Source organism: Notolepis coatsorum (genome assembly GCF_963971535.1).
Source record: "Notolepis coatsorum genome assembly, chromosome: 1".
NCBI lineage: Eukaryota > Metazoa > Chordata > Actinopteri > Aulopiformes > Paralepididae > Notolepis > Notolepis coatsorum.
This window is the reverse complement of record NC_140165.1, coordinates 185,911,201-186,034,498: the sequence shown is the minus strand read 5'-3', so window position 1 is coordinate 186,034,498 and position 123,298 is coordinate 185,911,201. Positions and strand designations below refer to the sequence as shown.

General features: G+C 44.1%; 1 protein-coding gene across 3 annotated transcripts; it reads left to right on the top strand.

The window, feature by feature from the left end:
• The first annotated feature begins 13,683 nt into the window (after positions 1-13,683).
• LOC311233175 (uncharacterized protein) lies at positions 13,684-78,273 on the top strand. Of its 3 annotated transcripts, none has more exons than XM_084320071.1 (24): positions 13,684-13,841; positions 22,604-22,661; positions 22,755-22,840; positions 27,289-27,365; positions 27,545-27,627; positions 28,062-28,133; positions 28,767-28,857; positions 29,054-29,189; positions 30,476-30,612; positions 37,035-37,146; positions 40,892-41,009; positions 42,663-42,803; positions 45,563-45,676; positions 47,972-53,800; positions 55,491-55,700; positions 58,876-59,081; positions 59,534-59,683; positions 61,835-61,967; positions 62,145-62,355; positions 70,672-70,808; positions 70,904-71,170; positions 71,395-71,481; positions 72,527-72,853; positions 78,105-78,273. In XM_084320071.1, exons 2-24 carry the CDS (start codon positions 22,623-22,625, stop codon positions 78,129-78,131), a joined length of 8,790 nt encoding a protein of 2,929 aa, XP_084176197.1. In that variant the 5' UTR covers positions 13,684-13,841; positions 22,604-22,622; the 3' UTR covers positions 78,132-78,273. The 3 variants fall into 3 exon arrangements, with proteins under 3 accessions (XP_084176197.1, XP_084176198.1, XP_084176196.1); XM_084320072.1 differs by having other exon boundaries at positions 28,764-28,857; positions 61,835-61,943; XM_084320070.1 differs by having other exon boundaries at positions 28,764-28,857.
• Positions 78,274-123,298: the final 45,025 nt, after the last annotated feature.

Here is a 123,298-nt window from a genome sequence, read left to right as displayed (position 1 = left end):
CGCACCAACCGACCTGTAGGAGTCGCTTGTTCACAACGTTCGATCCCCACCCTTCAGTTTTCCCTCCCCGTAATACGGCCAATGTGTATTACTGCGGACGACCAGCTAAACTGAAAACAATGTGGAGAGCTGGATTCGAACACGCGAATCCTAGCGTCTCCACACTGGTGGCGAGTGCCTTGCCCACTACACCACCTAGCCGCCCAATTCCACCCTAGTTATTTATGAATCAATTAGTAGATTTAGATATACAGCAAGAACTGCAAAATAAATCCAAACGGGCACATTCTGGGAATGTTGTACAAAATTATATTGGTCAGCACTATAGAGATAGGTTTTTAGTTTTTACAGATGGTTCAAAAGACCCATAGACGGGACGTACAGGAGCTGCAGTGTTCCCAGTTTAAGACTGGAATTTAAAAAAAAATAACTGATCATTTATCGGTGTGCACAGTGGAGCTTCTTGCAATTGACAGCATTAGAATGGTTGGTAGAGTTTTTTTTATCCACTTTCTCCCTATTTTCTATTTTTCTCTAATCCCAATTTCGTATCGCCAATTCTCCCCTCCCCTGTCTTGAACGTTGCTAGACTATGCCTCCCACTGGTCGGCTGTAGTGAGGATGGAAGCCTTGCATCTAAATGTTGAGCGATTTGCAGTGTAAAATTTCCCACGGGATAATAAAAGTATTTCTATTCTATCACGTGTCCCCCTCCGGTACACGAGGAGGCAGCCTGTCGCATCTTTTCACCAGACAGCGCGGACTCTCAGTGGTGAGGAGTAACGTGTGGGAGGGTCACGCTGGCCCCGATACTTACTGTCTCTGTACAGGCGCCACCCAACCGACCTGTATGAGTTGCTGTCCACAACGTCCAATCCCCACCCCCACCCATCGACTTTCCACCCGCAGTATGACGACTGGACCAAGCCGCAGGCAACGCTGACTCGGGGAGTCGAGACCGAGTCTCTTCAGGGTTCCCACGGTACCTGTAAAACATGGAATTAATTTTTTCATCCAGGTATGGAAAAGTCATGGAAACTGAGCAAAAGTGAACACTTACATGGAAATAAACAGTTGTCCTGGAAAATTTTATTGGATGATGTGTAAAATGGTAATAAAATGAAACTTGAGCACAAAATTAAGATTAGTTTATAAAAACCCTTTACATGTGAACAGCTTTTATAGAAATGGATGATCTCATGTTGTAGAGCATGCTCTTGGCATCCTTTTGGATGTTGGAATTTGATGCAGGTAACTTGGTGATATGGACTTTAAAAGTATAGTTTCGGATTGGTGGACTTCAGGAATAATGAAGTTACTCGCAATCTCAATAGAAGGGTCAAATGCATGCATTTCCCAGCCAGCACAGGAGCCTTGACATCTAGTGAAACTTCTTATGCAAGTTTATCCTCAAAGTACTGTAGCTGTGTTTTAACTGGTAAACCTGGGTTTATCAACGTTAGTTAGTAAGCAGTGCAATCTTGCGAACTAGCTAGCAACTTGAGTTTGTTTTGGATTTTGTTAATTATGCAAGCACATGGAGTGCAATCTTGCTAGCTAACATTCAGTTTGCTAACTAACTAGCTACTAGCTAGTGTTGGCTAGCTAGCTTACATTGCTAGCTAACTACCAATACATTTTCACATTAGGCTGTGACATTACTTCTATACTAGTTGACATGCATAGTCTAGTCTTGATACATTTTGTAACATTCATTCAAATCATCTACTTTTAGCTATTTTGTGATTTTTCGTTTTTTTTCTTAAAAAGAATTATGCTACTAAATAGGAACATTTTTGAAAAATCAGATCATGCCTAGACTGATTCTATACATCTATACTGTTAAGCTAAGCTTACTAGTGGGGTTGCTGTACTGAGGAACCACAGGGGAACCAGCCTTATGTTCCATCCTGACTGGCAACATCACCTCCTGGTTTGGGAATAGCACTGCACAAGACCGTAGCAGACTACAAAGAGTGACACGTTCAGCCGAAAGCACAATTGGAGGGGGGCTTCCCACCCTCCAGAACATTTACAACAAGCGGTGCACGGGGAAGGCGAAGAGAATCATCAAGGACTCCAGCCACCCGAACAACTGCCTCTTTGAACTGCTGCGGTCAGGCAAGCGATACCGGAGTCTTAAGGCGAGTACAGAAAGACTCGGAAGAAGCTTCTATCCCCAGGCCATCAGGCTGCTCAACGAACAATAAACACTATGCAACAACCATCAATTGCACATAGCACACACACCCACACGCACACACTCACTTAAACAAACCACACACTGCAGCACCCACTCTCCACACTTTAGATCACACAAACACACTTTATATTTATTGATAAAGGATTTGCACTACAACTCGTACACCTACTGTAAATTGTACCTCATCCCATTTCTGCTTTGCACTATATAGTATTGTATATTAGTACACTGCATAGTATATTGTTATATGATAACTCAGTTAAGTATTATGCATCGAACATTGTACATATGTCTATACTGAACACTGACCTCGTTTTTTTTACTTCTAATTTACATGCTATACTATGTTATTTTATTTCATACTTATCTTGTCTTGCACAGTCTCTGGAGCGTAACAGTAAGAAGCATTTTGTATAAAAGTATTCTGTACTTCTGTATGACAACTATTAAAGAAACTTGAACTTTTCCCTTTTAGGTTAATTAGTTTGATTTACACAAGATTTTACAGAGTAAGAGTAGGCATACTACCCCTTCTACGTAAGTCTCATAATCTAATAAGACTAATAATAAAGGAAAGGGGGAGGAGGAAGAGAAGAGGGGCGAAGATGAAAGGAGAAGAAGAGGATAGTAGAGGATGACAGGAAAAGCGAGTGGAGAGGAGTTGAGAAGAGTAGGAAGAGAAGACGGGAGCGGACACGAGGGGAGGTGTGGAGAGAAGAGGACAGGATGAGATGGGAGAGGAGTGGAAGAGAGAACATTATATCAATCCCAGTGCTCATGTGTTTCAAAGTTCCAGTTCAATAAATTGTTGTTCATCTACATTTACATTTAGTCATTTAGCTGCTTTTATCCAAAGCGACTTACAAGTTCTGTACGACAAGCCATCAGGAAGGGCACAACTCTATCAGCTGAGTAACAATGTTCATCAAAGTGTTTAGTGCTACAGTGTAGGTTAGTTTATTAGGACAAGTGCATTACAGTATGGTTAGTTAGGGTTAGATTTTCTTTTTCTTTTAATTCAGATAATGCTTGAAGAAGTGCGTCTTTAGTCGACGGCAAAAGATTGGACGTGTTTCGGCTGTCCTAACTGGGGTGGGTAGTTCATTCCACCATTGTGGGGCAAGGACTGAGAATAGGCGACTTCTCTTTGATGACCCTCCCGGAGCTTGGATAGGAGTAGGTCTGAGGCGGCCAGAAGATGCAGAGCATAGGGGTCTTGAGGGTGTGTAGTTGGAGACCATTGACCGGAGGTAGGCGGGAGCAGTTCCCTACAGCTTGTTCCCCACAGCTTGTTGCATTATTTCATGCATTGATATTATCAATAAGACATCATCTCTAAAAATTTACAATGTAGACTTGACTGGCACATCTTTTAAATCAAGTAAGTAGTCAGTTTTCCAAGGGGTTGGGGGGGGGGGGGGGGGGGGAAGCTTCAGGGCCCTATAGATCATCACTTAATATGGTACCTGGAAAATCAGGAGGTAGCATGGAAAAAAATCACGGCAAGCGTGGGAACCCTGCTCTTGCATTGGTGACGAGCGCAATCTCCGCTACGCCACCCAGCCGCCCAGTAATTGCTTCTGACAGCTGGGCAGCACTGTCCAGTATTAGATCACTGAAATCATGCAGACGGGATATTGTTTTTAAGATTAATTTAATTTATGAAATGTATATGTATGTCTGTTGGCTTTGTTTGGGTTCCTGCCCATGTAGGGGTAGAAGGAAACGAAAAGGTGGATTTATTAGCTAAACAACCACTCACAAGTCACAAACAATAGAAATGGATATTCCACTTAGTAAAGCTGAGGTCAAATCAATCATCAAAACACACATGCAGGAATTATGGTAAGAAAACTAACAGAATTGAAACGGGAAGACATTTGTACAACATTCAGAAGAAATTGGAATAGGAAGTGGTATGGGCAGGAACCGGAAAGAAGAGACAGTCATTACCCGTCTCAGGATAGGTCACACTGGATTAAATGACACTATTCCAATAGCCTCCAGCTGCAGCACCATGACCGGAGCGATCCCCTCACTAGACGCGGTGGCAGCCACAGAGAGCGTGCGCTGATTGGCGGAAAGTACGGAAGTTTCTCTTAAGGGTTAGGTTTAGACCCTCATCTAAGAGAGGTTAAGGTCAAGTCAAGAGTTTTATTTGTCACGGCATACAAGTAGTCAAGTCAAGAGTTTTATTTGTCACGGCATACGAGTATACAATGAAATGCGGGTGGTCTTGCCCGCAACGATGTGCATAATACAATAGTAATAATATAAAATAGAATCCAATAGAATGACATTGTGCACTCTCTGTAGGGCCTTCTTGTCCTGTGCCGTGCTGTTTCCATACCAGGCAGTGATGTTTCCAGTCAAGATGCTCTCTACAGCTCCGGAGTAGAAGGACTGGAGTATCTTCCCAGATACTCTGAACTTCCTTAACTGTCTCAGGTGGTAGAGTATACAATGAAATGAAATGCGGGGGGTCTTGCCCGCAACGATTTGCATAATACAATAGTAATATATAATGGAATCCAATAGAACGACATTGTGCAATAAAACAAGTAAACTGAGTAGGGCGTATTAGAGGTTAGAGTGACAGGGCTGGTAATCCTTCCTGTAACAAAGCAACATAGACCCTCAACCATAGAGGTTAGGGTTGGGGAAGTATTTTACTGTATTCTACTACCCATTCTGCAATCTGTTAATAAAGTTTTCAATCAATTCCTGGCCGCGACGCCTGTTACTGTTCCGCAACAGTAAGTTACTTCCGGGGTAGGCCTGATTGGCCCCGACAGGCACGTGACAGGCGCGGCCACGCCCCGCGGCAGCCTCAGGACGCGCAACGAGGCTGCTGACAGCTGTCGCTCGGAAATGCGGAAATAGGCTGTCTATTGCCGTTTAGACGGAAACGCTAGCAGGTGAATCCGCAAAAATATTTTTTCGGATGTGCCTTTAGTTTATACGGAAACGGCGTTTTTACGGGGTGAAATCGCAAAAAAGTGAGACTACCTTCCAGGGTGGAATTCCTAGAAACGCAAAAGCTTTGCGCTCTCGTCTAAACTGTCAAACGTATAAATCTGTTAAAACGATGACGAAAGGGTTGTCACGGCTCTGGTCGCGCGTACTGCTTACGTCACAGGTAGCAGGTATGCGCCAGTAGCCGAGACGTAAACAAAGCAAGTATGTCTGACTATATCAACGGAGATCACCTGAAGGCTACATTGGCAGTACTTTTAACCCTTTCACTGCCACACGACAGAAGGTTAACCCTTTACTATCACACAACCGGCTGTTGTGTGGCAGTGAAAGGGTTAAATACACAAGAATCTGTCCCGCGGCGTGAGTGGACCCACTGTCTGTGAGTGACGCTGCTTTGGTCCAATCACATTCCCCATCCACAGTCTGCGAATCAGAGGCAGAGTAGGGCGGGTCTTCACAGCACGTCATGTGACATATGCGCCAATCGTGTGACAGCAGGGCTCCGTCGTTACAGCGTCGTCTGCACGGAGAATTCCACCCCAAAACGCTCGTCTAAACGTAAAATTAAAAGTGAAACCGCAAGACGACTTTTGCGGTTTCTGTTCACAAAACGCTCGTCTAAACGTAGCCTAAGACAAACTCTAACCTTAACCAGCTCCTTAACAGCGCCTAAACTTAACCCTTTAACCTTAAGCAACTCCGAAACTATGCCTAACCTTAACCTTAACCATGCCTAACCTTAACCATAAGGCATAACCAACTCCGAAAGAATATTGCCATTCTCTAAGACAAACTCTAACCTTAACCAGCTCCTTAACAGCGCCTAAACTTAACCCTTTAACCTTAAGCAACTCCGAAACTATGCCTAACCTTAACCTTAACCATGCCTAACCTTAACCATAAGGCATAACCAACTCCGAAAGAATATTGCCATTCTCTAAGACAAACTCTAACCTTAACCAGCTCCTTAACAGCGCCTAAACTTAACCCTTTAACCTTAAGCAACTCCGAAACTATGCCTAACCTTAACCTTAACCATGCCTAACCTTAACCATAAGGCATAACCAACTCCGAAAGAATATTGCCATTCTCTAAGACAAACTCTAACCTTAACCAGCTCCTTAACAGCGCCTAAACTTAACCTTTCTAACCATAACCAACTCCGAAACAATGCCTAACCTTAACCAACTCCGAAACAATGCTTAAAGTTAACATGCCTAAACTTAACGGCGACCGAATGCACGTTTAAAAAAAAAAAAAAAAAAAAAAAATTGAAGGGAATCGAACTCGCCAGCAACGGACAGTAGGATCCACACCAATGCAGCATTGCCAATTGAGCTATTTCTGGATAGTGAACTAGGGCGTATTACTACTACATAATGCGCGGCAGAGAAAGTTGCGCGTCCTGAGGCGGCCGCGTGGTGCGGGGCGTGGCCGCGCCTGTCACGTGCCTGTCGGGGCCAATCAGGCCTACCCCGGAAGTAGCTACAGTTGCGGAACAGTAAAAAGCGGCCGGCCTCCTCTCTCCAACCGCACGTCTCAACTGAGCTTGGTCGAGGGTGAGGGGCTAGGCCCAATGTCGAGTGACGTCCCCTCTCCGCCAATCAGCGCGTGCTCTGTGGTAGAGAAACTTCCGTACTCTCCGCCAATCAGCGCTAACTTCCGTACTCTCCGCCAATCAGCGCGCTCTCTCTGGCTGCCACAGCGTCTAGTGATAACCTCGTTCCCAGCTGCAGCTGGACGCTACTGCATAGGATAGGGAAACGCCCAACTGGCATTTGTGCACACTGCAATAACCTTGAAACTGTTCAGCATGTGTTACTGGAATGCAATATAAGTATGAGGAACAGAAAGTCACTGAAATCAGCCATTCAGAAAGTCAAGCTATGTTTTACTATAGGGAGTTTACTGGGAAATACAGCTACAATATACAGTCTAATACAGTATTTGAAATAAACCGGATTAATAGATGGGATTGAATACCCCCCCCCCCCCATTCTGTTCATTTCTTTCTTTTAAAATGTTTTCCCCAATTTGTTTATTTCTTTCATTTAAAAATGTTCCCTGTACTTGCAATGGGCCTGGTCTACAAGATACACTATACGACCGGGGTACCCATGTACATGTCAAAATACTTCCCAAAGGTCAGTGAATACCACAACCACTACACCAGAGGAAGCTCAACAAATCATGTTAAACCCAGATTCGGCTCAAACAAGGGACTAAACACGTTTCGCAATTATGCCACAACAATGTGGAACGCCCTACCCAAAGCTGTAAAGGAATGTGAATCCCTACCCACATTCAAAACCGCTCTTAAAGAGCACCTACGGGAGGCTGCAATTCGAAAAATGGCCACCGTAAATGCCCAAAACCCCCACCACCTCCTAATAGACAGTCTCCTCCCCACCGCATGTATATATTCCCTCCCCGCCGTATGTATATTTCTCTCCCACCCACCCACCCCCTCCTAATGTACAGTCCCCTCCCCATCATATGTATATACTCTGTCAGGATCTAGGGGTAACAGTACTGTATATTTGAATACAGTTTATGTCACAAATGTATCAGTACTAAATACCTATATGTCCCTATGCCATAAATGTCATGTATGTTGTGTATGTCATAAATGTCTATATGAATTGAAAATGGGGGACCCTGATGGAAACAAGACAAACGTCTTTCTCAGGTCTGCATCCCTTAACAATTGTATGTATTGAGCCGTACTGTATAGACCATAGATATCTATAGAACAGGTATAGACCACCGTAACACTTCCGGGATTCTGAAATCAGGGAGGAGATTGCGGGGGTCAAATGAATGAATGTGGACGAGAGCCGTGATGTAAGTGGTTGCCGATACGGCTGTGGGGGTGCTAGAGACATGATCGAATAGACGTTTATGCGCCTCGCTCTCCTGAACACGGCGTGACCCATAACTAATCGATCAGAACTAAATCGGCAGAGAAAAAGCCCATTTTACAGCACCTATTCCGCATGGACATGCGCAGAGTGCCCATGGAGTCTGGACGACGCGAGATGACGCTCGAATGAATGTGGACTGTTGTATCAGAGGGGGGAGCTTCGATGGTCATGTAAGTGGCTACAGACCGCTGCACTTAAATATAAACATTGGTCTACCTGTAGACTCAATGAGGTAATTGTAGATGTCGCCATAAGACGCGTCTGGCCATTTAGTGGGATCATTTTTTCATTATCCTGTTCGGCTGGCCACCGAAGCTCCCCCTCTGATAGAACAGTCCACATTCATTCGAGCGTCGTCCAGACTCCATGGGCACTCTGCGCATGTCCATGCGGAATAGGTGCTTTAAAATGGGCTTTTTCTCTGCCGATTTAGTTCTGATTGATTGATTGATTGAATTGATTGATTGATTGATTGAAAACTTTATTAACAGATTGCAGAATGGGTACAATACAGTACAGCTCAATACACACAATTGTTAAGGGGATGCAGACCAGAGAAAGACTTTCGTCTTGTTTCCACCAGGGTCCCCCATTTTCAATTCATCAGCAAATCTGATCGATTAGTTATGGGTCACGCCGTGTTCAGGAGAGCGAGGCGCATAAACGTCTATTCGATCATGTCTCTAGCACCCCCACAGCCGTATCGGCAACCACTTCCATCACGGCTCTCGTCCACATCCATTCATTTGACCCCCCCGCAATCTCCTCCCTGATTTCAATGTAACGCGGAAGTGTAGTGGTACCACATTTTGCAATCTGTTAAATAAAGTTTTCATTCATTCATCCCTGTCAAGGTAATGCACCTTAATGGTTGGTTGCCAACCGCCAATCAAATAAGAAGAAGAAGCGGAAGAGCTTAATCCTGACAGCGGATTGGTTGGTTCAATTTGGTGCTGGGATTTTGAACGCGCTGCTGTACAAAACACAACGTTTACCTCGCGGCAACGGACGGCTGATGTTGTGTTACAATAGCTAGTGTAATTATTTAATTGCATTTAAAACCTTTATTTCAACACGTAAGACACGGAGGTTATCTTAGCGACGACGAGCTTACAAGCTGTTTTTCGCTGATTTACTGCCTTATCGAACTTGCCCGCAACGATTTGCATAATACAATAGTAATATATAATGGAATCCAATAGAACGACATTGTGCAATAAAACAAGTAAACTGAGTAGGGCGTATTAGAGGTTAGAGTGACAGGGCTGGTAATCCTTCCTGTAACAAAGCAACATAGACCCTCAACCATAGAGGTTAGGGTTGGGGAAGTATTTTACTGTATTCTACTACCCATTCTGCAATCTGTTAATAAAGTTTTCAATCAATTCCTGGCCGCGACGCCTGTTACTGTTCCGCAACAGTAAGTTACTTCCGGGGTAGGCCTGATTGGCCCCGACAGGCACGTGACAGGCGCGGCCACGCCCCGCGGCAGCCTCAGGACGCGCAACGAGGCTGCTGACAGCTGTCGCTCGGAAATGCGGAAATAGGCTGTCTATTGCCGTTTAGACGGAAACGCTAGCAGGTGAATCCGCAAAAATATTTTTTCGGATGTGCCTTTAGTTTATACGGAAACGGCGTTTTTACGGGGTGAAATCGCAAAAAAGTGAGACTACCTTCCAGGGTGGAATTCCTAGAAACGCAAAAGCTTTGCGCTCTCGTCTAAACTGTCAAACGTATAAATCTGTTAAAACGATGACGAAAGGGTTGTCACGGCTCTGGTCGCGCGTACTGCTTACGTCACAGGTAGCAGGTATGCGCCAGTAGCCGAGACGTAAACAAAGCAAGTATGTCTGACTATATCAACGGAGATCACCTGAAGGCTACATTGGCAGTACTTTTAACCCTTTCACTGCCACACGACAGAAGGTTAACCCTTTACTATCACACAACCGGCTGTTGTGTGGCAGTGAAAGGGTTAAATACACAAGAATCTGTCCCGCGGCGTGAGTGGACCCACTGTCTGTGAGTGACGCTGCTTTGGTCCAATCACATTCCCCATCCACAGTCTGCGAATCAGAGGCAGAGTAGGGCGGGTCTTCACAGCACGTCATGTGACATATGCGCCAATCGTGTGACAGCAGGGCTCCGTCGTTACAGCGTCGTCTGCACGGAGAATTCCACCCCAAAACGCTCGTCTAAACGTAAAATTAAAAGTGAAACCGCAAGACGACTTTTGCGGTTTCTGTTCACAAAACGCTCGTCTAAACGTAGCCTAAGACAAACTCTAACCTTAACCAGCTCCTTAACAGCGCCTAAACTTAACCCTTTAACCTTAAGCAACTCCGAAACTATGCCTAACCTTAACCTTAACCATGCCTAACCTTAACCATAAGGCATAACCAACTCCGAAAGAATATTGCCATTCTCTAAGACAAACTCTAACCTTAACCAGCTCCTTAACAGCGCCTAAACTTAACCCTTTAACCTTAAGCAACTCCGAAACTATGCCTAACCTTAACCTTAACCATGCCTAACCTTAACCATAAGGCATAACCAACTCCGAAAGAATATTGCCATTCTCTAAGACAAACTCTAACCTTAACCAGCTCCTTAACAGCGCCTAAACTTAACCCTTTAACCTTAAGCAACTCCGAAACTATGCCTAACCTTAACCTTAACCATGCCTAACCTTAACCATAAGGCATAACCAACTCCGAAAGAATATTGCCATTCTCTAAGACAAACTCTAACCTTAACCAGCTCCTTAACAGCGCCTAAACTTAACCTTTCTAACCATAACCAACTCCGAAACAATGCCTAACCTTAACCAACTCCGAAACAATGCTTAAAGTTAACATGCCTAAACTTAACGGCGACCGAATGCACGTTTAAAAAAAAAAAAAAAAAAAAAAAATTGAAGGGAATCGAACTCGCCAGCAACGGACAGTAGGATCCACACCAATGCAGCATTGCCAATTGAGCTATTTCTGGATAGTGAACTAGGGCGTATTACTACTACATAATGCGCGGCAGAGAAAGTTGCGCGTCCTGAGGCGGCCGCGTGGTGCGGGGCGTGGCCGCGCCTGTCACGTGCCTGTCGGGGCCAATCAGGCCTACCCCGGAAGTAGCTACAGTTGCGGAACAGTAAAAAGCGGCCGGCCTCCTCTCTCCAACCGCACGTCTCAACTGAGCTTGGTCGAGGGTGAGGGGCTAGGCCCAATGTCGAGTGACGTCCCCTCTCCGCCAATCAGCGCGTGCTCTGTGGTAGAGAAACTTCCGTACTCTCCGCCAATCAGCGCTAACTTCCGTACTCTCCGCCAATCAGCGCGCTCTCTCTGGCTGCCACAGCGTCTAGTGATAACCTCGTTCCCAGCTGCAGCTGGACGCTACTGCATAGGATAGGGAAACGCCCAACTGGCATTTGTGCACACTGCAATAACCTTGAAACTGTTCAGCATGTGTTACTGGAATGCAATATAAGTATGAGGAACAGAAAGTCACTGAAATCAGCCATTCAGAAAGTCAAGCTATGTTTTACTATAGGGAGTTTACTGGGAAATACAGCTACAATATACAGTCTAATACAGTATTTGAAATAAACCGGATTAATAGATGGGATTGAATACCCCCCCCCCCCCATTCTGTTCATTTCTTTCTTTTAAAATGTTTTCCCCAATTTGTTTATTTCTTTCATTTAAAAATGTTCCCTGTACTTGCAATGGGCCTGGTCTACAAGATACACTATACGACCGGGGTACCCATGTACATGTCAAAATACTTCCCAAAGGTCAGTGAATACCACAACCACTACACCAGAGGAAGCTCAACAAATCATGTTAAACCCAGATTCGGCTCAAACAAGGGACTAAACACGTTTCGCAATTATGCCACAACAATGTGGAACGCCCTACCCAAAGCTGTAAAGGAATGTGAATCCCTACCCACATTCAAAACCGCTCTTAAAGAGCACCTACGGGAGGCTGCAATTCGAAAAATGGCCACCGTAAATGCCCAAAACCCCCACCACCTCCTAATAGACAGTCTCCTCCCCACCGCATGTATATATTCCCTCCCCGCCGTATGTATATTTCTCTCCCACCCACCCACCCCCTCCTAATGTACAGTCCCCTCCCCATCATATGTATATACTCTGTCAGGATCTAGGGGTAACAGTACTGTATATTTGAATACAGTTTATGTCACAAATGTATCAGTACTAAATACCTATATGTCCCTATGCCATAAATGTCATGTATGTTGTGTATGTCATAAATGTCTATATGAATTGAAAATGGGGGACCCTGATGGAAACAAGACAAACGTCTTTCTCAGGTCTGCATCCCTTAACAATTGTATGTATTGAGCCGTACTGTATAGACCATAGATATCTATAGAACAGGTATAGACCACCGTAACACTTCCGGGATTCTGAAATCAGGGAGGAGATTGCGGGGGTCAAATGAATGAATGTGGACGAGAGCCGTGATGTAAGTGGTTGCCGATACGGCTGTGGGGGTGCTAGAGACATGATCGAATAGACGTTTATGCGCCTCGCTCTCCTGAACACGGCGTGACCCATAACTAATCGATCAGAACTAAATCGGCAGAGAAAAAGCCCATTTTACAGCACCTATTCCGCATGGACATGCGCAGAGTGCCCATGGAGTCTGGACGACGCGAGATGACGCTCGAATGAATGTGGACTGTTGTATCAGAGGGGGGAGCTTCGATGGTCATGTAAGTGGCTACAGACCGCTGCACTTAAATATAAACATTGGTCTACCTGTAGACTCAATGAGGTAATTGTAGATGTCGCCATAAGACGCGTCTGGCCATTTAGTGGGATCATTTTTTCATTATCCTGTTCGGCTGGCCACCGAAGCTCCCCCTCTGATAGAACAGTCCACATTCATTCGAGCGTCGTCCAGACTCCATGGGCACTCTGCGCATGTCCATGCGGAATAGGTGCTTTAAAATGGGCTTTTTCTCTGCCGATTTAGTTCTGATTGATTGATTGATTGAATTGATTGATTGATTGATTGAAAACTTTATTAACAGATTGCAGAATGGGTACAATACAGTACAGCTCAATACACACAATTGTTAAGGGGATGCAGACCAGAGAAAGACTTTCGTCTTGTTTCCACCAGGGTCCCCCATTTTCAATTCATCAGCAAATCTGATCGATTAGTTATGGGTCACGCCGTGTTCAGGAGAGCGAGGCGCATAAACGTCTATTCGATCATGTCTCTAGCACCCCCACAGCCGTATCGGCAACCACTTCCATCACGGCTCTCGTCCACATCCATTCATTTGACCCCCCCGCAATCTCCTCCCTGATTTCAATGTAACGCGGAAGTGTAGTGGTACCACATTTTGCAATCTGTTAAATAAAGTTTTCATTCATTCATCCCTGTCAAGGTAATGCACCTTAATGGTTGGTTGCCAACCGCCAATCAAATAAGAAGAAGAAGCGGAAGAGCTTAATCCTGACAGCGGATTGGTTGGTTCAATTTGGTGCTGGGATTTTGAACGCGCTGCTGTACAAAACACAACGTTTACCTCGCGGCAACGGACGGCTGATGTTGTGTTACAATAGCTAGTGTAATTATTTAATTGCATTTAAAACCTTTATTTCAACACGTAAGACACGGAGGTTATCTTAGCGACGACGAGCTTACAAGCTGTTTTTCGCTGATTTACTGCCTTATCGAACTTGCTGGTTCCACAGCGAGGTAAGTAAACGTTTTACATCACGGCAACGGCTAACGTTAAGTTACATTATTAGCTAGTATAATTATTGTATTTAATTTTAAACCTTTATTTCAAATCGTAAGACACGGAGGGTATCCTATCGACGACGAGCTTACAAAGCAATACCGTTTATCAAGACAATTCACAACGTTATATATAGGCACAATAAATAATAACAAATTAAAATCTGCTAAGACTGTTACAAGTAGACGCACTGTAGTCGGAGATCATACTTTATTATGAAGTATAATGGTTAACGTGTAACTTACTACATTAATTAGCTAACGTTACGTGAATGTTTAGAATAGTTAGTTAGTATCCTTCATAGTAGCCCCTAAGTCAACCGTGCCGCTGTTGTCAGTTTGGACGAACTTTTGTTTGTTTTGTGGTCAAAAAACCCTAAACTGATCTCAGCAGCGGCCCTCGACTTTGATGATTAACAGATCGCAGAATGGGTACAGTACAGTACAGCTCAATGCACACAATTGTTAAGGGGATGCAGACCAGAGAAAGACTTTAGTCTTGTTTACATCAGGTCCCCCATTTTCAATTCATCAGGACATGCAGATAGACAGTACTGCTACATCTATACATTTATAACATACCAGATTTGCAAATACAGTACTGTTTGTGATACAAGACGAGTCTAAAAAAGAGGGTATACACTTGACGTAGAAACCACATTGGAGGTGGTTGGGTAGGTGGGGGACTACAACTGTACAAGCAAAACTGTACATTGGATTATCGACGAAACCATACTTGGTCTCGTGTATTCTTGGGTTAGGTCATTTACTGTACATTGGAGGGGGTTGGGTTAGGTCGGACATTTACAGGGGCCAGTTTCGAATTGCAGCCTCCCGTAGAGCTCCTTGAGTGGTTTTGAAAGTGGGCGATTCACATTCCTTTACAGCTGTGGGTAGGGCGGCCTGTTGCTTAATAACAGCGGAACAGTGCAAAAATGCTTCCGCATTCGTCACCGCACGCCACTACGGTAATGCGCCTTTCATTTTCCTTCGCCCAGGTGCGTGCACCGGCGTGCTCGCGAGGTGCCCGCGCATGCGCATGAGATCCCGCCTTGATTCGACACATATAACACATTATTGGTTCAATTTGGTTACATATTAACACGCTTTGGCGCTTTGGTTCAATTTGGTTAATCACCATACACGTGATGGACGCAGCAGGCGATCACTCCTATTGTTATTCAGCTGCGCCGAGGTACATGATTGATTGATTGATTGAGCAACATGAGCTAACTGCTGAGCTAACATGGAGCTAACACGCAGCTAACTACTGAGCTAACTGCTGAGCTAACTGCTGAGCTAACATGGAGCTAACATGCAGCTAACTGTACTTGATTGATTGATTGAACATGGAGCTAACATGAAGCTAACTACTGAGCTAACATGAGCTAACTGCTCATAGTCTCCCAGTCCCTCCACTCTGCAGTAAACAGACATCACTGATATAGAGTGTCTGGTCAGTAACATGGGTCTAGAACCCACCTCACCCCTGCCCACTTTGACAACCTAGGATGGCTTAGAGTAGACGACAGAGGCGTAGTACATTTTCCTTTTTGAAAATCATCTGACATGAAGATGGAACACATTTTTGTTGTTAATATTATTTATATTACTGGTAGTTCATACAAGACTTTCTTTGTAAAATGTGTCATAATGACTGTAGCATTTGTGTGTGTAACGTACACTGTAAAAAATGTTTTTTCACAGGAAATTCACTATTATTTTACAGATTACTTTTGTTTTTCTACTTTAAGTGTAAATGCCATACAAATATAGTAAATTACCTTTTATCAAAATATTAACCATTAAATAAAGGTTGTAATTCCTTCATAGTTAAATACAGTAGAGGTTGCATACTTCATTATCTAAAGATGGTAAGTTAGAGTGTTGTGTTCACTCATAGTTAAAGACTGTAGAGGTTGAGTACTTCATTATCTAAACATGGTAAGTTAGTTAGTGTTGTGTTCAGTCAGACAGTAGACAAGTAGAGGTTGAGTACTTTATTATCTAAACATGGTGAGTTAGAGTGTTGTGTTCATTCATAGTTAAAGACAGCCGAGGTTGAGTAGTTTCTTCTGATATTCCATAGTAAAGTACACGTTAACGTTACAATGTGTTGTGTTCACAACACTGTTTAGTCTGACGACGCGTCGCGAAGTACACGTTAACGTTACAATGTGTTGTAAACACTGTTTAGTTAAAGACAGCCGAGGTTGAGTAGTTTCTTCTGATATTCCATAGTTAAGTACACGTTAACGTCACAATGTGTTGTGTTCACAACACTGTTTAGTCTGACGACGCGTCGCGATTAAGTACACGTTAACGTTACAATGTGTTGTGTTCACAACACTGTTTAGTTAAAGACAGCCGAGGTTGAGTAGTTTCTTCTGATATTCCATAGTAAAGTACACGTTAACGTTACAATGTGTTGTGTTCACAACACTGTTTAGTCTGACGAGTCGCGTCGCGAAGTACACGTTAACGTTACAATGTGTTGTGTTCACAACAGCGTTTAGTCTGACGACGCGTCGCGATAATATACTATATTCGCGAAGTACACGTTAACGTTACAATCGTCGCGATAATATACTATATTCCATAGTAAATTACACGTTAACGTTACAATGTTGCGTTGTGTTCACTCATAGTTAAAGACAGTTGTGTTCACTCATAGTTAAAGACAGCCGAGGTTCCAAGTGATTCGTTGCAATGTACGCGGAAATGCCATAGCATTTGTCTAAGCGGCGTGAAAAGAAAGGCGCTTTACCGTAGTGGCGTGCGGTGACGAAAGCGGAAGCATTTTTGCACTGTTCCGCTGTTATTAAGCAACACGCGTGTTGTACCTCCCCCACTACGTTAGCTGACGAGAGACTGTAAAGTACTAAACGTGGATTTTTTATTTTTATTTTTTTTACGAGGAGTACTGGTTTCTGAATCTGGACATTAAACAAATCTTAAGAAGCACCCTTTTAGCATTGCGTTTACATACACTTTTGCATAGCTTTTATTATTATTATTATTATTATTATTATTGTTATTATTATTATTGTTATTATTATTATTATTATTATTATTATTATTATTATTATTTATTATTATTATGGGTTTCTTTGTTCCCCCTTTATTATTATTCTGTAATTAAATAATTTATTTCTGTGAAGCACATTGAGTTGTACTGACTATGAAATGTACTATATAAATACATTTTGATTGATTAAACCAAGGTGATTTTCGAGTGTGCATAGGTTTTCCGTTTCCAGTTGCGTAGATTCCATAAAGGTATTAGTCTAGATCAGGGGTTCCCAAACTTTTTCAGCTCGAGACCCAAAAGAGAAATTTGGTGTTTCCCTGGGACCCAAACTTACAAAAATACACCATGAATTGCCATAACATACATTTATAAACTACTGATAAAGAACACCACAAATTATGAATTTCAAATGTATATGAAATGTATTTATTTAATTATAAAAGTACATCACAGCAATAATCAGTGTAATGTTAAGTTGCTCACCACCTCATAACATATACAATTTTGTAACACTTTTAAATGAACAAACCCCTTTTTCTCACCCCTTTTTCAACTCTCCATTTCTTACCCCCTCCCTCAGTCCCTCAACCTTAAACCCCAACATTGAGCAACATTCTGATTTTGTACTGACTTATTTAAAAATTCTACTGACCTGACATCATGCTAGAAGGGGTATAACATTTCATCTATGGCACAATGAAATCTAATGAGTAGGGATGGGTACCGAATTCGGTACTTTTGAGGTACCGAACCGAAACACGTCGGTACTACCGAGTATCGAATCAAGTGAGAAACCGATTTTTTTTTTTTTTTTTTTTTCTTTTTTACTTTTTTCTTTTCATGTCAACGTTCACACGCACAATATATGCTTACCTAGGATTTGACTTGATTCAACAACAAAGCAGTCGGAGCAATGGCAAGCCGAAAACTGTCGAAATTGTAGTTATTTGAAGTTTGGATTTTTTTTTACGACTGAGGTAGGCCAATTAAATTTCTTGAGACTAAAGTACCGGAAAAAGGTACCGTTGGGTACCGGTATCGATTCACAGGTACCGGTACCGGTATCGGTTCAAATGTGAAAGGTACCCATAACCCATCCCTACTAATGAGAGGTATGTGGCTGGTTGAAGTTTTCTATTCTGGGCTTGGTTTTTGAAAGTGCTATTCTGAGGTCATGCTGAGCATTTAGTCTGTTTCTGTATTTGTTTTTCAGGTATGCTAGAGTAGAAAACCCAGATTCACATAAGTATGTGGTGCCAAACTGAATCAACACATATACAGCTTTTTTATTAAAAAAAAAAAAAATGTATTATAATTTTCTTTTTATTATAATTTTTTTTTATTGGCGCCCCAATAAAAACAGGTCCGCGACCCAGAGTTTGGGAAACGCTGGTCTAGATGGAAACGTGTCCACCTGCATGGTCTAAATTTTTTTTCACCACTTAATCCTTGAAGTGTCTATTTTAAGATTTTAACAGGTAACTGGTGAAATAATGTCCCATTGGGTTTATTTCTAACCCTTTATTACACCTATTCTGAACGAAAACCTGAAAAAGAAAACAGCATAACTTTTGAAGTTAACAACATATAGAGACAAATTAAAACATTTCCCCAAACAATATTGACCCAAGGAATTCAGTAAAATTGTTATTTTTAAGATTCAAACACATCTTGATTCTATTTCAGGACAAGAAAATGCAAAAAAAGCTGAAAATGTTTAGATCACATCTCTATTTTCCCCACTTTAGTCAAATGTAGTCCATCAGATGAGATCAATTTGAGGTTAATATGGGAAATACAATGTTAATAAAGATTGTATCATGCTGTTATGCCCTAAATATTGTAGATTTAGTGTAAACAAGGCCAAAAGTGGAAGACTAATGTGAAAAGACGAATTCGTCCTACATAGACAAATTAATTGTCCTATACAATCCACGACAGACTCCTGTATCACCTGCCTGCTGGGTGTGTGTACTGTCCTTAATTATGTTATGTGCTCTCCTGGTGGCCCTGGTAGAGTAAACATTTCCTGTAGTGAGGGTAAGGATGCTCCAGAGATGTACTGAGCTGTTTTAAATTCGCTGGATTATATTTATATAATCTTATATTATAACTTGTATTACCCCACGATGTTTGATGCATAACAAAACAAGATAAAACGTTCAACTCACGCCTATATCTTTTGACAGCTGGGTGCTGAATCCTAAAAGTAGTAGTCGTTGATCATTCGAAAGAGACTAGGAAAGCACTCTAAATTGATTTTTTTTATTGCCACACCTTAAATAGCCTTCCTCAGTGTGTAATGTTCAATCACAATACATTCACACGGGTGTACCGACATTATCATATACTTTCTACATTCAGCAGCAAAGCCTTGAGTACATGCAAATATTTACATGCTTACAGTTCAAAAGGTGCAATGAAAGAAATATGTGTAAGATATTGCTCAACATCAGCGAGACTCTCGACAGCAAGGTAGCCATAGATTAGATTTATGGGTGAAAAAACGTAAAACGATTGTGGGTCATGCGCAGGACCGCTGGTAGCACCGCTCGGTAGCGTAAATGAGCAGAACAGTGACTGCAGAGACTATAAGAGATTAGACTTTGGTGACTTATTGAGCCGTTGTGTAGTTTGTTCATGTTAAATGGCCACTTAACAAAAAAAACGGCTGAATTTATTTGGATCTCGTACCCATCCCAAAACATTTGCACACATCAATTTAGGTTTGACAGTTATTGAGAGTAAATTAGTTCGATAATGGCCACCAGTGATGTCATCGTGTACATTGAATCCTTGCATTGTGTTCATTACAGCTCCATGAAATTATTTAGATGAAACGATAGCAACACCATGTCATATTCATATATAGGGACTGCTACCATATACTTTTGTTGGCCTGTAATTAACACAACTCAACTCAAGATTCAATGTCCCGATGATATCGCTGGTCGCCATAAAATAATGTCTGTCCAATAACTGTCAAACTAAATGAATGTGCAAAACAGTTTTTCGAGTTTTTGGATGTGTGAGATCATGTGCAAAATAGATCAGCCTTGTTTTTGGTGAGGTGCCCCTTTAACTTAACACTCACTGTCACTGATATAAGTAATACGATGTCATAAAGTGGTATACAGTTACTATACCATTGCTGTAACTAGGGCTGCAACGATTAGTCGACGAGATATTGTTGCGTCGATTTTTTTTATTTTTTTTGTGCACTACCTATCTTTGTGAAAGTGGCTTCTCAGCTCTGGTCCAGCCAGCTGAAGACTTCTTGCTTAACATAACAGACCGACAGTAAGTTTGGGGGAACTAATGGGATAACTGGGGATGTTGTTTGGTCCTCCTGACAAGAGTCTCAAAGCAACTCTGAGGTCATGCTCAATGTCCAATCTGTTCCTCTGCTCTGTCTTCAGCTGGACCAGAGCTGAGAAGCCACTTTCACAAAGATAGGTAGTTAAAAAAAAAAAATTTATATATATATTTTTTAATATAGTTGTTTTTCGATTAGTCGACTAATCGAAAAAATAATCGACAGATTAGTCGACTACCAAAATAGTCATTAGTTGCAGCCCTAGCTGTAACCAATCGGATAATTTGTTTTGAGCTACCTCTTTAAAAAATAATCATAACCTGGTGGCGCAGTGGGCAAGGCGCTCGCCACTAACGCATGAGATGCTGGGTTCGAGCCCAGCTCTCGGCGTTGCTACCAGCTTGGCTGGTCGTTCATACTAACACAATTGGCAGTGTTTTTAGGGGTGGGAAAGCTGGTGGGTGGGGATTGGACGTTGTGGACAGCGACTCCTACAGGTCGGTTGGTGCGCCTGTACAGCAGAATCAGGAAGTAACGGGCAGCGTGAGCCTCCCACGCGTTACTCCTCGCCACTGAGAGATTGCGCTGTACAGATGAAAAGATGCAACGGCTGCCTCCTCGTGTACCGGAGGGGACATGTGATGCAAGGCTTCGTCCTCACTGCAGCCGACCAGTGGGATGCATAGTCTAGCAACATTTGAGACAGGGGAGGGGAGAATTGGCGAGGCGAAATTGGGATGGGAGAAAAATAAGGAGAAAAAGTTGATCAAAAAAATACAAATAATCATAACTTCTGTAGCCATCTGCACCTCTTTTAAAAATAAAATTGTATCATGTTTTCTTTTGTTGTTGAAGTATCGGAGAGTCCATTCCATTCCCATCCCTTCAATAATTATTTCCAGATAAAGTCACAGGTTCACAGGCAGAACACAACGCAGTCATCCCATCTACACCCACCATATTACCACAAATTATCTTTCAAATTCAAAGGAACATTTTCTTATCTGAATGTTTACAAACCTAGTCTCTGTTTCTTGGTCAAGTTCCTAATTGACAAATTTAACGCAGATACTTATTTTGTTAGTATTTCTGTCCCTTCCCTCTGTGATGTTTTTCAGTTTCTCATTTTCTCTTGATTGATTGAAACCTTTATTTATACTCCGGTGAGCTCTGAGGTGAGGCCACCTCATTTACAGAACTGCTGAGTGTACAACAAAATAAAACGACAAAACAATTGTGCAGTGCAATCAGTTAAAAACAGTTACACAACATGAATCATAGAGAAATTAAATCAGACAAATTCCGTAAGGGAAGGAAGAACTTCCAACTTTAACTTTGACTGAATGTAATTCCAGGACTTTGGCGCTTCATAAGACAGTGCTGTCCTGCCGAGTCCTGTACTAGTCCGTGGAACTTTTAATGTGATCCAGACCAGTTACTAGATTGTGTTTGATGGGCTGGAGCATTCCTGTCCAACAAGGCAAAAATTATGACTCAACAACTCTCTTCCGACAGAATTGAGGGCATCTTGAGCTTATAGAAAGCTTGTTTTTTGTTTAATGTATTTTTCTCTCATAGGCCCATTTGGGTCTCTTGCTTCTGCTTTGGCACTTACAGTATAATTTCTTTAAACGTGTTAAATAAATAAAAACGAAATAAATAATATGGTATCTCTGCAGGGTATTAAATTAGTAATTTTAATTTAAATATATTAAATGTTTTTGTATTCGCCATTTTTTGCAGGGCTACCGGGAGCTTGGTGCATCTGACAAGAGCTTGTATGAATTTAAATTGTCGGCAAGTACAACCGCCAGTTTAGTATCGCTATGTGTGCTTTTGTTTTTTGCTAGTATGATTGTCAAATTGGTATTCAATTTTACCTTTTAAGTGGTATTAAAAAGGTCTTAAAGTCTTAAATTGAACTTGTTGAAACCGGGAGAGATACCCTGAATAAGTTGACCATAATGCTACAGACATTCTGGTAATAATGTTAATAGTTGGGACAGACTCTGCACTCACTCAATAATCATACTTTATTTGAGTGTTGAATTTATGTACTGTGAATGTTGGAAGCTAGATGCACCAAGAAGTTTTGAATATGTTTTTTTTTTTTTTTTTTTTTTTACTTCATTTTTTAGCGTTTATCGCTTTTTCTGGTCAAGCATGACCGACAGAAACGGGTTGAATGGGATATAGATCAGGGGAAGACACTCTGAGAAAATACGGCGAGTCCGGGAGTCGAACTCGTGTACCCCAGATCCGTGACAGGCACGGTTGTCCCCGATGCCGAAATAGCGCCGAGATACGCGGTGAGCTACGGGAGCTCCCCTTGAATATGTTTTCTTAAAGGCATTTTTGTGTGGACAATTTTAGGTTGCAGACCCCCAGAAATATGACTGGTAACCTAGCAGTGAAGGCTTTGCTGACCTGGGTAAGTGTCTGTTCTGCCCCGGACATGGTGACATCAACTTTATTTTCAACATCCATAATGTTGAACTAACTTAACTTTTAACTGAATCAACAGATCAACAGCATGCGAACGGACGAGCGAGAGCAGAGCATTGACGATTTAAAAGATGGCACGTTGTTGCTGAAAGTGGTGTATAAATTGTGAGTCAATGTGATATTTGTAGCTGGTTAAATTACATTTTAAACATTGCTCCTCCTCTTGGAGAGCAGTGCAGAGATGTAAGGGTTGTGTCTAGATCACATGGCCTAGAAGGATAAGGGACTGGTAAACTTAGGGTTAAGATGAGGGATTGGTAGGGTTAGGGTTAAGATACGTGACTTGTAAGGTTAGGGTTCAGATAAGGGACTGGTAAGGTTAAGATACAGGTTCTAGGTTACAGCTAAGGTACCTCTGGGTGATTGGATTGATGTACATGGAGTCAGAGGAAATGTACGCACATCCAAGACTCTTCCACAAATGCAGGATACAAAATTGAAGCATATTATCCACACACATTACATTACATTTACATTTAGTCATTTAGCTGACGCTTTTATCCAAAGCGACTTACAAGTTCTGTACGACAAGACCGCAAGAAGGGTACAACTCTATCAGCTGAGTAACAATGTTCATCAAGTGTTGCGTGTTACAGTGTAGGTTAGTTTATTAGGACAAGTGCATGACAGTAAAGTTAGTCAGGGTTAGTTTTTTTTTTTTTTTTTTTTTTTTTTTATACACACTGTATATCATGCTCCCATAGCCACTCAGAAGCCAAGGCAGAGGCCATTCTAGCTGACCCTCAGCACCCTCTCTATGCAGAGTTTCAACTCTTGCCTTCAGGACGGAGGTATACCTCCTATAGGAGGGCCAAATTAAATACCGGTAGGTATTTGAGATAATTTCTTCCGTCAGCTGTTGGATTTTTAAATACAATAAAAAAAAAATATATATATATATATATTATAATAATAATAAGCTTAGGCTTAGCTGCTACTGTATAGTCACAACAAATACTCTGTGTTCTTATTCTATGTTTGAATGTATTTATGTCTTTATTGTATATTTGCCATGTGTACTGCGCTGTGTATGTACTAATACTGTTGCAAACCAAATAGCCCCTTGGGGATAATAAAGACTATCCAATCCAATAGCAGGGCTGTGCGATATGGACAATCTTCTATCTCGACATGGGAAATGTTGTATCTCAATAACGATATATATAACTAAATAGTCAATTCTGTAAACACACAGAAAACATATTTATTATCCTGCGCAAAAAAAACAATAATTGTCACATATTTGATTTCAGAGTAGGTATGATGAATTAGCAATACCGTACTTTTCGCACTATAAGCCGCACCTGAATATAAGCCGCAGCAGCTAAATTGAATGTGTACATATATAAGCCGCACTGGACTATAAGCCGCAGGTGTTTTAATGTTTAATTACCATATGTAATTAGCATTGGGACACAATACTGTCGGACAAATAACAAGAATTAACTCATTTACAAGTTGTATTAAGTTTAGCAAATAAGGGAACAGATAAATAACATTTCAATGCAGTCAAAAAAGCAATATTTAGATTTTTACATTTTCGGGTTTGGTCACGTCGAGTCACATATAAGCCGCACCGTTATATATATATATATACCGTACTTTTCGGACTATAAGCCGCGGCTTTTTTCCCCATTTTTCGACCCTGCGGCTTATATAACGGTGCGGCTTATATGTGGACAAAACCCGAAAATCGAAATATTGCTTTTTTTCTGCATTGAAATGTTATTTATTTGTTCCCTTATTTGCTAAACTTAATACAACTTGTAAATGAGTTAATGTTATTTGTCCGACAGTATTGTGTCCCAATGGGAGTCATTCTCTGTAGAGGTGGGAACTTAAAGCTCAATATAAGAACGGCCATGCACCACCACTCACAGAATCGAGAAAGAGCAATCAATCTGTCAATCCTTTCCGTGTCCGGGCCGGGTGAGGTTTCCCGTGTTGAGTCAAATTAAGCAGCAGGCTCCACTCCTTACATATGGTAATTAAACATTAGGCTTATAGTCCAGTGCGGCTTATATATGTACACATCATTCAATTTAGCTGCTGCGGCTTATAGTCAGGTGCGGCTTATAGTGCGAAAAGTACGGTATATATTTTTTTTTATCCACTTTTTTCCCATTTTCTATATTTTTCTCTCATCCCAATTTCGTATCATCCAATTCAACCCTCCCCTGTCACGAAAGCTGTTTCTTGCCTCCCACAAGCCCAATACTATCCACCTGCAGAACCACGTCTCCAGCAGGCTGAGGACAGCCGCAGACTGAGGATACCGCAGGCTGAGGACGCTCGCTTCCATTGGCTGATTTGGGTCACGTGACCGTCCCACCCAATGGCTGAATTGGAGTGTTGCACTGCGGGCATTGGCTGATTTGGGTCACGTTGCACTGCGGGATTGATTGATTGATTGATTGAAAACTTTATTAACAGATTGCAGAATGGGTACACGTGACCGCCATAGGCCCTGATTGATTGATTGAAAACTTTATTAACAGATTGTAGAATGGGTACAGTGACCGATTGATTGATTGATTGAAAACTTTATTAACAGATTGCAGAATGGGTACAGTGATGTCACAGGCCTGGATTGATTGATTGATTGATTGAAAACTTTATTAACAGATTGCAGAATGGGTACAGTGATGTCACAGGCCTGGATTGATTGATTGATTGATTGATTGATTGAAAACTTTATTAACAGATTGCAGAATGGGTACAGTGACGTCACAGGCCCGGATTGATTGATTGATTGATTGATAACTTTATTAACAGATTGTAGAATGGGTACAGTGACCGATTGTTTGATTGATTGATTGAAAACTTTATTAACAGATTGCAGAATGGGTACAGTGACGTCACAGGCCTGGATTGATTGATTGATTAATTGATTGATTGAAAACTTTATTAACAGATTGCAGAATGGGTACAGTGACGTCACAGGCCCGGATTGATTGATTGATTGAAAACTTTATTAACAGATTGCAGAATGCAGTACAGCGCAATACACACAATTGTTAAGGGGATGCAGACCATGCAGTACTGTTACATTTGTGACATACAGTAAATATATACAAGGGGGAGGGAACTGTACATTTATGATGAATTGAAAATGGGGGACCCTGATGTAAACAAGACGGAAGTCTTTCTCTGGTCTGCATCCCCTTAACAATGTATGTATATACATACACTCTTTTTCTGGACACTTTTTGTAGCACAAACCGTACTGTATTTGCAAATCTGGTATGTCATAAATGTATAGATGTAGCAGTACTGTCTATCTGTATGTCGTGTATGTCATATATGTTATGATGAATTGAAAATGGGGGACCCTGATGTAAACAAGACTAAAGTCTTTCTCTGGTCTGTGTATTGTTGAGCTGTACTGTACTGTACCCATTCTGCAATCTGTTAATAAACTTTTCAATCAATCAATCAATGGGTACAGTACAGTACAGCTCAATACACAATTGTTAAGGGGATGCAGCCCAGAGAAATACTTTCGTCTTGTTTACAGGGTCCCCCATTTTCAATTCATTCATCAGTCTTTCTCAGGTCTGCATCCTCTTAACAATTGTATGTATTGAGCTGTACTGTACTGTACCCACAGTATTCTGCAATCTGTTAATAACTTTTCAATCAATCAATCAATCAATCTTGTACGAGGTGTTGCACCGCCACTCGGGACAATAAAACGGACCGGTCGCGAAGTCACTCCAGAAACTTGCAGAAACGATGCTTGCACTTCAACGTGATCGGGTCCCGATATGCATAACTACACAAAGGACAAGTCGCAGGGGTGTCCAAAGATGCCCCCATTTTGTCTACGTCTGTTCAGTGTTTATTATTATTATTTTTTGGTTCCTTTCCGCCGCTCCAAATCACGTGACCCAAATCAGCCAATGCCCGCAGTGCAACACTCCAATTCAGCCATTGGGTGGGACGGTCACGTGACCCAAATCAGCCAATGGAAGCGAGCGTCCTCAGCCTGCGGTATCCTCAGCCTGCGGCTGTCCTCAGCCTGCTGGAGACGTGGTTCTGCAGGTGGAAGCATCTCCACAAGCCGGCTGCAATGTGGACTAAGTCATACATGGCACAAGTCCCCTCCGGTACTTGAGTTAACAGCAGTCGCATCTTTTCACCTGCGCAGCTCGATCTCTCAGTGGCGAGGAGTAACGCGTGGGAGGCTCACGCTGCCCCCGACACTTCCTCATTCTACTGCGCAGGCGCACCAACCGACCTGTAGGAGTCGCTGTCCACAACGCCCGATCCCCACCCATCAGTTTCCCACCCCCTAATACGGCCAATGTGTATTAGTATGAACGACCAGCTAAACTGAAAGCAATGTGGAGCGCTGGGCTCGAACAGGCGAGCCCAGCGTCTCTGCATTCGTGGTGAGCGCCTTGCCCACTACGCCACGTAGCCGCCCCGAATTAGCAATAACTCTTTTGATAAAGTAAAATTGTGGCATTGTGTTTAGATTGTAGATGTGATCAATATTCGTGCGTCAGAAATCCACTCCATCAATGTGATCTAATCCTGGTTTTCCACAGGAAAAAAGAAGCCCCGCCTTCCTCCACCGACCAGTCTATTAAGGATCGTTTAGAGTTCATCGCTGACTTCTTGGAAAGTGAGTTTTCCCATTTCTCCCCAGCTTAGGCCATTGTTGGATAACTCTGTAAGTGAATGGACGGGCTTTGGGTTTTAAGAACTAGGCGTTCAAAATGAGAGATGTACTGGAAAGGGATTTCTTAATTCCTTTGTATTGTCTAAATTTAGTTGTGTTGTCTTCCTGTTGTTGCATGTTAGAGGACTGCAAGTTTAGTCCCGGTAACGCAGCGGCGTTGTCATGGGAACAGGTCAGCAGAGGAGAAGCAATAGAAATATGCAAGGTAGGTGTCTCCTTTGTTCATCCTCTGGACCATCTGGAAATGTTCCTCCAAAATTATGAATATCCATTTTAAGAAAGTAACCATTACTTCAAACCCTTCTCTCAGTGTGTCAGGATATAGCACTGACACCAGGGATGTGAGGGGGGAAATATACATGTTGATATTCAGGATTTATTTTCAATAATGATGAAGGCACGCTCGAAAATGTCATATTTGACTGCAGGATGATGGGAAGTGTCATCATTAATTAAACAGTACTTCACAACTTAACAAAATGTAGCATCACAGTATCATAATATAACATTTTTATCATTAATTTATATAACAAAATGTATCACAGTATCATAATTATATAATCTCCCACATAGATGATAATAGATGAATATGGATATATTTCTGACATGGAGCTTTGGGTTTTATTGTTTCCCCTCCAGGTGATTCTGTTGCTGTTGTATCATGACCTCATGAAAAGTGACCATTTCACCACCTTCCTCTTTAAAGTTGAGGTAAGAGGGGTTTCCTGGCTTAGTACACGTTGGTCTAACTCTAGTACATGTCTTGTTTGATGCGATGTCATTAGGGGTGGGAATCGCCAGAGACCTCATGATACGATACTATCGCGATACTTGCGTCACGATACTATCGTGATACTAAATATATCGCGATATGCAGAGTATTGTGGGGGAAAAAAGGTTTTTTTTTATCAGATTTAATTTATTGCCTTTTTTCTACTGCAAAGTCAAACTGTCGACATGTTTTATCTAATAAAATAAAGTTCAGTCTGTTCATCTCACTTCAATCATTTTTATTGCAGAACATGGTATTTTCTCAAGCAGACAGATGTAAGCACTGTAATCTGTGTTGCATGTACGGTACCTGACAAACTGAACTGTTTGTATTACAGTCATATTCAAACTTAACTGAATGCACATGTGTGTGTGTGTGGACTACTGTACTATTACAGGTATTGAAATGAACAATGCAACTTCCTTATACTATTATTAAATATCGATACTTGGCGTCTCTGTATCGATACAGTATCGCCACGCAAAGTATCGCGATACTACTACGTATCGATTTTTTCCCCCCACCCCTAGATGTCATGGCTGATGATATTTTAAACATCATATTTTCAGAAGGAGCTTGCAACCCTTGCCAGCCGCTTTGTGTTGGAGAGAGATGGTTGTGTTTCCCTAAATGGTGACCTGGAGAGCTACCTGAGGAATGATTGTAAGTCCCACATCACTCTCCTACTGGACCTTAATCACTTCAGTAATTGATCATTAAGGTCTTACGTTCTTAGTTAATTAGTCCAGTAGTTGGTCATTAAGGTCTTAGTTGATAAGACCTTAATGACCAACTACTGGACTAAAGTGTATTCCCCTGTAGAGAATCCCGTTACAGCGTGTATTCCTTTGTCTCTCAGCCTCTCCTTCTCTTACCATGTCAACGTACTCCCCATCAAGCCCCTCTGGCTCCAATCTGGCGTCTCCAGTCTTCCACCGCTCCAGAAGTGTCCAGTTTTTGGAGCTGCAGACAGTGGCCTCCTCCTCCTCCGTCAGGTAACGCCACACACTACCCACCACCTCCTCTATCAGATAGCGCCACACACTACACACCACTTAAAGAGACACTGTCGGGAAACCACTTGAACTGACCTGTGTTTGGAGTGTCTGGATGTTGGTGGTTAACCGTTTTAATTAATTACTTTTACTGTGATTACATGAATCTGAGTCACTGGGAAGAGGATTGTGAAATGAATAGAACGGATAACTGCCCTCCAACTTCAAACAATATATTGTAATGTATGGAGAGTGATATGTATAGTCAGGCATTAAAGCGTTCCGTCTTGAGACGGATTTCCGTCTATTTGATTATATGTATATAATATTTTAATTGATATTAAAAAAAAAAATTATATATAAAGTTTGCCGTATTGGCACTGGTAGTACCGGTAGTCGTAATAGTAATCCAGTCTATATTTTTTTCTTTCTAAAAAATAAACTAGTTCAACACAGGCAACCACTTTTGCTTAATTTCTTTGATGGCTCAAATGTATGCTCTAGTGTCTAGTCGATTTTGTGTTTTGAGCACAAAGATCATCATAGATCTAGCCTCTTAATTTTGCTCTCAAAGTGCACCAGATTGATGTTAAAATGTAAAAAAAATCCGAGGGGGCATGCCCCCGGACCCCTCTGGAGGGGCAGAGGTACACCCACCACCACAGTCTCACTAAATCCTGTGGGTAGGGCGTTCCACATTGTTGTGGCATAATTGCGAAACGTGTTTAGTCCCTTGTTTGTATGATAACAAGCCTTTTAGTTCATGGTTCAAAGTAATGGGAAAAGGGTGCTAGCTTGCCATCAATCAGAAGCTAGCCACAAGACTTGCATTCACGCTCTCCAGCACACAGCCTCCCTGCCTGGCACAACAACCACAACAGTAGGGTCTATAGTCACAGTCAGGACAGTAGGCTCTACAAGTAGGCTCCCTTAAAACGCTAACGCTATTAAAAAAAAATACAATGGAGGTTAAAATAAGAATAGACTTGGCCTGAAAAAAGTTCAGTCAGGAGATATTTTTTTGTTTTAATCCCTGTGTATAGTCTACTGTATATTGTTTGATGTACACATATGTACATATCACACTCCATACATTTAGTACTATGTACATCAGACAATAGACTATACGTGTCACTACATACATTTAGTACAATAGACAGTAGACTATGTATCAGTCCATACATTTATTACCATATACATCAGACCATAGACTATATGTGAGAGGATGGGATGGGCCAGTAGGATCAGACCATGATGGTGACTGACCTTTGACCTCTCCTGCGCAGCTCTCCTCTTCAGGATGTGATGAACACTCCTCATTTCCAGATGAGGAGGATGAAGAGGCAGATGATCCAAGACCGCGAGTCCCTGGATAGCATGGAGAAAGAGTTGAACAGCACACTGACTCTTCTGGAACAGAAAGGTAAATAACTGACTCTTCTGGAACAGAAAGGTAAATACATGACTCTTCTGGAACAGAAAGTTAAATAACTGACTTTTATCCAACAGCAAGGTAAATAACAGACTCTTCTCATAGAAAGATAAATAACGGATCATAGAGAATGAAACAAAAGATCTCCGGTATTGTTAGCTACATGCTAATGTGAATGGCATTCTCTATGTATATTATATAGCTGCATGCTGCTAACGTAATAATGTAACGTTAACGCTTGTATAATGAATGGATGCAAACGTTATTTAACACATTGCAGAATGGGTACAATACGGCTCAATACAAACAATTGTTAAGGGGATGCAGTCTGGACTGGGTTCCTTATAACAATAACTTGACAACACATGAGTTTAGTTTAGTCGCAGCTACAGGTTTTACTCTGGTCGGGTCAGGAATGCGACAACAGACATCAGTCGATCACAACACTCTTCAACAATACGTTTCGAACAAAAGTTTCGAACAAAAGTTTGTTACAATCATTTTCATATAACGCTACTTGGGACAGCTCTGCTGTAAACACTGGTGTAGCTGGCTCTGCTCTAATCACTCTAACCCCGTGCTCGGTTGCTAACTTGCTATTGTTTGCGACAGTCTGCCGTGAACATGGGAAATAATTGCGACAGCTCTGCTGTAAACACTGGGAATAACCTCGGTTGCTATGCCCACACGCACCCACTGCAACCGGGCGTGTGCGCAAAACTTCACCCTGGACTCCGGGTTTCAAAGGCCGCGTTGCAGTGTAGCAAAACCCCGGTTGTGTGTGCCCGAACAGTGCAACTGCGCACATACAATCATGGTTACATTAAATCAAAGCGCTCGTGTGTGTTATGTTGGAAGAATCAGACAACGCGTAGTTCCAGCATGTCGGTGTTTACTGAACTGAAGACGCATGCATTGTAACGTACACCAGAACATCAACGTCACGTTCGGCCATATGCCGTAACGTGAAACTCAACAGAATAACACGACACTGTCGCAATAGTTAGAACACTAGTTAAAGTGCTGGCACTCGCTAGAGTACCAGACGTAACATTTCCCCCCCCTTCACTCAACCTAGGAGTGATACTCGGTCTCAAAGTCATTCAGGTGTGCAGGCCTGTTGCGCGCTCGGAGTGGGCGGGGCCCGGGCACTGCAACAGCCAACGGCGGCGGTCCCGCAGCCTCAGGCCGAGCCGCGGGTGCTGGGGCTGCAACATCATCAAATTGTCTGTCCTGCAGAGCTATAGCCGCGGGTGCTGGGGCTGCAACATCATTGAATTGTCTGTCCTGCAGAGCTATAGCCACGGGCACACCCTGTCCCAGGGCAGCGGGAGCCTGCACCCTGCGCAGTCGGCTAGCATGCCTGGACCGGGTCAGACCAGAATGACCGGAGCTTGTTGTCCCGGTGGGGTCGCCGAATCCTGACCCAGTCTGAGACGGCGATGGTAGGTGGTCTCTCATGTCGGGTCCTGTCGAAACGGTCGTTCATCCGGCGCTGGCGTGTGTTGACTGTGGCTTGAAGCGGGTGGGCTGGAGCCTGAGTCGGAGTAGGGCGCAGCCTGTCCAGGGGCAGCTGAAACTCGCGCCCTAGCATGAGGGAGGCTGGGGAGACGCCTGTGGTGGCGTGTTGAGTAGCCCTGTAGTGCAGGAGCGTCTGTTGGAGACCGTTGATGAATGTGCACCCTTGTGCCAGGTGGGCCCTGATGCCATTCTTCAGGGATTGGTTCAGCCGTTCCACCCCCCCCGTTCGCAGCCGGGTTGTAGAACGACGTGCGGATATGACATATCCCCTTACCCCCCAGGTAGGAGGCCAGTTCGTGGGAGATCATTTGGGGGCCATTGTCTGTCGTGATCCTCTTGGGCAGGCCCCAGCGTGTGAACAGGGACTCGAGAATCTCAATCAGCACCCCGGCTGTGACCGAGCCCACGGGCGCCACCTCAGGCCACTTGGAGTGGAGGTCGTAGACCACAACGAGGAAACGCTGGTGATGCGGTACCCCGTGCAGTTCACCACAGACGTCGAGCTGCAGGTGCTCCCAGGGTTGGGACGGCCAGTCCAATGGGTGGGGGCGGGGCTGGGGCCCTGGTCTTCCCGCTCAGAAGACAGGCAGTACAGTCCTTGACCAGGGTCTCGATTTCCCTGTCGATGCCTGGCCACCACACCAAGTCACGACACCGCTGTTTGAGCCTGACTATGCCCAAGTGGCCCTTGTGCGCCATAGCAAGGACACGCGCCCGAAGGACACTCGGGACCACAGTACAGAGCCCACGAGCGACGCAGGAGTCGTTCCAGCATGACAACTCGTCCCGGAGTCTGCTATAGGGAAGCAGCTCGTCGGGTGTCCTCGCCGGCCAACCCTGCCTGATGTAGGTTGAGAGCGCAGAGAGGACAGGGTCAGCAGACGAGGCGTCCTGGAGCTCCTGCAGCGACACTGTCTCTTGGAGGGGAGTGTGGAGGAGCTGGACCAGGTCATGCTCAGCCTGATCCCGATCGGGAGTCGAGGGCGGGGCCGTGGGGGGACTGGGGATGGCGCGTGACAGTAGGTCAGCTACTACGTTGTCCCGGCCCGGCGTGAACTGCAAACCGAAGTTGTACTGCTGCAGGCGGTCAGCCCAGCGGTGGAGGCGGAGCGGTTTGTGGCCAGTGCCTGACGTGGCGAGGAGGGTAGTGAGAGCCTGGTGGTCCGTCCTAAGCGTGAATGAGCGGCTGTAGAGGTACATATGCCAGCGCTCACGTGCCCAGATGCAGGCCAGGGCCTCTCGCTCCCCCACTGAGTACCTCTGTTCTGTGGGGCTAAGGGCCCGTGAAGCGAAAGCAACCGGCCTCTCCACACCCCTGTGCAGCTGTGACAGTACCGCGCCAACGGCTGCGGCGGAGGCATCACACGTGACGAGGGTGGTGCTGTCTAGGTCGAAAAACGCCAGGACTGGTGATGAGGTGAGCTGGGACTTGAGGAGGCGCACAGCCTTCGAGCAGGCAAGCGTCCAGAGCCAGGGCTCGTCCTGCTTCAACAGCTTCCGCAGCGGTGCAGTTGTGTCTGAGTAGTGTGGCAGGAAGCGGAGGTAGTACACCGTCATGCCCAGGAAAGAGGCCACCTGGGCCGCTGAGGTGGGCTCTGGGACACTGTGTATGGCCTCTGTGTTTGACTGGAGCGGGTACATGCCGTCAGCCGAGAGGCGGAACCCAACAAAGTCAATGGTCGTGGTGGCAAAGACACACTTCACGCCGTTGAGTGTGAGGTGGTGCTTCGCCATCGCACTTAAGACACTGGAGGCTCGCGTCGTGACTCTCGGCGTTGGCCCCGTGCACCACGATGTCATCGAGGTAGATGGCCACCCCGGGGATCCCGGCGAAGACGGAGGCCATGATCTTTTGGAAGCAGCTGGGGGCGGAGCTTAAGCCAAAAGCCATGCGTTTGTAACGGAAGACCCCCCCTGTGGGTGATGAACGCGGTGAGGTTGCGGCTCTCTGGGTGTAGTGGCACCTGGAGGTACCCCTGACGAAGGTCCAGCTTAGAGAACACCTTGGACCCGTGGAACTGGGCGGTGAGCTCCTCTGTGGTTAGCAGGGGGTATTTATCAGGGACGATGGCCTTGTTTACCGCTCTCATGGCCACGCAGAGTCGCAGTTCCCCTGACTTCTTCTTTGCTACCACCAAATTGGAGATCCAGGGTGACGCGTTCACCTGTTCGATGATGTTGTCGTCCAGCATCTTCTGTAACTCGGTGGCGATGCCCTCACGGAGAGCGGCGAAGGGGCTGGATGACCGGAGTCACTTTTTGGTCTAGCAGGGGCTGGTGAGCGAAGACCTGGAGGCAGCCCACGCCGTTGAACAGTGCCGCCCACTGTTGCTGCCAGGAGACAGCGGTGACGGTGTGGATCTCTGAGCCTGTCCTGTCCGCGTTTTCCTTAATGATAAGCAAGCAGTGCAAGAATGCGGAAGCATTCTACCGTAGTGGCGTGCGGTAATGCGCCTTTCATTTTCCGCCGCCCAGCGCCCGTGCGTGCGGCGGCGTGCTCGCTCAGGTGCGTGCGTGCGCCGGCGTGCTCGCGCGAGGTGCCCGCGCATGCGCATGAGATCCCGCCTTGGTTCGACACGAGCGGAGCTCAATATATATAAGTCACCGCCCCTTATTCAGTATCTAGAAATAGCTCAATTGGCAAGACTACATGGCTGTGGATCCTATGGCTCGTTTGCTGGCGAGTTCGAATCCCATCAAATATTTTTTTTTTAACGTGATTTTTTTTTTAACGTGTATTCTTTCGCCGGTTAAGGTTAGGCATGGTTAAGGTTAAGGTTAGGCATTGTTTCGGAGTTGGTTAAGGTTAGAACGGTTAAGTTTAGGCTCTGTTAAGGAGCTGGTTAAGGTTAGAGTTTGTCAAAGAGAATGGCAATATAATTTCTATGGTTAAGGTTAGGCATGGTTAAGGTTAAGGTTAGGCATTGTTTCGGAGTTGGTTAAGGTTAGAACGGTTAAGTTTAGGCGCTGTTAAGGAGCTGGTTAAGGTTAGAGTTTGTCAAAGAGAATGGCAATAGACAGCCTATTTCCGCGCGACAGCTCCCAAAGCGGGCCTGAAAAGAAAGGCGCTTTACCGTAGTGGCGTGCGGTGACGAATGCTTCCGCATTTTTGCACTGCTTGCTTATCATTAAGGTAGACGCGTCCTGTCCAGCAGAGAGAAACCGAGGCCACTGAAGAGGTCGAGGCCGAGGAGGTTGCTCCCTCGGCGTGCGATGTTGAAATTGAAGGCAGGCAGTGTCTTTTCTCCGTACCTCACCGGCAGCTGGAGGGAGCCAACGATGTCAATCTTGGAGTCGGCGTAGCCTCGCAGGGTGGTGGTGGGCGGGCCCAGTGGTTTGTGGGAGAAGAATTGAGAGTATGTCGCCCAATTCAATGGAGACACTGTGGCTCCAGTGTCGAGGAGGAGGGGCAGTGTGATGTCACCAACCACCAATGAGCATGTTTTGAATGGCACTCGTCCTGAGCTGACATTATGGATGATAGTGGTCGGTGGCTTGGAAGCGCTAGCTGGGGCTGACCTGCAGACCTTGTGGAAGTGGTTTAGCCTCCCGCAGTTGGAGCAGGCTTTGCCACGGGCAGGGCAGGTCTGGGCTCTGGAGTTGTGTGAAAGGGAGCCACAATTACCGCACGGCTGGCGTGAGCGGTCACGTGACTGGGAGGCTAACAGTATATTGTCCCCGCTGTCGTCTGCACTCACGTTGAGGAGGGACACCCTTGAGCTGAGCATGCTTGCAGCCTCTACTGGCACGTGTTTGTTGGGGCTGGGGCAGGTAGACAAACTAGCTGCACAGTTCATAGCAGATTCCACCTGCACTGCTAGTCTAATAGCTACTGCTAATGTCAGCTCGTCATTTTCCAACAGTAGTCTTTCCCTGATTTTATCACTGTCGGTGTTCAATATGAGTTGGTCTCTCACCATTTCATCCTGTAATGCCCCGAATTTGCATGAGCTAGCCAAGCCCCGTAGGTCCGCGACGTACTGCGTTATTGACTCGCCAGTACGTTGATGTCTCCGTCGGAACACAACTCGACGGAGGAGTGCAGTCTGTGGAGTGGCGAAATGTCCCTTTAGGAGCGCCACCACCGACGTATATGTGTCACTGTCTAATGTGCCGAGCGTTTCACACACACGCTGTCCCTCCACGCCTAAACAGTGCTATAGTAATGCACGTTTTCTCACCGCAGACAAGTCCAAACCGGTAGCCAGGATATACGTCTCGAACGAGGAAATCCAACGCGCCCACGGGACGGGCGGCTCACCGGGCAGCGGTAGGAAGGGTGGAGGGGGTGGGATAGATAATTCAGCCATCTCTCGTCGCCAATGTTATGTTGGAAGAATCAGACAACACGTAGTTCCAGCATGTCGGTGTTTACTGAACTGAAGACGCATGCATTGTAACGTACACCAGAACATCAACGTCATGTTCGGCCATATGCCGTAACGTGAAACTCAACAGAATAACACGACACTGTCGCAATAGTTAGAACACTAGTTAAAGTGCTGGCACTCGCTAGAGTACCAGACGTAACAGTGTGGACAGGGTGACTCTTCTGGAACAGAAAGGTAAATAACGGACTCTTTTCACATCACCGACTGAGTGAATGTGATCTCATTGTATTACAGGGAGGAGAGGTCAAGGTGTTGTGAGTCCAGGAATGCTCTTACTGTGGCCCATAAGCCCCCCCCCCCCCCCATCCAGACATAACGGAGATGATTGGCTTTTTCCATACTTATAAGAATCAGAAAGTCATCCAACCATTTATTTAAGTTAAAACAATGAGCTTTTCTAACTTTCCAGTTCATAAGAATGTGATTATTTTTGCAGATGTACAAATAGTGCCATTGGGAGGCTGCCAAGAGGTCATACTCTTTGTTCCTGTGTTTGAACAGATTCCCAGATGAGAGGTATGAACTATCGCCTGGAGAAGATGACCCAGGACCAGTGTGAGAAGGAGCAGGGGGCGGGGCAAGAGTTGCAGGAGCTGCAGGACAAGAACCAGGCGTAAGGAAGAAGTTTTATTAATAGTAGTATTTATTTATTAGTAGTACTATTTATTTATTACAATGTTTCAATCGTTCATCCTTTATTTAGATCAGGGGTGTCAAACGCAAGGCCTGCGGTGTAATTATATTTTGCCCGTGAGATGATATCAAATGCAGACAAAAAAAAATCAAACTCTTGCACCGTTAATGCTACAACTCCCAGAATGCTCTGCGAGTGTGTTGACGCGTTAAGCGTCCCCTCCTCTGTTGACATTCATGCTGTCGGTCTGCTCCGGCAAATGTAAGCCATCCCTCCCAAAAATGGATTTGAAAACGGGACTTTTCCAGACAAGTGGGGGGCAGAATATATGTTCGTACTCTGCACAGAAATGTAGGTTTGAACTGCTCAGTATCAGTTTGCAGTTGACGTGGAAAACACACCAGCCAACCTCCAAATGGGCCTGATTGAACTCCAATGTAGTGACACACTCGAGTCAAAGTATTAGTCTGTGGGTGCTGCACAGTTTGCACGTTTCATCCCTGACACAATGCCCCAGCTCCTCCTGACCCAGCTCCTCCTGACACAATGCCCCAGCTCCTCCCGACACAATGCCCCAGCTCCTCCTGACACAATGCCCCAGCTCCTCCTGACCCAGCTCCTCCTGACACAATGCCCCAGCTCCTCCCGACACAATGCCCCAGCTTCGTACCCAAGCTGCTCAAATACTTTGTATGTCCGGCAGCACATATCTATGTGAGCAACATTTCTCTTTGAAGTTGAACAAAACATCACACAGGAGTCATCTCACTGATGAACACCTTCACTCAAACCTGAGGATTTCCTCATCTCAGAGCCTGACCCCAAACATTGATGAATTGACATCTAAGAAAACATGCCAGGTGACCAATGTGCATCAGAGTAAATCGGATTATAGCAAACTGAGGTTTGCACTTTTTTTCTTGCTACACTAAGCCATGGCCTATTATTCATTTATTTTATTTGTTGCCTGTTAAAAAGGTTTCCATTGAAAATTAACTAAAGGCTACAGATAGACTGGGGCATAATCATTTAATTTTATTAATTTAAATAAATAAATAGACAAATGCCACTATCTTTATTTAAAATGTTACTTGTGTGTTTATAATAATAAACACCGGTAAGTTTGTTTCCATATGAAAAATCTATATTTAACTCATTTATACTCATTATAAATCTGGAGAAAAGGGAAAACATGTTCAATTGTAGTCAATTCTCCAATAAATATTGAGTGGCCCTTTGAGTCTTTGACCCAGTTTTTAATTTCGGCCCACTATGTATTCGAGTTTGACACCACTGATTTAGATCCTCTGAGGGCGGACCCTCGATCGAGATTACAATAGGCAGAAAGCAATACAAAATAACAAAGATAAATCGGATAATAAGACACAAATATTAGCATTGGTTAAAACAATTACATTAAAACACATTAACACTTTCTGCGCCAAACCCCGAGATTTCTCAGGTTATCTCGCCAGCGGTTGACTACCAAACCCCGAGATATCTCGGGTTTTCATAGTTTTTTTTCTTTTATTTGATTTTTTTTATTCTATGCAGTGTATCATTGGGACTTGTTCTGAGACGCAGAGAGTGCAATACCGGCCGAATCCTGCTAGGTGGCAGTATCGCCTACCCTTTGAAACCTTATTACACACTGTGTGTTACATCGTATATGGTCCGGGCGGAGAATTTAGACCAAGCCAAGTAAATCGCTTCATCTGAGCACTTTGAAACACGTTCAGCACACTCCATGCATATTTTGTGCCAGTTCTTGTCAGGGACTCGATGGACATCAATACTGGAAATCGTGATCAGACAATTGGGATATTCTTTTTGGGATACCTCCTAGTAAAGGTAAGGACTATATGACATCAATCCTACTTTGATTCAACAATGATTTCACATAGATCGCAACGATCAACGTATGTAGTATTAAAAAAAATTATAATAATCATAAAAAAAAAATGCCGTTGCTGCCGATCAGAGCATAAAAAAGGACCCCCCCCCCCCCCCTTTGATGCATTCATGATAAAACATAATACCTATTATATACCTTTGATTTGGAAATAGTAATGTGTCCAGGCGAGCAATGCAAACGCCTTTAGCAAAATTCACATTCCATAACGCAGTTTCCAGGATCACTGTGAAACTATAATAATAATGCAGGACCTGTTCAGAGGTCTTTAATTGGCATGCAACTATCCTCGATGTTTAGCAGTTAGCACACACGGTTACACACACACACACCGGAACACACACGCATGCATTGTTCTTTGTAGGATCGCAGATGCGATTAACCCATCCCGTCGTCCTTCCCCCCAAGGGCAGCTGGGAGCAGACAGGCATCGGCGAGGGCCGCGCCAGGGGACCAATCCAATTGCTCCTGCCCGTCTTCGTCAAGGACGCCACAGCGTTAGCGATCTGTTGTTGTGCATGTTTTTCCATTGGGTTTATCTTATCGGGGGGGGAAACCCTTGCGAGCACAGAGGGGGAGAACATGCAAACTCCACACAGAAAGGCCTGGGAGATACCCCACCTGGGATCATGGAAACCTGGTCCCCAAGCGGGAATCGAACCCTGGACCTTCTTGCTGTGAGGCGACAGTGTTAACCACTACACCACCGTGCCGCCACTATACAATATTCACCACGGGATAACACGCGAACGTATACATGACATTTTTTTTATTCTTTTTTTACATTTTGGACGAGGGATAGTTACTGTCAAATGAGCCATAGTATTTTCTCCATAGCTATATAATATAGAGCCCTGCAAACACTGCGACGCACAGTGAAAATCCCTATCTTTTAAAGCGTGGCCCATTGACTACAAGGATGGATAAAACGGCTGGCGCTGAAAGTGTTGAGATGTAAAAGCTCTTTTATTTTGTTTTTTGCTTCTTTTTTTATATATAAATGTCCCAGTGTCACCAGGGAGTCGATATTTTAAGTGCTCTGTAGTTTATTCCATGAGTCGGGAGCACAAAATCTAAAAGCAGTCTTTCTGAGTTTAGAATTGTAGGTTTGATGAAGTCTTACATTGAGGAACATGTAGTAGGCTTGGGCGGTATTACGGTATACCAGGGTATTTAGAAAATCACAGATGCGTTTCAGTTTCTATTACACTGAAACGGAGTTTTGACAGGGACCATTGGTTGTAGTGCACACTCAGCACGCGCCAGCAGAGGGCGAGACCAGTCCTCACTAGTGGAGCGAGCACACGCAGAGCTGGTTGTCTACACACAGGAGTGCTACCTTTCTGAGAGCTAACGATAGTAGTACTAGGATGCTGCAGGCTTCTGGCTACCATTCTGAGAGCTAACGATAGTAGTACTAGGATGCTGCAGGCTTCTGGCCATCGTTCCGTGATTTGTTTACTTGGTAACACGGGTTGCCCCCCCCCCCCGCTGATGGAAATTAAAGTCATACCGTATACCGGGGTATTATGTCAGTAAGGTATGACGGTATGAAAAATATTATACCGCCCAAGCCTAACATGTAGTGTAATCCAGTCTTGAGAGTGCATTTGATGAACTCCTACATTGAAATCTAGTAGTGAAGTAATGTAAGAATGTATGTAGAAAGACTCTGTTCCGTCACCATCTCAAACAAAAGGAATGCAGAGAGATGCGGCAAGAGATGGATGGGCAAATTGGGCATGCAGTGTACCTGCAGATGTAACCGTCTGTCTGTGTTTGGTGAATCTGGTATAACCGTTTGTCTCCTAGATTACAAAGCCGTCTCCATGAGGTCATCAACCAGCACCAACAGCTGAAGACTAACAACTCCCAATTGGAGCGGAAAGTTGACCAATTGACAGAGGAAAATGGAACTCTCTCTGCCCAAGTAAACAATCACTAACATGCACTACATTTATTACAGTATGTTCTTCCTGTGTCTCAGGACTGTTCAGTCAGTGTGTTCCTCCTGTGTCCCAGGACAGTTCAGTCAGTACACACCACTCTCTCCTAAAGCTAGAAATCGGAGAGGGAACCCGCCAATCGGTGATGTCACTGGGATGTCAAATCTGACGCTACTCCATAGACAATGAATGGGGCTCTGACTTCATGAGGCCATAAAATGTTTGTGAGCTCTTGTACCCAAATGTGTTAAAATGAAAAATTAATTGGCACACCTGGAATATACCTATTCAATAAATAACCAACTGAAATTCAATATGCTGTATAAACACTGATATTCAATAATCGACCAACTGAAATTCAACAGTTAACTAACTGAAAATGTACCAATAATGAACTGAAATTTGATAAATAACCAAGTGTCGGTCTTCTATACAGCAGTATCCACTTGTTACTAGGGGTGGACGGTATAAACGGTATGAATTTGCTCTACGGTATGGATTTTGACTATACCTTGTAACCGGTAGAGCAGCTCTAAAATAGCAATGACGTCATGTAACCACAGCGCAACTATTTCACTCGCATTTGCCCCTAAAAATAGATAGAATTAGTCATAGATAATAGATATGTGCAAACTGGAAAAAGTTATTTAGGAGGCTTCGCGCAGTGGGCGTGTCAACACGCAATTGTCATTTCATAATAAACACATATCACCGCGGCGCACAGCAAGTTTCAATTTCAGTTCCTGGCATTTTTAACCAGTGGAGAAAGGTAAGATATTTCCCTATCGTTTTTCTTATATGAATTATTCTACGTTAATAAAACATACCTGGTGATCAACTACAGTTTGCTGTGAACATTATGATGTGTAGTGTTCTGACGGCTGGGCAGCGCGAGCTGGATGTTGGATTTTGCGAGAAGCATATGCAGCTGCAGAGCCGCAGAATCCACCATAACCCACCCATCTGTACCGGCACCGTGCAGTACTCCAATTCAGCCATTGGCAATTCAGCTGTTGGGTGGGGGGCGCTGTTGAGCGGTCCCCAGATAGAGCCTTAAAACAGCTGAATCTGCTGCTCTGCAGTGACATACTCTTTGCAAATAAGTCGTTGCGAGGTGGAGAGAGTCATCACGCAAACCCACGATAATGTTGCCCTCTCTCTCTGCCAAATTTCTCAGTTCTTCGCTTGATATAATTAATACAAATGTCCAATATAACGGAATTCGTTAGCTCATAAAAATTTGATTATAACAGACTGCTGTTTATTAATGTCGGACGACTGCCCACAGACACCCATTTGATTTAAAGTCGGCAGCAGCACGGAGTCTCGGGACTTATTTTATTTGGAATATAATGACTGTATACGCAAAAGTAGCCTAGTTTTAAGTTAAAATATTATAAATCTACATGCCTTGAGGATGTCATTATTTATATAGCCTGCCTATCGGGCAAAAAAAAAATTCTAACGGAAACACTGATACCGTGATATATACAGTTACCGTCTATGCTTCAAATTATACCGTGATATAAATTTTAGACCATACCGTCCACCCCTACTTGTTACCTGTTCATGCTTAGAAGGAGGTCTCTTGTAATAAAAAATGTTGATGCCCCCTAACTGTTTCTGGTGTGTGTCAGATGAGGGAGGTGTGCAGTCAGCTGATCCATGCGGAGGCTGAGCTCAGGCGGCTGTGGGAGGCGCAGGCGTCTGCCAGGGAGGAGTGGAGCAGCAGGAGCAGCCTTCTAGAGTCACAAATCAACCAGGCCACATCACACAAGGTGAGAGTAGAGTCACAACTCAACCAGGCCACCTCACACAAGGTGAGAGTAGAGCCTTCTAGAGTCACAACTCAACCAGGCCAAATCACACAATGTGAGAGTAGAGCCTTCTAGAGTCGCAACTCAACCAGGCCACCTCACACAAGGTGAGTTCTAGAGTCACAACTCAAACAGGCCAAATCACACAAGGTGAGAGTCTTCTAGAGTCACAACTCAACCAGGCCACATCACACAAGGTGAGAGTCTTCTAGAGTCACAACTCAACCAGGCCACATCACACAAGATGAGAGCCTTCTAGAGCAGGGGTGGGCAATTATTTTTCCCAGGGGGCCGAATGAGCAACTGAAAATATGTTGGAGGGCCGGGCCAAAATTCCAAACTCAATTATGCATAATATACATTTTATGTCTATATAAAAAGCAGTAAATGGCATTGTTTTGACCCCTGGTAAGAGTGTATATTATTTGGCAATTAAAAGGTGAGGTTAGCTTTCAAAAATATCATTTATTCAAATGGAATTTATTTCCAAAATGATAAACAAAATGTGAAACATTAATAACAAAGGGCATTTTGAGTTTCATATACTATTGAAATAAGGATTTTCTTAGCTTTCTAAAGACATCACATCATCTTATAGCAAAAATAAACAAGACATGTCACTGAACTGTGTAAAGAAAAGTGTCCCAGTTTGCAGCCTTTTTTACTTTACATGCCATATTAAACATTTAATGTTTTCAGAACTGTGCAAAAAAAAGAAAAAAAAATATCAAGTGTCCCATTTCACTTGTTATATTTCCACATTTTAGTGTTCTTCAGTTCTTTTTTTTTTTTTCATTCAGTGTGAGAAATCCAGTCTCTGTTGAGCTTTAACGAGTCCATCAAAGTCAGGTTGCATGTCTGAGGTGGAGATGCGAAGCACAGCTGCCAGATGTTCATCATTGAGAGAGGATCAGTACCTGGACTTGGTAAACGTCATGACTGAGTGTCTGTTCACATATGTAGGTGGATCCAAAGAGAACCAACATCTTCTGAGCATGTCGTCTCATGTTTGGAAAGTTCTCCTCCTTGAGAGCAGAGTAGAACTCTAGCAGTGATGCTGACTTAAAGTGCTCTTTCAGTAGTGAATCAGACTGCAGGTCAATGAGTTCAAGCTGAACAACTATCAACACTGCAGGTAAAGGGAGAGAAACCAGCTGCATTTCATCCTCAACCTTTTTGAAATCTTAAACGCCTTGAAAATTCATCATGCAGTGCTCCCAACATGGATGAGTACCTTTGCCGGTGATCAGCTGATGGTTTGACTTCTTTCAGGGTTTTCATGTGTTTGAGATTGTTGCTGCCTAGTTGCCTTGAAATTAATTGCAACTTTGTCATGAAGGCTTTCACATGGCTATGCATTTCATGAGCAAAAATGCCCTTGCCCTGCAGTTGTGTGTTCAGTAGGGATGGGTACCGTTCACATTTGAACCGATACGGTACCGGTACCTGTGAATCGATACCGGTACCCAACGGTACTTTTTTCTGTACTTAAGTCTCTAAAAATGTAATCTACCTACCTCGGTTGTGGAAAAAAAATCCAAACTTCAAATAACCACCATATAACCAACCAAATAATCAACCGTTTTCGGCTTGCCCCGACTGCTTTGTTGTTGAATCAAGTCAAATCCTAGGTAAGCGTATATTGTGTGTGTGAACGTTGACATGAAACGAAAAAAGTAAAAAAAATATATATAATTATTATTATCATGTAATCTTTTGCGGGCCGGTCAGAATCATCCCGTACAATGCCCAGGTCTGTTCTAGAGTGGATGTCCTGATCTGATCTCGGGATCGGGGGCCGATCATGTGATTTTCAGAAGATCGGGATCGGGGGGAAAAAAAATCTGGATTTAAAAAAAATATATATACCGTATATATTTATAGTTTTTTTTTATTTTATTCAACAAACATGACCATGTACACGTCTTAACTCATACTGAGGCCTTAGTTTTAAATTGCATATCATCATTTATTTATTGTCACAGAGCAGAAGAATTTTGCCAAAACAAACTAATTTCCTTTGATTTAATTATACATCAAATGATTTATGTCAAGGATGAGGGACATCCACTAGTTGCAGAACTTGCAGTCACCTGATTTTTACAGACGATGGCACCATTGCTCTCATGAAGCAGCAGTTTGGAGGCAGAGTTTTTAGATTACTCCGGTTGCAATGCCTCGCTTGAATGAAGTTAACTTTTCACCTGGATAACGTCAACATTCAGGGTTAATGTAATGTGAGAAATTGGTATTGGAGAAGGGGAAAAAAAGATAAAAAAAAAAAGAATAATTTGGATCAGATCAGGAAAGATCGGTATCGGTAGATACTCAAAATCACATGATCGGATCGGGAGCAAAAAAATTTGATCGGGACATCCCTAGTCACAACTCAACCAGGCCACATCACACAAGGTGAGAGTCTTCTAGAGTCATAACTCAACCAGGCCACAGTGCACAATGTCAGAACAGCGCCTGCTAACACCCAAAGACGAGGTCGGAGAAAAGCCTATTAACACCAAAACCATACCACATCACACAAGGTCAGAGCAAAGCATAATTAACACCTAAGCCATTTCTAGGGTGATTTATTATTGCGATGGGTAAAATTCCACACAACAGTCCCAACATATTGGATCAGTGTACATCGTCTCTATCGTATTTTGGTCAATAGTTTGTCTTTTCTTTTTACCGACTTCTTTTTACTTATTTTCTCTTGTCAGGACCTTCTGGCTGAACAGACGGAGATTCTCCAGAGTAAGATCTCCTCTCTGGAGGATGAGCTGAGTAGAGTCGGGACTGAAGACCAAGGAGAGAATATGGGCCCTATTATGCAGGTTGGAAAGAACACAACCTGTACACTAGGGCTGAAACGATTATTTTGGTAGTCTACTAATCTGTAGATTATTTTTCCGATTAGTCGACTAATAAAAAAAAAAAAATTATATATATATATATATACATTTTTATTTTTTGCACTACCTATATTTGTGAAAGTGGCTTCTCAGCTCTGGTCCAGCTGAAGACAAAGCAGAGGAACAGATTGGACATTGAGCATGACCTCAGAGTTGCTTTGTCTACCATCACCCCAGACTTTGAGACTCTTGTCAGGAGCAAACAACATCCCCAGTTATCCCATTAGTTCCCTGGGATGTTAAGCTAAGAAGTCTGCTAAGAAGGATATATTATTTATTATTATTATTATTATTATTATTTTATTTCATTGTGTTTTTAGCCCTAGTTGCACTTTTGTTGCAACCCCAGTTATCCCATTAATTCCCCCAAACTTACTGTCGGTCTGTTATGTTAAGCTAAGAAGTCTTCAGCTGGACCAGAGCTGAGAAGCCACTTTCACAAAGATAGGTAGTGCAAAAAAATATTATATTTATTTTTAGCGACTAATCGACGCAAAAAGTCTGTAGATTTTTTTATGATCGCAGTCGTCGATTATGTTGACCAGTGATGCCACAGATTACTTGTAAAAGTAATCCGATTACTGATTATTGATTACTCCTTTAAAAAGTAATCCAAGTTACTTTACTGATTACTTGATTATCAGAGTAACTTAGTTACTTTGAAAGTAACTAGGTTACGAAGTCGTCGTCGTTCCCCCAACCGTTTTTTTTAAACGCTTTATTGAAAGTGCATAAATTGTTTTTAACTTGTTTCTCTGCACATAACGTAAATTGTTAAACTAGTGCTTCAGCTTCTGTACCATCAAGTATGGTAAAGCAACAGTCTATGATGCTCACAGCATTAGAGCAGCCAGCCAGTGGTTTTACAAAACCAGTGTATCCATTCACATCTAACAAATGCAGGCTGAACTATTCAATTATATCAACTGTAACTATTCAATTGTTTTTATAAATGTCTCTCTATAAACATACAATCAGTCTGAATGAATGAATGAATGAAAACTTTATTAACAGATTGCAGAATGGGTACAGTACAGTACGGCTCAATACATACAATTGTTAAGGGAATGCAGACCAGAGAAAGACTTTCGTCTTGTTTACATCAGGGTCCCCCATTTTCAATTCGTCTCTCTTTAACATGTAAATTAACTGTAAATCTGGCAAATAAGAGCTTTTGCTCTGCCACCATCAAATATACATTAATCAAAAGGGAAAGAAACTATCTCTCTCTTTTGCTGTTTGGCTGGCCTCCGATTCCTCCTGTACCTAGTCGAAGCGTCGGCTAGTGTTGTGATTCCAGATGCTTTCAATGCAATTGGATGTGCTGTTTTTAGCGGTAGACAGTATTTTGTTTCCTCCGCATATGAACGTGAAGTAGTGACTGACGAGCGTTTTGGGATGGAAGTCTGAACAGAAACTCACACTGGAATTCTCCGACGACGGAGCCCTGCGATTGGCGCATATGTCACATGACGTGCTGTGAAGACCCGCCCTACTCTGCCTCTGATTCGCAGACTGTGGATGGGGAATGTGATTGGACCAAGGCAGAGTCACTCACAGACAGAGTGTCCAGTCACGCCGCGGCCCGCGGGACACATTCTTGTGTAACCCTTTCACTGCCACACTACGTCACTCCCAAAAGAAAAACAGCTCAAAATGTATTTTTGACTGTCGAAAACGAAATAAAATACTGCATTCCGCCTGTATTATGAATTTATGATGAGATAGTAACGAAATAGTAATGCACAGCCACTTGGACAAGTAACTGCAATCAGATTACTGGCTTTTAAAGATTAACGCGTTAGATTACTATTTTCGGGGGAAAGTAATCAGATTACAATAACGCGTTACTTAGTAACGCGTTACCGGCATCACTGATGTTGACTAATCGTTGCAGCCCTACTGTACACCGTAACTCCATAAAACATTAGGAACACTACCTAGATACTATGTACTCACTCATAAATCAATATGACACTACCAAGATACTACAGTATGTACTCGTAAAACAATAGAACACTACCTAGATACTATGTACTCGTAAAACATTAGAACACTACCTAGATACTATGTACTCATAAAACATTAGAACACTACCTATATACTCATAAAACATTAGAACACTACCTATATACTATGTACTCAGTCAACCTTTACTAATGTTTTGTATATTTGTACAACTGTCATTAACCTCAGAATATTATTTTCTCCACAAAGAATGAACTGGAGCATGAGATGGAGGATCTGAGGAGCCAACTGGAGAACACCGTCTCATGCCTGAGGACGGCTCAAGAGGAGGTCAAGACCAAAGAGAACCTGCTTGCTAATTATCAGCAGGACATCAACCAGCAGAAAGAGCTTCTGCAACAACAAATAGTCTCCTCAGACGAGGACGTGAGGAGGCTAAAGGAGGCCCTGAGGGAGAGCGAGAACCTCCTCCTCCAGGTGACTGAGAAGATGGAGAGTGTCCAGACAAAGCTGTCTACCGTCTCCTCCCTGTCTGCCCAGAAAGACCAACAAGTCGCTCTCCAAACAGACTTGGTTAGAAAATCTGAACAAGAGATTCAAGCCAAGGAGGACATGCTGGCTAATTTAAAGGAGGAAAGCTCTAAAAAGAAAGAAGTTCTTCAGCAGGAGATCCAGGGTCTCCAGGTCCAGATAGAAGGTATGAGCTGCTCTCTCCAAAAAGCTGAGGAGGAAATTAAAGCTAAAGAATACCTACTGGATAAGAACTACCAGGAGAGCCTTCAGCATATGGAGGCAGTCCAACTGAAGATGACGGCTGCTGAGGAGGAGGCGAGTAGGCTAAAGGAGGAGATCCAGGCTAAAGAGGAGCAACTGAATAAGCTTAATATGGAGAGATCTGAGCTCTCGGATTCACTCCAACAAGAGATCCAATGCCTGAAAAAAAGAGAAGAGAGCATGAACAACTCCCTGAAAAAGGCCGAGGAGCAGCTTCAGGCTAAAGAAGACCTTCTGGCCAAGAACCACCAGGAGAGTCTTCAGCAGAGGGAGGCACTCCAGCAAGAGATGGAGGAGGTGAAGAGTTTGAAGGATGAGATCCAGACTAAAGAGGAGCAACTAGATGGGCTGAAGAATGAGAACTCTACACATTCTGAACTCCTACAGCAGGATGTCCAAGGCCTGAAGAACCAAGTGCAGGGCATGAACAACTCTCTGAAAAAGGCAGAGGAGCAGCTTCAGGCTAAAGAAGACCTTCTGACCAAGAACCACCAGGAGAGTCTTCAGCAGAGGGAGGCACTCCAGCAACAGATGGAGGAGGTGAAGAGTTTGAAGGAGGAGATCCAGACTAAAGCCCACCAGGAGGTGATGCTGCAGAGACTGGTTGCCACCTCTGAGGGCGAGATAAAAAAACTAAAAGAGGCCCTGAAGGAGAGCGAGAACCTCCTCCTCCATGTGACAGAGAAGATGGACAGTGTCCAGACAGAGCTATCTACCGTCTCCTCCCTGTCTGCCCAGAAAGACCAACAAGTCATCGGTCTCCAAGAGGAAGTCGCTCTCCAAACAGACTTGGTTAGAAAATCTGAACAAGAGATTCAAGCCAAGGAGGACATGCTGGCTAATTTAAAGGAGGAGAGCTCTAAAAAGAAAGAAGTTCTTCAGCAGGAGATCCAGGGTCTCCAGGTTCAGATAGAAGGTATGAGCTGCTCTCTCCAAAAAGCTGAGGAGGAGATTAAAGCTAAAGAATACCTACTGGATAAGAACCACCAGGAGAGTCTTCAGCAGAGGGAGGCAGTCCAACTGAAGATGGCAGCCTCTGAGGAGGCGGTGACGAGGCTAAAGGAGGAGATCCGGGCTAAAGAGGAGCAACTGAATAAACGTACGGTTGATGGCACTGAACTGTCCGATTTACTACAACAGGAGGTCCAAGGCCTGAAGATCCAGGTAAAAACCATGAACGACTCTCTGAAAAAAGCAGAGGAGCAGCTTCAGGCTAAAGATACTCTGTTCACCAGCCAGGAACAGGAGAATATCCAGCAGAAAGAGCTTCTGCAGCAACAAGTGGCTGCTTCAGAGGAAGAGAAGATGAGGCTAAAGGAGGAGATACAGACTAAGGAGGAGCAACTGGATAATCTTAAAATGAAGAGTTCTAAACTGTCGGATTATCTCCAACAAGAGATCCAAGGCCTGGAGAAAAGAGAAGAAAGCATGAACAGCTCTCTGAAAAAAGCTGAGGAGCAGCTTCAGGCTAAAGAAGACCTTCTGGCCAAGAACCACCAGGAGAGTCTTCAGCAGAGGGAGGCACTCCAGCAAGAGATGGAGGAGGTGAATAGTTTGAAGGAGGAGATTCAGGCTAAAGAGGAGCAACTAGATGGGCTGAAGAATGAGAACTCGACACATTCTGAACTCCTCCAGCAGGAGGTCCAATGCCTGAAGAACCAAGTGCAGAGCATGGATGACTCTCTGAAAAAGGCAGAGGAGCAGCTTAATTCTAAAGAGTCTCTACTTACTAGTCAGGAAGAGGCAAGTACTTTGCAGAAAGAGCTCCTGCAGCAACAAGTGGCTGCTTCAGAGGAGGAGAAGAGGAGGCTAAAGGAGGACATCCAGACTAAGGAGGAGCAACTGGACAATCTTAAAATGGAGAGATCTGAACTGTCAGATGTGCTCCAACAAGAGATCCAATGCCTGAAAAAAAGAGAAGAGAGCATGAACAACTCTCTGAAAAAGGCTGATGAGCAGCTTCAGGCCAAAGAAGACCTTCTGGCCAAGAACCACCAGGAGAGTCTTCAGCAGAGGGAGGCAGTCCAACTGAAGATGGCAGCCTCTGAGGAGGAGGTGACTAGGCTAAAGGAGGAGATCCGGGCTAAAGAGGAGCAACTGAATACGCTTACGGTTGATGGCACTGAACTGTCCGATTTACTACAACAGGAGGTCCAAGGCCTGAAGATCCAGGTAAAAACCATGAACGACTCTCTGAAAATAGCTGAGGAGCAGCTTCAGGCTAAAGATACTCTGTTCACCAGCCAGGAACAGGAGAATATCCAGCAGAAAGAGCTTCTGCAGCAACAAGTGGCTGCTTCAGAGGAAGAGAAGACTAGGCTAAAGGAGGAGATACAGACTAAGGAGGAGCAACTGGATAATCTTAAGATGAAGAGTTCTGAACTGTCGGATTCTCTCCAACAAGAGATCCAAGGCCTGGAGAAAAGCGAAGAAAGCATGAACAGCGCTCTGAAAAAAGCTGAGGAGCAGCTTCAGGCTAAAGAAGACCTTCTGGCCAAGAACCACCAGGAGAGTCTTCAGCAGAGGGAGGCACTCCAGCAAGAGATGGAGGAGGTGAAGACTTTGAAGGAGGAGATTCAGGCTAAAGAGGAGCAACTAGATGGGCTGAAGAATGAGAACTCTACACATTCTGAACTCCTCCAGCAGGAGGTCCAAGGCCTGAAGAACCAAGTGCAGAGCATGGATGACTCTCTGAAAAAGGCAGAGGAGCAGCTTAATTCTAAAGAGTCTCTACATACTAGTCAGGAAGAGGCAAGTACTTTGCAGAAAGAGCTTCTGCAGCAACAAGTGGCTGCTTCAGAGGAAGAGAAGATGAGGCTAAGGGAGGAGATCCAGACTAAGGAGGAGCAACTGGACAATCTTAAGATGGAGAGATCTGAACTGGCAGATGTGCTCCAACAAGAGATCCAATGCCTGAATAAAAGAGAAGAGAGCATGAACAACTCTCTGAAAAAGGCTGAGGAGCAGCTTCAAGCTAAAGAAGACCTTCTGGCCAAGAACCACCACGAGAGCCTTCAGCATATGGAGGCAGTCCAACTGAAGATGGCAGCTTCTGAGGAGGAGGTGAGGAGGCTAAAGGAGGAGATCCGGGCTAAAGAGGAGCAACTGCTTACGGTTGATGGCACTGAAATGTCCGATTTACTACAACAGGAGGTCCAAGGCCTGAAGATCCAGGTAGAAACCATGAACGACTCTCTGAAAAAAGCTGAGGAGCAGCTTCAGGCTAAAGATACTCTGTTCACCAGCCAGGAACAGGAGAATATCCAGCAGAAAGAGCTTCTGCAGCAAGTGGCTGCTTCAGAGGAAGAGAAGATGAGGCTAAGGGAGGAGATCCGGGCTAAAGAGGAGCAACTGAATAAACGTACGGTTGATGGCACTGAACTGTCCGATTTACTACAACAGGAGGTCCAAGGCCTGAAGATCCAGGTAGAAACCATGAACGGCTCTCTGAAAATAGCTGAGGAGCAGCTTCAGGCTAAAGATACTCTGTTCACCAGCCAGGAACAGGAGAATATCCAGCAGAAAGAGCTTCTGCAGCAACAAGTGGCTGCTTCAGAGGAAGAGAAGATGAGCCTAAAGGAGGAAATCCAGACTAAGGAGGAGCAACTGGATAATCTTAAAATGAAGAGTTCTGAACTGTCGGATTCTCTCCAACAAGAGATCCAAGGCCTGGAGAAAAGAGAAGAAGGCATGAACAGCTCTCTGAAAAAAGCTGAGGAGCAGCTTCATTCTAAAGAAGACCTTCTGGCCAAGAACCACCAGGAGAGTCTTCAGCAGAGGGAGGCACTCCAGCAAGAGATGGAGGAGGTGAAGAGTTTGAAGGAGGAGATTCAGGCTAAAGAGGAGCAACTAGATGGGCTGAAGAATGAGAACTCTACACATTCTGAACTCCTCCAGCAGGAGGTCCAAGGCCTGAAGAACCAAGTGCAGAGCATGGATGACTCTCTGAAAAAGGCAGAGGAGCAGCTTAATTCTAAAGAGTCTCTACTTACTAGTCAGGAAGAGGCAAGTACTTTGCATAAAGAGCTTCTGCAGCAACAAGTGGCTGCTTCAGAGGAAGAGAAGATGAGGCTAAGGGAGGAGATCCAGACTAAGGAGGAGCAACTGGACAATCTTAAGATGGAGAGATCTGAACTGTCAGATTCACTCCAACAAGAGATCCAATGCCTGAAGACAAGAGAAGAGAGCATGATCAACTCTCTGAAAAAGGCTGATGAGCAGCTTCAGGCCAAAGACCACCTCCTGGCCAAGAACCACCAGGAAAGTCTTCAGCAGAGGGAGGCAGTCCAACTGAAGATGGCAGCCTCTGAGGAGGAGGTGAGGAGGCTAAAGGAGGAGATCCGGGCTAAAGAGGATCAACTGCTTACGGTTGATGGCACTGAACTGTCCGATTTACTACAACAGGAGGTCCAAGGCCTGAAGATCCAGGTAGAAACCATGAACGACTCTCTGAAAAAAGCTGAGGAGCAGCTTCAGGCTAAAGATACTCTGTTCACCAGCCAGGAACAGGAGAATATCCAGCAGAAAGAGCTTCTGCAGCAACAAGTGGCTGCTTCAGAGGAAGAGAAGACGAGGCTAAAGGAGGATATCCAGACTAAGGAGGAGCAACTGGATAATCTTAAAATGAAGAGTTCTGAACTGTCAGATTATCTCCAACAAGAGATCCAAGGCCTGGAGAAAAGAGAAGAAAGCATGAACAACTCTCTGAAAAAAGCTGAGGAGCAGCTTCAGGCCAAAGAAGACCTTCTGGCCAAGAACCACCAGGAGAGTCTTCAGCAGAGGGAGGCACTCCAGCAAGAGATGGAGGAGGTGAAGAGGTTGAAGGAGGAGATTCAGGCTAAAACCCACCAGGAGGAGATGCTACAGAGATTGGTTGCCTCCTCTAAGGGAGAGATAAAACAACTAAAAGAGGCCCTGAAGGAGCAGCTTCAGGCTAAATTGGCTCTGTTTACCAGTCAGGAACAGGATAATATTCAGCAGAAAGAGCTTCTGCAGCAACAAGTGGCTGTTTCAGAGGAGGTGAGGAGGCTAAAGGAGGAGATCCATGCTAAAGAGGGCCTCTTGCTACAGGCTACAGAGGAGAACAAGAGACTTCAGACAGAGCAACAGAGTCCGAATGTTCTGAAGAAAAAGCTGGAGAGGCAGAAAGGCACCTTCCGAAGGCTGGAGGTAGCACTGCAACAGGAGCTGGCTATTTTGAGGAGTGGGAAGGAAGGACTCCTGGAGGAAAGAGATAAGCTGACCAGAGGCTTTCAGGAACAGCTGGTGGCTAAAACAGAGGCTGCAGAACACTACAAGACCAAGGTTAGTGTGAACACTCACTATTTATACTGAACACTACACTAGGGCTGTCTTAAATACTTCGAAGCTTCGTTCGATGGCACAAGCTTCAAACATAAAAAAAAAAAATCAAAGTTCAAATTCAACAAAAAATCTAATTTTTTTTTAACTTCGATTTGTGTGTGCGCGAGCGTGGGCCATTGGGTGGGGCCGGGGGACAAATGTACTGGAGGAAAGTAACCCAGCTCAGCCCAAATTATATCATCACTATTGCCTGTTTGAAGGATATCATCCTCAAACACATACACCTACATGCCTTGTAGAATTCCACTGTTCCACACATAAGAAAGAAAGATACTGGGATAAATAAACTAAATGGGAAATAAAATGTAGAAATTCATGCAATACATAAATAAATATGAATCTCCATATATGAAATAGAACATTTAGATAAGGTGCTACTGAGATGTTTTGGTGAGTTCTTTGTTTTTTTGTCGAAGTAGCCCTTCTTAAAAATGCATGAACATTCACTGATAATTGGTCTGTAGTGGAGTCTACAAGGTCTACATTGCTGGACCATGTAGAATCCGGACCTTGTAGACTGACATAATTCTGTGCATAGTTTGGTCTACACGGGCCATATTTCAAATAATCAAAATCTTACTTCATTCATCTTAAACATTCTTGATTTGGGGGATTGGTAGTTCCCATGAAATCTGAAGTTGTTCAAACGACGACAGCGATCAACCTTGAATTAAATCACACAGCCGAGTGAAACCTTGTTGGCTGCGTCACAGTCACGAAAGGGGCTACTTAATTCATTAATCCAATCCACTTTATTTATAGAGCACATTTAAAAACAACAAAGTTTACCAAGTGCTGTACAAGTCCCACAACATAAGATACAAAAAATATTATAAAAAAAGTATTATTAAAAAAAAAAAAAAAATCGAAGCTCGGCCCCGAAGCTTTGAAGGTCAGCCCTACACTACACACACTTCCTCTATTTAGAAATGTAATTAAACTGAAACAAACAATAAGGCGCAGTTTTTATTTATTTCTAATTTATTTTAATAAACCTGCCTTCTGACAGGTTTAGGCTTCCAGGTCTCCATGCAGACATATCTCTCTCAATCTGTCATGCACATCTTTTAACCCTCTGAGAACCACATAGACCCATTTTACGGCGAGATAGCAGGCCAACAGTAGATGCCACAAATAAGTGGTGAAATCATCTGAAATCTGGGAACTTGAAGATTAACTTGAGATGCAGATCACCACTGTCAAGTTTTTCTAGTCATAAATCTGTATTAAACATTGTATTTTGGTTAGGTGGCAATTCAATGTTTGAACGTTTAGAGTGTATAAGGGCGTAGAACATTATGATTGAAGTTCCCATGCTCAATTATGTCTCATAAGTTGCAGCAATTTTTGGGTTGATAAAATCTTTTTCACAGATTTGGTGCAAATGTTTTTACCATTTTTGACTACTTGAGAATTGATAAACATGGTCAAAAATACCTCAAATACCACATTAAGACACTGAGACCTTGAGGAACACTATAGAAAATGTATTCTGTGAATTGGTATGTCAAACCAGACTTTTGGAGATTTCTGTAAAAATTGCATTTTTGTGTTCTCGAAATTTCCCACAACTTTTTAATTTAAGTGAAAGTGATTTGAGCCCAGTCCTGTTTCTCCATCACACTGATAGATGGAGAAGGTATACCAACACTACAACACCAAGAAGCAGGTCTTCCAGGACAGCCAGGATCAGGTCACTGAGCTATGTGTCATCCTCGATGTGAAACAGCATGAAATCAAGGCTGTCACCACGGAGAGCAAACGGCTGCAGCTAGATCTGGAGAAGGCCCACACCAACGAGAACACCCTCCTGACCAGAGTAGCCAGTCTACAGGCACAGGTTGGTCTGTCTGGCTGGACTGTATACTGGATGAATTTTGGGGTGTGGGGTAGTTATAACGTATGGAAAGTACAATGGGCCTCCTTTATAGAACTGAGTGTATACTATGCACAGATATGATCTTAAATTTGGTTGCATTCACACATTTATTTTGGATTTGTTCGTTGGTATCGTCAATATTTGAGTGGTACAGTTTGTTTAAGCTCATCCTGGAGCCCAATCACTTTGTTGGGAACCATTGACTTCAAAGATGGATTCGAAGCTATTCCACTCCTGTTTACGGTTGCATGATACACAGATACTAGAAAAGTATAGCAATACCAAGCTGTTAAAAACAGTCCCAATACTCTATTTTATTAGTATTGATACCTTTTAGAATAATGTGTGACCGGAGCAGTGTGTGACTGTGTGTATGTGAGAGCACACTTTGAGTAGTGGGCATGTCAATGGTGTTGGCTGAACACTCGCCAAAGCATTTTCCACATTGTCTTTTTGTGATTCTGCCTAAAGTCAGGACTCTACATTGCGAGTGTTTCACTCGCATTTGCGACGTAAAATATCAAACGGGAAAAATTATTGTATCCTACAAGTTCGATGACCTAAACTAACGTTAGCTGCTAATGTCAACCAAGCTAGTCCCCAAATAGTAGTATAAAAGTTTCAACAGTGTCAAAATATTATTAACCTCTTAAGCCCTAGCCATATTTTCTGTAAATCCGCCTAAAATACATGTAAATGGAAGATTGCTCCACTTCTACAAGGGCCATTTGCATGTTCTTGGTATCTAGGGACACCTATGGATCTCGGAATGTATTCAGTGTCAGAAATATTGTCTGTTACTAGGCGTGAGTAAATTGTAATGAATCAAAGGAGAATATAAATCATTTATTTTCTTTTTTCATCTTTGACGGTGAATAACACCATGCTAATATTGACCAGATGTGAAAAATTGCCATTCATCACTTTTTTTTTATCCACTTTTCCTCCTATTTTTCGATTTTTCCTCAACCCAATTCCATTATGCCAATTCTCCCCTCCCCTGTCTTGAACGTTGTTCGCATATGCCCCCCACTGGCCGGTTGTAGGGAGGATAGAAGCCTTGCATCGCGTGTCCCCTCCGATACACGAGGAGGCAGCCTGTTGCATCTTTTCACCTGCCAGCGCGGACTCTCATTGGCGAGGTGTAACGTGTGGGAGGCACACACTACCCCCGCCATTTCCTGTCTCTGCTGTGCAGGCGTCCCCAACCGACCTGTAGGAGTCGCTGTCCACAACGTCCAGATTACCACCCATCAACTTCCTCCGCTAACTCTGCCAATTGAGTTAGTATGACGGCTGGCCCAAGCCGGAGGCAATGCAGACAGCCGGAGCCGAACCCGATGTCTCTTGCGTTGGTGACAAGCGCAATGTCCGCTGCACCACCCAGCCGCCCGACGCGCTACTATTTCATCAAATGTATATAATAGGTATTATGTTTCATCATTAATGCATGAAAGGGGGGGGGTCGTTTTTTGATGCTTTGGTCGCCACCTGGATCGATAGGAAATCATTGTAGGATCTAGGATCAAGGTGGAATTGACATCAGATAGTCCTTACCTTTGATCGGGGTTATTCCAAAAAGAATATTCCAATTGTCTGATCGCGATTTCCAGTATTGATGTCCATCTGGTCCCGGATATAATTTGGCACAATTTATGGATGGTGTGCTAGATGCGCTTCGAAGTGCGATTTACTTGGCTCTGTCTAAATTCTGCCCCAGAGGGGTTTAGATGTAACACACGGTGAGAAATAAGGTTTCAAAGGGTGGGCGATACTGCCACCTAGCAGCATCCGGCCGGTATTGCAGTCTGGGGATCTCAGAATGATTTCCTATGGGGACACCGAGGTCCGTGAACCTGTAATGAATAAAAATATAGAATAAAAGAAAACGACCAAAACCCGAGAAATATCGGGTCTGGTGCTCAACCACTGGCGAGTTAACCCGGGATATCTCGGGTCTGGCGCCGAATGTGTTAAGCGACGGCCACTAATTCAAAATGGCGGATCTCTGCGATCACAACAACACATTTCAAAAACTAAAATCTCACTAATAACACTTTAACCTATTGGTAAACAAACGTATTGCTGAAAATATACACTATGACTGCTGTTGTGACATGGTACTGGTCCCGTCGGGTGGAAGAGGTTAAGCCCTGGATATCTTCTCTCAAAAGACTACACTCAAGTTAAGTTGCGCCAAGTCCTCGCGTCAATATGCGCCTTTTTCCGACTCGATGAGCTGAGATTTCTATAAACTCATATTTCACTAACAAACACTTAAAATCATTGTTAAACAAACGTGCTGAAAATATACACTTTGACTGCTGTTTTGACAGGGTTAGGGTCTTTACTCTTGGCTACATTCGAAAAAGAAATGCAACATTAACGATCTGTATTGATTGATTTATGGCGTGATATCAATTTTGTACCGGACCGGTCAGGCTCAAGAGGTTAATGCAAATAATTGTATAAAGAATTTTTTATGTTCTGTTCTGTCATCTAATATTACATTACCTTTACTGATATTTTATGTCTTTGCCGTGGTATCGTTTTAGAACCGGTATCGTGATACTTAGGCTGGTATTGTGACAACTACTATTTTTTTTTTTTTTTTTTTTTATTAGTCTTTTTCCCCCTCCATTTTCCTCCGATTTTCTCCCATCCCAATGTTAGTCGTATGCCAATTCCCAGTCCCTTCCTGGTCGCTGCGCACTTACCCCCCACAGTCAGATCATCTGGGAGAGTGGAGGCTACCACGTGCTTCCTCCGACACACGTCCAGCCAATCACCGCTTCTTTTCACCTGGCAGCGCGGATTCTCATCGAGAGGGCGTAGCGTGTGGGAGGATCACACTATCCCCCTCAAGTCCTATCCGCGCTTAGCAGGCGCCCCGACCGAACTGTAGGAGTCGCTGTTTACAACGACCCGGACCCACCCGCCAGCTTCTCCCACCCTCTAATACAGCCAATTGTATTAGTGCAGACGGCCAGCCAAGCTGGTGACAACCCCGGAGCTGTGAGCTGGATTCGAACAGGCGAATCCAGCTCACAGCTCCGGGGTTGGTGACGAACGCAATCTCCGCTCGGCCACCTAACCGCCCTGTGACAACTACTCTTAATATCTCTGTCTCACGTAGCTGGATTTTGCTGACCGTAATCTGCGGGAGAAGAACACAATCCGCGGTGATGAAGGAAGAGTGAGGCGTGTCTCCAGGACTCGGGTCTCCAGGTCTCAGGCTCAGGTCAAACAGCCCACTAGCAGCCAGGAGGACAGTCTGGAGCTGAGCTGCCTGGATGATTCTCTCGACCAGTCGCCTCACTCTCAATATCTCAACACCACAATGTAAGTCACCTCACTGTCAATATCTCAACACCACAATGTAAGTCACCTCACTCTCAATATCTCAACACCACAACGTAAGTCACCTCACTCTCAATATCTCAACACCACAACGTAAGTCACCTCACACTCAATATCTCAAAAACCACAATGTAAGTCACCTCACTCTCAATATCTCAACACCACAATGTAAGTCACCTCACTCTCAATATCTCAACACCACAACGTAAGTCACCTCACTCTCAATATCTCAATGTAAGTCGCCTCACTCAATATCCTAACGCAACGTAAGTCACCTCACACTCAATATCTCAACACTACAGTGTAATTCCCCATTGGCTTAAAATAGCATTGCTAACAAATGCTAAAAGGCGGCTACTACCAATTTCTCAAACACCATTTTGTATCTTCTGAAAGGATTGTAGAATCCTTTTGTCTAATGCTGTTCTGTGCAGGAGGCCGTCTGGCCCAGAGGACTGCAGCACACCGTTGGTTCGTAGTTCGAAGCGCCTGGCAACCAAACGGCACACACAAGTTGTCACAAGTTGTCACGAGTCTCTGGAGTCCCTGTACTTCACACCCTTGAATAGCAGACGGGTCAAAAGGTTAGTTACACTAACATTACCATCATACAGAATGCCTATTCCTCATATTATTACAACATGCTACAATGTTTCTCCATCAGGGGACCAGGGCTACCATCCACATGCCAGACTGAACACGTGCTAGCTTGTTTTTTTAACTCCTGGGTGCTCCTGAATTTCAATGGCTTTTAGTAGAGTAAAATAATATATATATATTGTGCAAAGGACCTTTTGTAAACTCAAGCACTTTCAAGGTAAAAGTAAAACACAATCATTTCAAATACATTCCAGAGCAGTTGACTATTGGAAACAAATTTCTTGATTGATCTAAATTTTTTTATTTTTTCAATATTTTGTATGAACAAACCAGACTAAGAATTTTTTTTCCTCTGCTCTGTAGAGGACCAAAACACTAGTCTGTTAGCCCTTTCTTCATCCTCTGAATCAGAGTCTGAAGCAAACAGCAGGAGGCTCTTCTTCTTTGCTGGCTTCTCTGTGGGTTCTGGAGTGGCCCTGTTGGGTTCTTCTCACGACAGTGCCTTAATGCTGGTCCACACCCCTTCTCGCTCTTCTCGCGACCCACACTTTACGGATTTGTAGGCGATCGCCCAGCTGTAGTCTGGACTCTGGGGAGCTCTCAACTCGGCGACAAATAATGCCTCGGCCGGTGTTGTGCCGAATTCGGACTCCCTGCCAGAATCCGACTCCCCCTTGCATGAATGCGCATACACTATCAGATTTCTGTCATAAAACGATAAAGCGGACAGAAATACGGGAACGTTTTGATTATATTTAAAAGGCTTTGACATTGTAAAATGAAATAAGTGGAGTTTCGAAGCTGTAAGCTGAATACAAGTCATAGGAACACCCACGATATGAACACCCACGATAGTGTTCTTCCCCCTTCCTACTGTATAAGAGAGGAAAATAGCAAAACGCAGAAACGCTACATTAAAATAGTAACGTTAATACATTATTGACACATGTGCAGACAGTTGACAGTTGCTGAGTAACTTGGCCCATTGCTGGCGGATCACGACATCATCAGGAAATGAATGCAAGGACGTATTCGCTGCTTGGCAGTCAGGAACAGCACAACATATCTTTCCCATTTTGCGCATAATGTTTTTAAATGCTAACCCAATGCTAACTAAGTGTTAAACTTCAATTCCACACATTTGCTTGCGTACTGCAATAATGAGAATTAGAGACATAGACCCCATTGATACAACCCCACATTGCTAGAAAACAATGCTAAACACTGGAAAAGGCCATTTGTAAGATGGTTCCCCTTTTTAAACGAAATCTCCCATTCAAAGGGCCAAGCAATGCAGTCAACTTTCCCCATGTAGCCTACAACTGTCTGACGTCACCCAATGCACGCTGTGAAACTGTATGCCTGGAACTCGTCCACTGAGAAATGTATTCTAAACAAATTATGAAGTGCGATAAAATGCGTAATATATCATTTCTTTGTACGTAAATTTTTTTCTGTAGTTAATCAATCTAAATTAACGCTGTAATATCTAATTGGGACCTGTAATTATATTATGCAATTATATTATGGATTTACCCTGACCACCATGGCAGATCCTTTGCCTGAACGCCATAACTCCGATAGCTTTCATTCTAATCTTGTCAAATTTGCGGTGCACATGCATGACCCTTGTATAATTATTTTTACTCTCAAATATCTGTATTGTATGGAAGCGTATTGCTGCCACACCAGAAAAAAAATTATGATCTAATTAACGCGATAAACTGACAGCCCTAGTTTCTATATATTGTATATATTTACTATTTCAATATACTTTATACAATTATACTGATTTACTCATTCAATATACAGTACTCTATACTTTTGCTTTCAATATACTTCCATTATGTATTTGTATTATATAATTCTACATTTACTTGGGTGTTTCCATTATATTAGACGAGACATTAGAGACTCGCAGTCTCCATTTTTTTATCCTGCCTCATGACCAGTCTCTTCTCCACTGTCTTCTCTTAACCCCATCCATCCATCCTTGTGTGTTTGTGTTATATTTGTCTGCTGTTTGTCTCACTACCTCTTAGTAAAGCCACTGAGTTCTAGAAAATAATGTACCGTATTATTATTTTTATGGTCATTACCTGTATATTGAGTTAGTGTTATTGCTCCTCCTCCAGGTCCAGGGCCGATGGTAACATGGAGAGTCTGACCTCTACAGCTGATCTGTGTCTGGACTCCGCCAAGAGGCCTCTGACCTCCTCTATCAAGAGACGCAGGACCACTCAGGTTATCAACATCACTATGACACAGGTGGAGGGAATATGCACACACACTGGGTTTGTCACCTGCACTAGCACAGACACAAACATTAGGTGATTATAATCTGTAGAGACTACAGGATTGTTGGTAATGTAACATTAGGTGACTAAAATCTGTAGAGACTACAAGATTGTGAGATGTTAAATGACTGGTAATCTCTGTCTGCAGAAAACCCCAGGTCACAACGAGAGTGACGACACGTTCTACAGCCTGGCGTCGGCCCGCTCTCAGCCAAACCTCTCCTCCACAGGCGCCTTACGCCCCATCTCAATGGAGCCGCTTGACCCGCCCGCCAACATGGCCACTGGCGGCAGTAGCGACCAACTCTGCAATCTGCCAGGATACAGGAGAAGCACCGCCCACCCGCTTCCTCCACGCAGTGAGTAGTCAGTCTATTCTACAGTGATCCATCATAGTTACTGAAACTGTCTGTCCGTCTTAGTGATTCTTCATAGTTACTGAAACTATGTCTGTCTTACAGTAATTCTTCATAGTTACTGAAACTCTGTCCGTCTTACAATGGTTCTTCATAGTTCTTTGATATATTAAAGATACTTTTCTTGTGATAACGACTTATTATTTCATTATCTCGATACAACAGAAAACCTTTTGTTTTGGTGGGATAATTATCCAGAACCATGTGCAGAACTCGGAGATGATTGCAAGCTGGTTCATGTGATCACGCCGTCCTGATTTCAGCCTTCAAGAGCTGCCACTGGCTGTCTGTTGCTGTACTGAACAACTTACTGAAATATGGCCTAGGATGGTTTAGAAAGCAAATTTCTCAAACCTCCCCACTGTGATCTCTTTTTTTTTTATATCCACTTTTTCTCCTTTTTTAAATTTTTCTCCCATCCCAATTCCACTGTGCCAATTCTTCCCTCCCCTGTCTTGAACGTTGCTCGCATATGCCCCCCACTGGCCGGTTGTAGGGAGGATAGAAGCCTTGCATCACGTGTCCCCTCCGATACACGAGGAGGCAGCCTGTCACATCTTTTCACCTACCAGCGCGGACTCTCATTGGCGAGGTGTAACGTGTGGGAGGCTCACACTACCCCTGCCATTTCCTGTCTCTGCTGTGCAGGCGTCCCCAACCGACCTGTAGGAGTCGCTGTCCACAACGTCCAGATTACCACCCATCGACTTCCACCCGCTAACTCTGCCAATTGAGTTAGTATGACTGCTGGCCCAAGCCGGAGGCAACGCCGACAGCCGGAGTCGAACCCGGTGTCTCTTGCGTTGGTGACAAGCGCAATCTCCGCTGCGCCACCCAGCCGCCCGACGCGCTACTATTTCATCAAATGTATATAATAGGTATTATGTTTAATCATTAATGCATGAAAGGGGGGGGGTCGTTTTTTGATGCTTTGATCTCTATAATCTGTCTTTATTATCACATGAAATACCATCCATCTGGAAGCACTCAAAAATCACTCCTCTCAGTCTCCACAAAGCGGGCAATGTACTAGATCCCAATAATTGCAGACCAATAGCAATTATCTGTTCCATAGCAAAAGTCTTTGAAAAGTTCATTTATAAACAACTTGTCTAATTATCCCTGCAACAACAATATTTTATCACCTTCGCAATCTGCTTATCGCTCCAATCATTCCACAACTACTACTTTATTAAAACTCACTAATGATATATTTTCTTCATCTGGTAATGGTAATCTCACTGGTGCAATATTTATTGATTTAACAAAAGCCTTTGATTTGGTCAACCATTATCTCCTATTAGACAAACTACGCTATTGGCCTCTCACGCAATGCCCTACTCTGTTTTAATTCATATTGCACAACAGAAAACAGTGTGTTGCTATATTATACAGGATGGTAGATCTGAATTGGCAGTGCAGGAACATGGGGTGCCTCAAGGCCCAACCTTAGGCCCTCTTGTTCTCTATATTAATAATGATCTCTCCTCAATTTTCACAGGTTGTGTAATGCTCAACTCTATGCCGACGACACAGTGGGTCTCATTCACCAATGACTTACGACAAAAATGGCTTTCTCTTAGGGCCATTTGAGACCTTTTCGGGACGATTTTGGGATTCACCACCCGTCCCAATAAAACGTATATAATTAATATTATATTATAATCAAATCAAATTTATTTATAGGGCCCGACAACACACGTTAATGTCCCCATGGGCCGTACAGGTCTTCTTTAAACAAGTCAAGAAGAAAACATAACAATAAGTCAAGAACAGAACAAGAACACCATAAGGTCCAAACATTTTTAGATGAATGCAAATAAATGAAAGAATGCAAGCACTCCCAGACATACCCCACGCGAAGGTAAGGAAAAACTCACTAAAACCTAACAATAGGGAAAAAAGCTCCACAGGCAGTGTGGAGGAGAGAAACCTTAGAAGGGCCATTCAAGGGGGGATCTCCCTTCTTAGATGTTGGTGATAGTAGTGTTGCAGACGGACAGTTGGTAAGCATGCACTCATGTGTGTGGTGAAACACAGATGAGTGCATGCAATAGCAACTGTACATTTTGAAAGATTAAAGATAGAGTTGATAGCGGATCTATTCTAGGCACAGGGGCGGCGCAAAGAGGGTCACGTCCTCCCCATCTTAGTCACGGGACATTCAACACTCCGGTCGTTGCTCAGGGACAGCCGGAGACAGGGAGATAGGGGGTGGCGCAGAGAGGGTCGCGAACTCCCCGACATCATTGCGGGACATCCGGCACTCCGGTCACCACTACAAGACCTCCGGAGACAGGGGGGCACGCAGAGGGGGTCGCAATCTCCCGGCCTTCGTCACGGGACGTCCAACACTCCGGTCAACACTCCAGGACAGCAAGTCATAGGGAGACAGGGAGACGGGACAGGCGTTAGACAGCTCATGAGATTGTAGTAGGCGGACATAGCAATAGATACAAGTGGTAGGCATATATATGAATGGAGTAGATATATAAAGTAAGCGTATTATGTGAATAGAATAGAAGTACTTAACCCAGCAATGAAACCGCGTTGACTGTTAATCTGTTAACAGTCTGTTAATACTGTTAATCAGTTGACAGGACCACGGACAGACGGCGGTGAATAACTGATCCAAGGCCTCGGAGGTGCATGTAGAGCAGTCACTACAATCTTGGCCAAGACCCCGAGGCATCCATCACCTTAGTCAGCGCCAGGAGACGGGCACTCAGAGAGAGGGGCGAGGGAGGGGGGGGGCGAGGGAGGGGGGGGGGGGGGGAAGAGTTAGAGAGTTCCCATGTTTGTGGTGCTGCAAAGGAGCAGACATGTAGTACCCTGTAGTGCCATGTAGTACCCCGTAGTGCCATGTAGTACCCCGTAGTGCCATGTAGTACCCCGTAGTACCCTGTAGTACCCTGTAGTGCCCTGTGGTACCATGTAGTGCCATGTAGTACCCTGTAGTACTCTGTGGTACCATGTAGTACCCTGTACCCTAACTAAACTACCCTATAGTAAACTACCCAGTGGTACCATGTAGTACCCTGTACCATAACTAAACTACACAGATTAATCTAAAGGTCAGTCCCCGACCAGGTGAGATCAAGGTAGGTTGAAGGAGAGAGAGAAAAGATGAGTCTTAAGCAGGGATTTAAAAGCTTCGACAGCAGGCGCCCCTGATTACGGCAGGTAATTTGTTCCACAGGTAGGGAGCGCGGTAGACAAAGGCTCTGTGGCCGGCGGATTTCTTTTTAACCCTAGGGGTCGATAGAAGCCCCGCATTTTGTGAGCGCAGAGCACGAGCGGGCGAGTATCGGGAGATGAGATCGGATAGATAGAGCGGTGCAAGCCCATTTAAAATTTTGTAGGTGAGGAGTAGCACTTTAAAGTCAGAACGGGCTTGGATAGGAAGCCAATGTAGGGCGGACAAAACTGGTGTGATGTGATCAAATTTTCTAGTTCTAGTTAGTATCCGTGCAGCCGCATTTTGCACGAGTTGAAGATTTTTGATGCTTGAATTAGGTAGGCCTGAAAAAAGTGCATTACAGTAGTCCAGACGTGAAGAGACAAAAGCATGAATCAGGGTTTCAGCATCAGCCAGAGTTAAAATGGGGCGTATTTTTGCGATATTACGAAGATGGAAGAATGCAATTTTGGTGACATTTTATATACCGTAATTCCTCTAATAGTAACCCCGGCTTGTATTTGTTTCAACTGTAGCGGGTACCAGGCTTGTATTAGGAGGAGGCCTGTATAAGAGGGAGGCCTATATTTCAAATTTTCAAACGGATCATAATGAATAAATCTACATTTTGTGTCAGTTTGAACCCAGTAAAATGTACTGGGTTCATTTATTGAAACCAAGTACTGTATGAAATAGTAAACAGTGCAATTACAGGTGGTCACTGGTCATTTCAACGTTTTCAAAGTGAAATCAAGTAACTAGCTCAGTATGCAGCTCAGTATATTAGTAACCCGGCTTGTATTAGGAGGCCGGCTTATAATTGCTTAGCTCAAGAGCGCACCCGGCCATTAATAGAGTCCCGGCTTGTATTTGAGACCCGGTTACTATTAGAGGAATTACGGTATGTGCATTAAATGAGAGGGAGGAATCAAAAATGACTCCGAGGTTTTTTATGGTGGAGCTCTGGGATACATGACAGGTATCAAAGTTGAGGGAGATGTCCTGAAACAGGCCTCTGTGGTTTGGGGGGCCAACAATTAACATCTCAGTTTTATCTGCATTAAGGAGTAGAAAGTTTTGCGACATCCATTTTTTGACGGCAAGCAAGCAGGCCTCAAGGTTTTGTAGTTGGGAGGAATCATTTGGCTTAATAGGTATATATAATTGGGTGTCATCAGCGTAAAAATGAAGTTTATGCCAAATTTGCGTATATGATATCGCCGAGGGGTAGCATGTAAATCGAAAATAGCAAAGGGCCCAGGACAGAGCCTTGTGGGACACCACATTGCACTGGGAGGGTCTCGGATGTTAAATCATTATAGACCATGCAGTGTGTTCTATCAGTTAAATAGGATTTAAACCAAGCTAGTGCGAGACCCCGAATGCCAACATGATTCTCAAGCCGACCTAGAAGAATCGAGTGATCGATAGTGTCAAAGGCTTCACTGAGATCAATCAATAAGAGCACAGAAGTGAGGTTTGAGTCAAGAGAGAGCAGTAAGTCATTTGTGACTTTGATAACCGCCGTTTCGGTGGAGTGTAAGGCTCTAAAGCCAGATTGAAATGATTCATTAAGATTATTGTTTGATAAATGGTCAGTAAGTTGCGTTGCGACGATCCGTTCTAACACTTTGGATAGGAATGGAAGATTGGAGATAGGTCTGTAATTTTTCAAGATTAGAGGGTCGAGGTTCGGTTTTTTAAGTAGTGGTTTAATGACTGCTGATTTAAAGGCCAGGGGCACCACGCCAGTAGACAAAGAGGTGTTGAAGATATATATTGTCTATATTCATGTCTTGCCCGAAAAGGTCTCAAATGGCCCTAAGAGAAAGCCCTTTTTGTCGTAAGTCCGTTGGAGAATGAGACTCAGTGATATATACATCTCAAACTACCTTACCTCAAATTCAGTCAACACTGCAATCAAATTTCAATAATCTCGAATCATGGCTCTCTGCTAATAAACTACTAATCAACAAAACCAAAACTACTACTATGCTCGTTGGGACTATCCATAATCTTGCATCCAAAACCATTAATCAACCATTTAATATCACTTGTCTGGACAGTACACAACTGCATAGAGTTGATCACATTAAATACCTTGGTCTATGGCTTGATTCAGAACTCTCATACAAATGTCATCTAGATAACATTGTTAGAAAAGTCAACTTTAGTGCTGGTGTTCTCTACCGCAATAGAACATTTTTCACACTCCCTGTCAGAAAGAAACTGGTTCATAAACTAATTTTTCCCATCATGGATTACGCTAACGTAGTTTACCAAACTGCATCTAAAACCAAAATTCTTCCAGTAAACACATTATTCAACAGTCTATGCAGATTTGCTCTTGGCTGCCAATATTTGACTCACCACTGCACCATGTATGAAAACCTTAATTTGCCATCTCCCACAGTAAGACGACAGCAGCACTGGTTACAGTTCATTTTTAAATGTATTAATTTAAATTATCCGCAATATCTTAAACAGTATATGGACCCTTTCACCTCTAGACATCAACTGAGACACGGCACAGATTTTTTTTAAAGTTCCAACAAATGTAACTACTTCAGTTGGCAAAAAATCATTCAGGTTCAAAGGTCCATCTGACTGGAACAATCTTCCATCTCATTCGCTCTATAACATCCTCTCAACTGTTTAAAACTGCGCTGTCCTCTCACCTTGAGATTACTTGTTCATGTTTCCACCAATAATAGCATAACAGATCTTTGACGCAATTACTTTAATATGTGCTCTGTGTTTTGTTGTTTGTCTTATGTCATAATATCTTGTTTTGTGTTTGGTTTTGTTTGTTTTTTGTTATGGTTAATACAGATATTTAATTTATGTATTCTGTAAACTGTGGACCCCCTTGAAGACGAGATGGTTCATCTCAAGGGGTAATTCCAAATAAAGAATTTCAATATATATATATATTGAAATTCTTTATTTGGAATTACCCCTTGAGATGAAATTCTATATATATATATATATATATATATATATATATATATATATATATATATAGGGCCGCCTGGGAGAAATGCGAGGCCCTGGGCGAGATTTTTTTTAATTTTTTTTTTTCATACAGTCAACATATTCTTAAATAATAGCGCTGCCCGAGGCTGGGCATGATACAGTCAACATATAGCAAGAGAGAGCGAGAGAGAGCTCCCGTTCTACAGTCAATATACAGTGTTATCGCTTTGTAACACTGTAAACATTTCTCCACAACACACATGTACAAGTGGCAGTAATGCAGAAAATCCAGCAAGGGAAGAAGCAGTGTAGAAAACAGGTGGAGTTTTTGCCTAGCAATGGGAATGCTTTGGCTGTACTGTGTAGATAGAAGTACACACTCTAGTGTTGATGTCTTTGTTTACAAGGCTTCAGGTATGGTTGCTCTGCTACAAACACAGTAGAGCAGCTGTGTGCACATCCAACCTGTTTTAGGCCAGGTGCAGGATAAAACTAAATGTGACTGAAGGAAAAATTGCAATGAACTGACCGACACAATTGACAACTATAAGCAATGCAATGCTCAGAGAGAGAGAGAGAGAGTCTGTGATGATCCAGACAGAGAGAGTCTGTGGTCCAGAGAGAGAGAGATGAGTCTGTGGTCCAGACAGAGAGAGAGAGAGAGAGATGGGTCTGTGGTCCAGACAGAGAGAGAGAGAGATGAGCAAGACAGCTAAGATGAGCCCCTAAAGGATATTCAACTTTTAATGGAAGAACAAAACAGAAGGAAAAGATAACTTCACAAAGGCAACATGAATATACATAGATCCAAAAGGACAAAGATCAACACTTAAATCCAAAGAGAAGAGGGTCTGACTGAACTTTCTAACATGCAACAACTTTCATCTTCAGTCCATCTGCCGAACGACCGTCCTCTTCATCTTGGCTGGCATAACCTCCAATGCTGCATGCGCGAAATAGTCAGACGCAGCTGACGCACACCGGCCGACTGTACACATGTAACCCCTCCCTTCGTTGAAACCAATAGTATGTCTGCTGCAGAGCCCCAGAGCTCCAATAGTGTTTCTGCAGAGCCACAGAGCCAGGAACAAGTCAGACACATTCTACAAACGTGTCTAATGTGAAATATATAAGCAAAACTAGATTTTAGGTCTGTGATGAAAAAGGGCCTCGCAAAAAAATTGTGCGAGGCCCCCCTTCCCGTGAGGCCCTGTGCGACCGCACTGCTCGCACACCCCCTGAGGCGGCCCTGTATATATATATATATATATATATAATCCGTTATCACGAGAAAACGGACTTTGTTGTATCGAAATAATAAGTTGTTATCACGAGAAAACTGTAATAAATAAAGACGTGGCTGCTCTTGGCTTCCGTACATTAGAATGTACCGTACTTTTCTGACTATAAGCCGCGGCTTTTTCCCCCATTTTTCGACCTTGCGGCTTATATAACGGTGCGGCTTATATGTGACTCGACGTGACCAAACCCGAAAATGTAAAAATCTAAATATTGCTTTTTTGACTGCATTGAAATGTTATTTCTCTGTTCCCTTATTTGCTAAACTTAATACAACTTGTAAATGAGTTAATTCTTGTTATTTGTCCGACAGTATTGTGTCCCAATGCTAATTAGATATGGTAATTAAACATTAAAACACCTGCGGCTTATAGTCCAGTGCGGCTTATATATGTACACATCATTCAATTTAGCTGCTGCGGCTTATAGTCAGGTGCGGCTTATAGTACGAAAAGTACGGTAGTATTTAGCCTTGTGTAACATTAGAACGTAGTATTTTATTTATTTAAAAAAAATTGGACTTTATGGTGTTTCTGTGTTGTGATGTTTCTTCTTGACTCGTGGGAGGCACTCTGAGTCAGGGACTTGGTGGAGGGTTTGCGAGTGGAGCTGCAGAGTTTGTCCGGCCCATGGGGACATTACCGTGTGTCGTGCCTTACAAATAAATTTGATTTGATTTAGTATGTAACCATGTTACATTAGAATGTAGTATTTAACCTTGTGTAACATTATATAACATTAGAATGTAGTATGTAACCTTGTATTATATAATTTGGTATGTAACCGTGACAACTGGTGTGTTCCAGGTAGTGGTACCTTCTGTGTGGGGGCAGAGAATGAACCTGACCTACTGGGTGATGATTGGGTGAGGATCGCTGAACTACAGGCCAGAAACAAGACCTGCCTGCCTCACCTGAAGAGCAGCTACCCCCTGGAGTCTAGGGTCAGAGGTCACACACAGACGGTTAATTTAACCCCTGGAGTCTAGGGTCAGAGTTCACCCACACTAAACGCGTGTCTCTCTCTCCCTCCCTCCAGCCCAGCCTTGGTCCAGATTTCCTTATCACAGACGAAGACCTGCGTCTGGGTGACCCATCCGAGACCATCCGCCGAGCGTCCCTGATGCCCGGTCAACTCCAAGACTCCCTGACCAGCCACCGTTTGTCTTATATGCCTGGTCAGACTGCTGGCCCTGCCTCCCGCGGCCACTCCCTGATGCCTGAAACCAGCTCCTCCTTTTCTCAGCAGCACAGCTGCAGGCCTAAAGGGCAGACCTCCTCTGCCCTCCTGAGGCCCTCTCCTCAGGTTAGTTCAGTTACTAGTCCTCCTACATGTTGGTTTGGTTTAGCTACTAGTCCTACATGTTGGGTTAGTTTAGTTACTACTGTAGTTCTACATGTTGGTTTAATTACTAGTTATACATGTTGGTTTAGTTTAGCTACTAGTCCTACATGTTGGTTTAGTTTACTTACTAGTCCTACATGTTGCTTTAGTTAATAGACATTCTCTCTCCTCACTCTCTTTCTCAGACCAAGGCTAGCTGCTTCCCCAGGCCTCTGACACCAAAGAGGAACATCTCAGCTGTGAGCTCGACCACACGAAAACCTCTCAGTCCGGTGAGATGCACATGCCCAAACAAAGACAAATGCACATACACACACATGTGACATGCTTTATCAAAATAAGTCTGATGTCTCAACAGCACAATTCTAGATAAACGTGGATTTATGTCAACATATTGATTTTTGGGGTTTTGTTTGATTTTGAATAAACAAAGTCTTAGCTTTCAAAATATCAAACTCTTTTCGCCAGATTCAGATGATTAATACAATCGGATACTACAGGTGTCCCTGAAATAAAAACCACAGACACAGCAGGGTCATTAAAATAGGCTGAACATGTTCATCAAACACATACACCAACTTTATTCCACGCAACCTTCCCTCACAGCTGATCAGAGGAAAAATAAATACAATCCTCGTTCTCTACTGTTAGTCTAATCAATACGATCAATGACAGAAGTAGGCAAAACTGGTGAAATGTAAAGTAGTAGTGTTACTACTAATGATGCGTAAATTCATCATGCAGGCGCGCTGAATTTTTGTAGTTGGCTAACATTATGCATTAGCTAGCATTGTTGTGTGATAATGAGCAGCAACTCATGGATGATCACTGTGTAGCCTTGTACGGATGTCATCTGGTAATGTTAGATTTGTATTGTGTTGAGAGAGATAATTGGAATGTGAAATGGGCAGATTGTGGCACGGCAGACCACTTGGAACCAGGTTAACACAGCTATCTGGTTTTCATCTGGTTAACGACAGCAGATAAAATAAAATAACCGCTATGCACATCCCTAGAGTCAAAATAGCTATCTATCTGGGATGTAGGGATGGGCAAAACTCAGAAAATCAATATTCGATAGTCACTGGGAACTATTTGACTATTTGAAATACAGTGCTGGTTGCTTTCATTGCCAACAGCTAGCGTTAGATATTTGGGAGTCTAACCAGCCTAATGTTATTTCCGGGAACAAAAACTTTCATTCCAAAAGTTACATCACTGATGCTTATGCTGATGTATGTGAGCTTAGTGAAACGAAGTGTTACATTTCTGGTCTCTGTTTCCCTCTGTGTTTGTCTTTCTCTCTGTCTCTCTCAGGCTACCCGTAGAGAGACCATGAGCTTTACCATCGAGAACACGCCGAAGAAGACCTACCTTCAGAAAGGTTTTGACAAACTCCGCAGCTCCACTCGCAAACCCTCCACCAAGTCCCCGACTCGGAGTGCCTCCACCAAGTCCCCGACTCGGAGTGCCTCCCGCAAGTCGCCTTGCAATGGCACAGCAGCCGCCAAGTCCCGCACCACGACCACCCGGACAAAGCGGCCCGGGACCACCAAGTCTCCACGCACCGCCAAGTCACCCAGCCTGAACGCCAAGGCTCCACGCACCGCCAAGTCTCCCAGCCTGACGGCCAGCGCTCGCAAGGTCAGCATGTTTCTACTGTAGGGCTTGTGATGCTTTCATCAATCATTAGGAGAAAAGACTCAACACCCTTTACTAGTTAGCTGCATTATGCTCATAAACCAATTAATAAACACATGCATTAGTTAATAACATTATGCTTGTAAATCGATTAATAAATGCATACATTTGCTTAGATCATTATAAATGGTCAATTAGCTGAAATACAGACTTTATTAGTCTTGTTTAGAGCAAAATGCAGCGTATTACCAGCAAATATACAGAGGTTGTTTGTTCCCTGTCCAGATGACAGCAGAAGGAAATTCAATTTTGTATGAACCACCTTAAAACAAAGGTGCACCTCAGTTATAGGTATCAAACTATGGAACTCTTTGCAGAATGATGTAAAGAGTTCTACTAATATATTTCACTTCAAAAAGTTGTACAAAGAAAGGATAAATAGACAGTATAGCACAGTTTAGTATAGTATTGCAGTTTAGCATAACATGATAATATAGCATAGCATTACAGTATAGGCTAGTAGGAGTATAGTAATATAGTATATAGAAGCTTAACATAGAATAATAATATATTAAAATAACAGTATATACATAAAATAATGTATAATACTGTATACCAGTATAATATAGTATGATTTAGTTATAGTATAATAAAATAAAAATAATACAATTGTATAGAATAATACATGATAGAACAGTGTACTATAAATATATAGATATGTGTGTGTATAAATGAATGAACATCAGTAAATGCAATTTAACTGATGGATAGATACACACAATGTATTTATTTATTTTAATTTAATTGTGTTGATGTTTTCATTTCTGCAAAATAATTATGTATGTAAATTATGTATGTAGGGTAAGGTACAATAAGAGTTTTCTTCTTCCTGTTCCTTTCGGCCATGGAATTTAGTGGATCATATTAAGTGAACTATATGTACTGAAGACACTGTTGGTCTGTAACAATTCCATGTACAAATAAATAAAAAGAAAAAAAAAAAAATATATTATGATGATGACCGTGAAGAAGACTAGTATATTATGACTGTGAAGAAGACTGTAGTATATGATGAAGATGACCGTGAAGAAGGCTCTCCAGTATATTACTATCTTTACTGTCTTTAGGGGCGTGCTCCCTCAGCTGACTAAAGCCTCGTCCTGATGGTCTATACTGGTTAATATACTGATTACTATACTGGTTAGTTACTACACTGGTGAATATACTGATTACTACACTGGTGAATATACTGGTTACTACACTGGTGGATATACTGAACTTGAACTATGGGTTAAGCCTGGGTCTTCTGTCTTCTCTGGTCATTGGTTTTCTTTTCTTTTTTATCCACTTTTTCTCCCATTTTCTATATTTTCTCCCATCCCAATTTCGTATCATCCAATTCAACCCTCCCCTGTCACGGACGCTGTTTCTTGCCTCCCACAAGCCGGCTGCAATGTGGACTAAGTCATACATAGCACAAGTCCCCTCCGGTACTTGAGGTAACAGCAGTCGCATCTTTTCACCTGCGCAGCTCGATCTCTCAGTGGCGAGGAGTAACGCGTGGGAGGCTCACGCTGCCCCCGACACTTCCTGATTCTACTGCGCAGGCGCACCAACCGACCTGTAGGAGTCGCTGTCCACAACGCCCGATCCCCACCCATCAGTTTCCCACCCCCTAATACGGCCAATGTGTATTAGTACGGACGACCAGCTAAACTGAAAGCAAATGTGGAGCGCTGGGCTCGAACAGACGAGCCCAGCGTCTCCAGCATTTCGTGGCGAGCGCCTTGCCCACTACGCCACGTAGCCGCCCTTGGTCATTGGTTTTCTAATCAGCCAGTGGGAGGTTAATATTTTCTTGTCAAGAGTACTAAGCTTCAGCACCAGAGGCCTTCTTGATCACACATCTGCCACAATGTGGGAAATAGTTTGTCTGACCACAGTCTGAAACTCCACCTCTGATAGTATCATCAGATATAAACACATTATATTAGTTACCTAAAGAGAAATATAGTATCTCATGTGACATATATTTGTCCAGAGGGATTTAAGACACGAAATGCAGATTTCACAGCCTATAAAATAGTGCCAGACTTCAACTCTACTCCATGCACGTGGACAGGAGCTCAATGGCCACGCCTACTTTAAAGGCAGATTATGAGGTCAGCAGTTTAATCCCCTGGGTTAACTGAAAAAAGCCTCTTTCAAACCACATTTTTGTCCTCGCCCCACTTAAGACATTTCCGGGATGTTTTTGGGATTCTCCAACGGCCCCTTCTCCTGGATTCGGACAGACTGGTGTGCGCCATGTTCTTAAGGGTTTATGTCAATTCTACAGGCATCCTTGGAATTAATTAATGATAATAAAAATGACAATTTGTATGATAAAACATTTGTATCAAAGTTTTACATTTAGTCATGCCTCAAGAGGCATCGTGATGTCTGAAAATAAATAAAAACAGTGAAACACTACACCAACACTGCAAATGACAGTGGATAAATAAATAAGAACTAAAGCTAATCGCATGGATATAGCTATAGTGGAATAGATGGTATTAATATTCCATATTTATACCATCTTGTTGGCATGCTCCTGGACACCTGTTCAACACACACGCACACTATAGCCTACGTGTGTAATGAATGAACAGTATAGGCTTATATTATTCTAATTACTTGTTTCATTAGGAAATGGTAGATACTGTATGCGCTGCCCTATAGTAGTACGTACAGTACACATCTTAGCATGACATCTTAAGGCCACCAGAGTCGGGCTTACTGTGAGCAGACCGGACTCTGTGTTTGAGGTTTCAGTCAAGCTTACCACCGCTTAACAATTTCCTACATTTCTCATGCCAGTTTACTACATTTAATGCAGGTCGATGTCAACCAACAACTCTGTGGCGGTCTTAAGATGTCATGCTAAGATGTGTACTGTACTGTACTTTAGTGGAACAACAGTATGACTACTAGGGCTGTACCGAATGCTTCGAAGCTTCGATCATAATGTTGACATTCAAATTCTAAATCTACATTCGAATTTTGTATTTTTAATAAAAAAATAAATTGTATGTATAGATTTTGTGTCTATTCATTCTGTTTAAACCAATGGGGTTTTTATTCACAGTTGCAGATAAAGATTAGGCTACACTAATATTATAGTATATGACTTGTCATACAAATTTAAATAAAACATTTATCATAAATGATGATTGTAGCCTATCTGCATCTGCTTAGCACTCTGCTCTCCATCTAATCAAGACGTACCAACCGTGCCCTTATTGGATTATTTATGTTGACGAAACTGATGAGTTATATTCATTAACACATTCCCTGCCACGCTTCTATCCATCAATGTAGGATCACTGCCACCAGTCTAAGCCTATGGAGATGTTCACCTTCTTTGCAGGGCTATAACTTTTTAATTTGTATTGCTAAATTGACATTACTATGGCCCATTCAACATCGATTATCTATCGTTCAGGATGTAGGAACGTTATACTTTTTCATTCATAGATTCTTCCAAAAATACCTTCTAGAATATAAGTGTTTTTATCGTTTTCTGCAGTAATTCATAGAACAAATCAACTGTACATGATCGCATACGTTATGATTCATCATGCGCGGATGAAAGGGGGGGGGGGTCGTTTATAATTCCGTGATCGTCAGTAAATGCTTTATGATGTATGGGTGATATATTGATCTGATCAGTTTGCAGTGAAAAGAATAAACAATCAAGCTGAAAGTAACGTTACTGTCCTCAAACCGTTCGCCGATGAGACTGGAGGAAAAAGATCCCACTTATTTGACGTCGATCAACTAGATCCATTTCCGGTTTGTATGGCGCAATAAACGCCCAAAAAATCGTATCGATTATTGAGTTATGGCAGCGATCCATATGCACACCAGTGTGTCTGTAGTCCCGCAACGATATGTGACTGCCGGATGGATTTCCCAGATGCACCGAGATCACCAGATCCACTTCCGGTTGTAACTCGCCCGATCATCCACCAGGCGGCGGTATTGAGGCGTTGCACTGTTGTGCATGGTCCCACTGTATCACCAGAGGCTGGGTGGCGGAATTATGAATGCCATGGCGAAAAAATTAAATATGATCTCAATAACGTCGTACAGCGTGGTCTGGCAGAATTAGCATGTTTTGGCGGTCAATGTGTTAAAGAAAGTTGATTTAATAAAAAAAATACTAATTTAATCACTTTATTCAAATTGAGGATTTAGTTTGAGGATTTTTTTTTTGATTATGTCATAACAAAGACGGACATTAGCCTAATTATCTGCAACTGTGAAGAAAAACCACATTGGTTCAAACAGAATGAATAGACACATATATTTAATTTTTTTTAATTAAAAATTCCAATTTAGAATTCGAATGTTAACATAACGAACGAACGTTAGAACATTCGGGCTCAGCCTTACTATAGGGCAACGCAGTATCTGTGATATCCTAATAAAACAAGCCATTATTAGAATGATATAAGCCTACTGTTCATTCATTACGCACGTAGACTATACAGTACGTGTGTGTGTGTGCGCGCGCTGTGGCAGGTGGCCAGTAGCGCCGAACAAGACTGTATCAATCTAATCTAATTTTGATCCGTCGCAAAGTGCTTCCTCGCTACCTGTTGAATACGGGGCAATGCCGACCATTTTTGGCACACAGCCCTCACAATATAAGGAGCTGTAGGGGCGTGTCTGTATGCAAATTAAGTAAACTGGAACGCGTGTTTCAAGTTTGTGAATGAGTGACTTATCTCGTTCTGGGGATTGCAGCTGAGATCATTTGGCAAGTTAAAACAACCTCTCCACGTGTTTGTGAAACCTGGGGGTAATTGTCGCAGACTTTCTCTTACGACCTTCCAAGGAGGTTGTCGTAAGAGAAATCTTAAGACAATGTTGGTGAATGAGGTAGAGCAGTCGTCTGGTAATCGGAAGGTTCCTGGTTCGTTTCCGGCTCCTCCTGACGGAGTGTAGAATATCCTTGAGTAAGACACTTAACCCCTAATTGCTCCCAATGAGCAGGTTGGCACCTTGCATGGTTGCCTCCGCTGTCTGTGTGTTCATGTGAGTGAATGTGAGACATACGTTGTAAAGCACTTTGGATAAAGCTGTTATATAAATGCAGTCCATTTACCAGGCTTGGTCCAGTGAACTCGCCAGCCAGGTAACTAGTGTTCAACTTCTCTGTCAAGGAAGAAAAACTTGTTTTAAAACGTGTTGTTCTGTTTCTCCTCAGATGATGAGCTTCAGGATGAAGGTGTGAGGAGCGTTTATTTAAAATTTTTATTTTGTTTGTTTCTACTTTTATTTTTTATTAAATATCCAAATGTATATTTTATTTGCTTTCTTTTTTAACTGTTTAAACTGTTTGTGCTTTTAATCATAAAAATCATTTTGTCCTTCAAAATAAAATACAAAAGTTAAATGATGTTTGTTAAATGCAGTTTTGTACCTCTGCATTCTACCTCACTGTTACTCATTTTACTCTGTATTGTATATATATTGACTTTACCTACTTTACTTACTTTCTTTTTACTTTATGTAGCACACTCAGGGGCTCATACAGAAACAAGCATTTCATTATAAAGTATTCTGTATTTTGTTCTGACAAATGATAAACAAACTTGAAACTATTACTGTTCGGCCGTAAGGTGACGGCTGTATCGTTTCACCCCGTTCCCACCTCTGCAGACTACTCAATTTTCACTCTGGGTGAAAGATATATTAGTGTAGATTTAGGAATAAAAAGTTCTCCATTGCCAAGTTACAGACCACAAGACATTGTGTAAACAGTAACGTGATGTTAGCATGTCATCCACTTGATCCATCCATTTGATCAAGATAGTTAATCAATCAAAACACTACACCATCCCCTTAATTTGGAATAATGTCAAAAAAAATTATCAAATCAATAAGTTACTCATTAACCTTTTTTATTTTCCATTTAAAAACAAAATAGAATGCGCCTCCTGAATGTAATGGAGAAAGAACTGAGATCACTAAAAAAGTGGTTTGACATAAATAAGTTGTCACTGAATCTAAGCAAAATAAACTATAGTTTTTGCCAATCGAAAAAACAAATCTGGTTAAATTAATGATTGATGTTGAAATTGAACGTGTGTATGAAAATACAATTTTGGGAGTGACAATTGACGAGAAACTAAACCGATTGACGATAGGCGTTGAAGTGTTTGCCGAATCGGCTTTCTATTGATGCCGCTAAGAGTTTGCTGCGGTACCCTCGGTTGCTGCCATCGCTACACCTCGTCTAGCTCTAGCAGTCTGCCTGCTCGCCATATTTGCAAAAAAAGCGTATAAGGTGATATTCTCAATAAAAACCAAAAATAAAACTGACTGTTTTAACAAAAGGTATGTTTTTTTTCATTAAACGTAGAGAGAGAGAGGCTCAGAGGGATTATTTTCTAACTGGGCGGGTCTTAGAAATGTGACACAGATTGATCTAACGTGAATTGATACTCTGTAGTACCAATAATTCGGTCAGTAGGCTACCCTTAAAAGTACAGAGTTCCCAACCCTAACTGTAAGTTCAGTTACCTTTTTATAACGTAAATAGCTCCGCCATTTTTCCTCAGATTGCAACAAAAAAAAATTCTAGACGTTCACAGAAAGGTAAAGAAACTAACTACGTTCTATTTTATGGCAATAACCTTTGTTCGACCCGTGAGATATGATCCCGAAAAGAATGTTAAAATAAATAATTTCACGCTGGAAGTCTGATGAGTGAGGGGCTGGCGTGAGCTGGGAAGTGTAGTTTTATGAAATTCGAAAGCCCTGGGTCTCTTCTTTCAAAAGCCTACACGCACGTATGCCAGCTTCCTTTATTTCCGTGTAATTCATCTGGTTTCTGCCGGGATGCACAGATATATTTATGAACTCATAATTTTGCTAATAATAACACTTAAAATCATTGGTAAACAAACATAGTGCTGACAATATACACTTTGACTGCTGTTTTGATAGGGTTAGGGTCTTTACTCTTGGCTACATTTGATTATGTTTTTTACAATTATTGTCGGTCCGGTACTGGGCGGTTAATTCGAAACAAATCCCACTGACCCCAGCTTGACCAAGATACCCCAGTATCTGCACATTCAATATACCACTCTGCTTTCAGTATTCAATGTTCAAACACTTATCACGCTATATGTTCAAAACATGGGTATATGTGTCGCTATTTTTACGTGTGCTTGTTCAAAAGGCCTATCTTTATGTTTGCGTATTAATCAGGCCTGTGGGAATTCTGGAATTCCACCCTAAGTTTGGACTAGGAAGTCACTCAAAGTAACAGGAAATTAAACTAAAGATTATTCTGATCATAAGGTCTCTCCTTACTCTGCTCTCTCTCTCTGCTGTGACAAAGACCTGGCCCCGAACAGAGAGAGAACTCTCAGTTTCTTTACATTTGTTATCTTAACACATTGACTGACTGCCAGCTATTGGCCTCATCCTGTTCTAGCTAGGCCACGCTTTAAAAGATAGGAGTGTGTCACCTTGTTTGTAGAGCTATATCTACAGGGAACAAAATTAACTTTTTGACTTACCAGCCATTTGGCTGGTAGATTTTAAAAACTACCAGCCATGCAGATTTTTTACCAGCCAAAAATTTAAAATAGCTTTTTAGTATATCGCCATGTGTTATTATTACTATATAATACACTCATATGCTATTTTCAATTAATATCATAAACAACATAAGGAATATTAGCATAATTTTGAGTGGACTGAAGGAATGAGTCAGCGTTAATAGTTTTAAATGCAAATAATTTATTGAAACATAGAAGTGGGGTCGGGGACACACACACTGTTTCAACTCACCACCCCCGCATCATATTGTAGTCTAGTCTGTCTTCAAACTTCCACTCCTCTCGAAACCTTTTTATATTTGAATATCAACATTATCTGTGCATCCTCAGTAATCCTCAGTTTACTACAATATACTCCTCTCCTGAGTCCTGACTAGTGACTTAATCGTCTTTCCAAACGCACGCACACACACAGAGAAAGGGAGAGTGCCCCCCCCCCCCATTTCCCTTTCCCCAGTCCACACTGTCTGCTGTTCTCTATGGTTCTGCCGCTGATCAGGATTAGCTTGTTAGCTTACGCTAACATAACGTTCATTTCGGGCGATGTGGGCATAAAGGAATGGCGACGATGCAATGCATGTTAGATGCATTTGACCCGTTGTGAGAAGAAGAAAAAACCACAGACTTATTTCGGCTCGCAAAATAGGCGCACTGCTGTGTAGCTCTGCTCTCAGGGAACAAACTTAACTTTTTGACTTACCAGCCATTTGGCTGGTAGATTTTAAAAACTACCAGCCAGGCAGATTTTTTACCAGCCATTGGCGGTTGGCTGGTACTTATTTTGTTCCCTGTATATCTATATTCTATATTATAGCTATGGATACATTTGACAGTAACTATCTTCTGTCCAAGATGCAAAAAAGAATACCGGTACATTTTGTCATTAATACGTTTGCACGTTATTCCGTGGTGAATATAAGTAGAGTTTCGGAATGATCCGTGCTAATTCCTGGGAGGCTGAGATTGATTGATTGATTGAAAAGTTTATTAACAGATTGCAGAATGGGTACAGTACAGTACAGCTCAATACATACAATTGTTAAGGGGATGCAGACCAGAGAAAGACTTTCGTCTTGTTTACATCAGGGTCCCCCATTTTCAATTCATAAAGGGTGCAATGTGAATTCTACTAAAAGCATTGGCATTTCATCCCTGTGTAACGGATGTTCTCTGTGTGTAGGCCTGCCTAACACACGTGGCTCCTGCGTTGTGTTCTGGGCGTGATGTGAAGTGACGAGTCAGCACACATGGACAACAGTTCAGTCATTTATTCGATGGTCTGCAATGGAGCCACCGACCTGTATCAAATGGGTGGTCGAAATACCACAAAGAACAGCGTCACAATATACTCTCTCTCAGTCAAGTCTTTCATGTTGGGTGCTGGTTGCAAACTGAATATCAAAACCATTACATGTACCGCATGGCTTAACCACATCTCGCATAGTAATTTAACATACTAATCTTATTAGCAATGCATGAAACGTGAATGACAAATTACACAATAGACCGACATCTTAAGGCACACATACCTGTATCAAATGGGTGGTCGAAATACCACAAAGAACAGCGTCACAATATACTCTCCCTCAGTCAAGTCTGTTGACAGAACAATAAATTGACTATATTACCACGGTGAAATACACCGGCTAAAACCTCCAATTGTGCATATAACATAACCACACCATTCATTACAACACTATCGAGTCATTATCATTTGTTAACATTCAATTCTTATACAAAATATATATACAACAGTGTAAAACATAAAAGTGCTGCGCGCTACAATAGTCTACATCGTGCTAATAATTGACCCGGAAGGCAAAACTCTCGAACGTGAACTTTCTCAAGTTACATTCAAATAAAAGTGTCTTTGGTATAAAGAAATAATAAACAATTGTAAACATTAAACATTTGTAAACAGGATTTGGTGACATTTCAATCCTTAATAAAATAATAAACAATGTTCATTCAACACTTGTTACACCTGGACACGCTACTATTTCCAAATCAACTGTATATAATCGGTATTATGTTTCATCATGAATGCATAAAAAGGGGGGGGGGGGTAGTTTCTGATGCTTTGATTGCCAGTAACGGCATTCGTTATGAACACCACACACGCCGATCAGCTGGATCAGAATGAAAACATTGCAGGATCAAGCTGGAATTGACGTCAGATAGTCCTTACCTGAGGTCGCAGCAGATCCGGACCATCACACTTACCATTAATGACTCAACCATCACCCCCCCCCCCCCCCCCCCCCCCCCTAGTTAGCAACCTTGGCCTGGACCCCACCCTCTCATTTGACCCCCATGTCCGCTCCATCGTCAAAACCTCCTACTTTTACCTCCGCAACATCCCCAAAATTAGACACTGCCTCTCCCCCCCTGTCGCTGAATCCCTCATACACGCCTTCATTTCCTCCCGCCTCTATTACTGCAACTCCTTCCTCACTGCCATAACCTCCTGCTACCTCCATAAACTTCAGATGGTCCAAAATTCAGCTGCCCGCCTCCTCACAAACACCCGCTCCCGTGACCACATCATTCCTGTCCTCCACTCTCCACTGGCTCCCGATCAAGGAACGCATAAACTTCAAAATACTACTCCTCACCTTCAAAGCCCTCCATAGCCTGCCCCTCCTACTTGACTGACCTCCTTCTCCCTTACAGGCCCACCTGTTCCCTCCGGTCCTCTTCCACTGCTTCCCTCACTGTCCCGTCATCCAAACTCAAAAGTTTTGGTGATCGGGCCTTCTTACGTGCTGCACCCCGACTCTGGAACACCCTCCCTCAGACCATCAGAGACTCTCCCCCACTCTCCACCTTCAAATCCCCTCTCAAAACCCACCTGTTCTCCCTAGCATTTAACCTTCCCTACCCATAACCACCCTCCTCCAACCTGTTGTTGTTGTTTGTTACTGTGGCTCTATGTTCCTGTGTATTTCATATTGTTCCCCGTTTCCCCTGTGGTTCTGTTTCTTTGTTTTTCTTTTCTTTCTGCCTACTGTCAGCGACTTCGGGTTACTGAGAAGCGCTCTATAAAATAAATTTATTATTATTGTTGTACTTCATTCAACATAATGTTCTGGTCTGAGATCAGTTATACTTCATTCAACATAATGTTCTTGTCTGAGATCAGTTGAACATCTGTGACTATATGTAGCCACCAGGTGGGGCCAGAGTATACTTTTGACCCTCTGTAGTAATTTAGCCTAAACCTGATTGCATGGAAAGTTAAAACATGATGTTATGACTTTTGTTTAAACGATTACCATACAGTCAGGGGTGTAAAGTACTTGAGTAATTGTACTTTGTTACAATACTTAAGTAAAGTACAAATCCCCAAAAACAGTACTTGAGTGTTATTGCAAATTCTCTAGTCAACTATGTGCCTCCTAGAACATTGCGATCATCTACTACTGGTCTATTGAAGGTTCCAAGCCACAGTCTAAGGAAAATCGGGGATGCAGCCTTTGCAAAGTATGCACCAAAGTTATGGAACACACTACCTATGGACATTAGGGAAGCTAGATCTCTTAATATTTTCAAAAATAAACTAAAAACGTACCTCTTCGCCATAGCCTTCTAATCCACTCAACTGTTGATTGTACTGTAGCACTATTTTACTCTGTCCATTCTATTCCATAATTTACTATATTCTATTCTACTATTCTATTATTGCACTGTATTATTTTACTCTGTCTATTGCTCTTTATTACAGGTTCAAAACTGTCAGGTATTAAACTGTGTGGGTATCAAACAAGAGACTGTCAGGCTTTAAAACTGTGTAGGACCCAGCCCAGGCCTAGAACTGCGCCCTGAGAGGGAGGTTTGCCCTGGGTCACTGGGTGGGAGGTTCAAAGGGTCAAAGTGGGTATAAAACAGTTTTAAACTGTGGATACCAAACAGAGAAGGTAAAGACGACTTTGAACTGTTGAACAGTAATCCAGAAGTTCCAGAACTATTTTATTGCACTTTTAATATATTCTATTCTACAATTTTTGTTGCACTGCACTATTTTACTGTCTATTTTATCTTACTCTTTTTATTATTGTCTATTTAAAACTGAATCAAACCATAAACAAGGTGGCCTGTTGGGATGTTGGATCCTAATGTGAAAAACTGATTTTATATGTCTGCATTTTATGCCTGTCTTTTGTTCTGTTGTGAAGCACTTTGAGCTGCAGTTTCCGTATGAAAGGTGCTATACAAATAAAGTTTATTATTATTATTGTGCTTTTACTCAATTACATTTCACAGAAAAAAATAGTTTTACTCCTTACATTTAGGGCGCGTTCACACCTACTCTGTTTGGTCGACCATGGTCCCTTTAGATCGATAGTCCGTTTGGTTTGTACAGGTGTGAACGCAAACCGAACTATAATGAGGACCAAACAACCGAACCATGGTCGGTCCGTGTACGTTATGATAGTTCGTTTTTCGTTTCAAAAGGAAAAACGAAAAAAAAACGAAATACGAGGTGTTTCCTATTTCCGTTTGAAACCAAACTCGAAAAAACGGGGAAAAACTGAAATACGGACCTGTTTTTCGTATTTTGGTATTGATTGATTGATTGATTGAAAACTTTATTAACAGATTGCAGAATGGGTACAATACAGTACAGCTCAATACACACAATTGTTAAGGGGATGCAGACCAGAGAAAGACTTTCGTCTTGTTTACACCAGGGTCCCCCATTTTCAATTCATCAGGACATATATGACATACATGACATACAGATAGTCAGTACTGCTACATCTATACATTTATGACATACCAGATTTGCAAATACAGTACTGTTTGTGATACAGAAGGAGTCAAGAAAAGGGAGTATATACATTTGACGTAGAAACTGTACATTGGAGGAGGTTGGGTGGGGGGGGTTGGGTACACTGGGATATTGACAACCATACTGGGTAATTTACATTGGAGGTGGTTGGGGGGGGGGGGGGGGGGGGGCACACTGTATAAACAAGCAAAACTGTACATTGAGGGGGGGGGAGACTCTGTACAAACAAACAAAATTGTACATTGGACTATTGACAAAACCATACTAGGTAAATGACTGTACATTGGAGGGGGTTGGGTTAGGATATTTACAGGGGCCAGTGTTGAATTGCAGTCTCCCGTAGGTGTCTCTTGAGAGAGGTTTTGAAAGTGGGTAGTGATCCACATTCCTTTACAGCTTTGGGTAGGGCGTTCCACATTGATGTGGCATAATTGCGAAACGTGTTTAGTCCCTTATTTGAGCCGAATCTGGGTTTAACATGATTTGTGGAGCTCCCTCTGGTGTTGTGATCGTGGTATTCACTGACCTTTGGGAAGTATTTTGCCATGTACATGGGTACCTTGGTCGTGTAGTGTATCTTGTAGACCAGGCCCATTGCAAGTTGCTGTACTCTGTCATCTACTCTAAGCCATCCTAGGTTGTCAAAGTGGGCAGGGGTGAGGTGGGTTCTAGGAGTAAGGTCAAGCAGTAGTCTGACCAGTTTGTTTTGAGATGTTTGTAATTTTGTTTTTAGCGCCTTTGAGGTGCTTTGGTACCATGAGGTGCAAGCATAGTCGTAGTACCCCTGAATGAGTGCTCCTGCCAGAGTCTTCAGGGTATTCTTGTTTACCAGAGAGGAGATCCGGTACAAGAATCGAGTTCGTTGGTTGACTTTTTTTATTACATTGGATGCCATTTTGTCACAGGAGAGATTAGCCTCTAGGATGGAACCCAGGTAGGTAATTTCATCTTTCCTTGTGACAATATTGTCACCCACTGTAACTGAGAAGCCGTCGGTCTTGCTGAGTTTGTTATTTGAACCGAAGAGAATGGACTCTGTTTTGCCCATGTGTAATGATAGTTTGTTATCAGCGAGCCATATGCAGATTCTGCCTAGTTCCGAGCTGAGGGTTTTTTCAACCTGTAACTTGTTCTTGTCAGAGACCAGCAGGGCTGAGTCGTCCGCAAACAGGAACAAGTTGCAGTCACAAGCTGACGACATGTCATTTGCATAAATTAGGAACAGTAGCGGTCCTAGTATGCTTCCTTGTGGAACACCACAGCTCACTGTGAGAGGGGGGGATAGGGTACCGTTTACCTCCACCATCTGTTCCCTCCCCTCAAGGTAGGATTGCATCCAGCTCACTGATAGACTATCAAAACCAATTGCTTTTAGCTTGTCAATCAGAATGGAGTGATTGACCGTGTCAAAGGCCTTTTGTAGGTCCAGCATGACCATGCCGCAGTATTTGCCTGCGTCCACCTCTTGTTTGATGTGGTCATTCAAATAGAGAAGGCATGTGTCAGTGGAGTGGGATGTTCTGAAGCCAGATTGGAATTCGTAGATTAGATTTTTTTCCGCTAGGTACTTTTCGACCTGTTCGTAGACTATTTTTTCCATGACTTTCGAGATGGAGGTGAGAATAGAAACAGGGCGGTAGTTGCCTGGGTCTAATTTGCTGCCCTTTTTGTGCAGAGGGGTCACCCTCGCAATTTTGAAGTCCTTGGGGACGTGTCCCTGTTTTATGGAGAGGTTTATTATGTGTGTGATGATTGGGGTGATGGCGGCTGCTGAGTCTCTGAGGAATTTGGAGGGGATGTTGTCATGGCCAGTGGCCTTGTTAGGTTGGAGGGCGCTCAGTTTATTGAGTACCTCATCTGTTGTTACCATTTCCAGCTTGAAGTCGTCCTTGCGGACCCCTAGGTTTTTGTAGTAAGCTACTATGTGTTCTACCCCATAAAGCCCTGAGTGGGAGGGTAGTTTGTTTACCAGTGTTGTGGCTATGTTTGTGAAGAAAATGTTTAAGTAATTGGCTACATCCAGCTTGTCTGTGATGAGCGTGTTGTCCGTTTTTATGTTTATGTTTGAGAATCTGGTTTTAAGTTTTTTACTGCATCCTAGTTGATTATTGAGTAATTTCCAAAGTTCACGTGGTTTGTTTTTGTTTTCCTCAGTTTTGTCATTGATGAAATTCTTTTTTGCAGTTTTGATCATGGAGTTTACATCGTTTCTTAGTCTGTTTCTTTCTAGTTTGAGTTCAGTCACGTGGGCTTGGAGTTCACTGCTCGTGCTTTTAGTAAGCTTTGACTGACTTTTACGAAACTCAGCATTTTTTGTCTCTGGTTTTCATAGCGGCCAGTATTTCGGAGTGCATCCACGGCTCAGCGCGATTTTTTACCCTGGTGGTTCTTAGGGGGGCCATGTCGTTTAGTATTGTTGAGAATTTGGTTTTGAAACCAAGCCATGTTTCTTCAACCAGTGTACCATTGAGTTCATCTGACCAGTCCAGGCTCTCCAGTTCAAGGTTAAAGGCCTCGCTAGAGTAGGTTTTGAGGTCTCTAGATGTGACTGTTTTGTGGCAGCCAGCCTTTTGTTTTAGTTTTAGTTTTAGTTTTTTGCAGTATCAGAATCAAATGAAAAAACGAGTCAATAATGGGCCGTGTACGTTTTGATAGTTCGTTTTTCGTTTTTGATGTGAAGAATGGAGAACGGAACCACGTGACAAGTACATTTTTCAATGTAAAAGCCATGCACAATCTAACGTGAACGAATATATATAACGTTATGAATAAATACATGCATACAGATCTATACCAGGGTAACGTTATGATACATACATTTTTGGTTTTGTGCATTTCATTTAGACATATTTATTGTCCGTGTGATTGAAAACTTTATTAACAGATTGCAGAATGGGTACAATACAGTACAGCTCAGGGGATGCAGACCACAATAAGCCGTGACATGGTCGACAAATCATATTGATTTGCAGTAGGCAGGCTTTTTATTTGATCAACAGAAAAATAATCGTAACTATACATTATAATCTAGGTATTTTGGCGCATTAGTATAGCCTCCGGTATTTCATCAGTGCAATACATATGCCTAATTTCTATGCGCAATTTGTACACGTCCATCGTTACTTCTGTGTATTCTAACGTGCAGTAAAATATTACATGGACTTTGTTAACTGTGTAAATACACGTACACTACAGTAAAGTGTGGAAAAACATACAATCTAAAACTACTTATAGAAACTGACCAGCAGGTGTCGCACTGTCAATTATTATTATTATTATTATTATTATTATTATTATTATTATTATTATTATTATTATTATTATTATTATTATTATTATTATTATTATTATTATTATTATTATTATTATTATGCCACATAATTATGGCATCACTCACCCAAATGTGCTTTTTTTTTCCTCAGAAATTTCATAATGTAGGCTATTTGGTCTAAAGACTGAGTTTCATACAGATCTATACCAGGGTAACATTATGATACATACATTTTTTGTGCATTTCATTTAGACATTATATTTATTGTCCGTGTGATTGAAAACTTTATTAACAGATTGCAGAATGGGTACAATACAGTACAGCTCAGGGGATGCAGACCACAATAAGCCGTGACATGGTCGACAAATCATATTGCAGGCTTTTTATTTGATCAACAGAAAAATAATCGTAATATAATCTAGGTATTTTGGCGCATTAGTAGCCTCCGGTATTTCATCAGTGCAATACATATGCCTAATTTCTATGCGCAATTTGTACACGTCCATCGTTACTTCTGTGTATTCTAACGATTATTTTTCTGCAGATCAAATAAAAAGCCTGCCTACTGCAAATCAATATGATTTGTCGACCATGTCACGGCTTATTGTGGTCTGCATCCCCTTAACAATTGTGTGTATTGAGCTGTACTGTATTGTTTGTACCCATTCTGCAATCTGTTAATAAAGTTTTCAATCACACGGACAATAAATATAATGTCTAAATGAAATGCACAAAACAAAAAATTTATGTATCATAACGTTACCCTGGTATAGATCTGTATGAAACTCAGTCTTTAGACCAAATAGCCTACATTATGAAATTTCTGAGGAAAAAGAAAGCACATTTGGGTGAGTGATGCCATAATTATGTGGCATAATAATAATAATTGACAGTGCGACACCTGCTGGTCAGTTTCTGTAAGTAGTTTTAGATTGTATGGTTTTCCACACTTTACTGTAGTGTACGTGTATTTACACAGTTAACAAAGTCCATGTAATATTTTACTGCACGTTAGAATACACAGAAGTAACGATGGACGTGTACAAATTGCGCATAGAAATTAGGCATATGTATTGCACTGATGAAATACCGGAGGCTATACTAATGCGCCAAAATACCTAGATTATATTACGATTATTTTTCTGTTGATCAAATAAAAAGCCTGCCTACTGCAAATCAATATGATTTGTCGACCATGTCACGGCTTATTGTGGTCTGCATCCCCTGAGCTGTACTGTATTGTACCCATTCTGCAATCTGTTAATAAAGTTTTCAATCACACGGACAATAAATATAATGTCTAAATGAAATGCACAAAACAAAAAATTTATGTATCATAACGTTACCCTGGTATAGATCTGTATGCATGTATTTATTCATAACGTTATACATATTCGTTCACGTTAGATTGTGCATGGCTTTTACATTGAAAAATGTACTTGTCACGTGGTTCCGTTCTCCATTCTTCACATCAAAAACGAAAAACGAACTATCAAAACGTACACGGCCCATTATTGACTAGTTTTTTTCATTTGATTCTGATACCAAAATACGAAAAACAGGTCCGTATTTCAGTTTTCCCCCGTTTTTTCGAGTTTGGTTTCAAACGGAAATAGGAAACACCTCGTATTTCCGTTTTTTTCGTTTTTTCGTTTTTCCTTTTGAAACGAAAAACGAACTATCAAAACGTACACGGACCATGGTCCTCTTGAAAAGTTGGGACTCGGTTCCTTTCAATCGAACTATAGTACCTAATCCAGGAAGCAAAGTAGCGTACTCCTCTCTAGACTTCTCTCTCTCTCTCTCTCTCTCTCTCTCTCTCTCTCTCTCTCTCTCTCTCTCTCTCTCTCTCTCTCTCTCTCTCTCTCTCTCTCTCTCTCTCTCTCTCTCTCTCTCTCTCTCTCTCGTCGACTAGCGCCGTGCTCATAATAGTATCTCTCTCATTACGCTGCCGGCAACTGATTACGTTTGTGAGTGCTATAGTCCAATAGATGCGACAGCATGTCCTTTGTTTACAAATTAGATCCGCACCAAACAGGGTAGTGTGAACACAGACCAAAAGCAAACAATGTATCATTTTCACATTTGGTCGACCAGAAAGTCCGGACTTTCAGATGTGAACACACCCTTAAAATGCAGACCTACAAAGTACAAATCTCGCAGGTCCAACTATTTGAATTATTATATTTGTTTCTCTGGACGAACTAACGTTAACGTTATTAACTTATTAATCCTGCGGCCGCACTTTATTTAAAAACAGCCAATCAAATCCCCATCAATGGAAAATGAACCCGCCCATACCCATGCTGATTGGTCCTTGTGCAAGACTAGAAAGCGGGGATCTTTGAAGTTAAACCAAACGTTTTACAGTTTTGAGTAAATACAGCTACTGGGAACATTCTGGTCTTGTGAGCAATTCTTTTTACGTGTATTTTTCTATGGCAGTTGTCTTCGAGGCACCCCATGTATTTGTTTAGTTAAATTCCACCAACAGCACACTTGACTCAACTTAATCAGGTAAAATAGTTGAAAACCATTTAAAATGCTTTCATTTTCGCCTAAAGGTACTAAGTAAATGGAAGATTGCTCCACTTCTACAAGGTCAATTGGCATGTTCTTGGTATCTAGGGACCTGGGGGTATGTAATCCCAGTGTCAGAAATATTGTGTCTGTTACTAGGCTTGAGTAAATTGTAATGAAAAAAAGGAGAATATAAATGATGATCTTTTTTGCATCTGTGCCGGTGAATAACACCATGTTACAATTGTGCTAGAACCGAGCTTGCTCACTGAGCTCATTCACCACCTTCTTGAGATCAAGTGTACAAAAAGTCTAAGCAAATGAATAAAGGGAAGATGATTAAACAGAAGGATTTGTAGATATAGTAATAAATGATAATCCATTTTAATTATAAATTCATATTTGACCTTGAACTTAACCTTATTATGGTCAAATCATACATCTATGGATAGGGAAAAGGCTCCTCTTTCCAATGGCAGTGTTACATCTGGATTTAGTAATTTCCTCGCGGTTTTACGATAAAAGAGATATAATTAGCATTTTTCCGATAAATTCTTATTTTCGGTAAATCGTATAAAAGATTGGTAAAAATGAAAATATACACATTGACTGCTGTTTTGGTAGGGTTAAGGTCTTTACTCTTGGCTACATTTGAGAGAGAAAAAACACAACATTAACCTCAACTGGGCCCTCATGAGGATGATTCACGACGCGCCACTTTGACTCTAGCGGCTCGTGTGTGCATTTCTTTTAATACAATATTTAGATAGAATTAAAGCCATATTTTTTGCCTGTCGATTGCCCTTTCAGGTGACAAAATCCGTTCAGCGGTTCTCGAGTTACATGCCGATATGTGAGGCGTGCGCCAAAGTACACATTACCACCCTGACTCCCGGGGCTCTAGCTCCGTCAATCATTTGGCGATCTCGAAAATCTTTGGACAGGGTTGTAGCCAATGAGTGCGGCTTTCCAATGATCGATTTGGGGGACCTTACAGCTTAACAGGTTAAATCATTTTAATGCAAAAAAAGTGTCCTCTGTCTATTCTTTCATTTCAGCATTGTCTATCGCAGAACACATTACATTGTGGGCCGAGTGTATGCTTGGTTTCATTCCAGCCTTTCCTAAACACCAGCTGATGATTTCACTAATTGGCTCACCTCTTCAACTAATTCACCTGGTGCAATGTGTAGTTAAAAAATCGACGACCACCCGGCCTACATTGTCCGGCAGTTGCTGGACGTACGGCGCCGCGGCTACCAGTACCTGGTCGACTGGGAGGGCTACGGCCCAGAGGAGCGCAGCTGGGTCTCCCGCCAGATGGTTCTGGACCCGGCTCTCATCCAGGACTTCCATCGGGCCAACCCTGACAAGCCTGGAGGGCCGCCAGGAGGCGCCCGTAGAGGGGAGGGTCCTTATATAATCACGGCGAGAGCCTTCTTCACTCCTCCTCATCCTCTCCCACATTCACGACGGAAGTCTCACACCCATATATGGGCAGCACCCCTTCCCCGTGTTCACACGCTGCCAAGCTCTTCAATCAACACGGCTGTGACTCATCCCCTGATCAGCGAGACGATACATCTATCTGCGGATCCTGTCCAGACCTCGTCGTAGTGTCAAACTAGCTACCTAGGTACGACCAAGCCTTGCAAACCTGCTCTTGTTGTTATTCCTTGACCTAACCCCGGTTCTCTATGTGCCCAGGACCTCCGCTCCAGTACACCAGCTACCTGGACATCCCGTGCTGCACAAGGAGTGCTCCTGCTCTCACCCACGACACAGACCTGTGTCTTCTGCCCCGTGCTGCACAAGGAGTGCTCCTCCTCTCACCCACGACACAGACCTGTGTCTTCTGCCCCATGCTGCACAGGGAGTGCACCTGTCCTCACCCCCCAAGAAACATTCCTATACCTGTGTGTTGCACATTCCTGCTGTTACACTGTCTGCTTGGGGAATACCATTAAAACACCCTAAAACACTCTATTCTCTCTTCTCCTGTGTTCTGCTATTGGGCTCCGCCAACCCCCATTCTCACATTCGATGCATCATAGAGAAAATACCCTCAAAGAACAATGTGAAGCTGCCAACAGAAAATACATTTGCTGGCTTCAGTCCCCAGAGAGAGAATAATGTGGTAATGGAAGCAAATTTGAAGGCCACACTCAGAGAAGTAGACTTTGTTTCCACAACAATAGAAGCTAAACAGGTTGTACATAACTTTTTTCGGAGGGGGGGGGGGGGGGGGGGGGGGGGGGGGTGTAAGCGAAAGTAACGAGTAACGTAACGAGTAACATAACTAATTACTTCTATACAAAATAATAATCAGTAAAGTCATTTTGACTACTTTTTAAATTAGTAATCAGTAATAAGTAACTAATTACACCTCCCAAGTAACTTGCCCAACACTACCTGTAATTAGATGTAAATGATTAAACACTTAACTAGACCAACAGTTGTGCCAAATATTTATTTTCACAGCAAAATACATTTAGTCCTGTGTTCTGTTTCAAACAAGTAAAGAAATAATTTGCCTACACTGTTGGAGTGAAGAAAACAGCAATGATCATCATGAAATCCTGGGGTGGATAAAATGTGTCACTGGGAGAGTCATACAGGTATCAGGTAAACGTCAAATCTTCATCTTGTTTGAAATTATATCCAGCCCAAAAAATAGCCACAGAAAAGCAAATAGTAAAAGATTATGATATATATAGTGAATCGTGACAATGTGTAGAAATATCATGATTTTTCAAATTGATTGATTGTTGAGTCGCTAGCCATAGGTCGCTAGCCATCCCTTGTGAAAACCGCTAAGTTGTAATATTTTTAATAACATTACTGTATTTCTCTACTGCAAGCCATTCAAATGCGCCCATCAGTCGGGAGCACCGAGGAGTTAACATTAACCTTTGCAGTAGCCATCTCCAGTCAAGTGTGTAGAAGTGTAATACCAGTGCAATACCAAGCAGTGCTCTTTTGCCTCGAGGTTGCTGTTTGACAGCATTACAGATTCTACCTTTAAAGTGCTGTGGGTGGACACATTTCCCCAAAACAAATAAAATATCAAAATTTAGATATATTTATTCTGCCTCAAACAGCATATTATGAAAGATATGTACTTTTCTATAGTGACTTAAACATTATATGGACAGACTTTTGTGGTGATACATTATATTCAAATGTGCGTATATTAATGCATTTACACCATGAAAAAAACTGATGAAAACTAGATGATCAGTTTAATAATCACCCTTGAGAATCAAGTCAAACAGAAGTCAAGTCTTTCCATTCTGTCTAGCATGGAGGTCAAAGAAAGGTCAACCAGGTGGGTGCTCTGCCTTTTAAGGCAAATGGGCCGTTGAATCATGGTAGAATGTGTCACATATTAACGTTTTAAAGATTTGTAGTTAAACACCCCCCCTTTTAATTTTAATGAATTTACTGTAATTTGACAGTATTTGGAAACCATAGATGCCAGACATTTAGTTTTCTTGCAGCTTTTTTTCTTACAGTGTACAGTCAGTGAATCCTAAATCTCCACTAGGCAACCACTTATCAGTCCAACAAGGACTGGGTGAACTAGTTGCTACATTAAATTAATCAGATACCTGGTTGAAAGTGAAATGCTGTGAACATCCCTGCATTAAGTGTAAGACAAATTCAGTATAAATTCAGTTTATGTAGTAGTAGCATTAACATGTTCATATTTATTGAAATCTTACAATTCATACATAAATGTTATGATGAATTGAAAATGGGGGAAGAAGTCCTCTGGTCTGCATCCCCTTAACAATTGTGTATTGCGCCATACTGTATTGTACCCATTCTGCAATCTGTTAAAGTTAGCAATCAATCAATGTATTACCATAGTGTCTTTATACCTTCATCACTGTAGGCTACATATTAATACTACAACTCAAGAATAATCAAGAGGTTTATTTGTCACATACATAGTGAAATGCAGGTGGCCAGACATTTAGTTTTCTTGCAGCTTTTTTTCTTACAGTGTACAGTCAGTGAATCCTAAATCTCCACTAGGCAACCACTTAGGCCTAAAAAAAATAATGGTTTGTTTCCGGTTGCCGACCGACCCTGAAATTATATTAAAAAAACGTGCCAATTCCGTGAACCGTGAACAGGGCGTGAAGAAGGTTGAAATACAGTACAATCCCTGGAAAAACGGGAGTGTTGACAGCTGTCGCACGCACACACACACACACACACACACACACACACACACACACACACACACACACACACACACACACACACACACACACACACACACACACACACACACACACACACACACACACACACACACACACACACACACACACACACACACACACACACACACACACACACACACACACACACACTAATAGAACATTACTGAATTCATTCTACTCAGCAAGAGTCTCAGGCTAGAAAATAGGCTCAGCATCGAATATCTAGGATGATACACACACCATGCAGAGCAGCACCAAGCAGAGCAGCACAAAGCAGAGCGCCCCCACGGTTAAAAAACGCACACTAAAGTGCCCTTTTGAGTGGCGAAAAATTAGAGGGTGTGCCCTATTGGTGCTCTTCCAATGGTCTAAACTTGACCATCTGCCCCCGCAGTTGAAAAACATCACGCAAAAGTGCCCTTTTGAGTGCTTTTGTGCCCCACGGTTAAATAATGTCATGCAAAAGTGCCCTTTTGAGTGGAAATAATTAGAGGATGTGCCCTATTGGTGCCCCTCTAATGGTTAAACGTGACCATGTGCCCCCACCCACAGTTGAAAACATTGCGCTAAAGTGCCCTTTTGAGTGGCGAAAACTAGAGGACGTGCCCATTGGTGCCCTTCCAATGGTCTAAACTTGACCATGTGCCCCCACAGTTGAAAACATCGCGCTAAAGTGCCCTTTTGAGTGAAAAAACTAGAGGATGTGCCCCTCCAATGGTCTAAACTTGACCATGTGCCCCCACAGTTGAAAACATCACGCTAAACCTAAAGTGCCCTTTTGAGTAGCAAAAGCGAGAGGACGTGCCCATTGGTGCCCTTCCAATGGTTAAACTTGACTATGTGCCCCCACAGCTGAAAACATCTCGCTAAAATGGCATTTTTAGTGGCGACAATTAGAGGACGTGCCCTATTGGTGCCCTTCCAATGGTTAAACTTGACCATGTGCCCCCACAGTTGAAAAACATCACGCAAAAGTGCCCTTTTGAGTGAAAAAACTAGAGGATGTGCCCCTCCAATGGTCTAAACTTGACCATGTGCCCCTACAGTTGAAAACATCGCGCTAAACCTAAAGTGCCCTTTTGAGTAGCAAAAGCGAGAGGACGTGCCCATTGGTGCCCTTCCAATGGTTAAACTTGACTATGTGCCCCCACAGCTGAAAACATCTCGGTAAAATGGCATTTTGAGTGGCGAAAATGAGAGGACGTGCCCATTGGTGCCCTTCCAATGGTCTAAACTTGACCCAGACAGTTAAATAATGTCACGCAAAAGTGTTAGCTATACAACTCTGAGCAGCCCCGTCACTACAATATTCCATCCATTTAAATGTTTAGTTTTAGACACATCCCCTCTTGAATGTTCAGATGCCAGAGGGCTTAAAACCCTTGTGCCCATGGGCGGAGTTTATGGGGGTGCAGGGGGTGCATTGCACCCCCTGGTGGCCGGGGGTGAAATTGCTTTAAAAAAAAAAAAAAAAAAAAAATCAAGATTATTTTTATTTTAATAAAATTATAATAATTGTGAGAAACAAATCTGAATTCTATTATGTTTTGTTTTACAATACATTCATTTTATAGTAGTAATCATGTCACATTATAAGGCGAACCTTCTGTAGTGTGGCAGTGAAAGGGTTAACGCGCGGCCAAGCACCAAGCAGCAGCAGCAGAATGCCCCGCGCGATAGATTGTAACGCTTGTACAAAGCCACTTATTCTGAGATGATAATTAATGTATCTGGATAACCAATGCACGGATTTTGTCGAGGCAGGTAGCGTTATTTCGGGAAAATTGATATCTATAGTCTGGTATATTTTTCGTCCACGAAAAATGGAGGCTGTAATAATTATTATTGCTCGAGACCGAGAGTCTCTATGAATAATAATAATTAGAGCCTCCATTTTTCAAGTCAGTTAAAAATGATCCCCCGTAGTGCTGTGTGTGTGAGTGTGTGTGTGTGCTGCTGTACTACCTAAATAAAATAAAAAATTAGGGGTTAGGGCATTGTAAAAACGCTAAAATAATAAAATAAAGGTCAAAAAAATCGTGCGCGCCCGTATCGTTCGCCAAGCAGTCACACCCCCTGGCGTCAAGTTCAAACTCCGCCTATGCTTGTGCCTCCCTGGTACCGATTCTGTCTTTCTTGAATTTTTTTGTGTGTGTGTGAGCACAGCAGTGTCTGTGTTTATTATTATTTCATGAAATTGGGACCATATCTTCATTTTACATATATTTTCATTATGTCAAAAGATTATGATTTGAAACGCTCTAAAAAAAAGTTATTAATATAGGGGTACACGAGATACCCTGGCGTCCAGTTTCATCCCATCCACTTCCATGTTAATAAAAACGCAATAAAAACGCAATAGTCTAAAAAAATATATATATCTCCTCCCTAATTTTCACATCATATATCGATAAATAAACAGAATAATTACACCAGGCATGCATTATAAAACAATACATACCTTTTAGTAATATATTAGTAATAACCGGTGCTTACTAACGTTAGCCTCTCGGCTATTTCTGACCGAGATTAGGCTTTTAATGTTAATTGTGGGACATTTAAAAAAAAAAAAGTAAACAGTTAAAATTATAGGACTTTCAACTTGATCCATACTTTCATCTCTTAAGCCTCATGAGTGCTACCAGTTCTAGGGAGGCACAAGGGTTGCAGTCTGAGCTGTAACCCTGCATCCTACTGCTGTGTGTGAGGTAGGTAATACAGCAAGCTTTCTTTGAAGTTGCAAAGATTGAGTTTGTTTTACCAATTATGCATTACTAAATACTAATGTATGTACACTGCAAGTGCTTTTATTGATGGCAGTATGTTTTAGCCTATAGGCTAGCTGTATTACTACTGTAGTTAGCTAACTAAACTAGGTACCTTGCTTAGCTGATTCTATGCTAACCTGTGTTCTCAATTTAGAAATAAAGTGTACAAATTATTTTAGGATTATTTGCACAAAATATACCCATAGCACTTTAAAGTAAGTTCAGTGTGAATTGCTTTGTAACGCTAATTTAAGAGTGGTAGTAAACCCCAAAATTGGTCATTTTAGTTTTAGTTTTTGAGGACTGCATACTTTTTTTGCAAACCAAAATACTATACTTTATACTTATACCACATGCATGATGAGTCTGGTCTCTTTTGAAAGATGACATTCTGGAGTTTCTGATGAAATAAGGACAACTCACCTTTAGTGCTAATGAAATAGAGTAACATAGGTCTGAACTTGAGTTGTAGAAAAACGTGTTACTCACGTTTTTCTGTAGTAGTCCAGAAGTAGTTTTTCCCAGAATGGCTGGAGGCTTAAAAAACACCCGAGATCCATAGCCTGAAGTCTTATGTAGATCATAAAGATCCGTTCAGAAATGAGTGATTAGGAGTGATTTTGGTCAACTGTGTACAAAAGAAAAGCTCAGTTTTCTCATAGACTTCAACAAATTCTGCAGATTTTCTCTTCCTGTTTTCGCTCGTGACTTTTCACCTAGATCCCTAATTCATACATCCCTAGGTGGGGCATCATTGGAAAGCCACACTCATTGGCTACACCCCTGTCCAATAATCTTCGAGATCGCCAAATGATTGACGGAACTAGAGCCCCATGAGTCGGGAGTAGTATTTGCGCAATACCGTGTACTTCATGCAAGCCTCACATATCGGCATGTAACCCGAGAACCGCTGAGCGGATTTTGTCACCTGAAAGGGCTATCGACAGGCAACTTATATATTGTATTAAAAAATATGCATAACCGAGCCACTAGAGGTCGCCAAAGTGCAGGTGGGCAAATCGTCCTCATGTGGGCCCCCACCTGATAAGAAGTGGGTTTAGCACTGCATTGGCCTATATTTTATGATTACAGAATGCCAAGGAGAGAAAGAAATCGGAAGAATATTAAAAAGCAGCTGAAAAATGCTCTTTGAAAAATTGGGTCTAAAAGCAACAATAGTAAGGGAGGAGATAAAGATACAGTTATGTATTTGTAAGTCCTCACTACTAGATACATGTACAAGCTTGTCTCACAGAGCCATAGTTTGGATTATAACTGAGAATCTGGTGCTAACATGGTCAATAATGCTTATTTTGGACAGACAATTGTGTCTTAAACATTTAAATTTACCAACCATAGACCCTTTTTATTCCAATCAAGGCAAGAGGGCTAGTGGTGGTAGTACTATATGAGATATTATTTTATAATACAATTATAACATTGTAGGCTACAGTACGAATATTATATACAGTACAATTATATTACTATTATAAAACAAATATTATTTGCTCCACCTTAGATAAAGACAGTAGCCTACAGACAATGAAGATGGAGATATTCAAATCAGGAAGAGAGATGGTGAAGAAGTGGAGGAAAGAGAAAATGCAGATGATTCTATGGAGAGAAATTATAAAGAAGTCGAGGAAAGAGAAATGCAGATGATTCTATGGAGAGAAATGATGAAGAAGTTGAGGAAAGAGAATGCAGATGATGCTATGGAGAGAAATGATGATGAAGACGGTCATGGAGATGCTAAAGAAAGCGAGGATGAAAATGATGATAGGGAGAGAAATGATTCAAACGACACAACAACAAATAACTTGAATGCTCTCCTGTTGCCATTAAAATATCCCACTGATCCAGCCAGTATCCAGGTACAATATATTAACTTTAATGGAGAGAATGGGGAAGATAGAGAGGGGGGAGGGAGAGATACAGTAGAAGAGAGAATGAGAGGACAGGATGAGAGAAGGAGAGGAGAGGACATGAGGAGAGAAGGAGAGGACAAGAGGAGAGAAGGGGAGTACAGGAGGAGAGATGGGGAGTACAGAAGGAGAGAAGGGGAGTATAGGATGACATAAGGAGAGGGCAGGAGGGGAGAAGGAGAGTTAGGAGAGAGAAAGGAAGAAGCTCAACGGCACTCAAATTATCTTTAACTGTTAAACTGTTTTATATCTGTCGCGGGTGGGGGTATGTGTGTGTCTGTATGTATGTGTGTTGATGTACCTGCGGGACCCCAAGAGGAGGACACGCCCAGTGATGGTCCTGATGAGGACCTAGATGCTTACCTGGCCATTTTAACAGGCAAGTGTAATTCCGACTGTGTTGTGTATTGGACTCTCCTAACGCAGTACTGCGCCATGCTGTCCCTTCTTCCCTCTTAGGTGAGGTCCATGGAGTCCCGGTGGGAGCGTGGGGAGCCGTCCTGTGGGGATGGTGATATGTGCAGAGGCCAGTGACAGCAGGCGAGTGCGGGGCCACCAGGGGGGGATAACCTAATTGCAGTCGTACAGTCTACACATGTGGTCCCTCTTTCTTACGCAGCTGGGGTGTGCCGCTGGAGGGAGCAAGAAATGGATTGGCTGGCTGGCGTGGAGGGGCGGTGCCCAGAAGGACGGGCGCTGTTGAAAGGAGGATTTGTGTTTGGCAGTAAGCAGAACAGAGTCGCACGGACGACACCAGGAACGCGGAACTGCGGAGATACGAGGACACGCTACCCTTCTCTCGTGCCTTTTGCCACGGAAGACACTTACTGCTCAAGCCTGCTGTGTTCACTTTCTCTCTGGGGAACAAGTGGAGCCGAAACCAAGAGAGAGACATTGTAGCCACGCCACACGCCGTGAGTAAACACAAAGTATCGGTATATCTGCGCCGGATGAATGTACTGTTTCCTGAGCTATCAGTAAATGGAATATATGAACTGTGCTATAAGGAACGTTGGATAATACAAACTGACATTACAAATTGAAGAGAATTGAGAGCACCGCATGCTGAAACGCTGCTACTATTAACACAGGCCCGCTCGTTGGTGAGCAGTACAACGGGGCGGCCAACTGACTAACAGATGAACGTAGGAGCTCGACGTGTGTAATTAACTGTGCTATTTCCTTGCCGCCAGGAGGACACTACCGCATTACCCTGGTCTGCTCTGTACTAAGAAGTACCCTATTCCCCGGTCCCAGTCGGAACGCTTTTCAGCCCGGGGCCGTGGGAGAGAGAGGGAGGGGGGGAGAGACCCTCCCCGCCTACGCGCCTCCGGGCCGCGTTATATCCTTTTTGTCGTATTGTCTACCAACTATGACCAGCGCTTTTCACTGCCCCAACCTAGGCTAGGATGTGGGAGGAACATTCTGGCCCCAGACCTAAACCTCATAGCACCCCATACCCACTACTATAGACATGCCCCCTTATCTTTGCTGTGTGCCACCAGTGTGTATTGTTCTTAATAGTACTTGATTATGTGCTGTGACTCCCTGAGACCAGATGTGTGGTATTTATATTCTCAGGCTATGTTTGTAGTGTAGTGTGCAGTGTGATTCTGGATTAGTTCGTGACCATTTCCAGACCTGGGTGCAGTATCGGCACCGTTTCCCACGTGTGCAGTGCTTTAGGGGCAGAACAGATAGTGGGGGTGGGAGTAGCAGCTTGGGGTTGGCCTACAGTGCAGAGAAGCGCTTCCTCTTTTATCCACCCTAGGCCTACGGGCACTGGTCTTTTAGATTAGGTTAGTTAGTAGTTATTTATCTAGGTTATGAACTTGTATGCTATATATTTCCTGTAATAAAGCATTTCTTATTGTTTCTTAAGCATTCTCCCGTGTCTGTTTGTGGTCTTGGGGAAATTCATGTGTGGTAGGTCAGCTGAGCCCTTTGGGAGGTGTATCCGTGCGTTTGCACACTTTAACCCTAGATCTGGATACTTCCCATGGGGGTCTGGTGACATATTTTGGCGTAGTCGGTAGGATTTCCCCATAGTCCACAGCAAACATGGTCGATGAGAATGCTAGAGAAACTAGGGTGCAAGCAGTCATGATGCCCTGGTACTTGGGGTCGCATTGGGTTCCTAAGTTTAGTGGAGGAAAGAGGACCACTAAATTTAGTCAGTGGCTAACCCAGGTGGAGGCCTTTTTGCGAGTGCAAACTTTACCACCCCCACAGGGAATAGACTTCCTGTTTAGCTCCCTTGATGGCCCTGCACATAGAGAAGCCATGCTCCTCTCAGAAGCTATTAAATCTTCCCCCCAGGAAGTAATCAAGGCATTAACCCTGAAGTACGGGGACCATAGGTCTTCTGATACCCTTCAAGAGGGGTTTTTCAATTGTAGGCAGGCTGAGAAGGAAGGGATAGAGGAATTCACCCTGCGCCTTAGAGAGTGCCTTTACACGTGGCGAGTTAGTGACCCCGATAGTGCAGGAGAGGAAAACAAGAGACTGAGGGCGCAGTTTACTAAAGGCCTGCAGGAAGGCCCCATCAAACGCGAGCTCCTACGCCACCTGAGATGGAACCCAGAGACAACCTTTGAGGAGGTTCGGCAGGAAGCGAGCTCCATAGAGCGAGAAGAACAAGCTTCCACTGAAGTGGTGGCGGCTTGCCAGACCCGAGCTTCCCCAGCTATCCCACCTCCCGGCATGGAAGCATTACCCCAGAGCGGCCTACAACAGCTGAAAGACTCTCTACGTATGGAGCTACAGAAAGAACTACGTGACCAGGTAGCACTCCTGGGGAGCACCCTCGCAGAGGAAATACGGAGCCAGATGCAGGGTTCTGGACGTGGACCCGAGCCGGCGCAGAGGTGGGGACAGCCAGGCCCTCCAGCTAGACCTTCTGCCAGGCCGCGCCCTGACAACCGGGAGCCGCGTGACTACCAGTGGGATGAGCAGGGCCGGCCCATCTGCAGGAACTGCGGGGAGGCAGGCCATATCGAGAGGTACTGCACGCATAGGACGGCGCCTCCCCCGGATTTTCAGCAGCCCCGGTCACTGCAGGGCAAGTGACCGGTCCAGGAGGTATGATGGAGGCCCTGCAGAGACCGACTGTGGTGGGGCACTGTCCAGAAGTAGAGGTCCTGATTCAGGGCAAGAAGATACCCTGTGTGCTGGACATGGGTTCACAGGTGACTGGCAAATCGTTTTTTCAGTGGCATTTCGGTGGCGAAGGGTTCCAGGGAGCCGGAGGACTACCATGGCTGACCCTGCGAGCTGCCAATGGACTACAGATTCCGTTTGTGGGCTACGTGGTTCTGGATTTCACCATCGGCGGCATTGAGGTACTGGGTCGGGGAGTGGTGATTGTAAACGATGACTGTATTAGTACGGAGTATGGGCTGTTGGGCATGAACGTTATTTCAGAATGCTGGGAGGGCATATTTCAGAGGGGACACCTGGGGCAGGAAGCTTTCAAATCCACTGTTCCTCCAGCGGCCCATGTATTCGCTGCACACGAGGAGGACTTTGGACGTACCAAGGTGGTTCAACATAATATCCCCACTGGAAACGCACCACCGATTCGGGAGAGGTACCATCCCATTCCACCCAAGCTATACGCGGAGCTTAGAACGCTGCTGCAGGGGATGGTCGACAGCAAGGTGGTGTGCGAGAGCTCCAGTCCATGGGCGGCCCAAGTGGTGTTGGTCCGCAAGAAGGATGGATCCTGGCGCTTCTGCGTAGACTACAGGAAGCTGAACGCCGTGACCCACAAGGAGTCATTGACCAATTTGACCCAGGCGACCTGGTACAGTACCCTGGATCTGGCCAGTGGCTATTGGCAAGTGGAAGTGGCGTCGGAGGACCAGGAGAAGACAGCCTTTGCCACGACACTGGGGTTGTACCAGTTCGAACGGATGCCCTTTGGTCTGTGCAATGCCCCCGCCACCTTCCAACGATTGATACAGCGTTGCCTGGGTGGCCAGGTGAATGAACATCTTCTGATATACCTGGACGATGTGATCGTCTATTCCCCAGACTTTCAGAGCCACCTGGATCATCTGGAGATGGTGTTCCATCGGCTTCAGGAGCATGGTCTCAAACTCCAGCCGGGGAAGTGCAGGTTGTTCCACTGGGAGGTGAGGTACCTAGGACATATAGTCAGCGGCCAAGGGGTGGCGACTGAGCCGGAGAAGACTCAGGCCATCCGCAGTTGGCCCGTGCCCACCACGGCCAAACAGGTGAAGTCATTCTTGGGATTCGTGGGGTATTATAGGCGGTTCGTCCCTGGCTTTGCCCGGATCGCCGCCCCTCTGACCCGACTGCTCCAGGGTACTGCTGGACGACCGTCTGCGCCAGTGACCTGGGCGCTGCCCTGTCAGCAGGCATTTGAGGAGCTGAAGAGGAACCTGTTGGAGGCCCCCATCTTGGCCTTCGCTGACTACGGCCAGCCGTTCAGGCTCTACACGGATGCTAGCTTGGAGGGGCTAGGGGCAGTCTTGTCCCAGGTCCAGGAGGGCCAAGAGTGGGTCATTGCATACGCCAGCCGTGGCCTTTCCCAGATGGAGCGCAACGACCAGAATTACAGCTCCTTCAAGTTGGAGCTGCTGGCTTTGAAGTGGGCAGTAACCGAAAAATTCAAAGATGTCCTCCTACATGATCAAATACCGGCCAGGGGCTGTCAATCAGAATGCCGATCTATTGTCTCGGTTTCCAGAGGCTGGGAGCACGACGGTCCAGGCAGTGGAAGGACAGGACCCGCCGGGAAGGGAGGCGGAGGAAGCTGCGGACACGGAGGCGGCAGCCCCAGAGGTACTGGACTGGATACAGAGCCAGTGGGAGGATCCGGACCTGCGACAAGTCCATCGATGGCTAACCCAGGGGGCACCGCCACCTCTAGACCGCCGCCATCCATTACCTCCGGGCCTACGAGGCTTGCTGGCGGAGTGGGAGTGCCTGAACCTCCACAAAGGGCTCATTGTGAGAAGAGTGATGGAGTTTGATACACACCTGACCGCTGACCAACTGGTTGTACCCCTCAGTCGGGCCAAGGGTCTCTGGAAGGAGTACCATCGGGCAGCTGGCCATTCTAGTGCCGAGAAGGTGCTATCCTTGCTGCGGCGGTGGTTCTTCTGGGCAGGCATGGGCAAGGCAATACAGCTCTGGACCAAGGAATGCCCCACATGTGCAATAAGCAAGGCCGGACCGGAACAACGGGCGCCTCTGAGCTCCATCAGGAGTAGTTACCCATTTGAGGTGGTGGGTCTGGACTACTTATCATTAGGTCGGCCGGCCGATGTCTACCCCTACATCCTGGTGATGACAGACCTGTTCTCTCGCTACGCCTTTGCCGTTCCCACCAAGGATCAGACGGCGTCCAGTACGGTCAAGGCGCTATGGACAACACTGATCCAGCCCTTTGGGTGTCCAGAGCGGTTTTTGACGGATCAAGGAGCTGCTTTTGAGTCCCGGCTGATGCAGCAGTTATGTGACGTGTACGGGTGCGTGAAGAGCCGCACGACTCCATACCACCCTGCTGGGCTCCCTCGACCCAGACACCCAACCACACTGGCACCATCAGCTTCCATACCTAGTCCAAGCCTACAATAATGCCATACATGCTAGTACCGGTATGACTCCTCATTTTGTGGTGTTCGGTCGCCATGCCAGGTTACCAGTGGACTTGATACACAACGTCTCGCCCCCGCAACAGAGAGCCACTCTGGAGGGATGGGTTCACAGCCATCACCAGACGCTGACTGAAGCCTACGAGCGTGTACAGGCGAATGTGACCAAGAGACAGCGGTGAGATCAGGCTCGTTATGACAGAGGGGCTCGAGCAGTACCCTTGCTGCCGGGTGAGCGGGTCTTGGTAAGGAACTTTCGTCGGCGGGCCCATGGGAAGTTGGCACCACGGTGGGTACCAAGACCCCATGTGGTTATCGGGCAGCACCGACCCGACCAACCCGTGTATCTGGTCCGGCCGGAGGGCCAGGAGGGGCCTTGTCGCACCTTGCATCGAAACAATCTCCGCCCCTGCCCAGCAGGAATGCCTCCACACCCAGATGACTTGCTGGAGGGACCGGCAGAAGGTGGGGCACCCCTAGAAGCCCAGGGTCCCCGCTTCCCCTTCCTGCCGCTCCCGGCGACCGCCCAGGGCGGTTACATCCCCCCGGTCCCAGAGGTTCACCTTGGCCCCGCTGTACCAAGACCTGTGGAGGAACCAAGGTTACCTGCACAGCTAGAGGAAGCAGGCCTTGAGTCGAATGGAGTGGAAGGAGGCCCTGAAGAGATCGAGGTGCCTGTCGATCCCAGGGAAGGAGGGAGCGGCCGAGGGAATGCAGGGGTCGAAGCAGAGCCTGCAGTGGTCCCCCTGGAGGTGATACCGCCTCGACGATCCCGGCGCAGCAACCTGGGTAAGCCACCCATCCGCTTGGTCCAGCTGTGATGACCGGGACAGCCATCGAAATAGGGGGGGGGAAATGTCGCAGGTGGGGGTATGTGTGTGTCTGTATGTATGTGTGTTGATGTACCTGGGGGACCCCAAGAGGAGGACACGCCCAGTGATGGTCCTGATGAGGACCTAGATGCTTACCTGGCCGTTTTAACAGGCAAGTGTAATTCCGACTGTGTTGTGTATTGGACTCTCCTATCGCAGTACTGCGCCTTGCTGTCCCTTCTTCCCTCTTAGGTGAGGTCCATGGAGTCCCGGTGGGAGCGTGGGGAGCCGTCCTGTGGGGATGGTGATATGTGCAGAGGCCAGTGACAGCAGGCGAGTGCGGGGCCACCAGGGGGGGATAACCTAATTGCAGTCGTACAGTCTACACATGTGGTCCCTCGTTCTTACGCAGCTTGGGTGTGCCGCTGGAGGGAGCAAGAGATGGATTGGCTGGCTGGCGTGGAGGGGCGTGCCCGCAAGGACGGGCGCTGTTGAAAGGAGGATTTGTGTTTGGCAGTAAGCAGAACAGAGTCGCACGGACGACACCAGGAACGCGGAACTGCGGAGATACGAGGACACGCTACCCTTCTCTCGTGCCTTTTGCCACGGAAGACACTTACTGCTAAAGCCTGCTGTGTTCACTTTCTCTCTGGGGAATGAGTGGAGCCGAAACCAAGAGAGAGACATTGTAGCCACGCCACACGCCGTGAGTAAACACAAAGTATCGGTATATCTGCGCCGGATGAATGTACTGTTTCCCGAGCTATCAGTAAATGGAATATATGAACTGTGCTATAAGGAACGTTGGATAATACAAACTGACATTACAAATTGAAGAGAATTGAGAGCACCGCGTGCTGAAACGCTGCTACTATTAACACGGGCCCGCTCGTTGGAGAGCAGTACAACGGGGCGGCCAATTGACTAACAATTGACTAACAGAGCTCGATGTGTGTAATTAACTGTACTATTTCCTTGCCGCCAGGAGGACACTACCGCATTACCCTGGTCTGCTCTGTACTAAGAAGTACCCTATTCCCCGGTCCCAGTCGGAACGCTTTTCAGCCCGGGGCCATGGTAGAGGGGGGGAGAGACCACCCAGCCCACGCGCCTCCGGACCGCGTTATATCCTTTTTGTCATATTGTCTACCAACTATGACCAGCGCTTTTCACTGCCCCAACCTAGGCTAGGATGTGGGAGGAACATTCTGGCCCCAGACCTAAACCTCGTAGCACCCCATACCCACTACTATAGACATACCCCCTTATCTTTGCTGTGTGCCACCAGTGTGTATTGTTCTTAATAGTACTTGATTATGTGCTGTGACTCCCTGAGACCAGATGTGTGGTATTTATATTCTCAGGCTATGTTTGTAGTGTAGTGTGCAGTGTGATTCTGGATTAGTTCGTGACCATTTCCAGACCTGGGTGCAGTATCGGCACCGTTTCCCACGTGTGCAGTGCTTTAGGGGCAGAACAGATAGTGGGGGTGGGAGTAGCAGCTTGGGGTTGGCCTACAGTGCAGAGAAGCGCTTCCTCTTTTATCCACCCTAGGCCTACGGGCACTGGTCTTTTAGATTAGGTTAGTTAGTAGTTATTTATCTAGGTTATGAACTTGTATGCTATATATTTCCTGTAATAAAGTATGTATTTCTTATTGTTTCTTAAGCATTCTCCCGTGTCTAAGATAAGATAAGATAAGATATTCCTTTATTAATCCCCTTGGGGAAATTCATGACACACACTGAGTCTGTTTGTGGTCTTGGGGAAATTCATGTGTGGTAGGTCAGCTGAGCCCTTTGGGAAGTGTATCCGTGCGTTTGCACACTTTAACCCTAGATCTGGATACTTCCCATGGGGGTCTGGTGACATATCCTGTAAAATATATGTTGTAAATAGCTTTTAAAGAATAGGTTCACTATTTTTCAAACCAGACTATATTAAAAAGCTGTTTCCAAAATATTTATATTCCTCACTGATATCTTTAGCATTGAGAAATGTACCACTGCAGCAATGGTTTAGGCCTTCAAACACCATGATAATCTACTTTTCAAACACCATGATAAATCTAAATTTCAAACACTATGATAAATCCACTTTTCAAACACCATGATAATTTACTTTTCAAACACCATGATAAATCTACTTTTCAAACACCATGACAATGAGGTGAAATAAACATTTGAAAGGTGTATTGTTCCCTGTGTGTTTTTATCATAGAGGTGTGGTTATACTATAGGCCCGGGAGTGAAAGTGTGACGTAGGGTTATAGAAAAACCGCAAGGCATTGTCAAGTATGAATGAATGAATGAACGCAGTGGGAAATACGTCTTCGCGAATTTTTTTTTACAGTTCTCCCGAGGTAACGTTACGTTAAAATGGTGCGGGACTGCTGTGTTGTGGACTGCCACAATCGGTCTTATGACAAGCATAGGAAACGGGTTGCTAATGGCCTTAGATTTTTCTCCTTTCCAACTTGGAAAACAAACCAGGGACCTCGGATCTCTGTCATAACAAAGAAGCGTCGAATGGCGTGGGTATCGGCTGTAAGAGGACCTAACATCACCTTCAACACAATTTCTGAAAACATGGTGGTATGTTCACGACATTTTCACTCCGGTAAGTTGTAGAAGAAAAAAGAAAGCTATGTTAATGCATGGGTTAACGTTACCCCTTGATCCGCATACATGAGTAGATAGGAATGCTAGCACCAGCCAGCTAATTTAGCACTCATAACATGATGGAAGCAGGCTACTCTCATGATGGAAGCAGGCTACTCTCTCATGATGGAAGCAGGCTACTCTCATGATGGAAGCAGGCTACTCTCTCATGATAGAAGCAGGCTACTCTCTCATGATGGAAGCAGGCTACTCTCATGATGGAAGCAGGCTACTCTCTCATGATGGAAACAGATGGAATCATGAGAGAGTAGCCTGCTTCCATCATGCTGTCTTTGTAATGTCTGTTCTGTTTTGGCCCAAGAAAAGTAGCTGATGTTCTGCCAGCTAATGGGGCTCATAATACAATCCCAAGTCCTGCTTAGCTACATAACTAATCAAAGAAATTGTGTGTTTTTCAGGGAAACCAGCATATGAAATGTATGAAACCCACCCAGACTGGGCACCTTCTGTTGACCTCGGGCACACAGAGGTCAAAGCAACACACACTGATCGCTTTACCCGGAAAACGAAGAGACAGCTACACCGGTATGTCATAAATGTCTAGATGTTACAGTACTGTCTATCTGTATGTCATATATATTATGATGAATTGAAAATGGGGGACCCTGATGTAAACAAGACGAACGTCTTTCTCTGGTCTGCATCCCCTTAACAATTGTGTGTATTGAGCTGTACTGTATTGTACCCATTCTGCAATCTGGTAATAAAATGTTCAATCAATCTGCTCCTCCCAGACCAGCGATGGATGAAGCTGCAGCTCCACAGAGGTCAGAGGTGCGTGAAGCTACACCACCAGTTGAAGCTGCACAGATGTCAGAGGTGGAAGCTCCACTACAGGACCACATAGAACAGGAGGAATGCAGTGGGTGTAACCGTATGCGTGGTGAAATGAAGTCCATGCGTGATGAAATGAACTGCTTGTTCGAGGAGAACATGACACTGAGGAAAGAGTTGTCCCAGGTGAAGATGAGTGCGGAGTCCTTGAAAGATGATGATGTGAAGGTCAGATTCTACACTGGCCTTCCATATTGGACCTTGCTGCAGGCTTTGCACACATTAGTTATTCCATGCCTGACAAAGGCAGGCCGAAAACTGTCTCCTTTCCAGATGCTTCTCCTAACTCTGATGCGACTGAAGCTGAATCTGCCGCAACAGCACCTTGCACACCTCTTCTGTGTAAGCTGAACAACAGTGGCCACCGTGTTTAGAGAGACCTTATGTGTACTACATCATCACCTCTCAGAGTTGGTACACTGGCCGAGTAGACATTGCCTCCAACTAACCATGCCACATCAGTTTGTAGAGGCTTTTGGCAATCGTGTTGCGGTTATTCTGGACTGCTTTGAAATTGGCACTGAGAGACCATCAAATCTGAAAGCACAGGCACAGACATATTCCCACTACAAGCAAAAGCACACTGTTAAGTACCTGATTGGCATTACACCACAGGGGTCTATCTCTTTCATTTCCAACGGGTGGGGAAGGCGTGTAAGTGACAAGCATCTGACCGAGAACAGTGGTCTCCTCAATAAACTGTTGCCTGGAGACTTGGTTTTAGCAGACCGTGGATTTGACATTGGGGACCATGTTTCATTAATGTGTGCATCAGTGAAAATCCCTGGATTCACAAGAGGACGTGCCCAGATGGATCCAAAATCTGTAGAAAAGAAACGGCAAATAGCTCACCGCAGGGTCCATGTTGAAAGAGTGATCGGTTTGGTACGCAATAAGTATTGCATGCTACATAATACCATACCAGTCCAACTGCTGGTTCCATTTGAAGGCGAGGACTTTTCTTTCATTGACAAGATTGTGACTGTGTGCTGTGCCTTAACGAATATGTGCCACAGTGTTGTTATGAAACCACCAGACCATGCGTTACCAGATAGTGAGGGAGAGACGGAGTGAGGTACTGAGGGTAAATCTGTTATGCTAAAGCTAAAATGGAAAATCAAGGCCTCTTAGTTTTACTGATGTGGATTATTTAAATTCAGTTTGTCATGTTTTCAACGTTATTTGAACAATGTTATGTCTGTTCTGTAAATACTAGGGCTGTCAAAAGTTAATGCTTTAACTGTATTTCACAGGAGAGAAACTGTATTCAAAGAAAGCTATTAAAATTGCCTTTGAATCTAAATATACTTTCTTTGTGTTGATTTTACATTAATTCCATGATTTCTCAAAAAAAAACGATTTCAAACCATTTCAATTATTAACACCTTTACTGCTGTAGCATAAGATTGGTAAAACAGTAACATATGGAAAACAGTGGTAAACATTGGTAACAACATTGCTAGATTTTAGTTTATTACTCTTCATTTCTTTTTTTGGCATGCGCTACAGAGCCATGGCTCACTTGAGGCACGACTGTGAGTAAGTCCCACACACGTGAGGTGGTACCACACAATTTTGCAGTTCTCACCATCACAGGCCACCATGTCATCTTGTTCTTCTGGCCCTCCGCACACACACCAACAGTCTTTTGTGGCAGTCCACATCTGGCATGAGTCGCACCACCACACAGTCTTTCGTCGTCCACACAACAAAGTCACAAAAGTTTGACATAGTCACAAAGATCTGAGTTTGTGTTTGCCTGTAGTATTTGTGTGCCCGCTTCAAGCAAAACATCCCGTCTGTACATTCAAGGCAAACGTTTTTATCTTCAGAAGCCTGCAGGATAGTGTTGTAGCGGTGCTTGGATGGGCATTTCACTTCCAGACAGCCTTTCCCACAACATGTGCAATGGGCAGTCTCCACTTTGCCACTTGAATGGAAGATAACCCATGGCTCGAGTGGAGCTTCCCGTAGCCGCTGAGAGTGCAAAAACCTAAGACATAAATATAATTGAAATTAGTATAGAATAAATGAAAACAACAACACTCATAAGAAGCTTCACTTTAACAGCTAATCACCACCACAGGCTAAAATCAAAAAGTGCAAAAACAGTGCCACTGAAGGGACAATGTACAATGCATTGTACCAGATATAGCTATGAGCTCATTTTCATCTGCAGTCCCTGTACACTAACATTAGGTGAATTGATTGATTGATTTTTTTTAACAGATTGTAGAATGGGTACAGTACAGTACAGCTCAATACACACAATTGTTAAGGAGATGCAGACCAGAGAAAGACTTTTGTCTTGTTTACACCAGGGTCTCCCATTTTCGACAGCCTCAAGTGACTTACATGGGCACAGCACTAGAGGGAGCTATGGATCTAGTCTGTTTCATTATCAATAAAGATCGCCGTAGATCTACTACATCTAAATTCTAAACTAATCTAATCATGGCATTTAAGACATACATGACACACAGAGACATACATGACATACAACCATAGGCGGCGGGTGGGCTTCAGGTCTAGGTAGGCTGTATAGGGAACGCCCCTCGCGCGCAGCGGGAAAAATTTGACCTTTTATTTTTGGTTGCACGCAAACTGTCCAGGTTCTGATTTCATATACACACACACACTACTAGGCTATACTACAGCGAACCCCACTCATTTATATATAGTGCAAATTAATTGTTCAAATGAAGGCATCCAATAATATATGAACCATTGTCTTACCTTAATGCAGATAAATGCGACGTTTCGTCTTGGTGAGAATTGAATCACAAGTTGAAATGAAGTGAAAGTTTTTCGTAATTTAGATCTCATCATGCTTTGAAAACAATGTACATACAGTAGCTCTAAAAAGTTTCCACGATTTGATGAACTCGGACTCTCATCATGTCCTCTTAGAGCAAGCCCTTGTTTGCCAAGATAAAACAACATACAGCCTCAGGTGATCGCTAGTTATGCCTCTCCTCGCTTCTCTACAAAGCGATCGGCGGGCTGAAATTCAGAACACAGATGTTTGCTTTACTTTGCCTGCGGGATCAGGATGATCATGTGAATGATGTGATTGGCCACATTATTTAACCTGAGCCTATGCGTGATTGGTTACTGCCTGTACCTGGAATGTTAAATGCTGCCACCGATTGACACCTTCGTCGTTGACACCTCGGCCACAAGACACACAATAGCCAGCAGCCTGCGCATATATATTATATACATTTCAAGATTCCGAGCATAATATTCTGGGTAGGCATAGCCCCCCCTAGCCTTAATATACGCGCCGCCTATGCATACAACAGGAACATAAACAAGATGTTGTGTATGTGAATCACAACGGTGTTCACCGGGCCTTTAATATGGCACGGTAATGTTGCGACACTGCTGTAATATACCGTAAAGCATTGTGGTAACGGGAGATGATGTGTGTGTGTTGTGCACTGGTGGAGCGGATCAAATAAACGGTCAAACGTTAAGTCGCAGTCCGGTGCGTTATTTCAAGACATAATATTGGCGACGAGGATGGGATCATGGATTCCCTACTTGCACCTCTCTCTCCGTTCCTCGCCCTGCCTGGCGAGCCACCGGTTCCGTGGATTCACTGGCTGGAAGCGTTTAATACGTTCATAGTAGCCGTCGGGCTCGCAGACGCTAACACTGCTCGGAAGAGAGCCCTGCTCATTCACAACCTAGGAACCGAGGGACAACGGATCTTTAGGACTCTCGGAGCTGCACCGAGTTATGCGGACTGTGTCACACTGCTGTCGGGACATTTCGCTGCTCCACAAAACGTCATGCTCAGGAGGATCGTCTTCCGTCAGCGACGTCAGCAAGTGGGTGAGTCGATCCACCACTATGTAGCTGACCTACGGGGGCTGGCTAGCCTCTGTACATTTGGAGTGATGGAAGATGAACTGATACAGGATCAGCTAGCTGAACATACTAACAACCCTAAGCTCAGGGATAAGCTATTAATGATGCCAGATGAATTGACATTGACAAAGGCTGTTAATATTGCTTTCCATCTTGAGTCAGCAGCAGGCTTGGCAGCACAGCTAGCACCCTCCAGTAATGTTTTCCCCAAACCTCTGATGTTGACTCAAACAGTGGCGCCGTCCGGGGAGTTTCCCGAACCGGTTTTCCCGGAGGACAGCCTGGAAGTAAATTTCGCTGCATGCCGGGGTACGACCGCGTCAACAGCACGCCGGGCCGTGTGTGGAAATTGTGGCTCCTCATCACACCCCAGCCGGGCTCCAGTTTGCCCTGCCAGGGGACAGAGGTGTCAACGCTGTGGCAGGCAGAACCATTTTGCCCGGGTCTGCCGCTCTGCTCCCGGTGCTGATAGCATGCCGCCACGCTCGCCACGTCCACCTACGCCGACAACCATCCATTCAGTGGACGCCACCTCTTGTGCATTTAAATGGTGCACGGTGGAACTGGACGGGGTGGTTCTCCCACTCCTGTTGGATACGGGGGCCTCCAAGTCACTTTTGAACATTTCCACGGTTCGACGACCTTTCCCGCGCCGGGCGCTCACCGCCAACGCAGAGGACCTGTATGGGTATGGACACTCTAGGATAGGAATGGCAGGCACAATCACCTTCACCGTGTGCTACGGGACCAAGGCCCTTCCCTCATTCACTTTCCAAGTGTCTCATCAGGGAGCCAACCTCGTGGGCTACGATTTGTTTTGTGGGCTTGGGTTCTCCCTGGTGGACAATACAGGGGCTGACATTCTGTCTGTGGGTTCGCCCTGGCACCAGCGCTGGCCTGCTCTGTTTAGTGGGTTGGGCTGCCTCACTGCGTTTCACCACCAGCCTCTCCTCATCCCGGAGGTGCGTTCGGTGATCCAGCCGCTGCGCCGCCTGCCCCTCGCCCTACGCGACGATGTCACCGCCGAGCTGCAGAAGCTTTTGGATGCGGGCATCATCGAGCGTGTCGACGCTTCACCATGGGTTTCCAACCTGGTGATAGTCTAAAGGAAATTAGGGGGACTGCGTCCATGCGTCGACCTCAGGCAGGTGAACAAAGCGGTGATTCCGGATAAGTACCCATTGCCCACAGTGGAGGAACTGGCGGCACAGTTTTACGGCTCCTCAGTTTTCACCAAACTGGACCTTCGCCAGGGCTACCTGCAGGTTCCACTGCATCCTGACAGTCGCTACCTTACGGCTTTCGTGACGCATGTCGGAGTGTTTAGGTATACCCGCATGCCTTTTGGTCTCAGCTCGGCCCCCAGCTGTTTAAAAAAAATAATGGCCACCATCTTCGCCGGCATCCCGGGCGTGGTCGTTTTTTTGGATGACATAGTGGTCCATGGTGCAACATCAGCCATCCACGACGAGCGCCTGGCGAGGGTGTTGGACGTCCTTTCCAGTCACAACCTCATGCTGAATGGGGACAAGTGCACCTTCTCTGTCCCAGTCATCGAATTTGTGGGGTTCCGCCTGTCTGCTGATGGCCTCAGCCCGCTCCAGTCTAACGTGGAGGCCGTGCTGGGCCTGCCTGAGCCGTCCTGCCCAGCGCAGCTCTCGTCGTTTCTAGGGATGACAGCCTACTACCTTTGCTTCCTTCCCCAATACTCCACAACCACCACCCCGCTTCGGAGGCTCCTGAAACAGGACGCGGTCTGGGAGTGGACCCCAGCCTGCCCTATCGCTGTTTGCCAACTTAAAACGCAGCTCACCTCACCACCGGTGCTCGCGTTCTTCGATCTGGCGAGCGCGACGTTTGTCACCTGTGATGCGTCCAATACGGCGATCGGGGCTGCGCTGTCTCAGGTCCAGCGGGGCGTGGAGCGCCCAGTGGCGCTTGCCTCCGCGCTCTCTCCCCAGCGGAACAGAAGTACTCGGTGGGAGAGCGCGAGGCTCTGGCCTGTGTCTGGGCGTGTGAACGGTGGCACATGTACAGATACAGCACTCAAAACTCAAACCTCTCATGCCTCTCTACCACTCTCTACCACTCCTCTATTGTTCTTGACCGGGCCAGATTTCACACCTCCACTTCCTCCCACAGGCTGGGCAGATTTTCATCTTAAATTTTTATTCGTCCCAAATGTCCCAGCCCCATCAGATTTCTTAGCTTTTTTCACTGTTTACTTATCATGCATTGCAACACTAATATATGGTCAGTACCCCAAGTCAGACTGCCCATATACAAATTATTTTGGGGGTCTGAGGGCAGTAGCCCCCGACCCCCTCCCTGGGGAAGCACTTAAGTTAACTACCCTCCCTTTGTTCCCCCAGCCAACACCCCCGGAAAATTAACACCTGAGTAGACTTAAGTGGCACACAAGCAGCAACAAGCAGCAGACAAGCAGCAGAATTGGTTTGATTTTTGAGCGCTGCGTCTGTACGTGTACGGATGACATTTTACGCTGTGGACGGACCACCAGGCTCTTACCGCCCTGCTCGCTACATCCGGGTCGGGCCACAAGCCATTGAGGATTCACTGCTGGTCTGAGAGGCTCCAGCCATATAACTTCACCACAGTGTTTACTCCCGGCAGGGAGAATGTAGTGGCTGACCTGCTCTCCCGTGCCACCCCCGATCCGGCACCCAAAACATGCCCGGATCCAATGGAACCGGAGCTGGTCCTTCAGCTTCACGGTCCGCTCCAGGCCACAGTCTCCCTGGAGGACCTTCAGCTTGCATCGGAGGGGGACTCCACGCTCGCCCAGCTCCGCACCTACATCAGGGGGGGGTGGCCCGTGAAGGTCCCGGAGGTGCTGGCGCCTTTTCATCGGGTCAAGGATGAGCTGTCCTGCTGGAGCAGTGTTTGTGTGGCTCGGGGGCTTCGCACAATCATCCCCAGTGACCTCAGAGCACTGGGGCAGTAATGCCCTGCCAGGGCACCAGGGTCGCAGATGCTCAGCGTCAAATGAAGCAGCGGTTCGACAGGAGGCGGAGGTGGAAAGCGCCTTCCTTCACAGAAGGAGACTGGGTAGAGCTGGATTCGCCTGTTCGAATCCAGCTCACAGCTCCGGGGTTGTCACCAGCTTGGCTGGCCGTCCACACTAATACAATTGGCTGTATTAGAGGGTGGGAGAAGCTGGCGGGGTGGGTCCGGGTTGTTGTAAACAGCGACTCCTACAGTTCGGTCCGGGCGCCTGCTAAGCGCGGATAGGACTTGAGGGGGATAGTGTGATCCTCCCACACGCTACGCCCTCTCGATGAGAATCCGCGCTGCCAGGTGAAAAGAAGCGGTGATTGGCTGGACGTGTGTCGGAGGAAGCACGTGGTAGCCTCCACTCTCCCAGATGATCTGACTGTGGGGGGTAAGTGCGCAGCGACCAGGAAGGAACTGGGAATTGGCATACGACTAACATTGGGATGGGAGAAAAATCGGAGGAAAATGGAGTTGGAAAAAGACCAAAAAAAAAAAAAAAAAAGAAGGAGACTGGGTCCGGATTCGTCGTCCCCACCGGGACCACAAGCTGCTCTCCTTCTGGTCGGCACCGATACGGGTCACGGCCCGGCTGGGCCCGGCCACCTTTCGTCTGGCCGATGGATCACGGTGGCACGCAAACCGGCTTAAGAAGGTGGCAAACGACCCCATCTCGGACCCAGAGTCCAGGGAGGGTTCAGAGCTGGACATTGAGGACTGGGTTTTGCCAGATGAGCCGCAGCGGGGCCCGCCATTGCCAGCCGAGCCCCAGGTTCACCTGGAGGCCTCTCCAGACCACGCCCAGCGGGTCTCACCATTGCCATTGCCAGTCGAGCCCCAGGTTCACCGGGACGCACGGCCAGTCCGCGTCCGGAATAGGCCGGCCTACTTGAGAGACTATGTTACTTGAGAGATAGACTATTTATGTTACAGATTATTTATATTTATTCATTGACCGTTTTAGTCAGAGCATAGTCTGTTGCGTGGCAGAATAATCCACAAGACTATGTCGGTGACTGGCAGTCTACCCGGTTCACCTAGGTAGGCTGCAGGGACTGTTAGTATGAATTAGATATGAATTAAACTGTATGGGGATGTTCTTCGGGGTTCCCTGTGGAGGGGGGGGGGGGGGAATATGTTGTGTATGTGAATCACAACGGTGTTCACCGGGCCTTTAAGATGGCACGGTAATGTTGCGACACTGCTGTAATATACCGTAAAGCGTTGTGGTAACGGGAGATGATGTGTGTGTGTTGTGCACTGGTGGAGCGGATCAAATAAACGGTCAAACGTTAAGTCGCAGTCCGGTGCGTTATTTCAAGACATAATACAAGATATGGCTTGTGTAAAACAATCTGTAGTGTGTGTGTGTGATGGTGACATACATACCTCTGAGATGAGAACAGTTTTCTGTTTGTGCTCGTAAGGATCCAACCCACCGATTGTTTTCATTTTCGCCATGTAGCGCACCTTCGGAACAGGGTCCAGCTTGTCTCTGTAGCGAATCTGTAATTTGCTCTTTGCCCGATCCATTTTTTAAATCACCCGCCATGGCAATAAAACCCACTGCGACAACTTGAACTTGAACCTCCCCCCAAAATGGTGAGTGCTACCCATGGTGCAGTGCGAAATTACGTGGTCTTTCGTTCTCTATTAATCTGGATTGTCTATGTTATTCTAATGTTAATCTTTTTTTTTTAAACTTTGGCCATTCCCCTGGCTCTTTTTTTTTGCGTTTATCGCATTTATTCTGGTCAAGGATGACCGACAGAAACAGGCTGAAAGGGTTCAGATGGGGGGGGGGAAGACACTCTGGGAAAGGCACGGCTGCAGTCCGGGATTCGAACTCGCTAAACCCCAGATCCGTGACGAGCACGGTTGTCCCCGGCGCCGAAATAGCGCTCGAGGTACGTGGTGAGCTACTGGAGCTCCCCTCTAATGTTAATCTTAATCAAGGATGAAGACTATTTCACCATACATGACCAGTGATGCCACAGATTACTTGTAAAAGTAATCTGATTACTGATTACTGATTACTCCTTTAAAAAGTAATCTAAGTTACTTTACTGATTACTTGATTATCAGAGTAACTTAGTTACTTTGAAAGTAACTAGGTTACGAAGTCGTCCCCCCTGCTGCTGCCACAACATAAGAATGACAAAAATAATTGGAGTAAAATGTACTCAGTTTGAGTAAAATGTACTAATAGGGCAGGTAGGCCTATCTATAGATCTATAGATTTCACAAAAGATAAATGGTCAATAACACCACATGTAGGCTGATATGTACCCTACCTTTGAGGCCTGCCCTATTCAGATATGGTTCTAATGTTCCTAGTGAAACAGGGGAGAGGGGTGAGTAAATCAGTGATTATATCTCAGTAACAGAATCTTCTCAAACCTCTTGTCAGAAAGTCTGTTCGTTCTAGGCGTGAGCACCAACCCTCCCAGACTAAAAAGCCATTCCACAGGAGCACTTGATGGGTTGGAGTGTTATACTTCAAGAAAATGTTCTTTATGTTTGAATACCTATCCAGTATCTGAAGCTCATGCTCTTAAAAAACAGTGTTGTGGCTGAGGGTTGTTTAACACAGCAAGAGACGATATTTCCAATTGTAACAAGTAGGTAATTTATTTAGGAAAAAGAAGTTCCAACAGCAAAAGCAAAAATGGTTCGAGCAGAGGATCACCACAGCTTGAACAAAAAACACTCTCCCTCTCAATCCCTCTGCCTGTCCCCTAAATCCCCTCTCAGTCCTGCCCCCCCATGACAGATATGATGACGTATCATATCATGTCAGATCTGACATGACGTACATTAAGATGATACGTAGATTTAACATCGGAGAGAGATAAGAACATTAAGAACATGAAGAGAGATAAACAAGATATGATGTACACACACGATATGATGTAAAACATTTAAGAACATTGAAGAGAGAGTGAGATGTGTGTGTGTGTGTGTGTGTGTGTGTGTATGTGTGTGTGTGTCTGTGTGTGTGTGCGTCTGCGTACAGACGTATGTGTATTGTATGTGTGTATTGTGTCACAGGGAATGTGTGTGTGTGTGTGTGTGTCGGTGTGTATGTCTGTGCGACTGTGTGTGTCTGTGTGTGTGTGTGTGTGTGTCTGTGTGACTGTGTGTGTCTGTGTGTCTGTGTGTGTGTGCTGTGTCTGTGTGTGTGTGCTGTGTATGTGTGTGTCCGTGTGTCTGTGTGTGTGTGCTGTGTCTGTGTGTGTGTGCTGTGTATGTGTGTGTCCGTGTGTCTGTGTGTGTGTGCTGTGCCTGTGTCTGTGTGTGTGTGCTGTGTATGTGTGTGTCTGTGTGTGTGTGCTGTGCCTGTGTCTGTGTGTGTGTGCTGTGTATGTGGAAGAGAGAAAAGAACAAGATATGAAAGCGATACGATGTACGAGATTACCAGCACACAACGTGCCGTACTGAAATGTCCATCTGTCCAAGTTGTTTTAAGAACGTCAGCCAGACCGTCTTTCAGCACTGCTAGTTGACCTATATTAAACTAGTCCACCCCATACACATTTTCCCCAACATTCCCCCATTTGGGGCTATCCCTAGTCCCACCCAAATCATATAACCAAGAAAATGTGAACGTCTAACTAAACGAGAAACCATATTTATATAATAAAAGTTTAAATGGCTGATCTAAACAAGAAACCTAGCCATATAATAAATTTTAAATGTCTAACTAAACAAGAAACCTTACTTCATTCACTGGACCCCTAACGGACCAACAAAGGCTGACTACCGTTCTCACAATAAACACAAAACCGCTCAAAACAAGAGTAATAATAAAACATCAAAAAAAATACCCCAATTTATAATCCTAACCTGACAGACAAATCCCCCCAACCTCCACCGCTTACCAAATGAGCCACAGTTCCGGCCGGAAACCGCGACTCTCATCAGGGAAAGGAGAAGTTGACCGTCAGAACTAAACATAGAACATCCCTCCCAAAAAAAATGACATTGTCTCTTCCATAACATTGAGTCCCAGTGTCCATCGCTCAGCCCCCCTTCCATGCCCACGCCATAGTCTCCTCACCGTATTGCCAAAAGTCACATTTTGCCAATACAGCAACCACCACGCCACACCTCCAGTCCTCGTAGAAGCATGTCCCCATGCCTGGACGGGAGGCGCTGGTACCGACCTCACCACGTGTCCCCCCATCTTCGACGGGAGGTGCCCATCTTGCCCACTGCGTTAGCCCCCCCCTTTGTCCCTCCAGTCCCCAGAACCGATCCCCAGACCACTTCTTCTCAATGCTTCCTCAGGCTCAGAACCGACACTCTGCCGATGCCCCTTCCCATTCCGGTTTGACCAGGACCACGAGTAAAATAAACAAAAAATAATAATAAAAAAAAATTAAAAATAATGCAATGATTTTCAATGGTTGCAATCTCTATGCCGAAGGATCATTAGAAAATCAGACTAAAATTCCTAGTTAAAGGAATAAACCAACAAAACTGCACTCAGACCATCCCCCGTCACTCTTAAAGGAAAGAACCAACAAAAAGAAAATGTCCCTACCTCACCATACCCCTAATCCTCTATCCCCTCGTCTCCCTCTAAGGCAGCATAAAGCTGAGGATATGGCCCGATTTGTGGCTCAATCTCTTTCTGTCCCACCATCAGCATTTGGCTCGTTACGTGTGAAGTTACCAGCCTACCCAAGAGAGGCATACCACAACAGAAAAGGAGAACCAATATCAACCCTGCCACCCCAATGGATATCCCCGTCTGCATCACTATGCTTCCCCACTGTCCCAATCTTTCCAACACCCCACTCCCCCACCATTCTTCATTCCGGCCAGAATTCCCCCTCAACTCCTCCCTCAAATCCTTCAGCTTAGCCATGGCCTCGGAGAACTTTCCCCCTGGCCCCACATTCGTCGGAATGAATGTGCAGCAGTACTGTCCAAACATGGAACAGACTCCACCCTTCTCCGCCATTAACCAGTTCAGAGCCTGTCTATTCTGCCACGCCACCGTACTGGTCGCGTGCATCTGGTCCCCCATTGCATCCAATGCCTCCTCGGTGTAGTTGAGATACCGCTGCTGATTGTAAAACAAATAGTTGATCCACCCGGTGTTCTTATTGACCGATATCCATGGCAGAATAGACTCAAACCCTGCCGCAATCTCATTCTTAGCCATGAACTCGGCTGGAATGCCCCTTGGCTGTCCTATGCTGTCCAGATACACCCTTGGGTCTGCCTTGTAGCTACGCTTCGTTCGAGAGATAGGAGACTCAGAAGGTCCTTCCGTCACTGATAATGGTAGGACCACCATTGGCATGATCGCCTGAACCCGGGCACATCTACCTGACCAATCTAAAGGAAGTGTATTCCTCAACCTCCTACCGCCGCAGAGCCAGTATTGGTCCGCCAGTGCCATATCCTGGACATGAAAAGGGCAAGCTACAGGCCGTGGGTTGGTATCCACTCCCTTTAACACGACCCCGTGTCCACACTTTCCTTCTTTCGTGCAGTTAGTCGTGATGCTCCAAATAGTAGTGCACCGCCCCTCTGCCACCTCCCCTACATCCCGGGTCCCCTCCTTTTGCAAGCACTCGAAATCCTTGGTCAGCCATAGTTTGACACCTCTGGGTATTGGCAACCCCGTCGCTACCCCCTGCACACGTACATCCAATTTCCTACAACGTTCCCGCATAGTGACATCCTTGAAATCCGTGACGTTTCCTGCCGCCTTAAAACGACTAGAGCCGAGAAACCCCAAACACTCTGCCTCGCACCAAGGGCGACTATTATGGGGCCCCTCCCATGCCTCTGCGTCCCTGTCACACTGAGCCCAACTGAACTTCGTGCCCTTCACCAGCAGCCTATCCGGACGTGCCTTGGAGCAGACATAACAATCCTCTATCTGATTCTGCGCGCTCGTGTACTGGACCCACTTAAACCACTCATTCCCTAAAGCCGCCCTATACATCGGGTCAGCCTCCGGGTCTTCCTCGTCATAGTCATAGTCGCCCCCATCTTGTTCCCCGGAAGGAAGCAAACCCCTCAACCTGGCCCAGAGTGAGCCCACTGAGTCCCTCAACGTTCCGGCTGTCCTCTGGAACATATCCTGTCCCCCCACCTCTTCCGACTCAGTGTCCTTGACCTCCCTTTTTCCCCTCACCCCTGTCCCCTGTGATTGGTTCGGGACAGGCTCAACTCTCCTATCTACCCCCACAACCCGATCCTCGTTAGTATAATGGTAAGTATCCCCGCCTGTAACGGGGGAATGGTCAAAATCAAAAACATGCCCTTGCGGTCCTACGGGAAACACCCCTTTTGGTTGTAGTCTTATCTTCTCCCCCCCTTCCTCGATGGAGGGAAGAGGGGGCGCCTGATTCTGAGCCTGGTCATGAAAGCCTGCTGGTACTTGAGCCTGAGCGGGACCCCGTGGGACTCCTACCCACTCAAACCCGTCATCCTCAAGGACGGGTCGACCGTGA

Coding starts and splice junctions, on each gene's coding strand:
- LOC311233175 (XM_084320070.1), top strand. CDS start 22,623: ATGACTGGTAACCTAGCAGTGAAGGCTTTGCTGACCTGG. Junction 42,804..45,562: donor ACCAGGCCACATCACACAAG/GTGAGAGTAGAG, acceptor TTCTCTTGTCAG/GACCTTCTGGCTGAACAGAC. Junction 72,854..78,104: donor TGACGGCCAGCGCTCGCAAG/GTCAGCATGTTT, acceptor GTTTCTCCTCAG/ATGATGAGCTTCAGGATGAA.